Raw genomic sequence first — 118324 nt, 5'->3', positions numbered from 1 at the left:
TGACTGGGGAGGCACACGTCTTCTGATTGCAATCAATGTTTCTCAATCCTAGTCTGTGGCTCATCAATTCCTCTCACCCTGCACCAAGGGCCAGCGCTGTGGTCACAGGGTCTTCCTGGCTACAATGTGCATTGGGGGAATTGGGGGGCATTGGGAGGGGGAGAGGGGGGGGGGTCGGTGCAAGGAAGGGCTACAGCAGGCTCAACTTTGAGATCCATGGTCACTTCTGAGACCCACCAGCCATGCATGCAGAGTAACCTTGTCAACCAAGCTGCTGGGGAGGAGGGGGGGGTGGTTATCACCCATTCACACCTGGGCATTGTAATATGTGAGATTGCAGAGCTCCCTCACTCTCTGCTCGGTTCACTGCAGACAAGACCACTTGTTTACCATTTGCACAGAAATGCGGACAGAAGCATGAAATGAATTGCCAAAAACACTACGAAAACTCCCAGGATCCTACATAATCCTTCTTCCAGCGAACTTCTTTCCCAAAGCATTTTCATACCTTTAAAATTGAGGATCAAACTTCTCATAGAAATGCTGATTTGATTTGTGCCGTCACATGTCTCTGATCCACATGAGGTGTGTCGATCAATGTAAGATACAAGAGAGGGCTCCCGCTCTCTGTAAGTACCTGTGGTTACTGATTTGCCTGCCAATGGAATGATTCATCATTTTTAACACCTCGACTGAATCCCCCTTTATCCTCTCCACTTTAACAAGAGTCCCGCTTCTCCAGTCTCCCCAGCTGCGAGCTAAAATGTTCGATTCTCGGACCTACTGGATGAGAGGGGGGAGGATGGCCAGCGTCTGACCACGCAGAGGTGGGAATCCTCTCCAACGGGAGACCTTGCACTCAAATCAGTGAGTTGGTGCTTTGGTGAGATACAGGGGTAGACTCGAATGTCCCCCCCCAGAACCCCATAACCCCACATAATAAATGAAAGGCACTGTGATTCAGTTGCTGAGATTCAGTCAGTGACCTGAATCTTACAATCGCATTCGCTTCCAGGAATGTACATTTGAGGCAATGAAAGAATGAGGTAATGCCCAGAATTATGGAATAATTGCTGTATTTACAGATTGGCTTTGTAGTGTAATGGCAAATATTTTAATTAACTCAGAAAGAACTCTGTTTGAATCAACGCTTCAGAAAGTCTTGTACTGACTTTGTATATACTGCAAAGGTGTCCACTGTGCTACGTTGATCCACAACCATTAAACAGGAACAAATGGACTCATACTTCTGATTTATTTCACATTCGTAATGAACTAAACCCTGCACCATCAGTTGTCTGTATGTTATTGTAGCTAGGGTTAATTTTTAATTCATTCATAAGATGACTTCATTGCTGGTAAGGCCACTATTTATATTGACAGACGCTGCCAGACTAGCTGAGGACTCTCAGCATTTCCTGCTTTTACTTTGGTTGCTTCAGAACATCTGGAGTGATATATCAGAGAGCCGATTCTCTTCCCTAAAGGACATTACTGGACCAGGCGGGGTTTTACAGAATGAAATCCAGTTGTGCCACCGTCAGCAGGACCGCTTCATCCCAGATTTGATTCATTAACTGGATTCAAATCCCCCCAGTTCCTTTGGTGGGATTTGAACTCAGCTCACGCAGATCGTCAGTTCAGGTCTGGGGATTGCTGGTTCAATATCTTAACCACTACTCTACAATACATGGGGCGGCACGATGGCATAGAGGATAGGAACCCAGCACCAGGGACCTGGGTTTGAATCCCGGCTTGGGTGACTGTGCGGTGTCTGCATGTTCTCCCCGTGTCTGCGCGGGCTTCCTCCGGGTGCTCCGGTTTCCTCCCGCAGTCCCAGAGATGTAGGTTAGGTGGATTTGCCATGCTAAATTGTCCCTTAGTGTCCAAAGATGCGCGAGTTAGGTAGATTGGCCGTGCTAAATTGCCCCTTTGTATCCAAAGGTGTGTAGGTTAGGTGGATTGGCCATGCTAAATTGCTCCTTTGTATCCAAAGATGTGTAGGTTAGGTGGATTGGCCATGCTAAGTTGCCCCTTAGTGTCCAAAGGTGTGTAGGTTAGGCGGATTGGCCATGCTAAATGCACGGGGTTACAGGGATAAGGTGGGATGAAGAGGGTGGGATGCTCTTTTCGAGAGTCGGGGTAGACTCGCTGGGCCAAATGACTTCCTTCTGCACTGTAGGGATTCTGCGGCTATATTCAGAGAGCGAATGGATACTTGTGTGGAATGTACTGTGTGTAGTAAACATTCTAGCATTTCACAGGCATGAACTCCTTTAGTTATATCAACAGCATATACAGAACATGATGACACATGGCAACCATATTTATCCTACACAGTGAAAGCTGTGTATATTTTAAAAGGATGTTTTGATAAAATAGACTTGATTTAATTTAGCTTTGCACTGGATCCCAATTTGCCCTTTTAAACTCATTTTGTATGACCGATATAGCCATCAGGCAAAGACTCAGACCCTGAATTCGCAAATAATATCAAAGTTTATTGATTATAAGTAAATTCTGAATATCAATAAAAGCAAAAAATGATCAATCAAGTACAGATTAATTAATTGATTTAATGAACTGAAACTTATCAATTAGTCGAGGAATATGGCCAGAATTTTCCGGTCTTTCACACCTCGCCATCTCTGCCAGCAAGAATGGAGAATTTGGCACTCAGCCAAATCTTCATTCACTGCAGCAGGACCGGATAATTCCAGCTGAGGGCAAGGTCGGAAAATTCTGCGTCAAAATCCTGGAACTTCCTTCCTAACAGCACTGTGGGTGTACCTACACCACAGGGATTGCAGCGGACCAAGAAGGCAGCTCACCACCATCCTCTGAAGGGCAACTACAGATGGACAATAAATACTGGCCAGCCAGCGACACCCATGTCCCATAAATGAATACAAATAATTTTAAGGATTGACTGAATTGGTTGCAACTAATTGCACAAACATTTTAAACTTAAAACAATGCCTTTCTTTAAACCATGTCTCTTAATATCCCTACAGGGATCCTACTCATCCAGGGCTGAAGCTCCAAAGTCAAGGACAGTGCATGTTCCAGATTTGGATGGAGTCCCAATTTCATGCCTTTTATTTCCCAGCTTTAAGCCTACATCCCATAAATGATAAAATATAAGAAAGGTGTATCGATGGAAGCCTACTCACTCCACACTTCAGATGGGTGATCAAGTCAAGATAGGCAGACAACTTCAACTCCTCAGGCCAACACGGGAAACCATCACTGCCTCCACAAAGCACTACACCTTCCTGCAACTTTTACTGAAAGGGACGCCTCTACATCCCCAATGCTAAACATTCTGCACTGACAAGGGAATGCTAGACAGCTCCCATAGTCATTGGAAACAATCTTCGCACTGATAGGAGGACACTCAACCATGCCCAAAAGTCTAAATCAGTTCTTCCACCCTAGATACACAAAACCATAGAATCCCCACAGTGCAGAAGGAGGCCGTTTGGCCCATCAAGTCTGCACCCACCACAATCCCACTCAGGTCCTATCCCCAAGACCCCATACATTTACCCTAGCTAATCCCCCTGACACTAAGGGGCAATTTAGCACGGCCAATCCACCTAACTCGCACATCTTCGAACTGTGGGAGGAAACCAGAGCTGACACGGGGAGAACATACAAACTCCTCACAGACAGTGACCCGAGGCCAAAATTGAGCCCTGGTCCCTGGTGCTATGAGGCAGCAGTGCTGACCACTGCGCCACCACACCACCCTAGATAGTTCCCATCATTTTTTATACCCGAAAGGTGTTATAGAATCACCTCAGCCAATGTTGTTGGAAATGGCTAATTGGTCTAGAATATTGTCAAAAAGATTAATATTGTCACCATCCAGGACAAAGCAGCCCACTTGATTGTCATCCCATCCACCGCCTCAATATTCATTCTACCACCAACGCACAGTAACAGCTCACCAACCTGACTTGGAAACATATCGCCATTCCTTCACTGTGGCTGGGTCAAAATCCTGGAACTCGCTCCCTATAAGCATTGTGCGTGTACCTACACCACATGGACTGCAGTAGTTCATGAAGACAGCTCACCACCACCTTCTCAAGGGGCAATTAGAAATGGGCAAAGAATTCTAGAGTAGCCAGTGACACCCATATTCCATAAATGAATAAAAATAATTTTAAGGGTTAACTGAATTGGTTGGAACTAATTGCACAAAAAATTTAAAATTAGAGCAATGCCTTCCTTTAAACCATGTCTCTTATCTCAATATCCCTACAGGGATCCTACTCATCCAGGGCTGAAGCTCCACAGTCAAAGACAGTGCATATTCCTGATGGACTCCCAAGTTCATGCCTTTATTTCCCAGCTGTAAGAGTACTTTAATACATAAGAAATATTAATGGAAAAATGCAGAAATAGCATAAACCAACTTCTAATTCAGCACTAATTGTTAATTACACATCCTTCAATTGGCTGGGTAATTGAGATATTTCCACCGAATGAAATTATCTGTTAGTAGCTGACAACTACCTTGATTAGATTCGTTACATCAAAACGCTTGTGCTTCTGTTCACCTCCCAGTACAAAAGTTACAGTGAGCGGGATTTATCGAGTTACCTGGCGCGTGTTTCATGGTGGCAGGATGCGGCTCGTCATTGGCTGGCAGTGGGATCTTCTGGTCCTGCTGTTGCCAATAGGGTTTCCCGTTGAATGCTCCCCCCTCCCCTCGCTGCCGTGAAACCCACGGCGGGGGTGGGGATGTGCTGTCGACTGGAATGGAAGGACCTGCCAGCGTGTGTGTCTTAGTTCGTGGCAGGTTTCACGTTTCTTTGGCCAAGTTAAATAAAATCTAAGCTTACATCTGCCAGAACTATCCTAAATATTATCAGCTTTGGTTCGATGCTAGCTCCACCCCTCTCTGAGTCTACACTCAGTCCTGTGGCTCCATCTCAGAGACCCCAGCATATAACCCAGGACCGACAACACAGTCCAGTACAGGGGGAGTGCTGCATTGTTGGAGGTGCCATAGTTTGGATGAGATGTGAAACAAAGGCCCTGAATGCTATTGACTGGTTGTAAAAGATACCATTGGCGCTACTTGAGGAAGAACAAAATACTACCGACATATCTTAGGGTTGCTTCATTAGTTGTGAACCACTTTAGGACACCCTGAGGTCTTGTGAGGCATTGGCCCTCTTGTGTCCAGATCATCAGAGAGCAGATGTACAATGCAAGATGTGTATCGGGACCCCACAAAGATCCTGACACACAGACATCCATGGGAATTGTCTGCGGAGTTTGAACTTCCAATGGGCAATTCCCCTGCTCCCCAGGACTCTCCATGAATGTCTCTGTCTGTGGATAGAGTTGGAGACTTCAGACAGCCCCAATTAATTTAATTATTCCACTTTTGACTCCTTGACTATCCCACACACCACCCTCCCTCCACTACTTACCTGAAACCCTGATCCCGCACCTCGCCCCCAACTACTCCCCGACCTGACAAAATCCAAATATCCCTCCACCCCTGACCTCCAGCTAACGCTTAACCCCTCCGGAACCACTCCCAACCCAACCCAATTACACCTTCTGACCATATGTTAACGTCTGACCCCTCCCGACTCGAATGACCCCTGACCAGTCCTGCAAACACCCGCCACCCGACTTCCCCTCCCGACTCAAACCTGGCTACCCCCCCCCAATCCAACTATCCACCCATCACCCGACCAAAGCTGCCACCCTCATAGAATCCATAGAATCCTAGAATCCTTGCAGTGCAGAATGAGGCCATTTGGCCCATCGAACCTGCACCGACAACAATCCCATCCAAGCCCTATCCCCATAACCCCACATTTGCTCTGCTAGTCCCCCTGACACTAAGGGGCAATTTAGCATGGCCAATCCACCTAAGCCGCACATTTTTGAACTGTGGGAGGAAGCCGGAGCACCCAGAGGAAACCCACGCAGACACGGGGAGAACGTGCAGACTCCACACAGATAGTGACCCAAGTCGGGAATCGAAGCCAGGTCCTTGGTGCTGTGAGGCAGCAGTGCTAACCACTGTGCCACCCCCACCCCATCCACTTACCTCAGCCGCTTTGCCCAGTTATGCGTTTCCCATTTAGTAACATTCAAAATGGCCTTACAGCATTCAGTGCCATAAAAAGGGGCAAGTTACAACCGCCCCCCCCCCCCCCACCCCCCCCAACCAAGGATGCAGTGCTGTGATGAAACTCTTTATAGTGTACTGTGCGCTTTGTGCTTATGGAGATGTCTCGAAAGATTGGGCCAGAACTGTTGTGATGTGTTCCTGGATCTTGTTTCAGTCAGGTGATGCTGTGAGTTAGTCTGGTAAAGGAGATACTCAGCTGCTCTTCTGAAGACTGGATGCAGAACCCAAACTTTACAAGACATCAGCTGATCTCTGGCTGCTGTCAATTTGATATCTGTTATTTCACAGGCAGCTATATAAAAAAGTAAAAGTTTATTTATTAATGTCACAAGTAGGCTTACATTAACACTGCAATGAAGTTACTGTGAAAATCCCCTAGTCGCCACACTCCGGCGCTTGTCCGGATACACTGAGGGAGAATTTAGCATGGCCACTACACCTAACCAGCACATCTTTGGAGTGTGGGAAGAAACCGGAGCACCCAAAGGAAACCCGTGCAGACACGGGGAGAACGTGCAGACTCCGCACAGACAGTGACCCAAGCCGGGAATCGAATCCGGGTCCCTGGCGCTGTGAGGCAGCAGCGCTAACCACTGTGCCACCGTGCCGCCCGTTTTGAAGTTCGCCATTGTATGTCAGGATTTTCCACTTGTTACAGCTCCCTGCACAAAGTGCACCCTTAATGGAATATCAAAGGTTAAACGAACCTGGCTATCGTATTGCATGTAGCCTCTGATTAACCCCACATCCTCTTTGTGGGAAAGAGGTTTCACCTGAGTTCAATTAGACCCTTTTATATTTTAATGACAGTCAGAGCCTGTAAATTACTCCCACTCAGTGAAATAATCAATGATTAAAATGGATAGGATGCAGTAAACTGGTGGAACGTGATTCATTTCGCGAGGCAGAATGAAGGGAAATACTATAAATTAAGGTGGCACCATTTAAAGGGGGTGCAGAAAGAGATTTGAGGTTCACACACACATTTCTGAAGGCATCAGGATAAGTTGATAAAGACATCAGGGACAGATGTTGGTAATATCGCTGGATAATATCTAGAGGCCCGGGATAATGGGATGGCACAGTTGTCGGGGTGGCATGGTGGCACAGTGGTTAGCAATGCTGCCTCACAGTGCCAGGAACCCAGGTTCGATTCCCAGCTTGGGTCACTGTCTGTGTGCAGTCTGCACATTCTCCCTGTGTCTGCGTGGGTTTCATGTCTCTTTTTTCCTACTGCCATTGTATTATCTCTAATTTGTAGAGCCACCCAGTCCCTTCTTCTATCCCGATCCTTTGTGATTATGTTATTACCTGCAATATTTCCTTGCTTTTGGACTGGTTATGTGTTTTTTTTCATCGGATGTGGGTATCACTGGCATGGGTCAACGTTTGTTGCCCATCTCTAATTGTCCCTTGAACTGAGTGACTTGCTGGGCCATTTCAGAGGGGCAATTAAGGGTCAACCACATTGCTGTCGGATTTGAACCCATGTCCCCAGAGCATTATAAAGTCTTTTTTAAAAGTTTATTAGTCACAAGTAGACTTACATTAACACTGCAATGAAGTTATTGTAAAAATCCCCTAGTCACCACACTCCGGCACCTGTTCGGGTACACCTTTGGACTGTGGGAGGAAACCGGAGCACAGGGAGGAAACTCACGCAGATGCGGGGAGAATGTGCAAACTCCACATAGACAGCGACCCGAGCTGGGAATTGAACCCGGGTCCTTGGCGCTGTGAGGCAGCAGAGCTAACCACTGTGCCACCGTGCTACCCCAGGTACACCCTCAGTGCTGTTAGGGAGCGATGACCTATAGAAATAAAAGCAAATTACTGCGGATGCTGGAAAATCTCTGACGAAGAACCATCCAGATTCAAAACATATGCTCTGTTCTCTCTCTCTGCGGATGCTGTCAGACCTGTTTTTCTGTTTTTGTATGACAGATTGAGGTTTGATTAGATGTGTCAAAGGGATTGTGCTGGGGGCTAAATCAGAAAAAATCTTGATAAGTATCCAGAATATTTCATAGAATCTCTACAGTGCAGGAGGAGGCCATTCGGCCCATCGAGTCTGCACCGGCAACAGTCCCACTCAGACCCTATCCCCGTAATCCCACATACTTACCCTGCTAATTTATCCTGACAGAGGGGGGCAGTTTAGCACAGCCAATCCACCTAACCCGCACATGTTTAGAATGTGGGAGGAAACCGGAGCGCCCGGAGGAAACGCAGCAGACACGGGGAGAACGTGCAGACTCTGCGCAGTCACCCAAGGCCAGAATTGAACCTGGGTCCCTGGCGCTGTCAGGCACCTGTGCTAACCACTGTGTCACTGCGCAGTCCCAGGCACAACGTGTTTGTTGTTTTTGTGGCAGTTTCTTTTTTGTTTTGTAATCGGTCTGAGCCGTTTCCTAATAGCATTTACTTTGTTAAGTTAGGGGCTTAATTAGATCATAATCGACTACAAATTCCAAGTAACATACCTTGAAAAACCCAAATGCCATTCTCTTGTGTTGAGTTCGGCTGTCAGACAAACCTTTCCTAAACTATCCTACACCACTTCTGTGTTTTTTGGGTCTGCGGATTACGAACGCAGTGGCGCAGTGAGCATGAGGGCGGCACAGTGGCACAGTGGTTAGCACTGCTGCCTCACAGCACCAGGGACCCGGGTTCAATTCCCGGCTTGGATCACTGTCTGTGGGGAGTCTGCATGTTCTCCCTGTGTCTGCGTGGGTTTCCTCCAGGTGCTCCTGTTTCCTCCCACAGTCCAAAAATGTGCAGATTAGGTGCATTGGCCATGCTAAATTACCCCTTAGTGTCCCGGGAAGTGTAGGTTAGAGGGATTAGCAGGTAAATATGTGGGGTTACAGGGATAGGGCGGGATTGTTGTTGGTGCAGATTCGATGAGCCGAGTGGCCTCCTTCTGCGCTGCAGGGATTCTATGATTCTATGAGGCTTCAATGTCTGGTCCATTAGCCACTGAAAGAGGGCTGGAACCCTGTGCAGATCAAATGGTGTCACTCGGTCCTGGTACAGACTCCTTGGTGTTACAAAGGCCATTTTCCCTTTGGCACTTCCCAGATGTTCAGTCAGTTCGTTTACCCTGGGCAAGTAATTCCCTTGGCCCAATGAGTCCTCATCCAGTCTTTCAAAGAGCAATCCAAATAGTTACACCCCCACCACCACCCCCCCGCCCCCCGCACCAGGTCTTCCCCAGTATCCATGCAATTGTTTTCTCCTTCTGGTAACTTGTCTGCTTCAAGCATGGCGCTACCAACAATAATACAATCCAAATCAGCTAATCTGTATTAATGATGTTGATTGAGGGATACAGGTTCCCCATGATGAGGAGGAATTTCTTCAGTCGGTGGGAGGTGAATCTGTAGAATTCATTGCCACAGAGGGCTGTGGAGGCCGGGTCATTGAAGACAGAGATAGGTAGGTTCTTGATTGGTAAGAGAATCAAAGGTTACAGGGAAAAGGCAGGAGAATGGGGTTGAGAAACCTTCAGGACATCCCAAGTCCCTCACAGCTGATGAAACACTGTTGAAGTCCAGTCACTGTCATATTACTCGGAAACACAGCAGCCAATTGGAGCACAGCAAACTCCCACAACCAGTAATGTGACAGTGACAGAACGTTGGCCAGGAAAACTCTCCTCTTATTCTTTGTCACGGGATCTTTCACATCCAACTGACAGGACAGGTCAGCCTACAGTTTGACGTCTCATCTGAAAGCTAGTACCTCTGACAGAGCAGCACTCCCTCACTGGCAATGTCAGCCTAGTTCTTGTGCCATGTTTCTGGATCATACAATGTTCAAATTCAGAGCTGAGAGTCCGAATACTGAGCCGTTGTTTGACAAACTGATGTTCCAGTTCATTTGGAAAGGTAACCTCACTTGTCCCCTTTACAGGACTGGTGGCTCTGGCCTATCAGTTTGGGGGGCTTTATGGGGATTCATTAGTGGGAGAGACTAGGGTCCGAGGGCACAGCCTCAGAGTAAAGGGGACGACCCTTTAGAACCGAGATGAGGAGAAATTTCTTGAGCCAGAGGGTGGTGAATCTGTGGAATTCATTGCCACAGAAGGCTGTGGAGGCCGGGTCATTGAGTGTCTTTAAGACAGAGATAGATAGGTTCTTGATCAATAAGGGGATCAGGGGTTATGGGGAAAAGGCAGGAGAATAGGGTGAGAAATTTATCAGCCATGATTGAATGGTGGAGCAGACTCAATGGGCCGAAGGGCCTAATTCTGCTCCTATATCTTATGGTCTTATGGAGATGTCCAATGTAACATTCCTGCTCTTCAAATTGTGCGGTCTGAGAGAGGAGACAACATTTTGATTCAGGGTTGCCAACCCTCCAGAACTGGCCTGGAGTCTTCAGGAATCGAAGACCAATCTCGAGGACACTACCATCCTGGAGCAGTCACTGGGACATGAGAAAAGATTGTTTCTTGACATTTTCATTCAAATTTTTCTCTTTACAGATATAAAAATATTGAAAATATTGAACCAAAGAGGTTGATTGGCTGATAGTTAAGCATGGTCCAATTGGGTAATAATTTTGTCTTTGTTTCCAATTGGTGTAGGAAGGCTGTGTGTCACAAGGATGGATGTGTTGGTCGGGTTGGAGCGTGGGGGCAAGTCATGTGATGAAACCTCCAGAAATCTAATCAATCGCAATTAGCAAACCCCATTCGGAAAGCAGCTCCTCGAACAATGTGGCATTCCCTCAGTACTGCACTGGAGTGATTATTTTAATTTAATGTTTAATTTGATTTGATTTGATTTGATTTATTGTCACATGTATTAGTTTACAGTGAAAAGTGTTGTTTCTTGCGCGCTATACAGACAAGAAAGTTTATTTATTAGTCACAGGTAAGGCCTACATTAACATTGCAATGAAGTTACTGTGAAGTTCCCCTAGTCACCACAGTCCAGTGCCTGTTCAGGTCAATGCACCCTAACCAGCACGTCTTACAGATTGTGGGAGGAAACCGGAGCACCCGGCGGAAACCCACGCAGACACGGGGAGAGTGTGCAGGCAGTGACCCAAGCCGGGAATCGAACCTGGGTCCCTGGTGCTGTGGAGCAGCAGTGCTAACCACTGTGCCACTGTGCCACCCCCACTGTGCTATCGTACTGCCTAGTACATACTGTTCATAGAGAAGGAAAGGAGAGAGTGCAGAATGTAGTGTTACAGTCATAGCTAGGGTGTAGAGAAAGATCAACTTAATGCGAGGTAGGTCCATTCAAAAGTCTGACGGCAGCAGGGAAGAAGCTGTTCTTGAGTCAATTGGTACGTGACCTCAGACTTTTGTACCTTTTTCCAAAGGAAGAAGGTGGAAGAGAGAATGTCCGGGGTGCGTGGGGCCCTTAATTATGCTGGCTGCTTTGCCGAGACAGTGGGAAATGTAGACAGAGTCAATGGATGGGAGGCTGGTGTGCGTGATGGATTGGGCTACACACATGACCCTTTGTAGTTTCTTGCGGTCTCGGTCAGAGCAGGAGCCATACCAAGCTGTGATACAACCAGAAAGAATGCTTTCTATGGTGCATCTGTAAAAGTTGGCGAGAGTTGTAGCTGACATGCCAAATTTCCTTAGTCTCCTGAGAAAGTAGAAGCGTTGGTGGGCTTTCTTAACTATAGTGTCGGCATGGGGGAACCAGGACAGGTTGTTGGTGATCTGGACACCTAAAAACTTGAATTTTCAAAAACCTTTACAGAATCTTCACTGCCTATTGGCCATTAGTACCAAGACTATAGGATTTCACCATTCATTAGCTCTATTAGCCTTAGAACAAGAACAAGAACAAAGAACAATACAGCACAGGAACAGGCCCTTCGGCCCTCCAAGCCCGCGCCGCTCCCCGGTCCAGGATTGAATCCTGAATCCAGGATCCCCACCCAATTTTCCAGCCTAAAGCCTTAGCTCCAGGATTGTCCATTTGGCATGATTCCTGTTTCTTTATTGCAGGAATGGAATTGGTTACACTGAGCCCATTATCCCTAAATACTGTTACATAGAAACATAGAAACTAGAAGCAGGAGGAGGCCATTCAGCCCTTCGAGCCTCCTCCACCATTCATTTTGATCATGGCTCATCATCAAATTCAATATCCTGATCCCCTCCTTCCTCCCATATCCCTTGATCCCTTTAGCCCCTAGAGCGAGATCTCATTTCTTCTTGAAATCAGATATTTTGGCCTCAACTACATTCTGTGGTAGTGAATTCCACACATTCACCACCCTCTGGGTGAAGAAATTTCTCCTCACCTCAATCCTAAAAGGTTTACCCCTTATCCTCAAACTATGACCCCTAGTTCTAGACTCCCCCACCATCGGGAACATTCTTTCTGAATCTTCCCTGTCTAACCCTTTTAGAATTTTATAAGTTTCTGTGAGATCCCCTCGCACTCTTCTAAACTCCAGTGAATATAATCCTAACCGACTTAGTCTCTCCTCATATGACAGACCTGCCATCCCAGGAATCAGCCTGGTAAACCTTCACTGTACGCCCTCTATGGCCAACCTCAATGGCCTGATTGAAGTCATTGCACATTCCTCAGTCAAGAGCACAGTTGGAAAAACTCACGAGTCTGCAAATCCAGCTCAGGAGCACATGCTCCAGACAGTCTGATCTTCACTTTGCTTGGGGCAAGGGGGAGTGCTAATGGAATAAGGATCCACTGCCCCCGGAAAGAGTTTGGAGACCCCGGGTGCAGACGTGGACTGCGTGAAAAGCCTACCTTGGTGATCCGAGATTTCATCCCAGCTGAAAACATAGGAACATAGGAGCAAAGGTCAGCCATTTGGCCCTTCCGGCCTGTTCTGCTGTTCTATTAAATCATGGCCGATCATGTACCTCAATACCTCTTTCCTGCGCTATTCCCATATCTCTGGATATCAGTATCCAGAAATCTTTCAAATATCAGTCTTAAACATGCTTAACAACTGAGCTTCCACAGCCCTTTGGTAGAGAATTCTATCGATTCACCACCCTCTGAGTGAAGAAATTCCTCCTCATCTCAATCTTAAGTGGCCTACCTCTTGTTCTGAGACTTGTTCAGTGTACCCTGGCTAGAGACTCACCAGCCAGGGGAAACATCCTATTTACATCTACCCTGCCTTGTAAGAATGTGTAAGTTTCAATGAGGTCACCTCTCGTGCAGTGTCACTAAGGCTCTATACAATGGCAGCAAGACTGCTGGACTCAATTCCCCTCACAATGAAAGCCAGCAAACCATTTGTCTTCCTAATATCTTGCTGCACCTGCACGCTAGCTTTCAGTGACTCATGAACAAGGTCACCCAGGTCCCTTTGGACATTGACGCTTCCCAATCTCTCACCATTCGAGAACTATTCCGACTTTCTGTTTTTTTCTACCAAATTAGATAACTTATTCACATTATATTCCATCTGCAATGTTTATGCCCACTCACATATCCTGTCCCCGTCCCTTTGCATCCTCCTCACAGCTCTCATTCCCACCTAGTTTTGTGTCATTGCCAAATTTGGAAATATTACATTTTGGCCCCACATCCGAATCATTGATGTAGGTTATGAATAGCTGTGGCCCCATATCATCGATCCTTGGATACCCCACTTCCCACCCTGAGAATGACCTGTTTATTCCTACCCTCTGCTTTCGGACAATGCAATAGGTGTGTCAAACATAAATCCATGTTGACTGTGCCAATCAGATCATTACTTTCCAAGTGTCTAGTTATCACTTCCTTTATAATATGGCGGCACGGTGGCACAGTGTTTAGCACTGCTCCCTCACAGCGCCAGGGACCCAGGTTCGATTCCCGGCTTGGGTCACTGTCTGTGTGGAGACTGCATTTTCTTCCCGGGTTTCCTCTGGGTGTTCCATTTTACTCCCACAGTCCGAAACACGTGCGGGTTAGGTGCATTGGCCGTGCTAAATTCTCCCTCAGTGTACCCGAACAGGCGCCGGAGTGTGGCGACTAGGGGATTTTCACAGTAGCTTCATTGCAGTGTTAATGGAAGCCAACTTATGACTAATAAATAAAAACTTTAAACTTATAAGGGATTCTAACATTTTTCTCTTCTTTTCTCAGTCCAAAGACATGCAGGTTAGGTGGATTGGCCATGATAGATGCGCAGGGTTACAGGGGCAGGGCAGAAGGTAGAGCCTGGGTGGGATGCTCTTTCGGAGGGTTGGTGCAGACTCGTTGGGCCAAATGGCCTCTTTCTGCACTGTCGGGATTCTATGGTTCTATTACTGATGTCAGATAGGTCCACAGTTCTCAGTTCTCTCTCTCTCTCCCTTAAAAGCTGGAGTCTGATGTTGCAGCTGTATAGAACACTGGTTAGGCCACATTTGGAGTACTGCGTCCCATTCTGGTCGCCGCACTACCAGAGGGACATGGAGGCTTTAGAGGGAGTGCAAAGAAGGTTTACCAGGATGTTGCCTGGTATGGAGGGTCTTAGCTATGAGGAGAGATTGGGTAAACTGGGCTTGTTCTCCCTGGAAAGAGGGAGAATGAGGGGAGACCTAATAGAGGTGTACAAAATTATGAAGGGTATAGATAGGGTGAACAGTGGGAAGCTTTTTCCCAGGTCGGAGGTGACGATCACGAGGGGTCACAGGCTCAAGGTGAGAGGGGCGAGGTATAACTCAGATATCAGAGGGACGTTTTTTACACAGAGAGTGGTGGGGGCCTGGAATGCGCTGTCAAGTAGGGTGGTGGAGGCAGGCACGCTGGCATCGTTTAAGACTTACCTGGATAGTCACATGAGCAGTCTGGGAATGGAGGTATACAAACGAATGGTCTAGTTGGACCAATGAGCGGCACAGGCTTGGAGGGCCGAAGGGCCTGTTTCCTGTGCTGTACTGTTCTTTGTTCTTAAACAGTGAGGTTACAATTACTACTTCCCAAGCTGCAGGAACCTTTCCAAAATCTATAGAATTTTGAAAGATAACTACCAAGTCATGCACTATCTCTGTAGCCACCTGCTTTAACACTCTATGTCTTAGCTCATAAGGTCAGGGCATTTCTCAACCTTTAATCCGTGTTTTTTTTTTAAGTACTGTCTCTTTATTAATGCTAATTTTTTTCAGTTCCTCATTTTCACAAGCACCTTGGGTCCCTAGTGTTTGGTAATGAAGCCAAAACAGCTTCTCTCCCAAAACCTAGGTTTAATGCTCTCCCAACTGATCTATTTTGGCAGATTGGACAAAACAATCAAACAAAAAACATCCCTCCAGACCACATCCCACCCCCTTCCCCCCACACACTCCCCATTTACCATTCATGCCATCTGGTGCTCCCACCTACCCCCACAGTCCATCATAACCTTAATTCCAACCTAACCACCTCCCCATGGCCCCTTCATGCTCATATCAACGCATCCAGTATCCACCATGGGCAGACCTCAGGACCCATGCTGAGATGAAATAATATAAAGTTCTAAGGGTCTATTGCATTTTTTTATTTAAAAAAGAACACTCATTCATAAAAGCTCTTTCACTACATTTATATTCCTTTAACTACATAATCGCTTATAAAAAACAAATATTTCATTCCAGTGCTTTATTCCTTACAAAACCAAACATTTCATTCAAGTGCTTAAGCCCTTATAAAAAAACAAGCATTTTTATTCATAGCCCCCACGTCAAAGGCTTTATAACCACTTGGAACTGTCAAATAGTTCAAATGGTGAACTAATAGGCACACCACTATGATAATGATAGTTTGTGAAATCAGTCATGCAGCACAAATCCTATAATGATAACCCCAGGCCCATGTTAACAAACAGAGTGAAATAGCAAGCACCAATTTTTTTTTTAACTGCAGAATTTTTAAAATACATTTTAAGGACAGGAAATGTAAGTGCCTTGCCAGTTTGATAGTTGCCAATCAACTTTGCAGTTCCATTTATATCTATTTATAAATGGGTTTATCCATTTTGTTTTACGTGTCAACCATTACAGGCCCAAAGGGCACTGGATCCCTCCAAATTGTATCTCTGATCTATCCAAAAGAGAACCCAACCTCCCCAAAGAACTTCATTAAGTTCAGACCTTGTCCTGAAAAGTATAAAGCCCACAAGTCATGTTTTTGACATCCCTCGAGCAAATATTGGATCTGTTTGAAGACTGCTATGCTTTCACATGTGTAGCTGTCCCCGTGAACCAAGGATATCAAATTACAACCTGTCCCCGCAAATGTGCTCCCCCCCGTGCCCCCCCCCACCCTCCCCCCCTCCCCAGTGAAAATGGTGGGTAGGAGAGCATTGAGGTGGGCAGGTCCACAAGAAGCAAGGGGCTCTTATCTTCCCAATTATATTACAGAGGATTCAAGGAGTTTTGGTAGTGTTTTAACATGGTTCTGTCTGTGATCCATGGAAATGAGAATCCAGCGGTCTTTCCTACACTTCACTTTGGGGGTGTTGGTTCTCATAGACAGGGGGCGGTGGGGGCTGGGGGTGAGATTTTCCAGCCCCGCCTTCCCCGTGGCATGTTTTGCAGAGGCAGCCTGTCATTGGCCGGCAGTGCGGTCTTCCGGCCCCACCGCCGTTTCCTGCTGTGGTGCCACCGTTCCCGCCAACAGGAACGGCCAGAAAATCCGCCCCCTCCCCCGCACCCCCCCCCCCCCCCCCCCCCCCGCCCTCCAGGGGCCTTCAGTTCATTCTGCCTGTATGGATCGAATTCTGTCTTTCTCAAACTCAAACAATGCTGCCCCACCACGCTCCCCGCCCCCCCCCCCCCCCCCCCCCGCCACCCCCCCACCCTCCTCACAGTCTTTTGCATGAATCTTGGCTGTGAGTCAGTAAGCCTGAGATGAGTGACGTCTTCCCGGGACTCTGTCTGGGAAAGGGAGAGGTAGTGGAAGCAGCAGGAGTGGGGGAGTGGGGAGGTTATAGTGAGAGGAGGGTAGCTCCACTGGCATTGTTCTTTCTCTCCAGTACGAGCAGCATTGATTATTTCCAGCAGATAAGTTGGCTTCTCAGCAACTTGGTGACGCTTGGAGTCTCTTCCCTCAACGGTTTGGCAGAGTGTGAGGGAGCTTTGCAGTCTCACATCGCAATGCACTGGTGTTGGGGTAATATCACTCTTACAGCACCTTGGCTGCCCGGTCTGGGTAGTGGGTCAAAGAAATGACTATTGCTTAGATATGAACTGCTGTTTCCTTCTGTCACACACCGGTGCAGTACCGGAGAAGTTCTCCCCCTAATGTCCCGGTCAATATATATCGCTCAATCAACAACGCAAAGAGATCATCGGGCCATTATCACTTTGCTGTTTGTGGGATCTTTCTGTGCTCATATTGGCTGCTGCGTTTCCCACATTACGACAATGACCACACTTCAAAAGTATTTTACTGGCACTTAGAAACACCCAGTGGTCAGGAACAGCAATGCAATTCTTTCTTTTCACTGCGTTCCAAATCCATTTGCCGTACATTGTAGCCTAGAATCCTCACTCTGAGATACCTGATGGTGCTGGCCATCGGTTCGGGGGGAGGTGGGGGGAGCAGCAGGCCGCGATTAAGAAACATCGATTGAGATCAGAAATGTTCCTCCACGCACACAAACGTAAAGAAGGAAATCAATCTCTAAACGGCTTTCCACAATGGCGTTTTTGTAAAAAAATTATTTTATTTTGTTAATCCGATGGTGGGAAATGGTTTTTCTTTCCCCCTCTCCTCATCCCCCCTCCCTCCCCCCCTCTCCATACATTCAATCCCAATATAAATAAAGCAGGCTCCTTCAGAAACTCTCTCACTGCCACACTTCACTCATGTCTCTGCAGGTGGTAGCCGCTCATTTAGCCACTTCTCAGTCAACCCGAACATTTCCTCAGTAACGACCGGCAACTCTTTATGAAGCTGATGGAATGAACCCTCAAAGACCTGGGGGAAATGCAGAAGCAGAGACAATGGTGACTAAACAGAAACAACAAAAACTGACTATAGAGGTCTATAAAATAATGAGGGGCCCAGATCAGCTAGATAGTCAACATCTTTTCCCAAAGGTAGGCGGGTCTAAAACTAGAGGGCATGGGTTTAAAAAAATGCCCCTCTGGACCCCTTTGTATCTGAGGGGAGAGATACAAAAGGGTCCAGAGAGGCAATTTTTTCACACAGAGAGTGGTGAGTGTCTGGAACGAGCTGCCAGAGGTAGTAGTGGAGGTGGGTACAATTTTGTCTTTTAAAAAGCATTTAGACAGTTACATGGGTAAGATGGGTATAGAGGGATATGGGCCAAACACGGGCAATTGGGACTAGCTTAATGGTAAAAACTGAGCGGCATGGACAAGTTGGGCTGAAGGGCCTGTTTCCATGCTGTAAACCTCTATGACTCGATGACTTTATATTGCTAATTTTTTTATTTATACTTTCACGGGATATGGGCATCACCGGCTAGGTCAGCATTTATTGCCCATCCCTAACTGCCCATGAGAAGAATGGCAACATTGACCCAATAGAGGGCAAATCGTGAAGAGTCTCCATCTGCTATGGCAGCATTTCAGTGAAGAGTGATGCGTTTTTACCCCTCACCCAACACCTTAACTCAGATGCTTTGGTTAGTACTGACATTCCTGCCTCTGGGAGCTTGCTGTGCACGAATTGGCTGCCACATTCCCTAAATCACAACACCGACTGCATTTCAGGGATGGAATTTTACTGGCACGTCCACCGGAGGTTCGTACGATCCCACCCGAGGCCAACAGAGAACGCTGTTCTCCGAGCCGAGCCCGCTCCTGGAATCGGGGTGGGCGTGCCGGTAAAATTCCAACCCGAAAGTCCTTCAGTGTCTGCTAAATACTTTGGTGCGTCCTGAGGTGGTGAAAGAATCACAGAAACTCTACAGTGCAGGAGGAGGCCATTTGACCAATCAGGTCGGCACCGACCACAATCCCACCCAGGCCCTATTCCCGAAACTCCACATATTTACCCTGCTAATCCCTCTAATCTATGCATCCCGGGACACTAATGGGCAATTTTAGCATGACCAATCAACCTGCACATCTTTGGACTGTGGGAGGAAACCGGAGCACCCGGAGGAAACCCACACAGACATGGGGAGAATGTGCAGACTCCACACAGACAGTGACCCAAGCTGAGAATCGAACCCGGGTCCCTGGCCCTGTGAGGCAGCAGAGCTAACCACCGTGCCACTCTGGGAAAGGTGAATGATGAAATGTGAAATGTAATTTCTTTTGTCTGCCTTCACAGCAGTGGAAGTAATTAATGATACATGGGCATGGGGACTGGGGCATTAATCCCTCAAACTGGAGCACAGAGGCAATGGCCGAGTGGTTTTATCACTAGACGATGAATCCAGAAACTCAGCTAATGTTCTGGGGACCCGGGTTCGAATCCCACCACAGTAGATGGTGGAATTTGAATTAAATAAAAAATATCTGGAATTAAGAATCTACTGATGACCATGAAACCATTGTGGATTGTCGGAAAAACCCATCTGGTTCACTAATGTCCTTTAGGAAGGGAAATCTGCCGTCCTTACCCGGTCTGGCCTACATGTGACTCCAGAGCCACAGCAATGTGGCTGACTCTCAACTGCCCTCGAAGGGCAACTGGGATGGGCAATAAATGCTGGCCAGCCAGTGACGCCCATGTCCCATGAATAAAATCTTTAAAAATTAGGGACCACTCCAGGTGAGTGAGGGAGGGAATTGGGGTTGTACTGGTGTCAGTAATCAATGGAGGCTAACCGGCATGGGTGACACTACCCACAGACTGGTATTTGGCATACTGTCCATCAGGTACAAGGAGCTAATGACTTTCATGGTGGATAGTTGGCCTGTAAGAAAGATCCCAGTTTAAACCAGAAGGAGAGAAAAAGGTGTCACCTTCAGGGTCTTGTCTGAGCTGGCCGCCATTTCATGAAAGAGATATGAGCCGCTAATGTCGCACAGTTTGTCCGCGTCGCCGTGTAGCAGCAGCATCCGTGTAGTTATTGTGGGCAGCACCTTCTCGAGGCCAGACACTGCTTTGAGCAGCACGGTGGCGAACCTCACCCTCACTGGGCCGTGGTAGTTGAGAGGGTCCTCGATGTAATCCTTCACCTGCAAGAAGCTAAACATGTCAAAAAGCAAAAATACAAATGTTCGGAACACAAAATAAAAACAGAAGGGTGGGATTTTCCAGCCCCGCTCGCCCCAGGAGGGAAAATCCCACCCGAGGTCACCAGACCTTTGCATGGTCCGTGTCCCGCTTGCTACGATTCCCGTGGTGGGCGGGGCAGTAAAGTTCCGCCCACAAAATGCTGGAAGCACTCAGCAGGTCTGGCAGCATCTGTGGTGGGAAACAGAGTTAATGGGTAAAATCTTGTGGAGATGGTGGGGGGGCTTTGGGGGGTGGGGGTGGGGGAGGGGGGGTCTTGGCTGGAGAACCAGCAAGACCGCAGCGTTGCCTCTTTTAGGGACAGTCTTGTCCCACTCTGTCACGAAACAGGCCGCCTTTGCTCGGCTGAGGCCCTCGATCAGGCACTGAATACCTTTGAACAAGGGGCGCCCCCCCCCCCCCCCCCCAACCCCCCCTTCCCCTCACCCCTGCTCCTAGAGCCCCTTAAGAAAACATGCCAGGGTTTGAGTTCTCCACCCACGGCTAGGCTAATACTGTCAGAGATAGAATGAATGCCGCCCTCCACCCCCCCCCGCCCTCCCCCCCGCTCCCCCCCCTCCCCCCCCCTCACCACCGTCACCAAGCTCACCATAGGGCAAGGCACCAGATCCCACCCAACATTTCAGATCTGTGATCTCTTGACATCAGAAGCATGTGCTAACCCCCACAAGGTCCATGGGGAATCATTAATTAATCTCACTGTGAGGCTTATTGGGTAAGAGTTTCCCTGGTAACAGGCAGTGGCCTGCCCAGCCAGAAATCATTACCTGAGTCTTTTAGAAGGCAGGCCCGGGACTGGGCCTGCTGAACTGCAGTCCCAATGAGGGATTACTGTGTGTACACCACGGTAGTGGTTTCTACCTTGCATTCTATAATAAACTATGTTCCTTTCCAGTCAGGCTTCCTGAGTCATTACAGAGCACAATGCAATAAAGAGTAAGGATCACAGGCAGTTATTCAGACTGACCAATGGTGGGTCTTGGAGATCCGCAGGGTTAGTGCCTCATAATTCACATTCCTGAATTGGACTCAAAATTCAGAATTACAATTTCTAAATTTGCGGATGACACCACATTGGGTGTTTTGAATACGAAGGAAGAGAATCCAGCACAATACAGGATGATATTATTGAACCTGCAGCACAGGCATTTAATTGGATAATCATAGTCTAAATAGGGCAGAAAAGCCAATCGTAAGAAGTGTAAAGGAGAACATGCCCCTGTCTACATCAATGGGGACTAAGTAGAAATGGTCGAGAGCTTCAAGTTTTTAGGTGTCCAGATCACCAACAATCCATACCGATACTATAGTTAAGAAAACCCACTAACGCCTCTACTTTCTCAGAAGACTAAGGAAATTTGGCATGTCAGCTACGACTCTCACCAAGCTTTACAGGTGCACCATAGAAAGCTTTCTTTCTGGTTGTATCACAGCTTGGTATGGCTCCTGCTCTGCCCAAGACCACAAGGAACTACAAAGGGTCGTGAATGTAGCCCAATCCATTACGCAAACCAGCCTCCCATCCATTGACTCTGTCTACACTTCCCGCTGCCTCGGAAAAGCAGCCAGCATAATTAAAGACCCCACGCAGCCCAGACATTCTCTCTTCCACCTTCTTCCGTTGGGAAAAAGATACAAAAGTCTGAGGTCACGTACCAACCGACTCAAGAGCAGCTTCTTCCCTGCTGCTGTCAGACTTTTGAATGGACCTACCTTGCACTAAGTTGATCTTTCTCGACACCCTAGCTATGACTGTAACACTACATTCTGCACCCTCTCTTTCTCTATGAACGGTATGCTTTGTCTGTATAGCGTGCAAGAAACAATACTTTTCACAGTATGTTAATACATGTAGCAATAATAAATCAAATCAAAAATCAAATTAAGTCGATCTCGGCGCACATGTCACTAAAACTAGCAACGCAAGGTGACAAGGTCATTAAACAAAGTAAGCTAATAGCTGGTAGTCATTTCATGGTGATGAGAATTGAGAAGTACGATCCAGTTAAGGTGAAGGACCTGCTTCTGTGCTGAAAGTAAAATAACTCAACAAATATGTGACACATTAGTGGGAGCGAAATCTTTGGATTTCTTTTGAAATTGAGAAGGCTTAACCTTGAGGAGATAAATGAGGAACACCCAGACAGCCAAGCTTCAGATTCGGTTCTAACAGAAATTGGATTAAAGTGAGACGTTATTTAGATGGAGTTGTTTCAGGACAGAAGGAGGCCTTTGTATCCGTCAAGTCCGCGCCCCATGCAAGCGCAGCTCAGTTAGTCCCACTCCCCCACCCTTTGTCTGTAGCCCTGAAAACTTTCTCTCCTCAGATATTGATCCGATTCCGTTTTGAAAGCCATGGTTGAATGTGAGCCCGCCACACTCTCAGGCAATGCATTCAGGAAAAAGATACAAAAGCCTGAGGTCACGTACTCAAGAACAGCTTCTTCTCTGCTGCTGTCAGACTTTTGAATGGACCTACCTTGCATTAAGTTTCTCTGCACCCCTAGCTATGACAGTAACACTACATTCTGCACTTTCCCCTTTCCTTCTCCCCCTATGTACTCTATGAACGGTATGCTTTGCCTGTATAGCGCGCAAGAAACAATACTTTTCACTGTATCACAATACATGCAGCAATAATAAATCAAACTAGATTCTGCACCCTCTCCTTTCCTTCTCCCTTTTGTACTCTATGAACGGTATGCTTTGCCTGTATAGCGCGCAAGACGCAATACTTTTCACAGTACACCAACACGTGTGACAAGAATAAATCAAACCAAATCCAATCCAGACCCTAACTACTCGCTGCTTGAAAATGATTTTTCCTCAAGTCATTGTTGCTTTTTTCATCAATCACCTCAAATCTGTGCCCTCCATCTCTCAACCCTTCCACCAATGGGAACAGTCTCTCCCCATCTACCTTGACCCCTAATCATTTTCAAAACCTCTTTCAAATCTCCCCTCACCCTTCGACCCTTAAAAGACAGTAACTCCTGCTCCTCCAACATATCCACACACAAAAGTCCATCACCCCTGTAATTATTCCCAGAATTTTTTCTGCACCCTCTCGAAAGACTTCACATTTTTCTGAAACGCAGTGATCAGAATTGGACTGAGCGGCTGGATGTTACGCAGCCCGGCCGACTGCTTCGAAGGTGAGCAAACACATTAAATCATTGCTAGATTGCCCCTTAGTGTGTCAGCAAGATTAGCAGGGTAAATACGTGGAGTTACAGGACCTGAGCGAGATTGTGGTCGGTGCAGGCTCAATGGGCTGAATGGCCTCCTTCTGCACTGCAGGGATTCTATGATTCTTTAAACTGCTGCGGGACGGCAGTGAGCTGGCTCCACCACCCTGCCCCCAAACCCCACCCCCACTCTCCAACTCTTTAGCCATGGCGATGGGGACCAGAGCGGCACGGTAGCACACTGGTTGGGCGGCATGGTAGCACGGTGGTTAGCACTGCTGCTTCACAGCTCCAGGGACCTGGGTTCGATTCCTGGCTTGGGTCACTGTCTGTGTGGAGTTTGCACATTCTCCTTGTGTCTGCGTGGGTTTCCTCCGGGTGCTCCGGTTTCCTCCCACGGTCCAAAGATGTGCAGGTTAGGTTGATTGGCCATGCTAAAAATTGCCCCTTAGTGTCCTGAGATGCGTAGGTCAGAGGGATTAGTGGGTAAATATGTAGGGATATGGGGGTAGGGCCTGGGTGGGATTGTGGTCGGTACAGACTCGATGGGCCGAATGGCCTCTTTCTGTGCTGTATGATTTCTATGACGGCTTTAGAATCTAGCCCAATGACTTTAGTCACAGCCAATCCCAGTGTTCCATCATAACCTCCTTGCTTTCATCCTGTAAGCCTGTGGTTATCAAGTCCAGGATTGATATAGCTTCAGAACCATTTTCTCAACCTGTTCTGCCAGTGATTTGTGTACATACATCCCTGCTTGTGGAAAGGCTTGTGGGGCTCTGCTTAGGGGCAGCATGGTGGCACGGTGGTTAGCACTGCTGCCTCACAGCTCCACGGACCCGGGTTCAATTCCCGGCTTGGGTCACAGTCTGTGCAGAGTTTGTACGTTCTCCCTGTGGGGTTTCCTCCGGGTGCTCCGGTTTACTCCCACAGTCCAATGACGTGCTGGTTAGGTGCCTTGGCTGTGCTAAATTCTCACTCAGTGTACCCGAACAGGTGCCACAGTGTGGTGACTTGAGGATTTCCACAGTAACTTCATTGCAGTGTTAATGTAAGCCTACTTGTGACACTAATAAATAAACTTTAGGAAGCCCCAAATTTGTAAACCTCAAGTTTAGTGTCATCTTTTCAATGCTTCCTGATGTAACTCATCATCACAACACTGCGATTCCAGCGGTTGTGTCCTTCATGGGGAGTTTGACCATTTGTTCCTCCTCCTGTATCTATCTTGCGGAGCTGTCTCTGGTTTGATATCGGCGGTGGGGAGATTGGATGATTGTGAGGAGGAGAAGTCCTATTTCAGCCCAAAACACCGAGCAGGATTATAAAATTGATTCAGTGGGGCGTGCCCATCCCTAGTTGCATTGCGCAGGTGGTGGTGAGCCGCCTTCTAGAAACGCTGCGGCCCATGAGGTGTAGGTACATCCACAGTGCTGTTAGGGGGGGAATTTCAGGACGTTAACCCGGCGACAGTGAAAGAACGGCCATTGTGTGACTTAGATGGGGCATTTGGAGGTGATGACGTTCCCACGTAACTACTTCCTTGTCCTTCTCCGTGGAGGAAGTTGCGGGTGTGGGAGGAGCTTGGCAAGTGGATAACCAATCAGCAACGGAGCGGACAGAAACCTGCAGTCTGCGGTTTTTGGATCCATTACTTTGGATAAAACTGCTTCATTAGAAGGGAAACACGAGGGAGAAAATGTGTAAGAGGAGCTTGTCCTACTAAAGGGGAAATGGAATGTTTGTTGCCACTTGCTGTATTTCTCTAACTCTGCTGGTGGCTGCAATATAACAGGATAGTAAGGAGTCTCACAACACCAGGTTAAAGTCCAACAGGTTTATTTGGTAGCAAATACCATAAGCTTTCGGAGCACTGCTCCTTCGTCGAATAGAGTGGACAGACGAGCTGTGGGAATGGCGCTGCGCTCAGTGGGTTAATCTGTTCCGTGTTTACAGCGATGAATGGGAAATTGTAGAGAGTGTTTTGGGTCGGGTTTTGTTCAGTTGTTCCAGCAGCCATCACATGATCAACATCTTCAGTAATAACCCTTCATTACTTGACCTTTGAACAGGTTCCATCATGAAGGACGTCTCCTAGGAGACGGCGTGTAATCATGTGCTGTAGTTGGTAATCTCTCCTCCCTCCCAGCTTCCTCGGAATATCTATCCCTTCACCTTGCAACTCTCGAGGAATAATCACACCTCAACACAGAGCAGAATTTGGCTTTTGTCCAGCGTGTTAGTCACTCAGAGTCGTAGCAGCTTTTAACAACAAAGAATGATATTAACTGGCAGCATTGCTGAGAATCACACGCTGCACAGTTAAGTATTTTAATCATATTTCTTCTTTCAGCTGTTACCATTGCCGTCTATTTGAGTTTAGAAGTCTTAACAATCCAATTATCAAACTCAAATTTAACAACAACAGCAAGATTTAGACTGGACTCTTCACAAACAAATCATCCCAAATGTTCAGCAAATGTGCGTCAGTCGAGGTGGGCTGAACTGGGCTTGAACCCGTGACCCTTTAGAAACACGGGGAGGCGATGGCCAAGTGGTTTTATCGCTAGACTATCAATCCAGAAACACAGCTCATGTTCTGGGGACCCGGGTTCAAATCCCGCCATGGCAGATGGTGGAATTTGAATTGAATAAGCAATATCTGGAATTAAAAATCTACTGATGACCATGAAGCATAGAAACATAGAAAAACTACAGCACAAAACAGGCCCTTTGGCCCCACAAGTTGTGCCGAACATATCCCTACCTTCTAGGCCTACCTATAACCCTCCATCCTATTAAGTCCCATGTACTCATCCAGGAGTCTCTTAAAAGACCCTATTGAGTTTGCCTCCACCACTGACAGCAGCCTATTCCACTCGCCCACCACCCTATGTGTGAAAAACTTCCCCTGTACCTACACCCCAGCACCTTAAACCTGTGTCCTCTTGTAGCAGCCATTTCCACCCTGGGAAAAAGCCTCTGAGAGTCCACCCGATCTATACCTCTCAACATCTTATATACCTCTATTAGGTCTCCTCTCATCCTACGCCTCTCCATGGAGAAAAGACCGAGCTCCCTCAGCCTATCCTCATAAGGCATGCCACTCAATCCAGGCAACATCCTTGTAAATCTCCTCTGCACCCTTTCAATCTTTTCCACATCCTTCCTGTAATGAGGCAACCAGAACTGAGCACAGTACTCCAAGTGGGGTCTGACGATGAAACCATTGTCGATTTTCGGGAAAACGCATCTGGTTCACTAATGCCCTTTAGGGAAGGAAATCTGCCGTCCTTACCCGGTCTGGCCTACATGTGACTCCAGAGCCACAGCAATGTGGTTGACTCACAACTGCCCTCCAAGGGCAGCTAGGGATGGGCAATAAATGCTGGCCAGCCAGCATTGCCCATGTCCTATGAATGAATAAAAAAAACACAGAAACATAGGAGCAGGAGTAGGCCATTTGGCCCTTCAAACCTGTTCCACCATTCAATATGATCATGGCTGATCCTCTATCTCAATGCCATACTCCTGCTCTCCCCAAACCCCTTGACACCTTTAGAGTTCAGAAATCTATCGATTTCCTTCTTAAATATACTCAGTCACTTGGCCTCCACAGCTTTCTGTGGTAGAGAATTCCACAGGTTCACCACCCTCTGAGTGAAGAAATCTCTCCTCTTCTCAGTCCTAAGTGGCCTCCCTGTACTCTGAGACTGTTACCCTTGTTCTAGTCACTCCCAGCCAGGGGAAACAACATTCCTGAATGCAGCCTGTCCAGCCCCGTTAGAGTTTTATACGTTTCATGAGATCCCCTCCTATTTTTCTAAACTCCAGTGAATACAGCTCCAATCGACTCAATCTCTCCTCATACGACAATCTTGCCATCCCAGGAATCAGTCTGATGAACCTTCGCTGCACTCCCTCTGTGGCAAGTATATCCTTTCTTAGATAAGGAAACCAAAACTGCACACAAATCTCCAAGTGTGGTCTCACCAAGGCCTCGTACAGATGCAATAAGACATCCTTGCTCCTGTACTCAAATCCTCTTGTAATGAAGGCCAACATACCATTTGCCTTTCTAATTGCTTGCTGCACCTGCGTGCTTGCTTTCAGTGACTGGTTTTCCAGGACATCCAGTTCCTGTTGTATGTCAACATTTTCCAATCTATCACCGTTAAAATAATACTCTGCCATTCTGTTTCTCTGTCTGAAGTGGATAACTTCACATTTATCTACATTATGCATCTGCCATGTATTTGCCCAATCACTCAACGTCTAAACCTCTTAACATCCTCCTCACCACTCACATTCTCACCAGGTTTTGTGTCGTCAGAAAACTTGGAAATGTTACATTTGGTTCCCTCGTCCAAATCATTGATGTCTATTGTGAATAGCTGGGGCCCCACTAATCACTGCCTGCCACCTCGAAGAAGACCCATTTATTCCCACTCTCTGTTTCCTGTCTGCTAACCAACTCTCAATCCATGCCAATATATTACTCCCAATCCCATGCTCTTTAATTTTGCTCATTAACCTCTTTTTTCGGACTTTATTAAAAGCTTCCTGAAAATCCAAATACACCACATCCACTGGTTCACCCTCATCTATTACATAGAAACATAGAAACATAGAAGATAGGAGCAGGAGGAGGCCATTCAGCCCTTCGAGCCTGCTCCACCATTTATTACGATCATGGCTGATCGTCCAACTCAATAGCCTAATCCTGCTTTCTCCCCTAACTTTTGATCCCATTCACCCCCAAGTGCTATATCTAGCTGCCTCTTGAATACATTCAATGCATTCTATTAGTTACATCCTCAAAAAACTGCAGAAGGTTTGTCAAACATGATTTTCCTTTCAAACATCCATGTTGACAATGTGGAAAAGTGTGAGGTTATGCACTTTGGAAGGAGGAATGGAGGCATAGACTGTTTTCTAAATGGGGAAATGCTTAGGAAATCAGAAGCACGAAGTGACTTGGGAGCCATTATTCAAGATTCTCTTAAGGTTAACATGCAGGTCCAGTCGGCAGCTAGGAAGGCAAATGCAATGTTAGTATTCATGTCGAGAGGGCTAGAATACAAGAGCAGGGATGTACTTCTGAGGCTGTATAAGGCTCTGGTCAGACCCCATTTGGAGTATTGTGAGCAGTTTTGGGCCCCATATCTAAGGAAGGATGTGCTGGCCTTGGAAAGGGTCCAGAGGAGGTTCACAAGAATGATCCCTGGAATGAAGAGCTTGTCATATGAGAAATGGTTGAGGACTCTGGGTCTGTACTCGTTGGAGTTTAGAAGGATGAGGGGGGGATCTTATTGAAACTTACAGGATACTGCGAAGCCTGGATAGAGTGGACGTGGAGAGGATGTTTCACTGGTAGGAAAAACTAGAACCAGAGGGCACACCTCAGACTAAAGGGACGATCCTTTAAAACAGAGATGAGGAGGAATTTCTTCAGCCAGAGAGTGGTGAATCTGTGGAACTCTTTGCCGCAGAAGGCTGTGGAGGCCGGGTCATTGAGTGTCTTTAAGACAGAGATAGATAGGTTCTTGCTTAATAAGGGGATCAGGGGTTATGGGGGAAAGGCAGGAGAATGGGGATGAGAAAAATATCAGCCATAATTGAATGATGGAGCAGACTCAATGGGCCGAGTGGCCTAATTCTGCTCCTATGACTTATGGTCTTATGATCTTGACTTTGTCTAATCCCTTTAAAATTTTCAAGTTTCTGACTTTCACATGCTTTATGATAGACTCGAGCATTTTCCCTACTCCTGATGTTGGACTAACCGGTCTGTAACTCCCTGTTTTCTCCCTCTCCTTTTTTAAATAGCGGGGTTACATTTGCCACTCTCCAATCTGCCAGGGCTGTTCCATGTTCGACAGAATTTTGGAAGATGACAACCAATGCATCCACTATTTCCATGGCCACTTCCTTTCGTACCCAGGGATGTAGATATTGGGCCCTGGGGATTTATCTGCTTTCTGTCCTATTAATTCCTCCAGCACTATTTTTTCTGGTAATATGAATTTCCTTCAATCCCTTCTTCTCACTGGACCCTTGATTCCTTGGCATTTCTGGGAAGTTATTTGTGCCTTCCTCTGTGAAGACAGAACTAAAATAGTTGTTTAATTTAATATACTCCTCGGATTGAAAGACCGAATGGAAGAGTCCCAACACCTCTGGCTGAGGAGATAGTGCCGGAACTCTGAGGGAACCAGGTCAACACAGCAAGGATGACATCTGCAGAAGAGATCTTGTTTTTTTAAATTCCTTCATGGGGACATGGGCGTCGCTGGCTGGGCCAGCATTTATTACCCATCCCTCACTGCCCTTGTTCAGAGGCCAGTTAAGAGTCAACCACAGTGTTGTGGCTCTGGAGTCACATGTAGGCCAGACCGGGTCAAGTCAGCAGATTTCCTTCCCTAAAGGAGATCAGTGAACCAGATGGGTTTTTCCAACAATCGACAATGTTTTAATGGTCATCAGTAGATTCTTAATTCCAGATTTTTTTATTGAATTCAAATTCCACCATCTGCCATGGTGGGATTCGAACCCGGGTCCCCAGAACATGAACTGAGTTTCTGGATTAATAGGTTAGCAATAATACCACTAGGTCATCACCTCCCCTACATTTTCCAGTAACCCTTGATTCCCTTACTGATCAAAAATCTATCTATCTCATCCTTCAATATACACAAGGACTCTGCCCCCCACAGCTCTCTGTGGCAAAGAGCTCCAAAGACTCTCAACCCTCTGAGAGAAGAAATTCCTCTGCATCTCAGTCTTAAATTGGTGCCCTTTATTGTGAGACTATGTCCTCTGATCATAGACTCTCTCATGAGGGGGAACATCATCTCAGCATTTACCCTGTCAAGCCCCTTAAGAATTGGCTCATGATGTGGTGGTGAAGAGTTGATGAACTTGATTCAGTCTTCAAATAGAACCCATTAAATTCATTATTCAAATGTAAGGAAAGGAATAAATAATCACAAACCCACCTCTTTTTCTTCTCTTGAAATGAAATGTGGATCCATGTATCCCAAGGAAAGATTTGGCAGTATATGATCCAACACTCTGGCACAGAACACCTTGAGTGGGAAAAGGAAAGCAAGTCCAAGTAAGTCCAAGGGCGGAATTTTAAAAACAAAATTCTAACTGCTGAATGAGTGAGAAATTAGCATTTTTTGGGCAAGTTAAAAATGCAATCTTATGGCACTTAGTCAACAAAAGGTGCCAGGATGCGATTCTCGCCAGTAGGAGGTGGGGCGGAGCCTAATCACGCTAGTGAAGCTGGTTGCTGAGCTCTAGGGGGCGCCATTGCGCAGATGCCCTGATCTCCTGGTGTACTGGGTGCACACAGTGTACACAGTGTCCTGGGAGATCTCCTGTCAACCCGCCTCAACCCCCCCGCCCCCCCACCACAGACATCAGGCCCCATCACTCCCTATGTTGGGGACCCCCCCATCCCCCCAGACATACCTTCTCCCACCCGCTGGCCGATCAGCGCCCCAGACATCTAGCCCCCACCTGCCTCCCACTGGACATCGCGCCCATCCCCCGCCCCCCCAGCCTCCAATCTGGGACTCACTAATGACATATAATGATGTCAGAAATATTTAAATCGGCTATGCGCCCTTTCTAAACACGAAGCTGTTTCACCGGCATAACGGTTCTGGTGAGACCACGAGAGGAGCGATCCTGATTTTGTTTGCCACTCGCCCATTGATCCAAACTTCATGTGTTTAAAATGAGATGATTCAGAGTGTGAAGGGAAGTCTGGCAGAGTTTCTCCAGCCAAAGGGACATCGATTTGTGGAACAGTCTTGGCAGCCCAGGAGGACAAATAAAGCAGTAAAATTGGGGAAATAAGAATACTGGGTCAAACTGTTTATGGGAGGAAAACTCGGTCCAGTTCATGGCCAAGCCAGTACTGACAGCACACTAATCTCACTTTAGAACTCTGGAACATGACCTCGGCTGACATTCCTCATGTCGTCCGGAGCACATTGTTTCATATCTCTAGACACAAACGGAAAGCAGAGTAGGATTTTCCTTTGTCAAAGCTTTGACAAAGGGTCGTCTGGACTCGAAACGTCAGCTCTTTTCTCTCCTTACAGACGCTGCCAGACCTGCTGAGATTTTCCAGCATTTTCACTTTTGGTTTCAGATTCCAGCATCCGCAGTAATTTGCTTTTATTTACGTAGGATTTTCCTCACTGTGTCCCAACCAATATCCCTCCCTCAACCATTAACCTTTCTCGAAAACAAAATACCAATTTCATTGCTGTTTCATCGAATCATAGAATCTACGGCACGGAGACAGGCCCTTCGGCCCAAACTGGTCCATGTCGACCCCATTTTGCCTGCATTTGGCCCATATCCCTCTAAACCCTTCCAATCCGTGTATCTGCCTTTAATGTCCCAGCCTCAACCACTTCCTCCGGCAGCTCATTCCACACACGTACCAGCCTCTGTGTAAAAAAGTTACTCCTCAGGTTCCCATTAATTCTTTCCCTTCTTAACTTAAACCTGTGCCCTCTAGTTCTCGATTCCCCAACCCAGGGAAAAAGACTGAGTGCATTCACCCTATCCATGCCTCTCATGATCTTATACACCTCTATAAGATCACCCCTCAGTCTCCTGCACTCCAAAGAAAAAAGTTCTAGCCTGTCCAATCTCTCCCTGGAACTCAGTCCCTTGAGTCCTGGTATCATCCTTGTAAATCTCTTCCGCACTCTCTCCAGTTTAATAACATCTTTCCTGTAGCAAGGCGACCAAAACTGAACACAATACTCCAGGTGTGGCCTCACCAACATCCTGTACAACTGCAACATAACTTCCCAACTCCTATATTCAATGCCCTGACTGATGAAGTAAGAAGTCTCACAACACCAGGTTAAAGTCCAACGGGTTTATTTGGTAGCACGAGCTTTCGGAGCCGTCACCTGATGAAGGGGCAGCGCTCCGAAAGCTCGTGCTACCAAATAAACCTGTTGGACTTTAACCTGGTGTTGTGAGACTTCTTACTGTGCTTACCTCAGTCCAATGCCGGCATCTCCACACCCTGACCGATGAAGGCCAGCTGCCCTATCTACCTGTGAGTCCACCTTTAGAGAACCATGCACCTGAACTCCATGATCCCTCTGTTCCCCGATACTCCCTAAGGTCCTACCATTCACCGTGAAAGTCCTGCCTCGATTTGACTTTCCAAAATACAACACCTCACACTTATCTGTATCGAACTCCATTTGCCATTTCTCGGCCCGCTTCCCCAGGTGATCACGATCCCGCTGCAATTTTTGATAACCTTCCTCACTGCCTACAATACCACCTATTTCAGTGTCATCTGCTTTCATTTTAGTGTCATTCTGTGAGAATTTATTCAGATGGAAGAGCGGTGGATGTGGTCTATATGGACTTCAGCAAGGCGTTCGATAAGGTCCCCCATGCAAGACTTCTTGAGAAAGTGAGAGGGCATGGGATCCAAGGGGCTGTTGCCTTGTGGATCCAGAACTGGCTTGCCTGCAGAAGGCAGAGAGTGGCTGTGGAGGGGTCTTTCTCTGCATGGAGGTCAGTGACCAGTGGAGTGCCCCAGGGATCTGTTCTGGGACCCTTGCTGTTTGTCATTTTCATAAATGACCTGGATGAGGAAGTGGAGGGATGGGTTGGTAAGTTTGCTGACGACACCAAGGTAGGTGGTGTTGTGGATAGTTTGGAGGGATGTCAGAAGTTGCAGCGAGACATAGATAGAATGCAAGACTGGGCGGAGAAGTGGCAGATGGACTTCAACCCGGATAAGTGTGTGGTGATCCATTTTGGCAGATCCAATGGGATGAAGCAGCAGTATAATATGAAGGGTACCATTCTTAGCAGTGTAGAGGATCAGAAGGACCTTGGGGTCCGGGTCCATAGGACTCTTAAATCGGCCTCGCAGGTGGAGGATGCGGTCAAGAAGGCGTACTGGCCTTCATTAATCGAGGGATTGAGTTTAGGAGTCGGGAGATAATGCTGCAGCTTTATAGGACCCTGGTTAGACCCCACTTGGAGTACTGCGCGCAGTTCTGGTCACCTCATTACAGGAAAGATGTTGAAGCCATTGAAAGGGTGCAGAGGAGATTTACAAGGATGTTGCCTGGATTGGGGGTCATGCCTTATGAGGATAGGTTGAGGGAGCTTGGTCTCTTCTCCCTGGAGAGACGAAGGATGAGAGGTGACCTGATAGAGGTTTACAAGATGTTGAGAGGTCTGGATAGGGTAGACTCTCAGAGGCTATTTCCAAGGGCTGAAATGGTTGCTACGAGAGGACACAGGTTCAAGGTGCTGGGGGGTAGGTACAGAGGAGATGTCAGGGGTAAGTTTTTCACTCAGAGGGTGGTGGGTGAGTGGAATCGGCTGACGTCGGTGGTGGTGGAGGCAAACTCGTTGGGGTCTTTTAAGAGACTTCTGGATGAGTACATGGGATTTAATGGGATTGAGGGCTATAGATAGGCCTAGAGGTGGGGATGTGATCGGTGCAACTTGTGGGCCGAAGGGCCTGTTTGTGCTGTGGCTTTCTATGTTCTATGTTCTATGGCTGGATTGGATTAACAATTCAAAGAATCTGGGTGAATTTTCCTGTTCCGCCTGCCACGGGAATCGTAACGGGCAGGGGTGGACCATGGGAAGGTCCGTTGACCTCGAGTGGGATTTTTCAGTTTCAGGGTGAGTGTGGCTGGAAAATCCTGCCCTCTAAGTTCAATTCCCACCCTGGCAGTATGAAAACTTGGATTCATATTTCTTTTTAAAAAATCCTGGAAATAAAAATTTGGTCTCGGTAAAGGTCCTTAAAGGGAAAGTTAGGCTGTCATAAAAGCCCAGCTGCTCCAATAAAGGGAAGGAAATCTGCCATCTTTGCCTGGCACTGCCTACATTTTGATTTGATTTATTATTATCACATGTATTAACATAGAGTGAAAAGTATTGTTTCTTGCGCGCTATACGGACAAAGCATACTGTTCATAGAGAAGGAAACGACAGAGTGCAGAATGTAGTGTTACAGTCATAGCTAGGGTACAGAGAAAGATCAACTTAATGCTAAGTAGGTCCATTCAAAAGTCTGACAGCAGCAGGGAAGAAGCTGTTCTTGAGTCGGTTGGTACGTTACTTCAGATTTTTGTATCTTTTTCCCGATGGGAGAAGGTGGAAGAGAGAATGTCCGGGGTGCGTGGGATCCTTAATTATGCTGGCTGCTTTGCCGAGGCAGTGGGAAGTGTAGACAGAGTCAATGGATGGGAGGCTGGTTTGCGTGATGGATTGGGCTACATTCATGACCTCCATGCAATGCCAATCCCCACACCAATGTTACTGATTCCTCACCGTCCTCTGAAATGGCCAAGGAAGCCATTTTCCAGGATCCAACAACCGCACGATGTGGAATAAAATACCACCACCATCTCGAGGCAGCCAGGAGATGGGTAATAAATGCCCAGCTTTAGTCGTGATTCCCACATCCCAGAAATCATTACTTTTACAGTCGCTCATTTTTTAAAAATTCATTCATGGGGCATGGGTGTCGCTGGCTGGCCAGCATTCATTGCCCATCCTTAGTTTCCCTTGAGAAGGTGGTGGTGAGCTGCCTTCTTGAATCGCTGCAGTTCATGTTCTGTGGGTTGACCCACAATGTCGTTAGGGAGGGAATTCCAGGAATTTGACCCAGTGACTGCGAAGGAATGGCGATATATTTTCGAGTCAAGATGGTGAGTGACTTGGAGGGGAACTTGCAGGTGGTGGTGTTCCCATGTATCTGCTGCCCTTGTCCTTCTAGATGGAAGTGGTCATGGGTTTGTAAGATGCTGTCTGAGGATCTTTGGTGAATTGCTGCAGTGCATCTTGGAGATAGTACACACTGCTGCTACTGAGCGTCGGTGGTGGAGGGAGTGGATGTTTGTGGATGCGGTGCCAATCAAGCGGGGCTGCTTTGTCCTGGATGGTGTCGAGCTTCTTGAGTGTTAATGCAGAACTTGAATATTGCTGAAAAGAGAGACATGCTGCCAAAGTTTTACATCTTGCACTCCTCAGGACAAACACCAGAATGCCTCATTTCATACCATCACATGATTCCCCTGTGGTATAGGTTGTTGTGATGGTTTGAAATTTGGCGTTCCTGTGTTTGTCCTGATGAGTGCAGAATGGAAAACTTCAGCAACATGTCTTTCTTTTCAATGATATTCAACACTCTTTTTGATTGATTATCACTCGTGTCTGCATATTAACAGTCACCGCAGTTCAGTGTAATTGATTGTACATTTCGAGGATTCAGGCAGAATTGTCTAACCCATGGCCCATGGGCCAATAACCAGCCTACCATTGCCTGTCTATTCAGCCCATGGAACCAGCGTTCAAAACACAAAAATAACTCCAGCAATGTCGCCCAGTCTCTCACACTGGTAAGTGAAGTGAAAGATTCTACAAAGAGCTGCTTCTCCAATCACAGGCTGCTCTTTCCCACCAGGGGAGGCAGTGGCGCAGTGGCATTGTCACTGGACTAGAATCCAGAGATCCAAAGCAAGACCTGGGTTCGAATCCCACCACGGCAGACGGTGGAATTTGAATTCAATAAAAAATATCTGGAATTAAGAATCTACTGATGACCATGAAACCATTGTTGATTGTCGGGAAAAACCCATCTGGTTCACTAATGCCCCTTAAGTCGTGCCTTACGAGCCTGGTTGAGTTCTTTGAAAATGTGACCAAACACATTGACGAAGGAAGAGCGGTGGATGTGGTCTATATGGACTTCAGCAAGGCGTTCGATAAGGTCCCCCATGCAAGACTTCTTGAGAAAGTGAGAGGGCATGGGATCCAAGGGGCTGTTGCCTTGTGGATCCAGAACTGGCTTGCCTGCAGAAGGCAGAGAGTGGCTGTGGAGGGGTCTTTCTCTGCATGGAGGTCAGTGACCAGTGGAGTGCCCCAGGGATCTGTTCTGGGACCCTTGCTGTTTGTCATTTTCATAAATGACCTGGATGAGGAAGTGGAGGGATGGGTTGGTAAGTTTGCTGACGACACCAAGGTAGGTGGTGTTGTGGATAGTTTGGAGGGATGTCAGAAGTTGCAGCGAGACATAGATAGAATGCAAGACTGGGCGGAGAAGTGGCAGATGGACTTCAACCCGGATAAGTGTGTGGTGATCCATTTTGGCAGATCCAATGGGATGAAGCAGCAGTATAATATGAAGGGTACCATTCTTAGCAGTGTAGAGGATCAGAAGGACCTTGGGGTCCGGGTCCATAGGACTCTTAAATCGGCCTCGCAGGTGGAGGATGCGGTCAAGAAGGCGTACGGCGTACTGGCCTTCATTAATCGAGGGATTGAGTTTAGGAGTCGGGAGATAATACTGCAGCTTTATAGGACCCTGGTTAGACCCCACTTGGAGTACTGCGCGCAGTTCTGGTCACCTCATTACAGGAAAGATGTTGAAGCCATTGAAAGGGTGCAGAGGAGATTTACAAGGATGTTGCCTGGATTGGGGGGCATGCCTTATGAGGATAGGTTGAGGGAGCTTGGTCTCTTCTCCCTGGAGAGACGAAGGATGAGAGGTGACCTGATAGAGGTTTACAAGATGTTGAGAGGTCTGGATAGGGTAGACTCTCAGAGGCTATTTCCAAGGGCTGAAATGGTTGCTACGAGAGGACACAGGTTTAAGGTGCTGGGGGGTAGGTACAGAGGAGATGTCAGGGGTAAGTTTTTCACTCAGAGGGTGGTGGGTGAGTGGAATCGGCTGACGTCGGTGGTGGTGGAGGCAAACTCATTGGGGTCTTTTAAGAGACTTCTGGATGAGTACATGGGATTTAATGGGATTGAGGGCTATAGATAGGCCTAGAGGTGGGGATGTGATCGGCGCAACTTGTGGGCCGAAGGGCCTGTTTGTGCTGTGGCTTTCTATGTTCTATGTTTAAGGAAGGAAATCTGCAGTCCTTACCTGGTCTGGCCTACATGTGACTCCAGAGCCACAGCAATGTGGTTGATTCTCAACTGCCCTCTGAAATGGAGGACAATTCGGGATGGGCAATAAATGCTGGCCCAGCCAGCGACACCCACATCCCGCAAAAAGATGAATAAATTGGGAGAGGAATAATTTTTGTTGGAGGCGCAGCAGACAGTGTGCTACATTCAGCGTAAGGCCAGATCGGCAGTGAGTCCTGCTGGAGAGAGTGGCTTCCAGGCAGGGGTTAGAGAGCGAGAGAGAGACTGGCTAAATTGCAAACAACCCCTCGAACTGACCAACAAGATTTGGCGGTGGTATCTTGTGGGAAGAACTGCCCCAGCCAGGAAGAAGAGGGGTCCCGTGTTTCTGGTTCCTACTGGGTGCCGGTGGAACAGAATCCAACCAATGAGTGGGGGCCATTGGCAATGGGGACTGGGGGTTGGTGAAAACCACCTGGGGGATGCGATTCTTTGAATGAAGGGTTCAGGGTCTTTTTACCTTCAGAGGCGTGGCTGACTCAGGATTCATTAGCACCAAGGGCGCGACAAAAATAACTCCAGTAATGTCGTCCGGTCTCTCATTTACAACATAGATTGCCATCAATCCTCCCTGAAACACAATTGGAGGCAGAGTTACAACAACACCACCATCATAAGAACATAAGAACTAGGAGCAGGAGTAGGCCATCTGGCCCCTCGAGCCTGCTCCGCCATTCAATAAGATCATGGCTGATCTTTTTGTGGACTCAGCTCCACTTACCCGCCCGCTTACCAGAGCCCTTAATTCCTTTACTGTTCAAAAATGTATCTATCCTTGCCTTAAAAACATTATTGAGGTAGCCTCAACTGCTTCACTGGGCAGGGAATTCCATAGATTTATGACCCTTTGTGTGAAGAAGTTCCTCCTCAACTCAGTCCTAAAATCTGCTCCCCCTTATTTTGGGGCCATGCCCCCTAGATCTGGGTTCGCACACTAGTGGAAACATCCTCCCTGCTTCTATCTTATCTATTCCCTTCATAATCTTATATGTTTCTATAAGATCTCCTCTCAGTCTTCTGAATTCCAATGAGTATAGCCCCAGGCTACTCAGTCTGTCCTCATAAGCCAACCCATAAGCCATGGATTAAGTTGATCTTTCGCTACACCCTAGCTATGACTGTAACACTACAATCTGCTCTCTCTCATTTCCTTCTCTATGAACAGAATGTTTTGTGTGAATAGTGCGCAAGAAACAATACTTTTCACTGTATGTTAATACATGTGACAATCATAAATCAAATCAAATCAAATCAAATCCTCTCAACTCTGGAATGAACCTGGTGAATCTCCTCTGAACCTCCTCCAGTGCCAGTATATCCTTCCTCATGCAAAACCCTTGATGTTCTCAGGTGAGCAAATGATAGCTCCATGTGCATAGATGTGACTCCACGCAGTGTGAGGCTGCAGGGATTTGGGGGGGGGGGGGGGGGGGGGGGAAGGGCCTAGCTATGGTTCCTGGTCTGCACTGGGATATTCTCACCCAGGGAGCAACTTGATTCAGTGGGAGGTGAACTACACCTGATTAGCAGTGGGAAAGGGACAGTAGAGAAAGGACAGCCCAGATTAACATCCCACACAGTTAGCTTCTCCCCTTAACAACAACTTGCATTTATATAGCACCTTTAAGATAGTAAACATGAGCGTAATCAAAGAAAACCTAGCACTGAGTTTCATATGGAGGTATAAGGTCAGGTGACCCAAAGCTTAGTCACTGATAGGTCTTAAGGATGAGCGAGCACAGGAGGCCATTCGGCCCACTAAGTCCACACTGGTCACCATAGATCTGATTTACACTATACCCATTTTTCAGCATTTGGTTCATAGCCTCGGAGGTTATGGCAGCCCAGATGATATACTTCTTAAACGTTACGAGAGTTTCAGATTAAACCACCATTTCAGGCAGTGAGTTCCAGACTCCCAGCAACCTCTGGATGAAAAGGTTTCTCCTCAACCCCCACTTAACCTTCGATCTCTTACCAGCCTCCCACCTATTGACTCTGTCTACACTTTGCCTTTATAGCGCACAGAAACAATACTTTTCAGTCGATGCTAATACACGTGACAATAATAAATCAAATCAAATCAAAATCTTACCTTAAATCTATGTCCCCTGATTATTGGCCACTCTATTAATGGAAAAAGTGCTTTCCTTTCCACCCTATCTCTGTCCCTCAGTTCACCTCGATCAGGTCCGCCCTCAGCCTTCTCTGCTCCGAGGAAAACAACCCCAGTCTAACCAGCCTCTCTTCATAGCTGAAACACTCCAGCCCAGGCAACATCCTGGTGAATCTCCTCTGCATCCTCTCCATTGCAATCACATCCTTCCTATAGTGTGGCGACCAGAACTGCACAGTCGTCTTAATTTATACCCACTGTCCCTGAGCTCATCCCGGTTTATTGGTGGTTTGGGGATTGAATGGGAAGCTCTCCCGTGCTTCGGAAGACCGCCCAGCAATCGCTGGTGTGTTTGCCAGTGGCCTTGTGGGGAGTGAGGAGGGTGGGGGGGGGTGTGTTCCATCATTATGATCAAGGACCCGGCATCGGGAAGGGTTGGGCCACTGAAGGTCGCTACCCTGCCTCCTACACTCCCGTTCCAGGTGGCACAGTGGTTAGCACTGCTGCCTCACAGCGCCAGGGACCCGAGTTCAATTCAGGCCTCGGGTCACTGTCTGTGTGGAGTTTGCAGGTTCTCCCCGTGTCTGCGTGGCTTTCCTCCGGGTGCTCCAGTTTCCTCCCACACACCAAAGATGTGCGGGTTAGGTTGATTGGCCGTGCTAAATTGCCCCTAGTGTCAGGGGATCAGCAGGGTAAATATCTGGGGTTACGGGAATAGGGCCTGGGTGGGATTGTGATCGGTGCAGACTCGATGGGCTGAATGGCCTCCTTCTGTACTATAGGGATTCTTTCTATACCCAATGGGCACGAGCGCTTTATAATGGAATTGGTGAAACACACACAGCTTCATTAGAATCTGCAGTAATTTGCTTTTATCTTCATTAGAATCGTTTGCAGAGAATTCGGATTTTCATTCAGCTCCTTCCCTTCCCCAGGCGCCTTTTCCCATTTTCAATTTGAATTCGGTAGAATTTACCACAGGGAAATGGCCCACTCGACCCAACAGGTCCCCGTGCCGGTGTCAATGCTGACAGGGGGTTTCACACACCTCCTTTCCCCTCAGTACATCCTGCACCATACACAAAGGGACAAAAATACAGCATCGATTCTCTGAGCGGCACCAGCATTGAGGCATGAATCTATATCAGGATCTGAATTAAACAGCCTCAGGCGGTAATGTTCGACTGTCACACGCTGTGGCAGCTCATTCCCAGGCACTAAGTGAAATTGTCTGGCTTTAATTTATACTTTAATGATCTGGTCTCACTGGGAGGTTTTAATCAGTGCTTACTGGATAAAGGCTTTTGCAGTGAAGCGCAAAGCTTCTAATAAGAGAAATCAGCAGAGACAAGTCCCACTGTCGGGTGAATTGACAGCGAGAGGGTACAAATTTAGGGTCAACACCAAAGGAACAGAGGCAATAGATGAGGGGGAAAATACCTCACACAGAATATAGTTCAGACAGAATCATAGACCCATCGAACGATTACAATGCAAGAGGCCACACAGCTGGTCCTATCGATACCAGCTCTCCAGAAAAGCTGTTCACCTCATTACCACTTCCCTGCCTCTTCCCTGCAGCCCTGCAATATTTTCTCTTCAGATAATTATCCAATTGCCTTTGTAACCCCTGCTTGGTCCTGTCTCCACCCCACACTCAGACAGTGCATTCTGGTCCTAGCCACTCACTGTGTGAATCTGTCTCCACCACACTCTCAGACAGTGCATTCCAGATCCTAACCACTCACTGTGTGAATCTGTCTCCACCGAACTCTCAGACAATGCAGTCCAGATCCTAGCCACTCACTGTGTGAATCTGTCTCCACCACACTCTCAGACAGTGCATTCCAGATCCTAACCACTCGCTGTGTGAATCTGTCTCCACCACACTCTCAGACAGTGCATTCCAGATCCTAACCACTCGCTGTGTGAATCTGTCTCCACCACACTCTCAGACAGTGCATTCCAGATCCTAACCACTCGCTGTGTGAATCTGTCTCCACCGAACTCTCAGACAATGCATTCTGGTCCTGGCCACTCACTGCATAAAACAAGGTTTTCCTCCTGTCCCCACTGGTTCTTTTGGTAATTACCTTCCATCAGTTCCCCCTCATTCTCAACCCTTAGACCAAAGGGAACAGTTTCTCTCTGTTTAGACCCCTCACATTTATCAAATCTCCTTTCAATCTTATTACAAGAGCTAGAAATCTGAAATAAAAACAGAAAGTGCTGGAAATACACAGCCTCTGCAGAGAGAGAAATGGAGTTAATGCCGGAATTTTACCATCCTGCCCCCTACGGAATCGGAGCGGGTGAGGGATGGACCATGGAAAGGTCCGTTAACCTCGGGCGGGATTTTACGGTTTCAGGACAAGAGAGATGTGGAGAGGATGTTTCCAGTAGTAGGAAAAACTAGAACCAGAGGGCACAACCTCAGGCTGAAGGGACGATTCTTTAAAACAGAGATGAGGAGGAATTTCTTCAGCCAGAGAGTGGTGAATCTGTGGAACTCTTTGCCGCAGAAGGCTGTGGAGGCCAGGTCATTGAGTGTCTCTAAGACACAAGTTCTTGATCAGTACGGGGATCAGGGGTTATGGGGAAAAGGCAGGAGAATGGGGATGAGAAAACTATCAGCCATGATTGAATGATGGAGCAGACTTGATGGGCCGAGTGGCCTAATTCTGCTCCTATGTCTTATGGTCTTATGAGACCGTAAAATCCCGCCGCCCAATGTTTCTGGCTGGGAGTTCTTATCAGGACACTGAGTTAATGAACGGGCAATAAATGATAGCCTTGCCAGCGACACTTACACCCCATGAAAAGATAGAGTTTTCTTTTTAAATCTCTGAATGTGCCATTCAGCTGCCATTGCGGTTGAGGATGTAAGTCACAGGATGTGTGGTTTATGCAAGTTGATTTGTGGCTATGCTATGTTGAAACAAGATAATCATGACGGGAGTCTTGAGATAGAAAGTGGAACAATAGGCCAGCGTGGTGAACTAATTGCCATCAGGAGGAACTCCAATCGCTGGGAGTCTTGCTTACAACAATTCTTGTCACACCGTCATGAATCAGCAATGACAGAATGCGTGGCTGGAGACCTGTAAAGGACTGGGGTTTTCCTCAACAATTTGTACAGGGAGTTGAGATCAAGATGGAGGCGAAATTTCTGCCCAGGGAGAAATGAGTTACTGACTTTGATTATGTCTCAAAGATATTTCTTGTGCCTGGACTTTGGGAGGTAGTGGGGAGAGAGGAACTTGGTGAAATTACAATCATTTTAGGGAAGCGATACTGAGCAAATTGATGGAGATGCGTGTGGGCTGACAAGTCTCCAGGTCCTGATGGACTTTATCCTAGAGTCCTCAAAGCTGGGGCTAATGAGGTGGCAAATACATTTGTGTTAATTTTCCAAAATTCGCTAGATTCTGGAAAGGTTCCATCAGACTGGAAAGTAGCAAATATAACCCCTCTATTCAAGGGAAGGAGGCAGGAAACAGAAACTATTGGCCAGTTAGCTTGCTGTCTGTTGTGGGGAAGGTGTTCGAATTGATCATTAAGGAGGTTATAGACCGGTGAGTCTCACTTCTGTTGTCGGCAAGATGTTGGAAAAAATTATAAGGGATAGGATTTATAGTTATTTGGAGAGTAATGAATTGATAGGTGATAGTCAGCATGGTTTTGTGGCAGGTAGGTCGTGCCTTACTAACCTTATTGAGTTTTTTGAGAAAGTGACCAAGGAGGTGGATGGGGGCAAGGCAGTGGACGTGGTATATATGGATTTTAGTAAGGCGTTTGATAAGGTTCACCATGGTAGGCTTCTGCAGAAAATGCAGATGTATGGGATTGGGGGTGATCTAGGAAATTGGATCAGGAATTGGCTAGCGGATAGGAAACAGAGGGTGGTGGTTGATAGTAAATATTCATCATGGAGTGCGGTTACAAGTGGTGTACCTCAGGGATCTGTTTTGGGGCCACTGCTGTTTGTAATATTTATTAATGATCTGGATGAGGGTATAGTTGGGTGGATTAGCAAATTTGCTGATGACACCAAAGTCGGTGGTGTGGTAGACAGTGAGGAAGGGTGTCGTAGTTTGCAGGAAGACTTAGACAGGTTGCAAAGTTGGGCCGAGAGGTGGCGGATGGAGTTTAATGCGGAGAAGTGTGAGGTAATTCACTTTGGTAGGAATAACAGATGTGTTGAGTATAGGGCTAACGGGAGGACTTTGAATAGTGTGGAGGAGCAGAGGGATCTAGGTGTATGTGTGCATAGATCCCTGAAAGTTGGGAATCAAGTAGATAAGGTTGTTAAGAAGGCATATGGTGTCTTGGCGTTTATTGGTAGGGGGATTGAATTTAGGAGTCGTAGCGTTATGTTGCAACTGTACACAACTCTGGTGCGGCCGCACTTGGAGTACTGTGTGCAGTTCTGGTCCCCACATTACAGGAAGGATGTGGAGGCTTTGGAGAGGGTGCAGAGGAGGTTTACCAGGATGTTGCCTGGTATGGAGGGGAGATCCTATGAGGAGAGGCTGAGGGATTTGGGATTGTTTTCGCTGGAAAGGCGGCGGCTAAGAGGGGATCTTATTGAAACATATAAGATGATTAGAGGTTTAGATAGGGTGGATAGTGTTAGCCTTTTTCCTCTGATGGAGAAATCCAGCACGAGGGGGCATGGCTTTAAATTGAGGGGGGGTAGTTATAGAACCGATGTCAGGGGTAGGTTCTTTACCCAGAGGGTGGTGAGGGATTGGAATGCCCTGCCAGCATCAGTAGTAAATGCGCCTAGTTTGGGGGCGTTTAAGAGATCCGTAGATAGGTTCATGGACGAAAAGAAATTGGTTTAGGTTGGAGGGTCACAGTTTTTTTTTTAACTGGTCGGTGCAACATCGTGGGCCGAAGGGCCTGTTCTGCGCTGTAATGTTCTATGTTCTATGTTCTATGTTATAGCTGGGCACTTGGATAAATTCAAGGTAATCGGGAAGAGTCAGCATGGTTTAGTGAAAGGGAAGCCATGTTTAACCCTTTTAATGGAATTATTTGAAGGAGTCACATGCACTGTGGATAAAGGGGAACCTGTAGATGTGGTGTACCTGGATTTCCAGAAGACATTTGATAAGATGCTACATCAAAGATTATTGTGGAAAATAGAAGCTCCTGGTGTCGGGGGTAACATGCTCGTGTGGACTGAAGATTGGCTAGCTGGCAGACAAAGTTAAAGTTTAAAGTTTATTTATTAGTCACAAGTAGGCTTACATCAATACTGCAGTGAAGTTACTATGAAAATCCCCTACAGAGAGTATACATAAATGGGTCTTTTTCTGATTGGCAGGATGAGATGAGTGGAGTCCTGCAGGGGTCTGTGTTGGGGCCTCAAATCTTTACAATTTATATCAATGACTTCGATGAGGGGAGCATTGGCATGGTAGCGAAATCTGCAGATGATTCAAAGATAGGTAAGAAAGTATGTTTTGAACAGGACATCAGGAATTTACAGATAGATAGAGATCATAGAAATCATAGAAACCCTACAGTGCAGAAGGAGGCCATTCGGCCCATCGAGTCTGCACCGCCCACAATCCCACCCAGGCCCTACCCCCACATATTTACCCGCTAATCCCTCTAACCTACACATCCCAGGACTCTAAGGGGCAATTTTTAACCTGGCCAATCAACCTAACCCGCACATCCTTGGACTGTGGGAGGAAACCGGAGCACCCGGAGGAAACCCACGCAGACACGAGGAGAATGTGAAAACTCCACACAGACAGTGACCTGAGCCGGGAATCGAACCCAGGACCCTGGAGCTGTGAAGCAGCAATGCTAACCACTGAGCTACCGTGCCGCCCTTGAGTGAGTGGACCAAGACCTGGCAGATGCAGTATAATGTGGGAAAATGTGAAGTTATTCACTTTGGCAGGAAGAATTTTTTAAAAGTAATGTTACATAAATAGAGAATGGCTGCAGAATTCTGAAATGCAGAGGGATCTAGGTGTTCTGGTGCATGAGTTCCAAAAGGTTAGTATGCAGGTACAACAAGCAATTAAGGGGAATGGAATGTTATCCTTTATTGTGAGAGGAATTGAAGAAGTCATCCAGACTCAAAACATTAACTCTGTTTCTCTCCACAGATGCAGCCGTCGACTTGCATCCATCGACTTCAGGAAGCGTAGTGGAAGACATGCCCCTGTCTACATCAACGGGGACGAAGTGGAGATGGTGCTTAGATCACCAACAACCTGTCCTGGTCCCTCCACGCGGACGCTATAGTTAAGAAAGCCTATCAACGTCTCAACTTTCTCAGGAGGCGAAGGAAATTTGGCATGTCCACTCCAACTCTTACCAACTGAGAGCAATTAACAGTCTGAGTTTGTGTGTGAATTCGGAGTGGGACATGGGCGTAACCTGGGAATGGAAGCAATCCTCCTTTCCTGAGGAAACTCACTCACTCTCCCATCCCTCAGTGTCACTGTTTGAACTAAATGTATCCTTCAGTCATTGAGATTCCTGCTATGTCTGAATTGTACAGTTTATACTAATTAATCTCCCCCAGAGATTAAATGCTTTACTTCAAAGTGAATGAGTTGGGCACTTCAAACAGAACTCCAGTCCGCACGCACACAGCCACCAGCTGATTTAAAACCGCTTACATTTAGAAACATCTCAGTCTTGGGAGAGTGGTTTCCGCATTGCACTCATGACTCTTTGCTTTACACTCTCCCAGTGGACAAACTGGCACCACTCCGGCTCCCAGTGTGGACCCAGTTTGAAAAGCTTAGGTCTACACCAGGCTCTATATAAATGCAGCATTTATTATACTGCTCTATTTGAATTTATGTTTTATTTATTCTGCTGTGGGATGTGGGTGTCGCTGGGGGGGGCCACCATTTATTTGCCCGTTCCTAGTTACCCTTGAACTGAGTGTCTCGCTAGGGCGTATCAGAGGGGGCAGTCAAGAGCGAACCACATTGCTGTGACTCTGGAGTCACATATGGGCCAGACCAGGAAAGGACGGCACGGTGGCACGGTGGTTAGCACTGCTGCTTCACAGCGCCAGGGACACGGGTTCAATTCCAGCCTTGTGTCACTGCCTATGTGGAGTTTGCACATTCTCCCCATGTCTACGTGGGTTTCCTCCGGTTTCCTCCCACAGTCCAAAGATGTGCGGGTTAAGTTGATTGGCCGTGCTAAATTGAACCTAGTGTCAGGGGATTAGCAGGGTAAATATGTGGGGTTACGGGAATAGGGCCTGGGTGGGATTGAGGTCAGTGTAGACTCGATGGGCCGAATGGCCTCCTACTGCATGGTAAGGATTCTATGATTTCCTTCCCTAAAGGACATTAGTGAACCAGATGGGTTTTTACGACAATCAACGCTCTCTATCAGTGTACAATGGTTGTAATTATGTACAATCCACAAGATGCACCCGCTAACCCTCCTTCGACAGCACCTTCCAAACCTGCAATCACTTCCATCTAGAAGGACGAGGGCAGCAGATACATGGGAACACCACCACCTGCAAGTTCCCCTCCAAGCCACTCACCAGCTGTGCAGGATGAAGCCCTTATTTGGTCATTAATTGCTCACTTGAGGGCCTCAATTGGCTCACTGGTGAATTGGTTACCCGACTCCTCCCCCGCATTGGTTTGCAGTGGGGTAAAGAGCAGGTGATCGGCAGGCCACCTGCTAAATCTAATTTACCCTCCTACGTTCTAACCCATTGGCTGGGGAGGGAGCATTAAATCCAGCCGAATATCATCGTTTCTGTTGCTGAGGTGACAACCCTCCCTATCAGCGCTGTGGGTGTACCCACACCACATGGAGTGCAGCAATGCAAGGCGGCAGCTCGCCACCACCTTATCGAGGGCAATAAGCGGTGGCCCCGCCAGTGACGCCCACATCTCATGCAAGAATAAAAAAATCCTATGCTGGTGGGCACAGCTACACATCTGGTAGTCAAGTACCCCCTTTGCCATGAGAAACACCAACGGCACTTTTGCAGTGGGGTGTGGGGTCAAGAGAAGAAAGGATAAACACTTCCTGCCCCATCCTCACCGTTCCAGCTCTGTTTACAAAGTGAAATGTTCCGATTTATAATGGGCCATTGCATCAGTCAAGCAAGATGCCACCAAGTAGGGTGGCACGGTGGCACAGTGGTTAGCACTGCTGCCTCACAGCGCCAGGGACCCAGGTTCGATTCCTGGATTGGGTCACTGTCTGTGTGGAGTTTGCACGTTCTCCCCATGTCTGCGTGGGTTTCCTCTGGGTGCTCCGGTTTCCTCCCACATTCTGAAAGACGTGCTGGTTAGATGCATTGACCCGAACAGGGGCTGGAGTGTGGCGGCTAGGGGAACTTCACAGTAACTTCATTGCAGTGTTAATGTAAGCCTTACTTGTGACGAATAAATAAACTTTGACTTTAACACAGTAACGTTGTATCGCCAATGGCCCGAAGTTTAATTAGAAGATAACTTCATCGTTAAGTGGCGGTTCCCAGTGGGAACTGGCTGTGAATTGAGTGCAGTGTTAATTTCATTTGCTGCTTCCAATTGCTGCCAGTGCCACAGAAAAGGCAGGTTGTCAGTAACTGACGGACGCTCTCTTGTGCCCCAACCCAAATAACAGGGGTCAACCATCCCGGGCAGAAGGGAGTGATCATGGAGACCGGATTGTGGAATGATTTCCATGTCACAGGCTGTACCCGGCTGCTTTCAGCTGTGTAATTAGTGTGGATGGACGGTAATTAATGCTTTGGGATACACACAAGCACGCTTGTGTTGCACTCTGAGCACTGAGGGATCAAGGTGCTTCCAGCCAAGTCAATACATTGCAGTGTGATTCTGCTATTTGTAAGATATGACTCTGCAGAGTTATTATTTTGTTTGTTCTTGACAGGTGTGTGTCACTGACAGGTCAGCATTTACTAATTGCCCTTGAGAAGGTGGTGCTTATCCACTTTCTTGAACCTCTGCAGTCCATTTCATGCAGGTACGCTCACAGTGCTTTAGGGAGGGAGTTTTGGGATTTTGACCCAGCAACAGTGAAGGCGATGGTCTAGTGGTATTATTGCTAGACTATTAATCCAGAATCAGATAATGTTCTGGGACCCGGGTTCAAATCCCGCCACGGCAGATGATGGAATTTGAATTCAATAATTAAAAAATCTGGAATTAAGAATCTACCGATGACCATGAAACCATTGCCGATTGTCGGGAAAACCCATCTGGTTCATGAATTCCTTTAGGGAAGGAAATCTGCCATCCTTACCCCGTCTGGCCTACATGTGATTCCAGAGCCACAGCAATGTGGTTGACTCTCAATTGTCCTCCAAGGGCAACTAGCGATGGACAATAAATGCTGGCCCAGCCAGCGACGCTCATGTCGCGTGAATGAATTTAAAAAAGGAATAGCCGATATATTTCCAAATCAAGATGGTGTGTGGCTTGATGGGGAACCACCAGTTGGTGGTGTTCCTATGTGTCTGCTGCCCTTGTCTTTCTAAGTTGTAGAGATCATGGGTTTGGAAGGTGCTGTCGAAGGAACCTTGGTAAGTTGCTGCAGTGTATCTTGTAGATGGTACACATTGCTGTCACTGTGCATGGTTGGTGGAGGGAGTGAATGTTGAAGGAGGTGGATGGGATGCCAATCAAGCGGGGCTGCTTTGTCCTGGATGGTGTCAAGCTTCTTGAGTATTGTTGGAGCTGCACCCATCCAGGCAAGTGGGGAGTATTCCATCACACTCCTGACTTATGCCTTGGAGATGGTGAATAGGCTTTGGGGAGTCAGGAGGTGGGTTACTCACTGCATTCTGACCTACTCTTGTAGCCACAGTGTGTATGCAGCTGGTCCAGGTCAGTTTCTGGTCAATAGTAACCCCCAGAATGTTGACAGAGGGGGTTTCAGCAATTGTAATGTTATTGAATTTCAAGGGGAGATGGTTAGACTCTCTCTTGTCGGAAACGATCATTATTTCACAGTTATATAGCATGAATGTTATTTGTCACTTATCAGTCCAACCCTGGGTGCTTTGATGGTCTTGCTGCGTTTGAACATGGACTGCTTCAGTATCTGAGGGGTGGCGAATGGTGTTGAACATTGTGCAATCATCAGCAAACATCCCCACTTGTGACCTTATGATGGAGGGAAGGTCATTGATGAAGCAGCTGACGATGGTTGGGCCTAGGACACTCCCCTGAGGAACTCCTGCAGTGATGTCCTGAATTGAGATGATTGGCCTCCAATCATCACATCCATTTCCCTCGTGCTTGCAATGAGTCCAACCAGTGGAAAGCTTTGTGCTTGATTTCTATCAACTTCTATTTTGCTCAGGAATGCCACAATCAGTCAATGCTGCCGTGAGATGGAGGGCAGTCACTCTCACCTCACCTCCTGAGTTCACCTCTTGTGTCAATGTTTGGACCAAGGGTTTAATGAGGTCTGGAGCTGAATGGCCCTGGCAGAACCCAAGCCCAGCATCAGTGAGCAGGTTGTTGCTGAGTGAGTGGTGATTGACAGCACTGTCGACAAAACCTTTGCTGATGATCACACATAGACTGATGGGACGGGAACTGGCCAGATTAAATTTGTTCTGCTTTTTTTTGTGGGAAGGATATTCCTGGGCAATTTCCAAATTGACAGGTGGGTAAAATCATAGATTGGTTACAGCATAGGAGGAAATTACTCTTCCCATTCCAGATACCAGGAAGATCTAGACACCCAGTTTCACTCCCCTGTCTTTTCCCTGTGGCTCTGGAAATCTTTCTCTTCAGATAACCATCCAATTTACCAGTCTGTGCCTCAGTTCTCCCAATTTTGGCACAGTCCCAGATATTGGTAAGGAGGGTTTTGCAGGGCCACCCTGGGAAGAATGTACCTTTGTGGTTTCCAGTGCCTAGGTCAATGCCAGATGATGCCAGGGCGGCAAGGTGGCACAGAGGTTTGTATGGCTGCCTCACACTGCCAGGGATCTGGGTTCAATTCTGGCCTTGGGTCACTGTCTGTATGGAGTTTGCATGTTCTCCCCTTGTCTGCGTGGGCTTCCTCCGAGTGCTCCGGTTTCCTCCCACAGTCCAAAGGTGTGTAGATTAGGTAAATTGGCCATAGTAAATGTGTGGGGTTACGGGGCTAGGGTGGGTGGAGGGGGCCTGGGTAAGATGTTCTTTCGGAGAGTCAGTGCAGACTCGCTGGGCTGAATGGCCTCCTTCGCCACTGCAGGGATTCTATGGTGATCCATCTAGTTTTATTCTTATTCGACTTTTCCGTGGTGGTTTGATACTGAGTGGCTTAACCAGGCCATTTAAGAGGCAGCCACATGGCTGTGGATCTGTAGAACAGATTGGCTAAGGATGGAAGATGTCCTCCCCTGAAGAGGCAGTCAACCGGGTGGATTTTGATGACAATCTGATAACTTCATTGATGATGATCATTTTATTAATTAATTAAATTGAAATTCCACCAGCTGACATGTTGGGATTTGAACCCATGATCCCCAGAGCATTAGTCTATGCTTTAGATTATTGTCCAATAACACCACCCCTTTGCCTAGTCCCTCATCGCCCATTGAGCCAAGGGCATGAGACAGGTGCCAATGGGGGGAGGTAGAGGGAAAGAGGAGAAAATCAGCTGGCGTTCCCAATCCTGATCATTATCCGGCGGCCAATGAGCTGTGGTAAGGGCAGGATTGGGCTGAGCTGTGACACATGGGGTGGACTGGATCCACAATGGTAGCACAAGACAGGCTCATAGTGCAGCCATTTGCCATGTCCGATTTTCACCAGCATTGGGTGGGAGCGATGTACAATGCATTTTCGATTCATCACAAACTTGTTCTGCGCAATGAGTTATTTGACTATTGTCTGGACTTGTCTGAATGGTGATGGCTCAATAACGCCCACAGAACTCTGCAGGAGAATGGGAGAGATGTTAGAGAGTAGAGGGGCTCAGTATTGGCCATTGTGTTACACCGCAGAGCAGTGCCTTGTTCTGTTGGTAATCCACGCGCCCCCCCCCCCAACCTTTATTCTCTCCGAACCCCTCCTTTCTCAAACTTACTATGCAAGCTCCCTGAGCTCTGAGCAGGCAGGACACCACAAATGCCTGACTGCAGAGCAGTTTGTGCTTTAGCCCATTATTTAAAGCAGGGTTAAAAAAGACTTGCATTTATTTATTAAGAGTCCATCACAATCTTAGTGTCCCAAAGCACTTACAGCCAGTGAAGTACTTTTGAAGGGTCGTCATTGCCGCAATGTATGAAATGCTGCAACCAATTTGCGCACAGCAAGATCCCGCAAATTGGAATGGGATAATGGCCGAATAATCTGTCTCTGCGATGTTGCCTGAGGACCAGGGCAACTGGGAAACTCCCCTGTTCCTGTTCACATAGCGTCAGGGGATCACTATCCACGACAGCACAGGTGAAATCGTAGACAGCTCAAAATGAGGTCATTCAGCTGACGAGCAGTTCACTGAGTGCCATTCCCGGGCCCTTTCCCTGTATCTCTGTCAACATTTCCTTTTCGGATAACAGTCTCATTCCCTCTCGAAAGCCTCAATTGAATCTTACTCCACCACACCCTCAGGCAGCGCATTCCAGATCCTAACCAATCACTACACGGCGTCATTGCTTCTCTTGTCAATGACCTTAAACCTGAGTCCCTTGTCCTCGGCAGTGTAAATTCCACCAATGGCAACAGTGTCTCCCTATCGACTCTGACCAGACCCCTCAAGAATTTGAACATTTTGATCAAATCTCCTCTCAACCTTTTTTTCCCCAAGAGAATGGCCCGCCCCCTATCCCCCTTCCCACAACCACCCCCCATCCCCCCCACCAATTTCTCCAATCTTTTCTGTAACTGAAGTTTGCCAGCCCTGGAATCATTCTCATGAATCTTCTCTGTATTCTCTCTAATGCCTTCATATCCTTTCTAAATCTGGATCTTCCAGTTGAGTCTGAACCAGTTGCTTAAACAGGCTTAACCTAACATCCTTGCTTTTATACTTTTATACTGAGGGTGGCACGGTGGCACAGTGGTTAGCACTGCTGCCCCACAGCGCCAGGGACCCAGGTTCGATTCCTGGCTTGAGTCACTGTCTGTGTGGAGTCTGCACGTTCTCCCCATGTCTGCGTGGGTTTCCTCCGGGTGCTCCGGTTTCCTCCCACAGTCCAAAGATGTGCGGGTTAGGTTGATTGGCCATGCTAAATTGTCCCTACTGCCAGGGTAATGAGGGTTACCGGAATAGGGCCTAGGTGGGATTGTGGTCAGTACAGACTCAAGGGGCTGAATGGCCTCCTTCTGTATTGTAGGGATCCTATGATACACTATAGATTAAAGGCTAGGTTGCCATATGCATTATTAGCCAATCACTCAACCTGCCTTTTGTGTTACTGCTTACAATAACTTAACATCTGAAAGACAGCACCTGCGACAGTGCAGCACTCCCTCAGTACTGCTGCGGCGTGTCAGTCTAGGTACCTAGATTCAAGTACCTGGGGGTGGAAACTGAACCCATGACACTCTGACTCAGAGGCTGGCCAATCCTGCTAAAACCTGCAATTTCACCCGGTAAAACGGGATAACCCGCAAATTAATTCCCTCTCGTTCCAATGGGTCACTTACCATGGAATGGGCAAATAGGAATAGCTGCAAGCCTGGGTGACGGCTCTTCATCAAGTCAATGTGCTGCAGGCAATCGCGGACGTATATTTTAAAATCAGACACAACCAGGCGCTTGCCTTCACTCTGCCCATGGCCAACTGTGTAAGGAGGAAGAAAGAAGAATATCTGAATAGTGGCTTGGCAGAGAGACATGCTGTCAAAGCTTTCCACCTGGTACTGATCAGGACAGGTGCAAGAACACCAAAGAGCGCAACAACTTATACTGCATGAGAAAAGGTTGCTGATTGGTTGGCAAGTTGACTCTGATTGGGCGAAGCTTTGCCGTGGGGAATACACCAAAACTATTGTCTCCCAAGCTTCTGTTTAATGCAAAAAAGGCGCAGTGCCTGGACATGTTCCTTGCAGAGGGCCACAGCGGTTAACACTGCTGCCTCACAGCAGCCAGGGACCTGGGTTCAATTCCGACCTTGGGTCACTGTCTGTGCGGAGTCTGCACGTTCTCCCCGTGTCTATGTGGGTTTCCTCCGGATGCTCTGATTTCCTCCCACAGTCAAAAGATGTGCGGGTTAGGTGGATTGTCCATGCTAAATTGACCCTAGTGTCAGGGGGATTAGCAGGGTAAATGTGTGGGGTTATGGGACTAGGGCCTGGGTAGGATGATGGTCAGTACAGACTTGATGGGCCAAATGACCTTCTTCTGCACTGTAGGGATTCTATGATTAAGACAGGCCCTGTGTATGAGTATATGTAACTTAGAGATCTGAGAAGAAGAATTGAGTGGGAAGCTTCCTCAAAGGCTCAGGAAGTCACAGTGTTTGTACAGTGTCATCATGGACCTCAGGACATCCTAAGTCCTTCACAGCTGATGAAACACTTTTGAAGTCCAGCCACTGTCACATTACTCGGAAACACAGCAGCCAATTGGAGCACAGCAAACTCCCACAACCAGTAATGTGACAGTGACAGAATGTTGGCCAGGAAAACTCTCCTGTTTTTCTTTGTCATGGGATCTTTCACATCCAACTGACAGGACAGGCCAGCCTATAGTTTGACGTCTCCTCTGAAAGCTAGTACCTCTGACAGAGCAGCACTCCCTCACTGGCAATGTCAGCCTAGATCTTGTGCTATATTTCTGGATCGCACAATATTCAAATTCAGAGGTGGGAGTCCAACTACTGAGCTGTTTGACAAACTGATGTTCTAGTTCATTTGGAAAGATAACCTCACTTGTGTTAATGTCCCCTTTATGGGACTGGTGGCTCTGGCCTATCATTTTGGGGGACTTTTTGTGGATTCATTAGTGGGAGAGACTAGGGTCCGAGGGCACAGCCTCAGAGTAAAGGGACAACCCTTTAGAATTGAGATGAGGAGGAATATCTTCAGCCAGAGGGTGGTGAATCTGTGGTACTATTTGCCGCAGAAGGCTGTGAAGGCCAGGTCATTGAGTGTATTTAAGACAGAGATAGGTAGATTCTTGATTGGCAAAGGGATCAAAGCTTAAAGGAAAAAGGCAGGAGAATGGGGTTGAGAAACTTAACAACCATAATTGGTTGCGCAGAGCAGATTCGATGGGCTGAATGGCCTAATCTTGCTCCTCTATCTTATGGTCTTATGATCTTATTTTCTGATAATGTTTTTTGCTGAGGCAATGGGCCTGTCTTGAATCAACAAGCTGAGGAGGACTGGGATGAGGCATTCCACAATGTGATGATGTCACAAGCGTAACAGGAATTCTGCCACTTTCAAGAGAAAATTCACGAGTGTTTGGAGCCCTCATTTTGCCCTTAGGGTGAGGTTAATCAGTTTGAAAAGAACAGAAACATTCCAGGTCTGATCCCTGCTGAGTTAGCCCACATCAGCCTGGAGTCACCCAGCAAACTCTGATGGTCGGTATGTGTCTGAGGAGACTGGAGTAGGGGATGGGACGCTTAGAGAGGGGCAGAAAGGATTTAGGATTTGGCATGTTGGCCTTCATAGCGCGTGGATTTGAGTACGGGGGATGCGGATGTTTTACTACAATTGTTTCGGGCGTTGGTGAGGCCACACTTGGAGTAGTGTGTGCAGTTTTGGTATCCTTATCTAAGGAAGGATGTCCTTGCTATAGAGGGAATGCAGCGAAGGTTTACCAGGCTGATTCCTGGGATGGCAGGTCTGTCATATGAGGAGAGACTAAGTCGGTTAGGATTATATTCACTGAAGTTTAGAAGAGTGAGAGGGGATCTCATAGAAACTTATAAAATTCTAACAGGGTGAGACAGGGTAGATTCAGAAAGAATGTTCCCGATGGTGGGGGTGTCCAGAACTAGGGGTCATAGTTTGAGGATAAGGGGTAAACCTTTTAATCATAGAATCCTACAGTGCAGAAAGAGGACATTCGGCCCATCGGGTCTGCACCGACCACAATCCCACCCAGGCCCTATCCCCATATCCCTAATATATTTATCCACTAATCCCTCTAACCTATGCATCCCGGGACACTAAGGGGCAATTTAGAATGGCCAATCTACCTAGCCCGCACATCTTTGGACTGTGGGAGAAAACCGGAGCACCCGGAGAAAACCCACGCAGACACGAGGAGAATGTGCAAACTCCACACAGACAGTGACCCAAGCCGGGAATCGAACCCAGGTCCCTGGAGCTGTGAAGCAGCAATGCTGACCTCTGTGCTACCGTGCCGCCTTAAGGATTGAAGTGAGGAGAAATTTCTTCAGCCAGAGGGTGGTGAATGTGTGGAATTCACTCCCACAGAAAGTAGTTGAGGCCAAAACGTTGTATGATTTCAAGAAGAAATTAGATATAGCTCTTGGGGCTAAAGGGATCAAGGGATATGGGAGGAAGGAGGGGATCAGGATATTGAATTCGATGATCAACCATGATCAAGATGAATGGCGGAGCAGGATCGAAGGGCCGAATGGCCTCCTCCTGCTTCTAGTTTCTATGTTTCGATGAGGAGAGTGTATCCAGGGAAGAGAGAATTCAGTTACATGGATAGATTGGACAGGCCGGTGCTTGATTGAGGTGTTCAAAATCATGGGGGGGGCGTCCAGACAGAGCAGATCAGGAGAAACTGTTCCCGTTAGCAGAAAGATCCTGAGCCAGAGGGAGTGGGTGTAAGGTGACTGGCTAAAGAACTAACAGCAACATGAGGGAAAGTGAGTGGTAAGGCCTGAGAGTGTGGTGGAAGCAGATTCAATCGTGGCTTTCAAGAGGAAATTGGATAAGAACCGAAATCGAGACTGAATCAGAGAGTTGTGTGGAAAGGGCGGGGCAGTGGGACTCACTGAGTGGCTCCTGGAAATAGAAGCCTTCTGTGTTGTAACCATTCAAAGATTTTATTGATGTACGTAATTCACTTTGCATCCCCAATAGTAAACAATACAGAATGTATCACACTCGATACTGTCCAATTGTCCACAGCTTATCATTATTAAAATGAGAATGCTGCATGTAGATAGACCTCACCAGAATTCAGACCGATCTGATTAGTTATTCTGTTTTAATAGTCCGGGTTATGCAGATCAGATTCAAGCTAAACAACATGCTAATTTATTTGCTGTATCCCTGAAAGAACTAGATAAAAGCAAATTACTGCGGATGCTGGAATCTGAAACCAAAAGAGAAAACACTGGAAAATCTCAGCAGGTCTGGCAGCATCTGTAAGGAGAGAAAAGAGCTGACGTCCGTCAGCTCTTTTCTCTCCTTACAGATGCTGCCAGACCTGCTGAGATTTTCCAGCATTTTCTCTTTTGGTACCAGAAAGAACTGGATTTTTAAACAAATAGAATCTGTGGTGTCCATATCAGGAAGCTCCCTCAGCCATCAGTGCTCCTTCTGTGGGAAACAGCAATTTACTTCTACATCATTCAATTTACTATAGATTGTATTCGCTGCTCACATTGCGGTCTCCACCGTCCACAAGGCACAAGTCAGGAGTGTGAGGGAATACTCTCCACTTGCCTGGACGGGTGCAACTCCAACAACACTCAAGAAACTCGACACCATCCAGGACGAAGCAGCCCTGCTTGATTGGCACCACATCCACCGCATTAAACATTCACTCCCTCCACCAACGACACACGGAGTGTATCATCTACAAAATACACTGCAGCAAATCACCCAAGCTCCTTCAACAGCACCTTCCAAACCTATCACCTCTACAAAATGGAAAACTCAGGGCAGCCGGCACACGGGAACACCACCACTTCCAAACCACTCACCATCCTGACTCAAAAATATATCATGAGGTGGAGATGCCGGCGTTGGACTGGGATGGGCACAGTAAGAAGTCTCACAACACCAGGTTAAAGTCCAATAGATTTATTTGGAATCACGAGCTTTCGGAACGCTGCTCCTTCATCAGGTGAGTGACTCCAAAAGCTCGTGATTCCAAATAAACTTGTTGGGCTTCAACCTGGTGTTGTGAGACTTCTTACTGAAGTATATTGCCACTCCTTTACTATTGCTGGGTTAAAATTCTGGAGCTCCCTCCCTAACAGCACCGTGGATGTACATACACCGCACGGACTGCAACAGCTCAAGAAAGCAGGATCTCAAAGATAAACTCCCTGTAAATAGTTAAGGCAGCCAGGCTGAGGACAGGCTGATTGCCTGGGAGTTGCTGTCTGCCCCGGGGTTTAGTACAATGCAAGATGAGAATCATAGAGAATTACGGCACAGAGGAGGCCTTTCAGCCCATCGTGCCTGTGCAAGCTCCTTGAAAGAGCAAATTTGCTTAGTCCCAAATCCCCACTTGTTTTTCCAAAAATCCTGTTAAACTCCTCACCCTAAAATCTCCATCCAATCCCTTTTTAAAATAATGAATGGAATCAGCAGCCACCATCTTCTCAAGTCGAGTGTTCCAGATTCTGACAATTTTCCAAATGATGGTTTCTTTTCTTTCGTCCCTCGGGATCTTTACCCGGCGATTTTAAATATATAACCCCTGATTATTGACCCATTTATCAGAGGGAACAGTTTGCCACTCTCTAACCTCATCATTTTGAGAACTTGCATCATGCCTCCCTTTTAACCCTTTCTGACCAGCACATCTTTCGGACTGTGGGAGGAAACCGGAGCACCCGGAGGAAACCCACTCAGACACGGGGAGAATGTGCAGATTCCACACAGACAGTGACCCAAGTTGGGAATCGAACCCAGGTCCCAAGGCGCTATGAGACAGCAGTGCTAACCACTGTGCCACCATGCTGCTCTTCTGAGATTTGTGTGTCATTGACAAGGCCAGCATTTATTACCCATCCCTAATTGCCCTTGAGAAGGTGGTGGTGAGGCACCTTCCTGAATCGCTGCAGTCCAAGTGGCGTCAGTGCTCCTATAGTGCTGTTCAGGAGGAAATATGAGTCCACTTGCTGACCAATCGGCGCTCTTCTCATGAAGTGAAAATTGTTGCTCCCTTTCAATTTGACACTCTTGCCAATTGTCCTGATGAGTGCAAGATGAAAAGCTTCAACAGTCTGTGCCTTTTTAAAAAGCAAAATTTACGTTTTGCGCCACCGAATGACTGTTTGAAAAATAAGCTGCTGTTGTTGTGTTCTGGGGTTTTAACCCAGCAGCACTGAAAGAACAACCAACTTATTTCCAAGTTGCGAGTGTGTGTGGCTTGGATGGGAATTTGGAAGTGCTGGTGTTCCCACACGCCCGGCGAAAGAGCAGGGCAGTGGAACTAATTGGATAGATCTTTCAAAGAGCTGGAATAGTTACGATGGGCTGAATGGCCTCCTGCTGTGCTGTATGAGTGGGGCAGTGGGGCGGGGGGGGGGGGACGGGGGGGGGGATAAAACAAATTGAATATCGGATTCCCTTTTAGCGACCGTTTTCTGAAATGGATTAATTAGCTTGGAGCCTGTGCTGGGAAACATCATTAACCTGGAACCGTGAGTCTGAGAGAGTTATGTACGAGTTGGCAGGCAGAATGTTACTGAGGCAGAAATAGGATACAACGGCCAAATTAGAAACAAAGTCGGATTTTTTTTTAAAAGCCTTTTGTTTAACCTGAAGTGAGTGGGGCCCAGGAAAAGATCAAACTCTAAATCTTTTTTTATTCTGTGCAAAATCCGAGGCTGACAGAAATGTAACAAGCAGTACAGATTTATAAAACCAAACACACTTCCCCTTGAGCAGTTTCCATTCATTCCAAATAAAAAGAGGTATTTGCAACCTAATTTTTAAAAAACTGCGAAAGGACAAGGAGGGGAGGTGAAGAGGTTTAGTGTTTTTTTTAACTCTGTAATGAAAAGGGCAACGAAAGCAGATTCAACAGTAACTTTCAAAACATGAATTGGACAAATAGTTCAACGGCGAATTAGGCACAGTGATTAGCACCGCTGCCTCACAGCGACAGGGACCCGGGTTCGATTCCGGCCTTGGGTCACTGTCTGTGCGGAGTTTGCACGTTCTCCCCGTGTCTGCGTGGGTTTCCTCCGGGTGCTCCCGTTTCCTGCCACACTCCAAATATGTGCGGGTTCGGTGGATTTGCCATGCTAGATTGCCCCTTAGTGTCCAAAGCTGTGCAGGTTAGGCGGATTGGCTGTGCTAAATTACCTCTAGGGCCCTATTTTACCATTGCATCGTGCCCGTTTTCGGAAAACGTGGTAAAGTCGGGCATGAGGCCATTAACGCGATCCGTGCCCGCATCCGCGCAGATGGCCACTTTACTGAGACCGGGAATGGCTGCGATCCGATTCGCGCTCGAAACGGGCGCAACGGCGATTTAAATGTATTTGCATGTATTTCAATTGAATTAATGAACTGCCCGCCCAACTGTACCGGCATTTCCCCCTTTACCATCGTGTTCGCCAATCCGGAATCGCACCGAAATGGACATACTGAATAAAAGTCTGAATCAGGCGCTCCAGCTGCTGAAGAGGCGAGTTCAACGCTTCCAACAGCTCCCTGACTCAGATCGGTGGCGGGGGTGGGGGAGGGGAGTGAGGCCAGATCATTCTCTGGGGGAGGGGGGAGTGAGGCCAGATCATTCTCTGGGGGAGGGGGGAGTGAGGCCAGATCGTTGTCTGGTGGTGGAGGGCGAGGGAGGGCCGATCGTTGTCTGGTTGGGGAGGGGGAGGGAGAGGGGCCAGATCATTCTCCGGTGAGGGGGTGGGGAGGGAGGAGGAGGCGGGTCAGATGTTCCTCTGGGGGGAGAGTGAGGCCAGATCATTTTCTTGGGGTGGGGGGGAGGGCCGATCGCTCACTGATGGGGGGGCAGGGGGGGGCAGATGGATCTTTGGTGGGGGGGAACGGGGGTCCGCTGCCACTCTGCGGGCGATTGTTGGGGGGAAGGGGGCAGGGGGTCGCGATCAGTCTGGGTAGCGGGGGGGGGGGGTGGGTGGATAAAGGGGACAGTGATGTCTATGGGGGCCATCGCTCCCGCCTTTCGCTCCCAGGCCGCTTTCTCCGCTTTCTGTGGCCCGGGGGTGATCTGAAACGGGCGTGCTTTTTCAAATTTTTTTCTAATTGCGCATGCGCAGTTCAGAGCTCCAATCGTTTCGGGCGCGCTAAGCCCCGCCCACAGCGCGATTCAGACCCGCGATTTTTTTTTCAGGCTGAGTGCGTATGGGGGCGCCTGAGAACAGGTTTCCAAGTCAGATCTGAATTGCGCCCAGATTCAGCACTTAGAATGAAAATGGTAAAATCTGGCCCCTAGTGTCCAAAGATGTGCAGGTTAGATGGATTGGCCATACTAAATTGCCCCTTAGTGTCCAAAGCTGTGAAGGTTAGGTGGATTTGCCATGTTAAATTGCCCCTTAGTGTCCAAAGATGTGTAGGTTAGGTGGACTGGCCATGCTAAATTGCCCCTTAGTGTCCAAAGATGTGCAGGTTAGGTGGATTTGCCATGCTAAATTGCCTCTTAGTGTCCACAGATGTGCAGGTTAGGTGGATTGGCCACGCTAAATTGCCTCTCGTGTTCAAAGATATCCAGGTTAGATGGATTAGCCAATGTAAATGCATGAGACTATGGGGATAGGGCGGGGGGGAGGGATGTTCTTTCAGAGGGTGGGTGCAGACTCGATGGGCCGGATGGCCTCCATCTAAACTGTAGCGATTTTCTGGTTCAATGGAACATTTGCAAGGCTCTGGGGAGCGAGCTTGGGGAATCGGGGCTCTTTGGACAACTCTTTCAGAAAGCAGGCACGGACAGAACGAGTAAGGTGGCTTCCTGTACTACTCCACCTTTACTTCATCTCCCTACTCCACACGTCAAACTCTGATCACTGCCAACCTGACTCACTCGGTCGCTGCCGCTCCTCAAGGTCAGAAGTTGGTTGGATCAAATGGACCTCGAGACCTGTGCAAATAACGTGGTTTAATTTTGCAGGGCAGTTCAGGACTGCTGTGATATCCCTTGTTTGAGATGTTAAACCGAGGCCTGAAATTGAGGCTGACATTCCATTGCAGTCCTGAGGGAGTGCTGTACTGTCATAGGTGCTGCTTTTTAGAAACTGAGTTTGAAGCCAAGGCCCCAGCTTCCTGCTTGGGTCAATGTAAAAACCAGCCGCACTGTTTCGGAGAAGAGCAGATGAGATCTCTCTGGTATCAGGGAGCTAAGATCACTGTATATTTTTACTATTGCCAATTTATAATATCTTTTCAGAACTGGACAAAGGCTTTAGAATTACTGAAGCCGTAAGCAAAAGGAAATTTTTGGATATTCAGAATCGCTGAAGATTCGCTCACAACCCAATTCACTGCAGAGACCAAATCCCAAGGGAATTGTACAAAGGCCATTTACATTTCTAGGGCCAGTTTTGGCCAACAGAGGCGCCTGGTCTGTGAGGATAAATCAACCTGAAACCTTTCCAAATCTTTGATGGTTGGATTATCATCAATCTCAAGAATCCAGACTAAGGAATGTACACCATTCATCCAAGCCAACGTGGAGATGTGGGAGTCACCTGACAATCCTCATCATCCCACAAACTGCTGGATTCGGTAATATTGCGCAATGGGGTTGCCAAGTTCAGATTGCCATTTTCCATCTAGCAGGTAGCAACAGGAAAATGGCTCCATCCAGGTTTCAATTCCTAGCTCTGCACCTACACTGTTCCTACTGGAACTTCGGAACATCTGCACCCACATCTCCAAGACGAATTCATCTTTGCATGCCCGTCCCATCGTGGACAACATCCCGACTGAAAAAGTGAATTATCCAACATCAGTCTTCAACCTGCCAACTCTGGGAAATAATACACCATTGGACTTTGATTCTGGACACTGGACTCACATAAAACAATAACTCTTACTTTGACCGCAGTCTTTTCCCTGTACCTCTTTCTTTTCTCTGTCTTACCTCCATCGTATGACTGAAAGGAGGACACATTACTATCCTGCTCTCGTGATTGGATGTGTGCAAATATATTATCCTCCTGAGTTTACCCTGGCCATGATTCTCTGATCTCATTCATCCTGCCACCGCTGCCAGCAAGAACGGAGAATTTGGCACTCAGCCGAAACTTCATTCACTGCAGCAGGACTGGAGAATCCTAGGCGCTGGTGAGATCGGAGAACTCCAGCCCCTATTTTGAGTTTGCTGTGGAGTTGTTAATAGAAATTGGATCGCACCAAAACTAAGGGGTTCGGAAAAGATGCCACCACTTGCAAAGGGGAGGGAAATCAAAAGCATCTTTCTATTTACAGGAGGAGGAACCAGGGCTGTTTAATCTAAACCCCTCCTGTCCATAACACTGGTGGCCTGGCCAATATTTATCCCTCAACATCAACATCACAAAAAAAAGACATATTATCACATGCATTTTGTGAGAGATTGGCAAACTCAAACTGGCAGCTGCATTTCCTATATTACAACAGTGACGACACTTCCAAAAAAAAAGTACTAATTTGGCTGTAAAGCTTTTGAAGACATCTGGTGTGGAAAATGTGCTAAAAACCCAAGTCTTTCTTTTCTTTCTGTGTGTTTCTTAAAGGCTCCATGTGCTATCTGAGTAGTGAGTTCTCTTGGTGTCCTGATCAACATTGCTCCCTTAACCACAGCATGATGGCACAGTGGTTGGCACTGCTACCTCACAGTGCCAGGGGCCCGCGTTCAATTCCTGGCTTGGGTCACTGTCTGCGTGGAGTTTGCACATTCTCCCAGTGTCTGTGTGGGTTTCCTGCGGGTGCTCCAGTTTCCTCCCACAGTCTGAAAGACGAGTTGGTTAGGGTGCATTGGCCCGAACAGGCGCCGGAATGTGGCGACTAGGGGAATTTCACAGTAACTTCATTGCAGTGTTAATGTAAGCCTTACTTGTGATTAATGAATAAACTTTACTTTCTCTTGGTGATCTGGTCAACATTCCTCCCTTAACCACAGCACGGCAGCACGGTGGTTAGCACTGCTGCCTCACAGCGCCAGGGACCCAGGTTCAATTCCCGGCTTGGGTCACTGTCTGTGTGGAGTCTGCACGTTCTCCCCGTGTCTGCGTAGGTTTCCTCCGGGTGCTCCGGTTCCCTCCCACAGTCCAAAGATGTGCGGGTTAGGTGGATTGGCCGTGCTAAATTGCCCCTTGGTGTCCGGGGGACTAGCTAGGGTAAATGCATGGAGTTATGGGGGTAAGGCCTGGGTGGGATTGTGGTCAGTGCAGATTTGATGGGCCAAATGGCCTCCTTCTGCACTGTGGAGATTCTATGTTTACCAACCAAGGTGCTAAAAAGAATGATTAAGAAGATACTCATCTCACTCCTGCTCGCAGTATTTTGAAAGTGGAAATAAACAGCCCCTGTATTTACATAGCCTCTATTTACTTCCCAAATGATGTACAAATCATTCCATTCTAATTAAACTGCATGCACTCCTCCTCCCTCGCCGCACTCCTCCACCCCAGTACAGTTCCGGCTGTAGTGAGTTATTAAAGTGCTGCTGTGAAACATGGAGAGGGTGCGGGAGAGACTTTCCAGAATGATAACAAGGGCCAAGGGACTTCCGTTACGTTGAGAGACCGAGCTGGTACTTCCCGTATAAGAATGTGGATATTAGTTTGTGATGCCAACGCACCAAACCAGAAGCAGAGAGGAAATTTTTCTCCTTGAAGTGAAAATGTTGGGAGGAGATTCAATGGGGTGGAAAACGTTACAAAGAGCTTTGGTTGAGTCAGTAGGGAGGAACTGTTCCATAGAGAGAGGCAGTGGCACTGGATTTGTAATCCAGAGACCCTGAGTAATGTATTTTGATAGGAAGATTAGAGGCACAGACTATTTTCTCAATGGGAAAAGAACTCAGAAATCAGAAACGCAAAGGAACTTGAGAGTCCCAGTTCAGGATTCTCTTCAGGCTAACGTGCAGGTTCAGTCGGCAGTTAGGAAGGCAAATGCAATGTTAGCATTCATGTCGAGAGGGCGAGAATACAAAAGCAGGGATGTACTTCTGAGGCTGTATAAGGCTCTGGTCAGGCCCCATTTGGAGTATTGTGAGCAATTTTGGGCACTGCATCTAAGGAAGGATGTGATGGTCCTGGAGAGGGTCCAGAGGTGGTTCAGGAGAATGATCCCGGGAATGAAAGGCTTGACATATGAGGAACGGTTGAGGACTCTGGATCTGTACTCGATGGAGCTCAGAAGGATGAGGGGGGGATCTCACTGAAACTTACAGAATAATGAAAGGCCTGGATAGAGTGGACGTGGGGAAGATGTTTCCATTATTAGGAGAGACTAGGATTCAAGGGCACAGCCAGAGGGTGGTGAATCTGTGGAATTAATTGCCACAAAAGGCTGTGGGGGCCAGATCATTGAGTGTATTTAAGACAGAGATGGATTGGTAAGGGGATCAAAGGTTACGGGGAAAAGGCGAGAGAATGGATTTGGGAAACTTAGCAGGCATGATTGAATGGTGGAGCAGACTTGATGGACTGAATGGCCTAATTCTGCTCCTCTATCTTATGGTCTTATGCTTTGGGGACCCGGGTTCGAATCCCACCACGGCAGATGGTGAAATTTGAATTGAATGAAAATCTGGAATTAAGAATCTGCTGATGACCATGAGACCATTGCCGGTTGTCAGAAAAACCCATCTGGTTCACTCATGTTCTTTAGGGAAGGAAATCTGCCGTCCTTACCCAGTCTGGCTTACATGTGACTCCAGAACCACAGCAATGTGGCTGACTCTCAAAATGCCCTCTGAAATGGAGGGCAGTTAGGGATGGACAATAAAAGCTGGGTCCAGCCAGCGACGCCTCAATCAACAAGGGCAAACATCCCCTCAGCAGCCACTCTGTCAAGCCCCCTCAGAATCTTACATATCTCAATAAATTTATTTTAAAGTTTATTTATCAATGTCACAAGTTGGCTTACATTAACACTGCAATGAAGTTATTGTGAAAATCCCCTAGTCACCACATTCCGGTGCCTGTTCAGGTACACTGAGGGAGAATTTAGCATGGCCAATGCACCTAACCAGCATGTCTTTCGGACTGTGGGAGGAAACCCACGCAGACACGGAGAAAACGTGTAGACTCCACACAGACAGTGACCCAAGCCGAGAATCGAACTTGGGTCCCTGGCGCTGTGAGGCAGCAGTGCTAACCACTGTGCCACCGTGCCACCCATCAAGATCAAACTCCAATGGGTATAGCCCCAACCTGCTCAACCTTTCCACATAAGATAAACACCTCATCCCAGGAATCAGCTTCATGACCCTTCTCTGAACACCCTCCAACGCAATTCTGTCCCTCCTTAAGTAAGGTGACCAAAACTTCAGACAGTCTCTAGGTGCAGTCTCACAAATGCCCTGTACAGTTGCAGCAAGACTTCACCTATTTTTATATCCCACTCCCCTTGCAATAAAGACCAACATTCCCTTTGTCTTCCTAATTACTTGCTGTACCTGCGTGCTAACTTTGTGATTCATGTACAAGGACAACCAGATCCCTCTGCACTGGAACATTCTGCCATTTTTTTCCATTTAAATAATATTCTGTTTTTCTTTTCTTCCTGCTAAAATGGCCAACCTCATATTTTCCCATGTTATACACCATCTGCCAATGTTTGTCGTCACTCACAACCTATTTATATCCCTTTGCAAGCCTCCTCACAATTTGCTGTCCTACCTATCTCTCTATCATCAGCAAATCTGGCAATAATATAGTCTGTTCCTTCATCCAAGTTATAACTAAAGATTGGAAATGGATGAAGCCCCATTGCTGGTCCCTGTGGCGCTCCACTAGTTACAGTTTGCCAGCTTAAAAATGACTCATTTATTTAATGACTCTCTGTCCCCAGTGGTGAACTCTCCATTCTCTGAGAGCTTTCACCAATCTTAGGCTGGTAGCTACTTAGTAAGAAGTTTAACAACACCAGGTTAAAGTCCAACAGGTTTATTTGGTAGCAAAAGCCACACAAGCTTTTGGAGACCATTGCCACATCATGGTAGCTACTTGCCAGTGGAATGCCAGTGAGCTTGATGGCCACTGGTGGCATTATGCCCAGGAAATGTCGTCGGACCCCCAGACCAGCAGTGAGTGAAAGTGGCGATCACAGGGTTGGAGTCACAGGAGTTGGAGAGTTGGGGGGATGGGGGGATGGGGGGGGCGGCGGGGGGGGGGGAAAGGTGGATCATCCTTATAGATCCTCAGAGAATCCTACCAGTAAAGCGTTTGATAAGGTTCCCCACGGTAAGCTGTTGCAGAAAATATGGACGCATGGGATTGAGGGTGATTTAGCGGTTTGGATCAGGAATTGGCTAGCTGTAAGAAGACAGAGGGTGGTGGTTGATGGGAAATGTTCATCCTGGAGTTCAGTTACTAGTGGTGTACCGCAAGGATCTGTTTTGGGGCCACTGCTGTTTGTCATTTTTATAAATGACTTGGATGAGGGCGTAGAAGGATGGGTTAGTAAATTTGCGGATGACACTAAAGTCGGTGGAGTTGTGGACAGTGCGGAAGGATGTTGCAGGTTACAGAGGGACATAGATAAGCTGCAGAGCTGGGCTGAGAAGTGGCAAATGGCGTTTAATGCGGAAAAGTGTGAGGTGATTCACTTCGGAAGGAGTAACAGGAATACAGAGTATTGGGCTAATGGTAAGATACTTGGTAGTGTGGATGAGCAGAGAGATCTTGGTTAGGGAGGTCATGCCTCACTAACCTGGTGGTGTTTTTTGAAGAAGTGACCAAAATGGTTGACGAAGGAAGGGCCGTGGATGTTGTCTATATGGACTTTAGTAAAGCGTTTGACAAAGTCCCTCATGGTAGGCTAGTGAAAAAGGTTGGATCTCATGGGATAAAGGGGGAGGTGGCTAGATGGGTGGAGAACTGGCTTGGTCATAGAAGACAGAGGGTGGTAGTGGAAGGGTCTTTTTCCGGCTGGAGGCCTGTGACTAGTGGTACCGCAGGGCTCTGTATTGGGACCTCTGCTGTTTGTGATTTATATAAATGATCTGGAAGAAGGAGTAACTGGGGTGATCAGTAAGTTTGCGGACGACACAAAACTGGCAGGACTTGCAGATAGTGAGGAACATTGTCAGAGGCTACAGAAGGATATAGATAGGTTGGAAATTTGGGCAAAAAAATGGCAGATGGAGTTCAATCCTGATAAATGCGAAGTGATGCATTTTGGTGGGAATAATGTAGGGAGGAGCTACACGATAAATGGAAGAACCATAAAGGGTGTAGAGACGCAGAGGGACCTGGGTGTGCAAGTCCACAGATCTTTGAAGGTGACGTCACAGGTGGAGAAGGTGGTGAAGAAGGCATATGGCATGCTTGCCTTTATAGGACGGGGCATAGAGTATAAAAGTTGGGGTCTGATGTTGCAGATGTATAGAACGTTGGTTCGGCCGCATTTGGAATACTGCGTCCAGTTCTGGTCGCCACACTACCAGAAGGACGTGGAGGCTTTGGAGAGAGTACAGAGGAGGTTTACCAGGATGTTGCCTGGTATGGAGGGGCTTGGTTATGAGGAGAAATTGGGGAAACTGGGGTTGTTCTCACTGGAAAGACGGAGGATGAGGGGAGACTTAATAGAGGTGTATAAAATTATGAAAGGCATAGATAGGGTGAACGGTGGGAAGCTTTTCCCCGGGTCGGTGGTGACGTTCACGAGGGGTCATAGGTTCAAGGTGAAGGGGGGGAGGTTTAACACAGATATCAGAAGGACATATTTTACACAGAGGGTCGTGGGGGCCTGGAATGTGTTGCCGGGCAAGGTGGTGGAGGCGGACACACTGGGAACGTTTAAGACTTATCTAGACAGCTATATGAACGGAGTGGGAATGGAGGGATACAAAAGAGTGGTCTAGTTTGGACCAGGGAGCGGCGCGGGCTAATTGTTCTTTGTTTCTCGTTTCAAGGCTTCATTCTATGATCATCTTGCTGGTGCCAGTACAGAGCGAGACTGCGGATAGTTGGGAACCTGTCTCGGGGGCAGGGAATTCATATGGTGTTCGTGGAAGTGGAAATGAATAGGGTTGGGAAGCATTTTCCGATCAGGGCCAGTGTGATCTCCTGGACTCGTTTCGATCGCCTCAGGGGGTCGGAGAGGAATTTCCCAGATTTTTTTTCCCCATATTGGCCCTGGGGTTTTCACTCTGGGTTTTCGCCTCTCCCTGGAGATCACATGGTCTGGAATGGGGGGGTGGGGGTGAGTTAATAGGTTGTGATGAACAAAGCATCGTAGCTGTGAGGGACAGCTCGGTGGATAGGATATTAGTATGTAGATAGGCTGGAAAATTGGGCGGGGATCCTGGATTCAGGATTCAATCCTGGACCGGGGAGCGGCGCGGGCTTGGAGGGCCGAAGGGCCTGTTCCTGTGCTGTATTGTTCTTTGTTCTTTGTTCTTTGTTCTTTGTCCATGTGCATAGATCCCTGAAAGTTGTCACCCAGATTGATAGGGTGTTAAGAAGGCGTACGGTGCGTTAGCTTTTATTGGTAGAGGGATTGAGTTTTGGAGCCATGAGGCCATGTTGCAGCTGTACAAACCTCTGGTGCGGCCGCACTTGGAGTATTGCGTACAGTTCTGGTCGCCGCATTATAGGAAGGATGTGGAAGCATTGGAAAAGGTGCAGAGGAGATTTACCAGGATGTTGCCTGGTATGGTGGGAAGGTCTTATGAGGAAAGGCTGAGGGACTTGAGGCTGTTTTCGTGAGAGAGAAGAAGGTTAAGAGGTGACTTAATAGAGGCATACAAGATGATCAAAGGATTAGATAGAGTGGACAGTGAGAGCCTTTTTCCTCGGATGGTGATGGCTAGCACGAGGGGACATAGCTTTAAATTGAGGGGTGATAGATATAGGACAGATGTCAGAGGTAGGTTCTTTACTCAGAGAGTAGTAAGGGCGTGGAATGCCCTGCCTGCAACAGTAATGGACTCGCCAACATTAAGGGCATTTAAATGGTCATTGGATAAACATATGGATGATATTGGAATAGTGTAGGTTAGATGGGCTTTAGATTGGTTTCACAGGTCGGCGCAACATCGAGGGCCGAAGGGCCTGTACTGCGCTGTAATGTTCTATGTTCTATGTTCTACCATGCAGAAGGAGGCCATTTGGCCCATCACGTCTGCACCAATCACAATTCCACCCAGACCCTATCCCCATAACCCCATGCACTTATCCTTGCTAATCCCACTGACACTAGGGGCAATTTAGCATGGCCAATCCACCTAACCCACACACAAAGAACAAAGAACAAAGAAAATTACAGCACAGGAACAGGACCTTCGGCCCTCCAAGCCTGCACCGACCATGCTGCCTGACTGAACTAAAACCTCCTACGCTTCCGGGGACCATATCCCTCTATTCCCATCCTATTCATGTATTTGTCAAGACGCCCCTTAAAACTCATTAACGTATCTGCTTCCACTACCTCCCTCAGCGGCAAGTTCCACCGGAAGGGTAGGGGGTTTTAGTTCAGTCGGGCAGCATGATCGCTGCAGACTTGGAGGGCCGAAAGGTCCGTTCCTGTGCTGTAATTTTCTTTGTTCTTTGTTGTCCACGTTGCTGCCAGACCTGCTGAGTTTTTCCAGCACTTCCTGTTTTTATTTCAGGTCCCCAGCAGCTGCTGGAATTTGCTTTTGGGATGCTGATGATGGAGTTTGGAAAGTTGGCTGTAAGGTATGATTCTGTGCGTACGATTAGGTCAGATTTGACCAGCCTATGGCGACAGCGCTCCCAATTCTAATACAGTGAGGAGGACTTTGTAAGGTTGACAGGGGTTTGATTTACTTGTTTCTGGTGACTTAGTTGATATTGGGTGACATGGTCCGGTTTTATCCTTATTAGACCTTCTCCCGGCAGTTTGGTACATGTGATTGGTTTACTAGACCATTTCAGAATACAGTTAAGAATCAACCACATTGCTGTGGCTCTGAAGTCATGTGGAAGCCAGACCACTGTATAAACGGTTGTAGTTACTATATATGGAAAATTGATAGGTTTCCTTCCTTAAACGTTCTGAGGTTTCACTCTGCTAACGTCACAAATCACAGATCTTTCCTATGTTTACAGAGGTCCAAGTATTTTGTTTCTAAAGTTTCTGTGGAAACATTAATCCATCTTGTAACCCAATAGCTTATAAAAATGCACATCCCACTTATGTCAGCAGTGAGAATCCAGGTTTAATTTGCCATCTCTGAGCATTGAAGCTAATTATAGCTGGCTGGATAGCTACCCACAGCACGATAGATCTTCCTGCTCTGTATTGACACTCATTGGAACCCCTGCTGGAACTGTACTGCTGCTATCTTTGAACAGCTCCATATGGTCGTATATCTCAACACTAAACTGTGCCAACATTTCAATACCATCATTGTCCTGCATTAATATAGCACCTTTAATGTGGGAAATGAGAGAGTTGACGAAGTGTTTGGTCAAGCAAATGGAGTTTTAAGGAGGAGAGGAAAAGCATCGGGGAGATTTTGGGAGGCAATTCCAGAGTGTAGCAATAGACAACATAATGCATTTCCCTCAACGGGAGGACAATAATAAAGACACATATTTAATCATTGGATTTGGTGCAGGAAAGGCAGCTGGGTTATTGGAGAAAGGTGTTGAGTTATTGGAAAAGGGTGTTGGGTTATTGGAGAAAGGTGTTGGGTTATTGGAGAAAGGTGTTAAGTTATTGGGGAAGGGTGTTGGGTTATTGGAGAAAGGTGTTAAGTTATTCGGGAAGGGTGTTATGTTATTGGAGAAGAGTGTTGGGTTATTGCAGAAGGATGTTAGGTTATTGGGGAAGGGTTTTGGGTTATTGGAGAATGGTGTTGAGTTATTGGAGAAGGGTGTTGGGTTATTGGAGAATGGTGTTGAGTTATTGGAGAAGGGTGTTGGGTTATTGGAGAAGGGTGTTGGGTTATTGGAGAATGGTGTTGCGTTATTGGAGAAGGGTGTTGGGTTATTGGGGAAGGGTGTTGGGTTATTGGAGAAGGGTGTTGGGTTACTGGGGAAGGGTTTTGGGTTATTGGAGAATGGTGTTGGGTTATTGGAGAAGGGTGTTGGGTTACTGGGGAAGGGTTTTGGGTTATTGGAGAATGGTGTTGGGTTATTGGGGAAGAGTGTTGGGTTATTGGAGAATGGTGTTGAGTTATTGGAGAAGGGTGCTGGGTTATTGGGGAAGGGTGTTGGGTTATTGGAGAAGGGTGTTGGGTTATTGGAGAAGGGTGTTGGGTTACCGGGGGAGGGTTTTGGGTTATTGGAGAATAGTGTTGCGTTATTGGAGAAGGGTGTTGGGTTATTGGAGTAGGGTGTTGAGTTATTGGGGAAGGGTGTTGGGTTATTGGAGAAGCGTGTTGAGCTTTTGGAGAAGGGTGCTGAGTTATTGGAGAAGGGTGTTGGGTTATTGGAGAAGCGTGTTGAGCTTTTGGAGAAGGCTGATGAGTTATTGGAGAAGGGTGTTGGTTTATTGGAGGAGGGTGTTGGGTTATTGGAGAAGGGTGTTGAGTTATTGGGGAAGGGTGTTGGGTTACTGGGGGAGGGTGTTGAGTTATTAGGGAAGGGTGTTGAGTTATTGGAGAAGGGTGTTGGTTTATTGGAGAAGGGTATTGGGTTACTGGAGAAGGGTGTTGAGTTATTGGTGAAGGGTGTTGTGTTACTGGGGGAGGGTGTTGGGTTATTGGGGAAGAGTGTTGGGTTATTGCGGAAGGGTGTTGGGTTATTGGAGAATGGTGTTGGGTTATTGGGGAAGGGTGTTGAGTTGTTCAAGAGGTTACAGTGGAAAATATTCAGTCATTGCAGAGGCCGCTTGAAGGGCGAATGTATCAGGACTTGCAGGAACCCGTGATCTTAGAGAATTATGGGGACGAAAGAGATTACAATGAGGTGGAGGGGCCAAGACCATGAGGGCATCTGAATATGAAGGAAAGAATTTTAAATTCACAATGCTGTGGGAACTGAGTCAATGATTAGAGAGGAGATAGGGGCTTTGTGTGGGTTTTTCTTAAACTTATACTCATGGAATTGTATAATCATAGAGTCCCTACAGTGCAGTAGGAGGCCATTCAGCCCATTGAGCCTGCATTGACAACACTTCCACCCAGCCCATCTCCCCGTAACCCCATGTATTTACGCTGCTAATCCCACTGACACTAAGGGACAATATTAGCATGGCCAATCAACCCAACCCGCACATCTGTGTACAGTGGGAGATGGACCCAGAAAAACAGAGGAACAGAAGATTCCGCCAGCAAAAAGGGCCAGAACGTTTGGCCACTGCTTATCTACACACCCAATCTAAAATATCAATGAGTACTTGTATTTACATGACACGTAAAGCAATAAAATATCCCTGGACAATTCACAGCATTTGTTGCTCATTCCTAAATATCAGTTGACAAGGTGATGCTGAACCCTCTTCATGATCTACTGTCGCCCAGCTGAGATTGGTACACCCCTAGTGCAGGTTGGCAGGGAGTTCCCGGACTTGCACCCCATATTGACTGTGTGGATCTCCAGGTTCTCCACTCCCCTTCCCCCACCCCCACCCTCAGAACTGAGCCTCCTTGTTGGATTCAACCCCAACCCGGTCTCAGACGGAGTGAGTATCACACCCGGATCTCAATCCCGAGGGATATTCATAAAACATTGGATTATGGAGCATTGTACGGTGGGGGGGTGGACAGGGGGAGAGGAGGGGTGGGGGAGGTTATTCAGCTCTGTGCCCGGGTGGAGTGTAACAGTGCACTTTACAATTGGATTCATGATTTAATTACACGTCGCTCAGGGGAAAACGGTGTAATGTCCTATTAAAAAGAATGCTCAAGTGGAGGGTCCACAAGTGTGCAAACTGATGCGTGAGGCAATCTGCCTTGGGGTGGTTCTGGGTCAAACACCGGCTTGTGATCCCTGACCTCAGTGTTCCCCCGGAGCGGCCTGTCTGTGTCTGCGGGTCTGCTCAGAATGTGAACTGGCCACCACCAGCAATTAATTTGTTGTCTGCCATTTTAAACCCGGATACTGTGCTGTGCGAATAGAGCGAAGAACAGAAAAGATAGAACCATAGAATCCCTTAGAATCACAGAACATTGCAGAAGGAAGGCATTCAGCCCATCAAGTCTGCACCGATTCTCTGAAAGATGACCCCACCTCTACCCTTCCCTTGGCCCTATCCCCGTAACCCCACATATTTACTGTAATGACTTCAGGCCATTGCGGTTGGCCTTTTGGAATAAGGAGTCAATTGATGGGCCAATCAGGGAGTCTATTCTTTGTATTTAACTTGGAGTGTCAGTTCCTCTGGCACTCCCGGAGGTAGACTGCTGACTGTGAGCACTGTGTACTGCTGTTGGAATTGTAAATAAAGCGATTTTGGTGAAGGAACCTCTGCCTCCAAAGACTTATTACATTTACCCCACTAATCCACCCAACCTACACATCTTTGGACACTAAGGGACAATTTAGCACGGCCAATCCACCTAACCGGCACATCTTCGGACTGTGGGAGCACCCGGAGGAAACCCACGCAGACACGGGGAGAATGTGCAGACACCGCACAGACAGTGACCCGAGGCCGGAATTGAACCGGGGTCCCTGGCGCTGTGAGGCAGCAGGGCTAACCCACTGTGCCACTTCCTGCCTCGTTATTTGACCTACGTCTGTTCGTGACCCAGAAAAAGCTCAATCTCAAATTCCTATCCTTGTTTTCGATTGCCTCCCTGGCCTCCCCTCTCCCTCCAGCTCTACACCACCCCCTGAGATCTCTGCACTCTTCCTGGCTCCTTATGCTTACTAGTTTTCTTCACTCCACGTTTGGCAGCTGTGGTCTAATTCTGCTCCTATATCTTACGGTCTTATCACGGCCATCTTCATTGAGCCATCTATGGATGCATTTGCAATCCAGCGTGACAGGTAGTTTCAGAAAGTTTGGGTTGAGGGGAAAAGGAGAAATCGACAGTGATATTTTGAGTATTTGTCTTGTGTGTACAGCCCGTCAGCAGATATCAAATGACAATGAGGCAAAGCACATTCCTGACAGATCGCAGCGACAGAGTTAAGAGGCGGCAGATGGTACTTACCGTGATCATGTGAAAATACAAACAGGGATTGCCTCAGAAGCATTGTGACAACCTCGGTGTAGCGGCCACTGTGTTCCCCAGCACCGTGTATTATCATCACTAACGCCCTGCAAAAATTAGGCCAAAGAGGAATTCAGAAGTGGAAGAGTGAGCATGAATTTAACAAACCTTGTCATTCAATCCTGATTTCACCTCTGTGATATTAACTATCTGAGCGAATCTCGGCCAATCTGGTGCAGATATCAATGCTTTTGGTACCTCCAGACTTGTCTGTTTATTTTTATTCATTAGTGGGACATTGGCGTCACTGGCTGTCCAGCATTTATTGCCCATCCCTAGTTGCCCTTGTTCAGAGGGCAGTTGAGAGTCAACCACATTGCTGTGGCTCTGGAGTCACATGTAGACCAGACCGGGTAAGGACGACAGACTTCAGATGGGTTTTTCCTGACAATCGACTATGATTTCATGGTCATCTGTAGATTCTTAATTCCAGATTTTTTTTTATTGAATTCTAATTCCACCATCTGCCGTGGCGGGATTCGAACCCGGGCCCCCAGAACATTAGCTGAGTTCCTGGATTAATAGTCTAGCGATAATACCACTAGACCATCACCATCCGCCTTTCACGTTCCATTTGCCTGTTCCCCCTGTGTTCACTGACCGATTTTGGCTCCAGCTTCAGCAACTCAGTTCTGTCAAAGGGTCACTTAGACTTGAAACATCAACTGTGGGGGGGAATCTTACCAAGTGTTGTGTCCAGCTAGAAAATCGGCAAATTTCTCTCCAGGTCTTACGACGCGCTGCCTAAAAAAATCAAGGGGGTGTGTTTCACGCTGTCATACAGGGGGCGGGGCCTCAATTCACTGGCCGAACCCCAGCTGCACCCGGATCAGCCGCCATCTTTAAATGGCTTCCTAATCAGAACCTGAGTAAATCTCTCCCCCAACTCACCACAGAATTCTCAGGGGCTCCCCTCCCCACCCCAATCAGCGACCCATTTCCCCCCTTCCCCTCGATCATCACCCCCTCCTCCCCACAGTTGGAGCCGGCACCCATCCCCCTCAATGTCATCACTGACTGTTCCTTCGTCCACTCCCAGTCCACAACCAAATGGATTATGGGCGGCACGGTGGCACAGTGGTTAGCACTGCTGCCTCACAGCACCAGGGACCCGGGTTCAATTCCGGCCTTGGGTCACTGTCTGTATGGAGTCTGCACGCTCTCCCCGTGTCTGCATGGGTTTCCTCCGGGTGCTCCAGTTTCCTCCCACAGTCCAAAGGTATGCAGGCTAGGTAGATTGGCCATGCTAAATTGCCCCTTAGAGTCAGGGGGACCAGCAGGGTAAATACATGGGGTTACGGGGGTTGGGGCTGGCTGGCATTGTTGTTGGTGCAGGCTCAATGGGCCAAATGGCCTCTCCACTGTCAGGATTCTATGATTCTTCTATTCTTTGAAATCTGAATGAATCCACCCTGCCCCTTCCCCAGAGGCTTCCACCCAGGCCTTGGCCCAGGTTGACACTGTCAGACTGACATGGGGACGATGCCAACCTGGTAGTGCCAACACGTGCCAAGGGGTAGTACCACGGGGCATTGCCAGACAACTGTCTGGCCATGTCTCTCTGCCCCCTGGGGTTATACTGACCTTTATGCCCCCCCCCCCAGGGAGACCCCCACAACAGGTTCACATCAAGGTGCCCTCTGAATATCCAGTGAGGGGAGAAGTCTCGGAGAGTGTGCTCACTAATGACATGCGAATGTACTAAAATGAGCTTCCTGGGATCCCGCAGCCTGTTTCAGGTCACTCTATCGGTAAGGGGGCTGGAAGATTAGAATTCAGAAACTCAGCGGAAGGCAAATTGTGCTTTCCGTGTCTCTCCGGATTTTTAATGTGCGCCGCCATTCCCGTGTGTTTCTCTCTCCACAGACTCTGAGCCGCTGAGTTTCTCCAGCACTTTCTGTCTTTATTCGGCTTCTTATACTCGTGTTCAAATCGCCCACTGGACCTGGCCACTTTCCATCTCTCTCAACTCTTCCAGCTCTCTGCAAACTCAAACTTCCTCCAATTCCGGCCTCTTGTGCATCCTCAAGTTCCTTCACCTGATGACCTTATCTTCGACTATCAGGGCCCCAAGCTCAGGATTTCCTGCAATAGACTCTCTGCCTTACTTCCTTTCTTTTAGATGTTTCCCAAAGCGACCAATCTCTAAGAACTGCAGAGAACAGATCATAGAATCCTACAGTGCAGAAGGGGGCCATTCAGCCTATCGACCACAATCCCACCCAGGCCCTATCCTCATTACCCCATGCATTTACCCTAGCTAGTCCCCCTGACACTAAGGGGCAACTTAGCATGGCCAATCCACCTAACCCGCACATCTTTGGATTGTGGAAGGAAACCGGTGCACCCGGAGGAAACCCACGCAGACACAGGGAGAATGTGCCAACTCCACACAGACAGTGACCCAAGGCCAGGAATCGAACCTGGATCCCCGGGGTTGTGAGGCAGCAGTGCTAACCACTGTGCCACCGTGGCACCCAGATGAAGGATCTTTGGTCCATCCTATCTATGCTTGCTCTTTGAAAGGGCAGTTTAATTACCCTTGCTCCTGCTGTCCCCACAGCCCTGCAAATATCCCCTTCTGAGAATGCACCCTACTCCCATTCGAAAGGTATTTCCTCTGCACTCAAGATGGACGTAGGAAGTATTCTTACCCCTGTTGGCCTGTTTGTAAGCAACAGATCACAATAACCAATCAGATTACAGCAAAACATGGGGGCCTGGCCCAAGGAAGAACTGGTTTGTTATTGGTGAAGATGCAGGTCTGGAAACTGGACTGTTTTTAAAAAGATCCATAATCACTGGAAGCTAAACTGAATTGGCTTTTTTTTCAGTGTTTCATACAGAATGTTGACGTTTGATTTAAAATGTTCTGGGTTGTCTGGGCTGCTGTGGTGGAATTTGTGAAGTTTTATTTATTAGTGTCACAAGTAGGCTGACATTAACACTGCAATGAAGTTACTGTGAAAATCCCCTAGTCGCCACACTCCGACGCCTGTTCGGGTCAATGCACCTAACCAGCATGTCTTTTAAAGTAAAGTTTATTTATTAGTCACAAGGCTTATGTTAACACTGCCATGAAGTTACTGTGAAAATCCCCTCGTCGCCACACTCCGGTGCTTGTTCAGGTACACTGAGGGGCAATTTAGCATGGCCAATGCACCTAACCAGCATGCCTTTCAGACTGTGGGAGAAAACCGGAGCACCCGGAGGAAACCCACGCAGACATGGGGAGAACCTGCAAACTCCACGCAGACAAAGACCCAAACTGGGAATCGAACCTGGGTCCCTGGCACTGTGAGGCAGCAGTGTTAACCACTGTGCCATCATGTCACAGCATGGCACCAACCTGTGCCAGGGGATAATCCCAGGGGGTGATACCAGGGGGCAGTGCCAGGGGATAATGCCAGGTCACTGCCTGGCCACATCCCTTTCCTCTGGAGGCTGTGTTCATCTGGATGATTCCCACGACAGTTTCACGTCTGGGTGAACCTGTTGAAAACCTCATCAATATGACGTCATGTTGGTGTGGTTTGAGAAATGGCGGGGGCTCAATATCCGGTGGGGGGGGGGTGTCTTTATCCGTATGGAAATGTGTGCAATGTATCTAAATCAGGTTCACACCCATTGTGGGTGGAATCCTGATGATGTCGCCAGCAAGGGGCGGCGAAAATCGGAAGTCACGATCTCAGGCTTCATTGGATCTTGAAGCCAGCCCCCAAACCACGGACGGCAAACGCGGTCTCAAGATCCCGCGGTCTCAAGATCCCGTCCTGGGAAATATTTTCTTCTGTTTCTTAATGTTAGTGATTTGTAGACATTTGTAGAAGCTAAATTGGGGAACACCTTTTCCATACAGTGTTCGTTGGGGAAGTCATGGCCTAGTGGTATTATCGCTAGACTATTAATCCAGAAACTCGGATCATGTTCTGGGGACCCGGGTTTGAATCCCGCCGCGGCAGATGGTGGAATTTGCATTCAATTAAAAAAAATCTGGAATTAAGAATCTATTGATGACCATGAAACCATTGTCGATCGTCAGAAAAATCCATCTGGTTCACGAATGTCCTTTAGGGAAGGAAATCTGCCGTCCTTACCCGGTCTGGCCTACATGTGATTCCGGAGCCACAGCAATGTGGTTAACTCTCAACTGCCCTCCAAGCGCAATTAGGGATGGGCAATAAATGCTGGCCCAGCCAGCGATGCCCCTGTCCCACGAATGAATTTTAAAAATTCACCATGACTTGTTGTAAATAAATAATGCCTCCTTTCTGTTTAAAATCTGATCGAATTCACTGGCCTTAGCATCTCTCCCCCACCTCCCCTCCTCTCTCTCCCACCTCCCCTCCTCTCTATCGACACTGTCTTCCCCCTCCCCTCAGGGCTTTAGCTGGCTGTAGGATTGGGTTTCCTGTACGATGCAGATCCCCAGTTTCTGCTGAGTGACAGCTGCTGCCTCGGTCTCTCTGGGTTAGACAGCGAGAGAATCGACAGGTTTCCCTGCTCCTTTTTACTGCCCTGGGACATGGATTGGACAGTGTGTGAATGCATTGGACAAGGGTCAAGCAGCCTGAGCTCAAAACATTTGGAAAGGTGAGTTAGGCAATGGAGCCTCAGGAGCCACATCTCAGCAAAGGGTTAATGGCTTCAGCGGAGAAAGGAAGGAGAGAGAGGGACCGAACTTGGCAGAGGAAAGGAGGGACAGAAAACAATGGAGCTCTCGCTTTGGCTGCCATCCCAACTGGTAAGTGTGTTGTTTACTAAACAAATGAGTATGGTAGAATCCCTACAGTGCAGAAGGAGGCCATTCAGCCCATCACTCTCTGAAAGAGTATCTTACCCAAGCCCTCACCCCCACCCTATCCCTGTAACCCCGTGCATTTCTGTGGCCAATCCACCTGACCTGCACATCTTTGGACTGTGGTGGTTTGGACACCGATCCCAGGGTCGGACAAGACATGAATATTCGGCCCAATGTTGGAAAGAGACAAGGGAGACATAACAAAAGTCCAGGGATAGGAGGTAACAATGTTATGCGGAGAGTATCATTCCTGCACCTATTCCATTGCATTTACTAACTTCCCGACACATGCTGTTATTTCCAAACCATGACATCAAACCCTAACCATTTTAATTTCTTCCATCTTTTCTCCCTGACATACACAGGACACATGGCCCTCAAGGCAACATTATGGTTAAAATGAAATGTATTAAGAAGGGACAGTTAATGACTCCAATCTGTTCAATATAAGACCCTGCCCCCTCTCTCAACCTGCCCAGAACCTCGGACTCCATCTCATCACGGCGGCACAGTGGTTAGCACTGCTGCCTCACAGCGCCAGCAACCCGGGTTCAATTCCGGTCTTGGGTCACTGTGTGTGTGGAGTTTGCATGTTCTCCCCGTGTCTGCGTGGGTTTCCTCCGGGTGCTCCGGTTTCCTCCCACAGTCCAAAGATGTGCCAGTTAGGTGGATTAGCCATGTTGAATTGCCCTTAGTGTCAGGGGGTTAGTAGGGTAAATAAGTAGGGTTATGGAGATAGAGCCTGGGTGGGATTGTTGTTGGTGCAGACTCGATGGGCTGAATGACCTCCTTCTGCATTTACAGATTTTATGATTTCCAACTCCCCACTTTCACTGATCTTACTTCTAGGCCGGAGTTTTACCGCCCCGCTCGCCACGGGAATCGGAGTGGGCGAGGCGCGGAAAGGTCCGTTGACCTGGGGCGGGATTTTCGAGCAAGACCGTAAAATCCCGCCCTTAACCTCTGACCCCAGCCCACAATCCTTTGACCCCACCCCATATCTCCGGCCCCACCCCATTAGTCCTCAGCTGTTTTCCCAAATGCGGATGCTCCAAATTTCATTGACGCGGTTTTATTCTGTTGGGAGTCATGAGTTTGTGCTGCTTGCAGTTATTGATTGGGAATTAGGGAATGAATGCTTGTGGTGAGGTGCCCTTACCAAACTCCCAGCATCTACCTGCAGTCCAATGAACTCAAACTCGGAAAACACGTGGTGTATGTCTGGATTTCTGACACATGTTCCCAGCAGGGATGTTAAGTCAGAAAGTCACAGAATTGGAAGGGCAGAAGGAGGCCATTCAGCCCATCCTGTCTGCATCAGGTCTACAAATGAGAAACGCACCGAGTGCCATTCTCCTGCCTTCTCTCTGCAATCCTGAGTGTTGTTCCTTTTCAGATAACAGTCCAATTCTTTTGTGAAAACCACATTTGAATCTGTCTCCACCACACTCTCAGACAGTGCATTCCAGATCCTAACCACCCGCTGTGTGAATCTGTCTCCACCACACTCTCAGACAGTGCATTCCAGATCCTAACCACTCACTGTGTGAATCTGTCTCCACCACACACTCAGACAGTGCATTCCAGATCCTAACCACTCACTGTGTGAATCTGTCTCCACCACACTCTCAGACAATGCATTCCAGATCCTAACCACTCGCTGTGTGAATCTGTCTCCACCACACTCTCAGACAGTGCACTCCAGATCCTAACCACTCGCTGTGTGAATCTGTCTCCACCACACTCTCAGACAGTGCATTCCAGATCCTAACCACTCACTGTGTGAATCTGTCTCCACCACACTCTCAGACAGTGCATTCCAGATCCTAACCACTCACTGTGTGAATCTGCCTCCACCACACTCAGACAATGCATTCCAGATCCTAACCACTCGCTGTGTGAATCTGTCTCCACCACACTCTCAGACAGTACATTCCAGATCCTATCCACCCGCTGTGTGAATCTGTCTCCACCACACTCTCAGACAGTACATTCCAGATCCTAACCACTCGCTGTGTGAATCTGTCTCCACCACACTCTCAGACAGTACATTCCAGATCCTAACCACCCGCTGTGTGAATCTGTCTCCACCACACTCTCAGACAGTACATTCCAGATCCTAACCACCCGCTGTGTGAATCTGTCTCCACCACACTCTCAGACAGTACATTCCAAATCCTAACCACTCGCTGCGTGAAAAAATTTATCCTCACGCTGTGATTGCTTCTTTTACTAATTACCTTAAATCTGTGCCCTCTGGTTCTCGATCCTTTCACGAGTGGGAACAATTTCTCCCTGTCTACTCTGACGACCAAATCTCCTCTCAGCCTTCTTTTCTCCAAGGAAAACAGTCCCAAATTCTGCAATCTATCTTCATAACTCACATTCCTCATCCCAGGAGCCATTCCCATGAATCTTTTCTGCATTCTCTCCAATGCCTTTACATCCTTCCCATAAGACCATAAGACCTAGGAGCAGATGTTAGACCATTCAGCCCATCGAGTCTGCTCCATAATTCAATGATCTTGTGGCTGATCTGATATTATAATCCTCAACTCCACTTTCCGGCCTTATCCCCATAACCCTCGATCCCCTTACCGATTAAAAATCTATCTATCTCAGCCTTGAACATACTTAACCACCAGCCTCTACAGCCCTCTGCGCTAAAGAATTCCACAGATTCACTCCCCTCTGAGAGAAGAAATTCCTCCTCATCTCTGTCTTCAATGGGCGACCCCTCACTCTGAGATGATGCCCTCTGGTCCTAGACTGTCCCACAAGGGGAAGCAACCTCTCAGCATCAACCCTGTCAAAACCCCTGAGAATTCTATACGTCTCAATAAGGTCGCCTCTCATTCTTCTAAATTCCAGTGAGTACAGGCCCAACCTACTCAACCTCTGCTCATAAGGAAATCCCTTCATACCCAGGATCAAGCCAGTGAACCGTCTCTGGGCTGCCGTTTTGTAAAGTGCAGCGCCCACAACTGGACACAATACTCCAGCTGAGGCCAAACTAGTGCCTTTGCTCACCAGCCTGGTGTGCAGTACCGTATCAAACGCCTTTTTAAAAGTCCACATACATCAGTCACATCAACAGTATTACCCAGTTGGTTTAGCTCAGTTGGCTGGATGGCTGGTTTGTGATGCGGAGTGACACCAACAGCGCGGGTTTGATTCCCACCCTGGCTGAGGTTATTCATGGGAAACTGGGACTTTTAGTCTGGAGCGTAGGAGGCTGAGGGGTGATCTTATAGAGGTCTATAAAATAATGAGGTGCATAGATCAGCTAGATAGTCAATATCTTTTCCCAAAGGTAGGGGAGTCTAAAACTAGAGGTCATAGGTTTAAGGTGAGAGGGGAGAGATACAAAAGGATCCAGAGAGGCAATCTTTTCACACAGAGGGTGGTGAGTGTCTGGAGCAAGCTGCCAGAGGTAATAGTAGGAGGGGGTACAATATTGTCTTTTAAAAAGCATTTAGACAGTTACATGGGTAAGATGGGTATAGAGGGATATGGGCCAAATGCGGGCAATTGGGACTAACGCAATGGTTAAAAAAAGGGGCGGCATGGACAAGTTGGGCCAAAGGGCCTGTTTCCATGCTGTAAACCTCTATGACTTTATGACTCTATAACCCTCCCTCAGAATGTCCAGCAAGTTAGTTAAATATGATTTCCCCTTCAGTTCACCCACATTTGTCCATGTGACTATAACTTTGTCCCGAATTACTCATTCTAGATGTTTCCTGACCACCAAAGTTAAACTGACCGGCCTGCAGTTGCTGGGATTGTGCCAACACCCTTGGGGATATAGAGGTTAGGCAGGGATGTGGAGTTGAGTCAACATCAGTCATAATCTCATCAAATGGTGGAGGAGGTTGGAGGGGCCAAATGGCCTTTTCCTGCTCCTATTTCTAATGTTTTCACACTACTTTGCTCCCTCAATGCTACTGTTTGGATTGTGCTTACTCTGGAGAAGTAGCTTTTTGAGGCACATTCTGAGGATCATGAATGTCGAGGGAGGTTACTGTCGATCAGGAATTTCTGGCTCCGGTCCCAGGTGTTGGGGAGGGCTGAGGAATGGGAGAAATCAGAACAAACAGAGCAGGAAATAACTGGTTCATGTTCTCTTTTGTTGACATTTTGTAGTGTGGTGGGGACGCTGAGGGTGTGACTTTTACAGTGTTAGTTACCAGTAAATGAAAGGACATGTTCCACAGTACTCCTTTGTCTTCTGGTTTGTACTCTGAAGGACAATGTTGTAACTCCAGTCAGCATGTCACATGCTGAGTCGCTGTTTCGCGAGTTCCTTGTCCAACCACATTTCAGACTGCGTGGCATTGTCGTGCTTAGCAGGAACCAGCTTATCAGCAAAATCTCTGGGCTTTTCAATGTCTGCAGTCAATATTGACAAATCCAATGACTCGGTCAGCAACTTCCTCCACCCTAACAGCTCGTGGGCAAAATGAACCTGAATGTTTCAGCTAATAAATTGTAGTCCGTAAGGCTTAACCCTCTCTCCACTCGCATTGTCTGTACCTGTAAAGACTTGGTTACCTGTTAGGACTCGCATTCCAACCATTATCTTGCAATTGAATCTGTGTCTATGTATGCCCTGTTTGTGAATCGAACTCTCCACTCACCTGATGAAGGAGCGATACTCCAAAAGCTCGTGCTACCAAATACCCCTGTTGGATTTTAACTTGGTGTCGTGAGACTACTTACTGGGCCTCAGGTCACTGTCTGTCTGGAGTTTGCACATTCTCCCCGTGTCTGCGTGGGTTTCCTCCGGGTGCTCCGGTTTCCTCCCACAGTCCAAAGATGTGCGGGTTAGGTTGATTGGCCATGCTCAATTGCCCCTTAGTGTCAGGGGGATTAGCAGGGTAAATATGAGGGGTTACGGGAATAGGGCCTGGGTGGGATTGTGGTCATTGCAGACAGGATAGGCTGAATGGTCTCCTACTGCACAGTAGGGATTCTATGAATCAACCTAACCCGCAGGTCTTTCGGACTGTGGGGGGAAACCGGAACACCCGGAGGAAACCCACGCAGACACGGGGAGAATGTGCAAACTCCGCACAGACAGTGACCCGAGCCGGGAATTGAACCGGATCCCTGGCGCTGTGAGGCAGCAGTGCTAACCACTGTGCCACCGTCCCATGATTGGCCATGCTAAATTGCTCCTTAGTGTAGGGTTTTTCAAGATGTTTTCTCAGCCTCCCTGGTGTCGGCTGCAGGGTCCGTCCTTTCCTCAGCTGTAGCCCCTGCTTCTGGTTGAGCCACTGAGGCTGCACTACTTTATTGGCAGCTTTCCAGGGTGGACGGTTCTGCACAGGGTGGCAAGGCCCAGGGGGGGCGTTCTGCCAGCTGGGGGCCATGCCTGTTGCCAACACACGTTTCTGGCCAAAATCCTGACTCCAATGATAAAATTCTTCCCATAAGAATGGTTACAAAAGAGAAAGAGGCCATTCAGCCCATCAACCCTTGCCAGATCTTTAAAGTTTAAAGTTTATTTATTATTGTCACAAGTAAGTTACGTTAACACTGCAATGAAGTTACTGTGAAAATCCCCGAGTCGCCCACACTCCTGTTCGGGTACACGGAGGGAGAATTTAGCACCGAAGTAGGACGTCTTTCGGACTGTGGGAGGAAACCGGAGCACCCGGAGAAAACCCACGCAGACACGGGGAGAACGTGCAAACTCCACACAGACAGTGACCCAAGCCGGGAATTGAACCCAGGTCCCTGGCACTGTGAGGCTGCAGTGCTAACCACTGTGCCACCGTGCAGCTCGTGACAAGAATAACTCCCTTTCCCCCCAGGCTCCTCCCCAATGTAGCCCTGCAAATGTTTTCACTTCAGACAATGATCTCATTGCTTTTTGAAAGCTTTGATGGAATCAGCCTCCAGCACAGTCCCAGGCAGCGCATTCCAGATCCTAACCACTCAGTGTATAAAGAGGGTTTTTCCTTGCGTCATTGTCCTTTCTGTTGCCAATTGGCTAAAGCCGGTATCTTCCGGTCTCAACCCTTCCACCAATAGGAATAGTTTCTCCTTATCGATTTTCCCCAGACTGCCTCATGATGTTGAACACCTGGTTCATCCCGGGGAAAGCTACCCCAGCTCCCCCAAGCTCTTCATCCCTGGAACCATTCCTGTGAATCTTTTCAGTGGCCTCTTATTCTCATTCTCTCTGACTGTCTGACCCACTTCCTCATTGAATCCTACTGGAGCCGTAGAATCCTACAGTGCGGAAGGAGGCCCAGCCTGTCTGCACCGACCACAATCCCGCCCGGACCCGATCCCCAAAACCTCATGCATTTACCCGAGCTAGTCCCCCTGACACTAAGGGGCAATTCAACATGGCCAATTCACCGAACCCACACATCCTTGGACTGCGGGAGGAAACCGGAGCACCCGGAGGAAACCCACGCAGACACAAGGAGAATGTGCAAACTCCACACAGACAGTGACCCAAGCCGGGAATCGAACCCAGGTCCCTGGCGCTGTGAGGCAGCAGTGCTAACCACTGTGCTACCGTGCCGCCATGTCAGACACTGCACAAATATAAGCTCTGGTTGTAATTTCCTGGCATGGTAACTAATTTCAGTTGGTTACTTCTGGCCACACATGAGCCTTCCCCACCATAATCCCCACCCCCCCACCCCCCCCCCCCCCCCCCCCCCCCCCGCCCCACCGCCTACTTCACCCCCACCCCAGTCCTCCACATCTCCTTCCCCCCAACTCCAACATCACCCCCCATTGCACCACCCTGCCTCCACCCCCCCCCCCCCCCCCCGCCCACTTCCTCCCATTGAGCTCACTAGCTCCTTATTCTGGGATTTTACCAGAATCCGGCTGACAGTAACTCGAGATGAGGACATAATTTGCAATCCGGGTTGAGCAATCGCAATGACGCAGCACAGGTGTGGTTCAACACACAATTCCATTGAACCTCATCCAACTGTTGGCATAGTTTTTAACACGTCGACTCTTTAAATTAGGTCAGACAATGCTGTGCATTAAAATACATTAAAGCAGCACCTTTGTACTTGTCTCCTCGGAGCATGATAAATGGTTATGGTTGGTGCCATTTGTTTGGACATATATCCGTGATGAATGTGGATGGTATTGTTATAGGGGAGTGTATATGTTGGTAGGATAGATGCAAAGAGGCTGTACATCATGCCTGGAAAGTCTTGAACCAGGAATCAGTCTCAGGATAAGGGGTCAGCCATTTAGGACTGAGATGAGGAGGAACTTCCTCACTTAGAGGGACGTGAATTGTTGTGATCTTGACCCCAGAGGGCTGTGGAGGCTCCGTCAATGAGCATTTTAGGGGCAGCACGGTGGCACAGTGGTTAGCACCGCTGCCTCACAGCACCAGGGACCCGGGTTCAATTCCCGGCTTGGGTCACTGTCTGTGTGGACTCTGCACATTCTCCCCATGCCTGCGTGGGTTTCCCCCAGGTGCTCCGGTTTCCTCCCGCAGTCTGAAAGATGTACAGGTTAGGGTGCATTGACCCGAACAGGGGCCAGAGTGTGGCGACTAGGGGATTTCCACAGTAACTTCATTGCAGTGGTAATGTAAGCCTACTTGTGAAACTAATAAAAGAAATAAAAAACTGATGGCGTAGGTGTTGTTAAAGGGCCCATGGAACTTATCAAGAAAGAGTGGGAGGGTTTCCCCACCTGTGTCCTGGCCAAAGCTAATCCCTCAACAAAGATCACAAACAGCTGTCGAAATCCTGCTGCCATTCACACCAGCGGTATCTTACGGTCCCCCGATGGCACCCCCCTCCCCCGCGGTGAAGGGTGTCTTCAACAGGAAACCCTGTTAATTAAGGTTGGACAATATGGTCTTGCCACCAACACCCCCTCCTACCACTGCGTGACACGCCATGGAGAGGGAAACATATCCCACCCAGTGTATCTATTATTTCTCCCATTGCTGTATGTGGGAGCTTGCTGTGCACAAATTGGCTGCCATGTACTCCTACATCACAACAGTGACAACACTTCAAAAGTGTTTCATTGGCTGTAAAGCACTTCAGGACAACCTGGGGTCTGATGGAAATTTCCTTATTCTCTTCTCCCTAGCATGAACACAGGTTGATGATCATAGAATCCCTACAGTGCAGAAGGAGGCCATTCGGCTCATCACGTCTGTACCGACCACAATCCCACCCAGGCCGAGTCCCGTAACTCCACACATCTACCCTGCTAAATCCCCTGACACCAGGGTCAATGGCCAATCAACCTAACCAGCACATCTTTGGACTGTGGGAGGAAACCGGAGCACCCGGAGGAAACCCACGCAGACACGGGGAGAACGTGCAGACTCTGCACAGACAGTGACCCGAGGCCGGAATTGAACCCGGGTCCCTGGCGCTGTGAGGCCACAGTGCTAACCACTGTGCCACCATCATAACTCAGACCTCCCCGTTCTAGACGGCTGAGAGCTGACCTTTGGCGTGTGTTGTGTTGGGGAGTCTACGAGAACATCCAGAATCTTAGCTTTCATCCATGAGTCCTTCAGAAATTATCCCAGAGGAGCTGATTTTCTACCTTCGAAAAGTTGTTTTTCTTAGAGATTTGAAAACTTAACGTTCCTCTCTGACTCACTGCGGCAAATGTTCGCCAAAACACATTGCTGATCTGCCCATTCTCACATACTTCACAGTCCATCAGGACCCTGTTGAACCACCTGAGAAAAAATCTTACAACAAATTCTATGTCCTTCTGTTGCATTCCTTAGTGAAAGATGAGACATTGTATCCTATCGTTTGGAGTTGTATCTCCCAGAAATGCTTCATTACAGTGTTGCACAACTGGCATCAATCAGACCTTGGACCCTATCAATCTACAATCCTACTCTGATGTTATAACAACAGTAGAACTTGGCACTGTCCGCTGTGTCTCAGTGAATAACATTCTTTCCACTGAACCAGAAGGTTGTGGGTTTTAGGCTAAGTCCAGGGACTGGAGCACAGAAGCTAGGCTGAAACCCAGTGCCAGGGAATGTTGAACTCTTGGAGGTGGCATCGTTATGAAACTGATGAACCAAGGCTCCATCTGCTCACTCACTGGAAGTAAAAGATCCCATGGCACTAGCTCAAAGAATCTCCCAAAATTTATTCCCCAACTGATATCACTGAACACTGATTATCCAGTCGCTATCGCGTTCTTGCTTGTGGGAGCCTGTTGTGTACAAATTGACTGCTGCATTTCCTGCACTACAACAGTGACCACACTTGAAAATATATTTGTTTGGCTGTAAAGCACTTTGAGGGGGCAGTGGGAGGAAGGACAAGCAAAGCCAGAGCTTCGTGGATGGCCATGATGTGGAGATGCCGGCGTTGGACTGGGGAGGGCACAGTAAGAATTCTCACAACTCCAGCTTAAAGTCCAACGGGTTTATTTGGTAGCACGAGCTTTCGGAGCCGTCACCTGATGAAGGAGCAGCGCTCCGAAAGCTCGTGCTACTAAATAAACCTGTTGGACTTTAACCTGGTGTTGTGAGACTTCTTACTGTTCCTAGACGGTGAGAGAGATGGAGGATAGGATGAAGCAGAGAAAGGGAACGTATGGCAGATGCCAGGTGGGTAACACAGACGAGAACCAGGCTGAATATCGAAAGGTCAGAGGGGAAACGATAAAGGGAATAAGAGAGGCAAAGAGAGAGAATGAGAAGAGACCGGCAGTTAACATCAAAAGGAATCCAAAAGTCTTCCATTGACATATAAATAATGAAAAGAGGGTCAGAAGGAAGGTGAAACTCATGAGGGACCAAAAGGGGATTTCCACTTGTAGGCAGAGAGAATGAGGAAACGATGCTGCCAAAGTCACAGTGAAAGAGGAGAAAGTTCAGGCTAAAAATTGATAAATGATGGATTCTCCCATTTGGGTTCTGAAGACTGTGGAGGAACAGAGAGATCTTGGGGTCCATATCCACAGATCTCTAAAGGTTGCCACTCAAGTGGATAGAGCTGTGAAGAAGGCATATAGTGTGTTAGCTTTTATTAACAGGGGGTTGGAGTTTAAGAGCCGTGGGGTTATGCTGCAACTGTACAGGACCTTGGTGAGACCACATTTGGAATATTGTGTGCAGTTCTGGTCACCTCACTATAAGAAGGATGTGGAAGCGCTGGAAGGAGTGCAGAGGAGATTTACCAGGATGCTGCCTGGTTTGGAGTGTCGGTCTTATGAGGAAAGGTTGAGGGAGCTGGGGCTGTTCTCTCTGGAGCGGAGGAGATTGAGGGGAGACTTAATAGAGGTTTATAAAATGATGAAGGGGATAGATCGAGTGAACGTTCAAAGACTATTTCCTCGGGTGGATGGAGCTATTACAAGGGGGCATAACTATAGGGTTCGTGGTGGGAGATATAGGAAGGATATCAGAGGTAGGTTCTTCACGCAGAGAGTGGTTGGGGTGTGGAATGGACTGCCTGCAGTGATAGTGGAGTCAGACACTTTAGGAACATTTAAGCGGTTATTGGATAGGCACATGGAGCACACCAGGATGGTAGGGAATGGGATAGCTTGATCTTGGTTTCAGATGAAGGTCGGCACAACATCGTGGGCCGAAGGGCCTGTTCTGTGCTGTACTGTTCTATGTTCTATGTTCTATGTTCTATTTCAATGGATGAGTGTTTAGCAAGAATAATTGCTCACCATCTAGTTTGGTGTCATCTCATATGTGATGTAATGGAGAGGCACGGTGACACAGTGGTCAGCACTGCTACCTCACAGCGACAGGGACCCAGGTTTGATTCCTGGCTTGGGTCACTGTCTATGTGGAGTCTGCATGTTCTCCCCGTGTCTGCGTGGGTTTCCTCCGGGTGCTCCAGTTTCCTCCCACACTCCAAAGATGTGTGCATTAGGTGGATTGGCCATGCTAAATTGCCCCTTAGTGTCAGGGAGATTAGCAGGGTAAATACGTGGGGTTACAGGGATAGGGTCTGGGTGGGTTTGTGGTCGTTGCAGACCCAATGGGCTGAATGGCCTCCTTCAGCACTGTAGCGATTCTATGATTCTATGTTAAACCAAATCTTGATTTGGAGATATGATTTGATTTAATTTGATTTATTATTGTCACATGTATTAACATACAGTGAAAAGTATTGTTTCTTGGCATGCTATACGGACAAAGCATACCGTTCATAGAGAGAGTGCAGAATGTAGTGTTACAGTCATAGCTAGGATGTAGAGAAAGATCAACTTAATGCGAGGTGGGTCCATTCAAAAGTCTGACAGCAGCAGGAAAGAAGCTGTTCTTGAGTCGGTTGGTACGTGACCTCAGACTTTTGTATCTTTTTCCCGAAGGAAGAAGGTGGAAGAGAGAATGTCCGGGGTGCGTGGGGTCCTTGATTATGCTGGCTGCTTTGCCGAGGCAGCGGGAAGTGTAGACAGAGTCAATGGATGGGAGGCTGGTTTGCATGATGGATTGGGCTACATTGTAGTTTGACTATTACATATGAATATATTAGATATAATATATATATTACAATATTACATATTACATACTTCATATTCCATATGAAGTCCCTGTGTGAGGGGTGGATGAAGGTATTGACTTGCTGCACACTCGCTTATCCTGTAGGGATCTGACTCTCTTCTCCTCAGATGTTGAGCTTGCTTGATGACTGGGATTTCTCTATTCGGATCTCCCATGTAGTGGAGTCCCACTTACAGGCTCTGAGATTGAGGTCTGGGGCCTCCGATAGTGTGAGTTCCCGTGATCAGCTGACTGTAGAATACTGCCCTCTGGTGTGAGGGAACTCTTTGTGTGAACCATGCAGCCATGCCAGCGAAGCCAGGCTCTGGCGAGCGCGTTTTTGACACTGGGGATGTGGCATCCTCCAAGAATGCTAGTGTTACAGATATCATCCTTTGCAGATCGCAAAGGTGGAATACACCTGGCTGATTTATGTGTTGCTGTTAGGTTGTCCATTGATAAAGACGAGGAATTAAAAAGGTTTGCTACACCTAAAATTGTTATGTCACCAGGAATGGATGGGATACATACAAAGATACTGAGGGAAGTAAGGATGGAAATTATGGAGGCACTGTCGATAATCTACCATGGGGCCATAAGACCTAGGAGCAGAATTGGGCCATTCAGCGCATTGTGTTTGCTCTGCCATTCAATAAGATCATGACTGATTTGATATGATAATTCTCAACTCCACTTTCCCTTGATTCCATTACTGATTAAAAATCTGTCTATCTCAGCCTTGAACATAATTAATGACCCAGCCTCTACAGTCCTTTGCGGTAAAAATACCCTCTGAGAGAAAAAAAATTCCTCCTCATCTCTGTTTTAAATGGGCGACCCCCTTACTCTGAGACTATGCCCTCTGGTCCTCGACTCTTCCACAAGGGGAAACAACCTCTTAGCATCTACTGTGTCAAAACTCCTGAGAATACGATATGTCTCAATAAGGTCGCCTCTTATTCTTCTAAATGCCAGTGGGTACAGGCCCAACATATTCAACCTCTCCTCATAAGGAAATCCCTCCATACCCGGGATCAACCGAATGAACCTTCTCTGGACTGCCTCCAATGCGGTACATAGGAACACAAGAATTAGGAGCAGCAGTCGGCAATTTAGCCTCCATCTCCACTTTCCTGCCTGTTCATTGTAGCCTTCAAACCCTTACTAATTTAATTAAAAATCTGTCCACCTCTTCCTTGAATTTACTCAATGTCCCGGCATCCACCACACCCTGGGATCGTGAATTCCACAAACTCACTACCCTTTGAGAAAAGTAATTTCTCCCCTTCTCTGTTTTAAGTCTGCCAACCCTTATTCTAAAACCATGACCTCTTGTTCTAGATTGTCCCATAAGAGGAAACATTCTCTCCATGTCTACATTCACAACCCTTTGGGAGAAGTAGTTTCTCCTCAACTCTATTTTAAATTTGCGACCCCTTATCCTCAGACTATGACCTCTCATCCTAGAATGCCCCACAAGAGGAAGCATCCACTCCACGTCTACTTTATCCATACCTTTTATCATCTTGTATACCTCAATTTGATTTCCCCTCATTCTTCTAAATTCCTGGGAGTATCGGCCTAAACTGTTCGATATCTCTTCATACGACAAACCCGTCATAGAACCATAGAACTATAGAAAAATACAGCTCAGAAACAGGCCTTTTGGCCCTTCTTGTCTGTGCCGAATCATTTTTTGCCTAGTCCCACTGACCTGCACTTGGACCATATCCCTCCACACCCCTCTCATCCATGAACCCGTCCAAGTTTTTCTTAAATGTTAAAAGTGACCCCACATTTACCACTTTATCCGGCAGCTCATTCCACACTCCCACCACTCTCTGCGTGAAGAAGCCCCCTCCCTAATATTCCCTTTAAACTTTTCTCCTTTCACCCTTAACCCATGCCCTCTGGTTTTTTTTCTCCTCTAGCCTCAGCGGAAAAAGCCTGCTTGCATTCATTCTATCTATACCCATCAAAATCTTATACACCTCTATCAAATCTCCCCTCAATCTTCTACGCTCCAGGGAATAAAGTCCCAACCTATTCAATCTCTCTCTGTAACTCAGCTTCTCAAGTCCCGGCAACATCCTTGTGAACCTTCTCTGCACTCTTTCAACCTTATTTACATCCTTCCTGTAACTAGGTGACCAAAACTGTACACCATACTCCAAATTCGGCCTCACCAATGCCTTATATAACCTTACCATAACACTCCAACTTTTATACTCGATGCTCCGATTTATAAAGGCCAATGTACCAAAGGCACTCTTTACAACCCTATCCACCTGTGTCATCTCTGGAATCAATCCAATGAACCTCCTCTGAACTGCCTCCAATGCCACGACATCTTTCCTCAAATAAGGGGACCAAAACAAATTTGACATTTAAGAAGGTTAAACAAAAAGAAAAAGGAGGTGGGGTAGCTCTATTAATAAAGGATAATATCAGTACATTATTGAGAGAGGGTCTTAGATTGGAAGATCAAAAGTAGAACCAGTTGGGGTGGAGAAACAGCAAGGGGCAGCAAATATTTGTGGGAGTTATTTATAGGCCACCAAATATTCATGATAATGTATGGTGAGGTATAAATCAGGAAATTAGAGGAGCTTTTAACAAGGGGGCTTTAATCTCCATGTAAATTGGGTACAACTAATCAGCACCTGATGGTATGTTGAGGAACCAACTTAAGAAAGCCAGCTATTTTAGATCTAGCATCATGAAATGAGAAAATGCTAAAGGTTATAAAGGAGCCTTGAGGGAAGCGTGACCATAATTTTATTTTGAGCTCGAAGGTATGTTATAGTTCAATCATGGATTTATGAAAGGAAATCCCATTTGGCAAACTTGCTGGAGTTTTTGAGGATATTACTTGTCGCAAAGGGAGAGCCAGTGGGTGTGGTGTATTTGGATTTTCGGAATGCTTTTGATAAGAGGCTAGTAAACACAATTAGAGCACATGCGATTGGGAGAAATATACTAACATGGATTAAGAATTGGTTAACAGACAGAAAGCAGAGAGTAGGAAGAAATAGATCATTCTCAGGATGGCAGGTTGTTAATAGTGGAGTGTTGTGTATGTGGTGTCTGCCACTTTCAGACAGCACAGCAGAAGTGAGTCATAGAAAGAAATATAGAATCCCTATAGTGCAGAAGGAGGCCATTCAGCCCATCGAGCCTGCACCAACAAATATCCCACTCAGGCCCTAACCTTGTAACCCCATGTATTTACCCTGCTAACCCTCTGATAGTAAGGGGCAATTTAGCATGGCCATTCAACCGAACCCACAGACCTTTGGAGTGCGAGAGGAAACTGGACCACTCATACAGACACGGGGAGAACATGCAAACTCCACACAGGCAGTCAACCAAGCCGGGAATCGAACCCAGGTCCCTGGTACTGTGAGGCAGCAGTGCTAACCACTGTGCCACCATGCTGCCAACCTGACTTGAGGGACCAATGGGAACTGAGAGTGAGTGATCACACCAGAGCGAGAGAGAGAGAGTCCTTTCTCAAGCATTTTTTTTCTGGAACCATGTTATAAGCATGTAGAACTGGGCTCTGCCCGAGGGTAGCCTTCATGCTGAATAAACTCCCCTACCAAGTTCTCTTATCAAAAATTGCTTTTGTTCCTAACAAAGCCTGGAATCGCTTGACGATGCTGTAATCGCCACAACATCACCGCGGGTATCACAAGGACCAGTGCTACGTCCACAGCTGGTCACAATCTGTACAAATGATTTGCACGTGGGGATCGATGTAATATTTCCAAATATGCTGATGACACCAAACTAGGTAGGAATGTAAGTTTTGAGGAAGATGCAGAGGACTCAGGAGGACTTGGACAGGCTAAGTAAATGGACTGGAACATGGCAGATGGAATATAATGCCAAGTTATTCATTTTGGTAGAAAAAACAGAAGGGGAGACTCATTCATAAATGGTGAGCGTTTGGGGACTGTTGATATCCAAAGGGACCTAAATGTCCTTGTTCATGACTCACTGAAAGCTAGCGTGCAGGTGCAGCAAGATATTAGGAAGGCGAATGGTATGTTGGCCTTCATCGCGAGGGGATTTGAGTTCAAGAGTAAGGATGTCTTGCTGCGATTATATCAAGTCTTCATAGAAAGCATTCTTTCTGGTTGTATCACAGCTTAATATGGCTCCTGCTCTGCCCAAGACTGCAAGAAACTACAAAGGGTTGTGCACATAGCCCAGTCCATCACGTAAACCATCCATTGACTCTCTACACTTCCCACTGTCTCGGAAAAGCAGCCAGCATAAGCAAGAACCCCCACACACCCCAGACATTCTCTCTTCCACCTTCTTCCGTCGGGAAAAAGATGCATAAGTCTGACCAACCGACCCAAGAACAGCTTCTTCCCTGCTGCTGTCAGACTTTTTAATGGACCTACCATATATTAAGCTGATATGTCTCTACACCCTAGCTATGACTGTAACACTACATTCTGCACACTCTCCTTTCCTTCTCTATGAACGGTATGCTGTATAGCGTGCCAGAAACCACTGTATGTTAATACATGTGACAATAATAAATCAAATCAAATCATGAGTTTTGTGAAACTTCACCTGGAGTTTTGGTCCCTTTATCTAAGGAGGGATATACTTGCCACAGAGGGAGTGCAGCGGAGATTCACTGGATTAACTTGGGGTGTCTTATGAGGAGTGTCTGAACAGACTGGATGTGTATTCCTCAGCGTTTCGAAGAATGAAGGTGACCTCATTAAAACTTACAAAATTATGACAGGATGGATGTGGCTAAGATAGCTGGTAAGACTAAAACCAGGGGACATCATCTCAGGATAAGAGGGGATTGGTTTAAAAGTTTATTTACTTATTAGTCACGAGTAGGCTTACATTAACACTGCAATGAAGTTACTGTGAAATTCCCCTAGTCGCCACACTCCGGTGCCTGTTTGGGTCAATGCACCCTAACCAGCACGTCTTTCAGACTGTGGGAGGAAACCGGAGCACCCGGAGGAAACCCACGCAGACACGGGGAGAATGTGCCAACTTCACACAGACAGTGACCCAAGCCGGGAATAGAACCCGGGTCCCTGGCAGCAGTGCTAACCACTGTGCCACCGTGCCGCCCACATTGGCCATTTAAGACTGAAATGGGGAAGAATTTTGCCGCTCGGAGGTTGGTGATACTTTGGAATTTATTTCTGGAGACCATCCAGAGGCAGGTGGCCAGAGATGGTGAAAAGTTACGAGTGGATAAATAGTGCACACCGGGCAGCTCAAACAACACAACTTAATAAAAGTGAAAAATTCTGTGGAACGACCGAGGTATGAGTGACTGGCTCCGCTTACTGACTCTCCCACTGTGTCTCTCTCTCGGAGAACAACGGGATTTATGTCCAATCCCTTCATTCTTAACCGGATAGACAGGATTTGCCTGTCAGGCAATTCTCAGCTCACAGCAGAAGATGGGAAAAATAAATCTTAAACACACACAGACGAGGCTGGAGCACCAGCCAGGAAATTCCTGATCAGAACGGAAAGATTTAAAAATCCCAGCTCCGAATGGCTGGGCAGTGTGTGTGTGTAACCTTGTATTGAATCAAAAGCAGACAGTTTAACAAGAAGATCACGCACACACACACACACGGCCTCCTGTGGGGACTTGCAATGATACCCCAGAATGTTACTCCCCAGCCTGATCATTTCCAGTCCTGCAACACCCACCCCCTCTGATTTGATTTGATTTATTATTGTCACATGTATTAACATACAGTGAAAAGTATTGTTTCTTGCGCGCTATACAGACAAAGCATACCGTTCATAGAGTACATAGGGGTCGAGAGAAAGGGGAGGGCTGCAGAATGTAAGGGGTCTGAGGGGGTGGGCTGGGGTATGAAATTGACAAGGGCTCAGTTACACCTGCACAGTACAGGATGTGGGAAACTTACTCCAGCAGTGAGTGAGATAGCCCAGAATCAAAGCCCGTTTCCTCCTCTATTCTCTACACATTTAGCAAGAAGGTGTTCCTGACCTGGGCGGGGTTTTCGGTTCCCAATATCTGCAGAATATGTACTCCCCATCGGCGTTAACGAAATGCGACAGGTTCCTGTAGGGTAATCCCTGAGGGGTGAGACGCTCCCCTCTGTCCTGCAACATGCCGCTGCCAACAGCAACACCCTGGCAAGAGAGAGACAGAGAGGATTGTTTTTAAAATTAAATAGAACACACACAAAGTCGAGTTGTCAATTGTTTGGGGAGGGAAGGGGGGGGGGGGTTCCCCCACTCTCTGGGGTTAATGACTCCCCCACTGTGTCCATAATCGTGTGTGTGGAGTTGCAGCCACTGCCACAGTAACCCATCTTTCAATCCATCTTGGATCACACGCCACAGGGGGAGAGACAGCAACAGAATGCAAGCACTTACCTTAAACAAATCCCCGTAACGGACCGCGAAACAATCACCAGAACACACGGGCCACTCGGAATTCGGCAGCACCTCTGTCAAAAGCCCCTGTACAATTCACTTGCAACCTTGTTCCGGATCACACATCTCTCCTCTCTGAAGTTGCGGCTGCCTCTGCTGGCAGCCCCTGATGATTTCTCTTTTTTGCTAATTTGGTATTTTTTGTTTCTAAAAGCGAGAGAAGGCAGAGCCGGATACAAGGGGGAGGAGGAAATACTTTGGTGTCATGTCTATAGGCACGTCAGCCCCTCTCTCCCCACAGCACACACCGCCTCAATGTGGCTCTGGGGCAGCTCTTCTGTTTGTGATAGTCAAATTCCAGCCCGGGAATTCAGGAGCAACTTGTGCTGGGAATGTGGGACTGGCCATCGCACACGACCGAAACTAATATTAAAGATGAGTTTCATCCCTAGCAATTCCTCAATTCCCCCACCCCCCCAATCCCTTTGCCAATAGCTGGGCTTAAATGAGATGTCATTGTTCATTGTGGCTCGGACGCTGCCGGGACTTGATGGCTTGAGTTATAAGGAGATAGACTGGGACTTTTTCCCCTGGCGCGTAAGAGGCTTAGGGGTGATCTTATAGAGGTCTATAAAATAATGAGGGGCACAGATCAGCTAGATAGTCAATATCTTTTCCCAAAGGTAGAGGAGTCTAAAACTAGAGGGCATAGGTTTACGGTGAGAGGGGAGAGATACAAAAGTGTCCAGAGGGGCAATTTTTTCACACAGAGGGTGGTGAGTGTCTGGAACAAGTTGCCAGAGGTAGTAGTAGAGGTCGATACAATTTTGTCTTTTAAAAAGCATTGAGACAGTTACACGGGTACGATGGGTATAGAGGGATATGGGCCAAATGCGGGCAAGTGGGACTAGCTTAGGGGTTTAAAAAAAGGGCAGCATGGACAAGTTGGGCCGAAGGGCCTGTTTCCATGCTGTAAACCTCTATGACTCTATGGCTTTGCCACAAAGGTTTATAAAACCGATCTAAGCTTCCAGCCTCTCCCACAGCGAGGGGTATGGGCTGTCGGCTGGTGGAGCTGGTGATGAATTGTTGATTGGCACAGTTGCCCTCTCTTCCCTCTCGCCATTCTCCCTCAGTCGCTGCTGTTTTTGATGGGAAGGTCTGACACTGTCTGCCGTCTAATGCGATTACATTCACAGCCAGGTGTCCCTGGAGAGGGAGCGTGTGGTGTCCGAGGACACTGTTGAGGCCTTCCATGCCCGCTGGGCATTGCAGGGGCTGGGGTGTATTATCAACACATTTAATCACATTTTAATTTGATGTTTTAAGTTTCATTTCTACTTTGTCTCTTGTTTTGGGTGGTTCCCTTCTTTTTGGGGACTGTCCCTTTTGATTTGTCCCTCACTTAATTTCGTTTGGTTCAATTAGAGTCATAGAGGTTCACAGCATGGCCCTTCGGCCCAACTTGTCCATGCCACCCCTTTTTTTAACCATGAAGCTAGTCCCAATTGCCCATGTTGGCCCATACCCCTCTATAGCCACCTTACCCATGTAACTGTCTAAACACTTTTTAAAAGACAAAGTTAACAAAAAGATGAACAGAATGTATATTTGTCCCTCAGTTGATTTGATTTAGTTTAACGGTTTTACCAAAAAGATGGATGCCACTCCTGGCGATGAATGGTCATTTTAGTCGCGATGGGCAGCTGCTTCCCATGTGTTGATGTCAGTGGCTCAGACCCTCATGAAGGCTTTGAGATGTTTCTGGTGTGACCCGGGCTCCCTGGCCTCGCTCTGAGTCAAGCCCCTGTTTGAGCAGCCTTCAGTCAGGCACCTGGACAACATGTCCGTCCATCTCAGCTGCTGTGAGATTATCATTGTCTCCACATCTGGCAGCTCAGTGTCTTGGGGAACGTTCCTGTTTGTTCCTCTGTTCTCCCAGGTCCCCCTAAAGTAGCATTGATGTTATTCTTGGGCCTTGATGTGGGGTGTATAAGTTGTCTGAGCTTCAGCACTCTGGTGAAGGGTCGGTTTAGTGTTGGATTTGAGATCCCCATTCTCCAAAACCCCAGCAAGTCTTTTAACCAAAGGCTGGATTCACACGTTGAATTTGATGGTGTATTTCACTGTCAATGTCAGCCTTTCGGGATTAGACGGCTCCCAATGTATGGGGATGAATGGACACCGCTCGACAATCACCAGCCCGGAGTGTTCCCTTCCTGTCGGGGAACACTTCAGCAGTCAAGAGCATTCAGCCTCTGATCTTCAGGTAAGCGTTCTCCAAGGCGGCCTTCAAGACACACGACAACACAGAATCGCCGAGCAGAAACTGGTAGCCAAGTTCCGCACACATGAGGACGGCCTCAACTGGAATCTTGGTTCATGTCACACTCCATGTAACCCCTACCATTTGGCCTGGGCTTGCAAAATCTCACTAACTGTCCTGGCTTGAGACAATTCACACCTCTTTAACCTGTGATTAACCCTCTCTCCACTTGGACTCTCTGTACCTGTAAAGACTTGATTACCTGAAAAGACTCGCATTCCAACCATTACCTTGCAATTGAGTTTGTGTCTATATATGCCCTGTTTGTGAACCCAATTCTCCACTCACCTGAGGAAGGAGCAGTGCTCCGAAAGCTCGTGATACCAAATTAACCTGTTGGACTCTAACCTGGTGTTGTGAAACCTCTTACAATGTATGGGGAAGCGAGGGATATTTCCCAACACTTCATCATGAGGCTCAGTTACAGGGATTGGGTTTGGGATACACTTGTGGGTTGGTTGAGGATTTTGGTTTTCCTGGTTTTCAGGGCAAGTCCCGGCTCTCCGGCTGTGGTGAATACGTCAACAACGGTTTTATTCTTCTTCAGAGTGAGAACCAACATCTGCATCATCAGCATTCTGTAGTTCCATTACACAAGTGGCTGCTGTTTTGCTTTTGGTCTTCAGCTGGTTGATGTTGATGAGTTTACCATCAGTGTGGTAGTTTGACCATTCCTGGGGAGAGGCTGTCACTGGTACGCTGCAGTGTAACTGCATGAAGGATTGACATAGAGTCAGTGCAATGACAACTCCCGTTTGATACCTGTTCTGACAGGAAAGGAATCTGTGTTCCTGGATGAATGCAGCTCCAACATCACTCAAGGAACACGATTCAGGACAAAGCAGATCATTGATTAGACCATAAGACCATAAGCAGAATTAGGCCACTCGACCCATCGAGTCTGCTCCGCCATTCAATCATGGCTGATTTTTTTCTCATCCCCATTCTCCTGCCTTTTCCTCATAACCCTTGATCCCCTTATTAATTAAGATCCTATCTATCTCTGTCTTAAAGACACTCAATGACCTGGCCTCCACAGCCTTCTGCGGCAAAGAGTTCCACAGATTCACCACTCTCTGGCTGAAGAAATTCCTCCTCATCTCTGTTTTAAAGGATCATCCCTTTAGCCTGAGGTTGTGCCCTCTGGTTCTAGTTTTTCCTACTAGTGGAAACATCCTCTCCACGTCCACTCTATCCAGGCCTCCTGTAAGTTTTGCACCCCATCCACCACCATCACTGTTCCCTCTCTCTCTGCGCAATGCCAGCACAGTTTACCATCTACAAGATGCATTGCAGCAACTCACCAAGGCTCCTTTCACAACACCTTCCAAACCCATGACCTCTACCACATAGAAGGACAAGAGCAGCAGATACCTGGGAACACCACCACCTGCGAGCTCCCCTCCAAGCCACCCACCATCCTGATTTGGAAATATATCGTTGTTCCTTCATTGTTGCTGGATCAAAGTCCTGAAACTCCCTCCCTAACAGCACTGTGGGTGCACTTACACCAATGGACTGCAGCAATTCAAGAAGGCAGCTCACCACCACCTTCTCTCAAAGGCAATTAGGAATGGGCAATAATTCTGGCCTCGCCAGTGACACCCACATCTCATTGAAAGAATTAAAAATAATCGATCTATGATGGAAGCGTTGCCCAAGACTGTTTTTTGTATATTGTTATGTGGGAAAGAGATGATATTTGTGAATTTAGCTTCCTCTTACATGTATGCACAGATGTCCAGCTAAATCGGGTTACGATGATAAATTTAACGGTGATGAAAGATAGAAGGAGGTTCAAGTGGTCACAAACGTGTGGGCCGAATGGCCTGTTTCTGCGCCTTACATCTGATGTAATTTCATGCAATCTGTTAGCCGCTGGACACATGGTAAATTGGGAACATTAATGTGGATAATTGGGAGTAGAGATGTGAGTAATTGCATTTATGATTCTTAATTTTTGTAAGTAATGGATTCTGGCATCTGCAGCTGATCTCAATCTCCCTCTTAGAGTCAGAGAGTCATAGAGGTTTACAGCATGGAAACATCGGCCCAACTTGTCCATGCCACCCTTTTTTAAAAATACCTAAGCTAATCCCAATTGCCCGCATTTGGCCCATATCCCTCTATACCCATGTAACTATCTAAACGCTTTTTAAAAGACAAAATTGTACCCGCCTCTACTACTACCTCTGGCAGCTCGTTCCAGACACTCACCCCGCTCTGTGTGAAAAAATTGCCCCTCTGGACACTTTTGTGTCTCTCCCCTCTCACCTTAAACCTCTGCCCTCTAGTTTTAGACTCCCCTACCTTTGGGAAAAGATATTGACTATCTAGCTGATCTATGCCCCTCATTATTTTATATCTTCACTCAATATATGTTTGCGTGGAAAAAAGAAAGACATTTATTCGAAACCAAAATACTGCAAATGCTGGGAATTTGAAATAAACAAACAGAAATGCTGGGAATTGTGGGGGTGGCAGTGGCAATGTTGTTATTTGCTCACGGGGTGTGGGCGTTACTGGCAAGATCAACATTCGTTGCCCATCCATAATTGCCTTTGAACTGAATGTCTCGCCTGGCCATTTCAGAGGAGCAGCTGAGAGTCAACCCCCATTGCTGTGGGTCTGGAGTCACATATAGATCAGACTAGGTAAGAACGGGAGATTTGCTTCCCTGAAGGGCATTAGTGAACCCAGATGGGTTTTTACAACAATCGACAATGGTTTCATGGTCGCCGTTACTGAGACTAGCTTTACATTCCAGGTTTATTCATTCAAATTCCACCAGCTGCCATGATGGGATTTGAACCCATCTTCCCACAGCACTAGCCTGGGCCTCAGGGTTACTAGTGGAATTTGCCACCATGCCACTGTGTCCCTGATTTGATGAAGTGACAGAGAGACATAGCTCTCCTTTGGGCAGAGTAAATGTAAGGACAGTAAATATAAAGTGTTGATAAATTCCAGAGGGAATTCATGTGTCCAATGAGAGGCAAGAATGTTAGCACAGGGGGTTGCTTAAGGTGATTAGAACAGATGGATTTGAAGGGGAGTTTAAATAAGAGAGTGGCGCGCCTGGCCATTTCAGAGGGCAATTAAGAGTCAACCACATTGCTGTGGGTCTGGAGTCACATGTAGACCAGGCCAGGTAAGGGTGACAGATTTCCTTCCCTAAAGGATATCTGTGGACCTTTTTTTTTTAACAATGACAGCTTCACGGTCACCATCACTTTCAATTCCAGATTATTTTATGAATTGAATTTAAATTCTGCCTGCTCTTAATGTGGGATTTAAACCTATGTCCCCCAGATACAAGTCTGGGCCTTTGGATTACCACCCCAGTGCCACTGTCTCCCCTTAAAGGAAGGTATAATGTCACTGGTCTAGTAATCCAGAGGCCCTCGTGCTGTGGGGTAATGGGTTCAAATCCAACCACCACAGCTGGTGGAATTTAAACTTGGTTAATAAAATCTGGAATTGAAAACTAGTCTTCAGCAATGTTGAAAATAATTCAAATTTCATGAAATCCCATCTGATTATACAAGGCCTTGGTGAGGCCACACCTAGAGTATTGTGTGCAGTTTTGGTCTCCTTTTCTGAGGACAGATGTTCTTGCTCTTGAGGGAGTGCAGCGAAGGTTTACCAGGCTGATTCCGGGGATGGTGGGACTGATGTCTGAGGAGAGATTGACTAGGTTGGGATTGTTTTCGCTGGGGGGAATCTCATAGAGACTTATAAAATTCTAACAGGACTAGACAGGGTAGATGCAGAGAGGATGTTCCCGATGGTAGGGGAGTCCAGAACCAGGGGTCACAGTCTGAGGATTCAGGGTAGACCATTTAGGACAGAGGTGAGGAGACATTTCTTCACCCAAAGAGTGGTGAGCCTGTGGAATTCATTACCACAGGAAGTAGTTGATGCCAAAACATTGAATGTATTCAAGAGGCGGCTGGATATAGCACTTGGGGTGAATGGGATCAAAGATTATGGAGAGAAAGCAGGACTAGGCTGTTGAGTTGGACAATCAGCCATGATTCTGATGAATGGCGGAGCAGGCTCGAAGAGTCAAATGGCCTCCTCCTGCTCCTATCTTCTATATTCCTATGTTTCTCTTGTTCAGTATGTCCTTTAGGGAAGAAAATCTGCCATCTTTACCTGGTCTGGCCTACATGTGACTCTCAAATCCATTAGACCAGAAGACATAGGAGCAGAAGTAGGCCATTCAGCCCACTGGTGGCACAGTGGTTAGCACTGCTGCCTCACAGCACCAGAGACCCGGGTTCAATTCTCAGCTTGGGTCACTGTCTGTGTGGAGTTTGCACATTCTCCCCGTGTCTGCGTGGGTTTCCTCCGGATGCTCTGGTTTCCTCCCACATTCTAAAAGATGTGCTGGTTAGGTGCATTGACCCGAACAAGCGCCAGACTGTTGCGACTAGGGGAATTTCAGAGTAACTTCATTGCAGCGTTAATGTAAGCCTTAGTTGTGACTAATAAATAAACTTTACTTTAAAAAAACTTCATCGAGTCTGCTCCGCCATTCAATGAGATGATGACTGATCTGATACGATAATCCTCAACTCAACTTTGCTGCCTTATCCCCATAACCCTTGATTCCCTTACTGATTAAAAATCTGTCTATCTCAGCCTTGAACATACTTAATGATCCAGCCTCTACAGCCCTCTGCGGTAAAAAAAATTAAAATTCATTTGTGGGACATGGGCGTCATTGGCTGGCCAACATTTACTGCCCATCAACTTAGACACTGCAATGGCAATAGCAAACGCAGCCCTGCTGACCCTGTAATATCCTCCCCACTAATGACTGGGGGCTTGTGCCAAAATTGGGAGAGCTGTCTCACAGATCACTCAAGCAACAGCCTGACATTGTCATACTCATTGAATCTTACCTTACAGACAAGGTCCCAGACACCACTATTGCTATCTCTGGGTATGTCCCACCAACAAGACAGATCCACCAGAGGTGGCAGCACAATGGTATAAAGATGGGATGGGCCTAGGTAAGATGCTCTTTTAGAGAGTCGGTGCAGACTCAATGGACCAAATGGCCTCCTTCTGCACTGTAGGAATTCTATGATTCTATGATTATCACATACCCTAGAGTAACTGATATTAGTTGACATTAAGCTTCTTCCAAAAAGTTTAATTTAAAAGCATAGGTCATGGCAGGAGAGCTCAAAGCCGTGGTGTGCTCCTCATGCTCCGTGTGGGAAGCCGGGAAAATTTCCAGTGCCCAGGGCCAGCATGTGTGCAGAAAGTGTCTCCAGCTGCAGCTCCTGCAAGTTTCAGAGCAGGAGCAGTGGCTGGGGATACTGTGGAGCATCCATGAGGCAGAGTGTATTGTGGATAGTAAATTATAGAGAGATGGTCACACCACAGGCCCAGACTCCACAGGCAGGAAGGGAATGGGTGACCACCAGGCAGAGCAAGAGGACTAGGCAGACAATGCAGAAATCCCCTATGGCCGTTCTCCTGCTAAACAGAATTTTGAACATTGAGGGGAATGGCCTCTCGGGGGGAAGCAACAACAGCCCAATTCATTGCACCACAGTTGACTCTGTTGCACAAGGGAGGGGTAAAAATTGTGGGAATTCCATAGTTATAGGGGATTCAATTGTAAGGGAAATGGATAGGCGCTTCTGTGATTACAAACATAGATGGCATGTTGTCTCAGGGGTGCCAGGGTCAAGGATATCTCTGAGCGATTACAGGACATTCTGAAGGGAGAGGGTGAACAGCCAGTGATTGTGGTACAAATTGGTACAAACAACATAGGTTAAAAAATGAGATGAAGACCTAATAGCAGAATATAGGGAGTTAGGAAGTAAGTTGAAAAGTAGAATCTCAAAGGTAGTGAACTCAGGATTACCACCTGTGGCACATGCTAGTCAGAGTAGAAATAGCAGAGTATATCTGATTAATATGTGGCAGAACAGATGGTGTGGGGGGGGGAGGAGTTCAGATTCCTGGGACATTGGGACCTGTTCTTGGGGGAGGTGGGACAAGTAAAAACTGGATGGATTACAGGATTGCAGGATTGGGACTGATGTCCTGGGGGGAGTATTTGCTTGAGTGGCAGGGAGGGTTGAAAATAACTTGACAGGGGGGTGAGAACCTTTGCAAAGAGTCAGAGGAGGGGGAATCAAGGACAAGAACAAATGACGGTAAGGGGAAATAAGAAAAGTGATTGGCAGAGAAATCGAGGACCAGAATCAAACAGGGTCACAGTGAAAAATAGCGGGAATGGGACAAATGATGTTAAAAAGACAAGCCTTAAGGCTTTGCGCATAATGTGCAGAGGATTCGCAATAATATAGTTGGGATGATGACAACATGACTGCAGGGTGACCAAAGAACTGAGTATCCTGGGGTATTCAGTATTTAGGAAGGACAGGCAACAAAGAAAAGCCGGTGGAGTGGCATTGCTGCTTTAAGAGGAAACAAATGAAAAGGTGAGGAAGCTCCGACAATGTGAAATCTGGATGGGTAGAGCTGAGAAACACAAAGGGGCAAAAACACTAGTAGGGGTTGTATCTAGACCTCAAACTGTAGTGGTGATGTTGGGGATGGCATTAAACATGAAATTAGAGACACATGCGATAAAGGAACATCTATAAATATGGATGACTTTCATCTGCATATAGATTGGCCAAATCAAATTAGTCACAATATCGTGGAGGCAGAATTCCTGGAGTGTGTACAGGGTGGTTTTCTGGACCAATACATTGAGGAACCAACTAGAGAACAGGCCATCCTAGACTGGGCAATGTCTAATGAGAAAGGGATAATTGGCAATCTAGCTGTACGAGACGCCTTGGCGATGAGCGACCATAACATGAGAGAATTTTTCATCAAGATCGAGAGCAACGTAGTTGATTCTGAGACTCAGATCCTGAATCTTAATAAATGAAACTATGATGGTGTGAGGTGCGAGATGGCTATGATGGATTGGGAAAGGCTATTTAAATGGATGACGGTGGATAGGAAACGGCAAACATTCAAGGAGTGCATGGGTGAACTGCAAGAATTATTTATTCCGGTCTGGCGCAAAAGTAAAATGAGAAAAATGGTCAAACCATGGCTTAGAAAGGAAATTAGAGTTAGTATTAGACCCAAGGGAGAGGCAGACAAATTGGCCAGAAAAAACAACAGACCTGAGGATTGGGAGCAGCTTAGAGTTCATCTAATGAGGACCAAGGGATTGATTAAGAAGGAGAAAATAGAGTACGAGAGTAAGATTGCGGGAAACATAAAAGCTTTGTAAACAAATACATGAATAGGATGGGAATAGAGGGATATGGTCCCTGGAAGGATAGGGGGTTCTAGTTCAGTCGGGCAGCAGGGTCGGCGCAGGCTTGGAGGGCCGAAGGGCCTGTTCCTGTGCTGTAATTTTCTTTGTTCTTTGTTTCAATAAATATGCGAAGAGAAGAAGGTTGGTGAAGGCAAATGTAGGTCCCTTACAGGCAGAAACAGAGGAATTTATAATGGAGAATGAAGAAATGGCTGACCGACTGAATACATACCATGGTTCTATAATAATCTTTCCGATGCCAGTCTTCTATCACCAAGCACCCCTTTACTTACAGTGATACCTGAACATCTTTAAACAGCGACAGAATGTAGATCGGTTCCAAGTCAATGGACTGTCAGCTGCTTTTAAAGCCCCGCAACATTTTTCAGACAGAGCTTTGGCGCAGAACTGTCTTCAATAACTCACACTTGTCACAACTTCACAGGCTTTCAAAATATGGATGAGTTATTCTCAGATGAGAGTTTGCTGCCTGAATGCTAACTCACTCAGGTTTGCAGGCAGTTCAGGAGGGAGGCAAAGAGAGAAACAGTCTTCCTCACAGCCCACTTCACAACAACACACAGAGTTCAAAATTAAATGTCCAGAAAGAGCTACTTCCGAGTCCCAACTGCACAGCCAGTTCACAGCACTTGTGGAATGGCTCCTGCTCTGTCCAAGACCGCAAGAAACCACAAAGGGTCGTGAACGAAGTCCAGTCCATCACTCAAACCAGCCTCCCACCCATAGACTCTGTCTACACTTCCCGCTGCCTCGGCAAAGCAGCCAGCATAATTAAGGACCCCACACACCCTGGACATGCTCTCTTCCACCTTCTTCCATCAGGAAAAAGATACAAAAGTTTGAGGACATGGACCAACCGACTCAAGAACAGCTTCTTTCCTGCTGCCATCAGACTTTTGAATGGACTTACCTTGCACTAAGTTGATCTTTCTCTACACCCTAGCTACAACAGTAAAGCTACATTCTGCACCCTCTCCTTTCCTTCTCTATGAACGGTATGCTTTGTCTGTATAGCATGTAAGAAACAATACTTTTCACTGTATACTAATATAGATGACAATAATAAATCAAATCAAGTCAAAGTAAGCCTACTTGTGACACTAATAAACTGTGAACGGTTTATGGGGATCCTTAGCATAGAATTATAGAATCCCTAAAGTGCAGAAGGCCATACGTCCCATTGAGTCTGCACCAACTCTCCGAAAGCGCATCTTACCCAGGCCCATCCCCTGTCCTATCCCCTAACCCCACACATTTATCTCACTATTCCCCCTAATCTACACATCTTTGGACACTAAGGGGCAATTTAGCGTGGCCAATCCACCAAAACCTACACAGCTTTGGACTGTGGGAGGAAACCGGAGCACACGGAGGAAACCCATGCAGATACGGGGAGAACATGCAAACTCCACACAGTCAGTGACCCAAGGCCGGAATCGAACTGGCGCTGTGAGGCAGCAGTGCTAACCACTGTGCCAGCATGCCACCCTTGTAGTGCAATGATAGTTCTTCGAAGTAAAGTCACAATTTGATAAAGGAACACTATGCCCCAAGTTTCATTATCTTACAGGATGCAATACATTAACCAAGCAATTGACTAACATGTCCATTACCAAATCTTAGTGTTTCAAGAATAAATTTAATAAAACGTTTCTTCCAGATTTAATGGGCAACATAAATACAACTGGAGGGTCCTCTCACCAAACATGGGGTCAGATTTGGGTTGGTCTTTTACTGAATGAATTACCATCTTCCTCATCACGGCACGGTGGCACAGTGGTTAGCACTGCTGCCTCACAGTGCCATGGACCTGGGTTTGATTCCCGGCTTGGGTCACTGTCTGTGTGGAGTCTGCATGTTCTCCTCGAATCTGTGTGAGTTTCCTCCGGGTGCTCCAGTTTCCTCCCACAGCCCAAAAGACGTGCTGGTTAGGTGCATTGGCCATGCTAAATTCTCCCTCAGTGTACCCGAACAGGTGCCAGAGTGTGGCGACTAGGGGATTTTCACAGTAACTTCATTGCAGTGAGCCGTCATAGAGGTTTACAGCATGGAAACAGGCTCTTCGGCCCAACTTGTCCATGCCGCCCTTTTTTTAAAACCCCTAAGCTAATCCCAATTGCCCGCGTTTGGCCCATATCCCTCTGTACCCATCTTACCCATGTAACTGTCTAAACGCTTATTAAAAGACAAAATTGTACCCGCCTCTACTACTACTTCTGGCAGCTCGTTCCAGACACTCACCACCCTCTGTGTGAAAAAATTGACTTGTGACTACTTGTGACTAATAAATAAATAAAACTTTTAACTTTAATTGTACAACACCAGAAAACTTGAGCATAATTTGAATTGTTGATTCATTTGGGGAGAGTTGTTGATAACGGCCACCTCCATTTCAGGTCCATTCTGAACCTAATGAATCTCACGCCCTTGGGGATTAAGGTAATATTACTTTGATGTTTGATAGATATCCTAAATCGCTTTTAAAGTTTAGTATTTATATGAAGTAAAGGTTGAAGTTTACATTCTCTCATAGAAATAAGAATTAGTTTTCTTTTCGGGATGTTGTGAAGCGCTGCGATTTATGTGTAATTATCGAGTTACACACTTTCTCATAATTTTAAATTCATGTGTTTACTTAAAACATAAATTGTCTCATCTAATCTTCTGCATCAAACACTGAAAATCCAACTCCACCCTTTGGTGATGGAATACTTTTTGAGGAATTTCATCCGGACCCGTACAATATCTGGGAAAATTGCAATCTAGTATTAAAAGCAATTAGATTTTCAACTATCAGGAAGAAGGTAACATTCAGAACTGACTTTCTCCCTTTGGGTGAGGGGCTAGTTGCACTCTATGGGCCCAAATTATGTGTCCTAGAGTCTAGCTCCCTCTGGCTGAAATTGAGGGAAATTAGTTGCGAGATATTCCTGGTCCTGTTCCCTCCAGATGTGGGGTTATCTTTGCAAAACACCACAGTTCTTTCACTGAACTGGAATGTTTGCCTGTGCCCCTGCCTGTCTGCAGGTTGGCTCCCTGAAGCTGACTGCTTCACCTCCCTCCCAAGAACACTGAAGGATCTGGTGAGAAACATATCACCGTTCCTTCACTGTCAGTGAGTCAACATCCTGGAACACCCTCCCTAACAGTGCTGTGGGTGTAGCTACACCACCTGGACTGCAGCAATTCAAGAAGCCAACTCACTATCACCTTCTCAAGGATAATTAGGTTGTATCACAGCTTGGTATGGCTCCTGCTCTGCCCAAGACCGCAAGGAACTACAAAAGGTCGTGAATGTAGCCCAATCCATCAGGCAAACCAGCCTCCCATCTATTGACTCTGTCTACACTTCCCGCTGCCTTGGCAAAGCAGCCAGCATAATTAAGGACCCCACGCACCCCGGACATTCTCTCTTCCACCTTCTTCCTTCGGGAAAAAGATACAAAAGTCTGAGGTCACGTACCAACCGACTCAAGAACAGCTTCTTCCTTGCTGCTGTCAGACTTTTGAATGGACTTACCTTGCATTAAGTTGATCTTTCTCTACACCCTAGCTATGACTGTAACACTACATTCTGCACTCTCTCCTTTCCTTCTCTATGAATGGTATGCTTTGTCTGTATCGCGCGCAAGAAACAATACTTTTCATTGTATAATACATGTGACAATAAATCAAATCAAATCAAATCAAAAATGAATGCTGGTCTAGCCAGCAACACACACATCCCGTCAGTTAATTTTTAAAAAATCATCTCAATTGATATCACTGCAGGAGTTCCTCAGGGTAGTGTCCTCAACCCAACCATCTTCAGTTACTTCATCAATGGCTTTCCCAACATTATAAGGACAGATATGGAGATGTTAACTGATGAGTGCACAATGTTCAGCACCATTCACGAGTCCTCAGAAGTGGTCCAGGTCCATATGCAGCAAGACCTGAAGAATACTCAAGTTTAAGCTGATGCGAGGAAAGTAACATTCGCGCCACAGAAGCGCGATCATTGTCAATCAGTTTACCAACAGAAAGGTTAAAATTCAGATCCGTCCTGTGTAAACAAGCGACAGATGGAGCGTGACACTGTGACCAAAGGCTTGATGTGGAGACGCCGGCGTTGAACTGGGGCAAACACAGTAAGAAGTCTCACAACACCAGGTTAAAGTCCAACAGGTTTATTTGGTAGCAAAAGCCACACAAGCTTTCGGAGCACTTGCTGCCCCTTCATCAGGTGAATGGGAGTTGTGTTCACAAATAGGGCATATATAGACACAAACTCAATTTACAAGATAATGGTTGGAATGCGAGTCTTTACAGGTAATCAAGACTTGATTACCTGTAAGACCTGAGAGAGTGTGAGAGAAGGAAAAGGTATGATAATGATCGACATTCTGGGTGGAATATTCCTGTCTCGCCCACCATGGGAATCAGAGTGGGACAGGACACGGACCCTGCAAAGGCCCATTGACCTCGAGCAGGATATTCAGCCAAAATACCTGCCCTTTGGGTAGGATTTTCCAGCCATTCCCACTGGCAGGATCTCCCAGTTCAATGGGAGCGGAGGGTGTAAATAGTGGGAATCCCAGTGACAGTGGCTGGACTGGAAGATCCCTCCACCAGCCAATAGCAGGCCACCTCTGCCAGTGCGATACACACCGCAAGAAGTAAAGTTAAAGTTTATTTATCAGTGTCACAAGTCGGCTTACATTCACACTGCAATGAAGTTACTGTGAAACTCCCCTAGTCGCCACACTCCGGCGCCTGTTCGGGTACACTGAGGGAGAATTTAGCACTGACAATGCACCTAACCAGCACGTCTTTGGGACTGTGAGAGGAAACCGGAGCACCCGGAGGAAACCCACGCAGACCCGGGGAGATTGTGCAGACTCCACACAGACGGTGACCTGGGGCTGGAATTGAACCCGGTTCCTGGCGCTGTGAGGCAGCAGTGCTAACCACTGTGCCACCGTGCTGCCCTAGTCCATGTACACAGTCCATGTGATCTAATAGGTGACCTGTGGTCAGATGCCACACTCTAAAACCAAGTGATAGGTGTGACCCTAAATAACATCTACGGGTATCTCAGCGATCGTACTGAAAACTATGCCTATCTCCGAGCAATGGTTGACAATGGAGGCCATCAGCAATTCATGTTAGTCAACTCTGACTCCTCCACCACCACCATCCAACATTGACCCCAACTCCATGTAGCTGTACCCTTACCCAGCTGAAAGCCCACTCTACATTCGAAACACCAATAAGTCACTGTTAAAGCACAGTGATCTTTGACGTAAAGTTATTGAGTGAATGGGTGACTTTAAATATGAATTAAAATGTATTTGTACAGCTGTGAAAGGGTTCTGCAGCTTGTCTCTCAAACTATGAAGATTTGCTTGAAGCCTTGAAAATATTTGGCAGAAATCCAATCTGCACTTTTCCAAACGTTTTCTCCGCAGTTGTAGAATGCATGCTAAGGTTCAAATTAAAGATACATTTCACTGACCATTTCTTTCAACTTTGGTTAATTAGCAAACTGTAAAACTGGGAAATTGTTTCAAAGGTGAAAAAGGGGAACTCCATCCATTGACTCTGTCTACATTTCCCGCTCGGAAAAGCAGCCAGTATAATTAAGGACCCCACGCACCCCGGACATTCTCTCTTCCACCTTCTTCCGTCGGGAAAAAGATACAAAAGTCTGAGGTCAGGTCCCAACCGACTCAAGAACAGCTTCTTCCCTGTTGCTGTCAGACTTTTGAATGGACCTACTTCGCATTAAGTTGATCTTTCTCTGCACCCTAGCTATGGCTGTAACGCTACACTCTGCACTCTCTCCTTTCCTTCTCCCCTATGTACTCTTTGAACAATATGCTTTGTCTGTACAGCACACAAGAAACAATGCTTTTCAGTGTATCCCAATACACATGACAATAATAAATCAAATCAAATCAAAATCAAATCAAAGATTTGGGAAAAATGGATTCCTTGTCTCGTTAGTCTGTATGGTCGCAGTGTTGTCTGTTTAAAAAGCTGGTGAACATCTTTAACTCTTTTGATGTTAAACTCTCAATTGTGCCAAAAAATATTTTAGATAAGAAACATCTTACAGAATGTTAAAAGGTTTTGAAACAATTGGAATTTGTTCTAAATTTAGGCAAAGTTAAGGAAAAGATAGCAATGTTTAAAAAAGCAGAGTTTAAAATCGAGTTTGTTTCTTCTGTTCGAGAGTTTTTTCAAAAAAAAATTAAGTGACGCAATTGTGTGCATTTGAGAATGTTTTTTAAATTCTGTTGTGGGATGTGGGCGACGCTGACTCGGCCAGCAGTTATTGCCCATCCCTAATTGCCCCTTCAGAAGGTGGCGATGAGCTGCCTTCTCGAGCCGCTGCAATCCATGTGGTGTAGTGTTGTTAGACTCCTTACTGTGTTTACCCCAGTCCAACGCCAGCATTTCCACATCGTGTAGGTCCATCCACAGTGCTGCTAAAGTTTAAAGTTTATTTATTAGCATGACAAGTAGATATACATTAACACTGCAATGAAGTTACTGTGAAAATCCCCTAGCCGCCACACTCTGGCGCCTGTTCGAGTACACTGAGGGCACCCTAACCTGCGCGTCTTTATATTATCATAGAAAGAAACCATAGAAACCCTACAGAGCAGAAAGAGGCCATTGGGCCCATCGAGTCTGCACCGACCACAATCCCACCCAGGCCCTATCCCCATATCCCTACATGTTTTACCCGCTAATCCCTCTAACCTACGCATCTCAGGACACTAAGGGGCAATTTTAGCATAGCCAATCAACCTAACCCGCACGTCTTTGGACTGTGGGAGGAAACCGGAGCACCCGGAGGAAACCCACGCAGACACGAGGAGAATGTGCAAACTCCACACAGACAGTGACCCAAGCCGGGAATTGAACCCAGGTCCCTGGAGCTGTGAAGCAGCAGTGCTAACCACTGTGCTACCATGCCACCTTATATTATGTATATAAATTATTTGGAGGAAAATGTAAGTGGTCCGATTCGTAAATTTGCAGGGAATACAAAAATTGGGGGAGTAGTGGATAGTGAGGAGGATTGTCAAAGGATACAGCAGGATATAAATCAGCTGGAGACTTGGGCCAAAAGATGGCAGATGGAATTTAACCCGGACAAATGTGAGGTGAAGTGATTTGGAAGATCTATTGCAGAAGGAAAGTATACAGCAAATGGTAGAGTCCTTAGAAATATTAGCATACAGAGGGATCTAGGCGGCAGATCCACAGTTCGCTGAAGGTGGCAACTCAGGTGGACAAGGTGGTCAAGAAGGCGTATGGAATGCTGGTCTTCATTGGTCGGGGCCGAGTATAGGAATTGGAAAATCATGTTGCAGCTGTATAAGATTTTGGTTAGGCCGCATTTGGAATATTGTGTACAATTCTGGCCGCCACACTGCCGGAAGGATGTTGATGCATTGGAAAGGATGCAGAATTGGATTGTTTTCACTGGAGCGTCAGGGGATGAGGGGGGAGCTGATAGAGGTTTACAAATTATGACAGGCTTGGATAGAGTGAATGATCAGAGACTTTTTCCCAGGGTCAAAGTGTCAATTACTTGGGAGCATAGGTTAAAAGTGAGAGGGGGAAAGTTTAAAAGAGATTTAAGGGGCAAGTTTTTCACACAGAGGGTGGTGAATGCCTGGATCACGCTGCCGGAGGAGGTGGTGGAAGCAGATTCTGCAACAATGTTCAAGGGGCATCTGGACAGATACATGAATGGCAGGGAATAGAGGGATATGGAGCACATAGAGGCAAGAAAATATTAGATTAGAGAGGCATCTGAGTCGGCACAGACCTGGTGGGCCGAAGGGCCTGTTCCTGTGCTGTTCTTTATTTTCTTTGTCTTTCGGACTGTTGGAGGAAACGGGAGCACCCGGAGGAAACAGACATGAGGAGAGCATGCAGACTCCGCACAGACAGTTACCCGAGGCTGGGAATTGAACCCCAGTCCCTGGCGCAGTGAGGCAGCAGTGTTAACCACTGTGCCACCATGCTGCCCACAGTGGGTGTAGATACACCCACAGTGTTGTTATGGAGGGATTTCCAGGATCTTGACCTAGTGGCAGTGAAGGAACGGCGATACATTTCCAAGTCAGGATGCTGAGTGACTGGGAGGGGAACATCAGGTGGTGGTGTTCCCCATGTGTCTGCTGTCCATGTCCTTCTAGTTGGCAGAAGTGTCAAGTTTGCAAGATGTTGCCTAAGGAGCCTTGGTGAGTTCCTGCAGACGGTACACACTGCTGCTACTATCTGTCTCTTGGGAAGACAATCAGAGAAGTTGACCCTTTCTGCTAACAGCTGGTTTTTTAAAAAGTTCACCATGCAACATGCAATTTGCTGAATGTATACGCTGGATGTTAATAAATCTTAAGATTCTACATTTACAGGCATGATTTGATATTATTAACACAATAAAGTTTATTTATTAGTCACAAGTAAGGCTTACATTAACAATGCAATGAAGTTACTGTAAAATTCCCCTAGTCGCCACACTCCGGCGTCTGTTCGGGTCAATGCACCGAACCAGCACGTCTTTCAGACTGTGGGAGGAAACCGGAGCACCCGGAGGAAACCCACGCAGACACGGGGAGAATGTGCACACTCCACACAAGACAGTCATCCAAGTCGGGAATCAAACCTGGGTCCCTGGCACCGTGAGGCAGCAGTGCTAACCACTGTGCCACCGCGCTGCCAATCGACTCCTAACCAGAGTCACAGTGGATTTTGATGTTGATTTTTTTAATGGGTTTCGAGCATAACGTGAGATACCATCGCAAAAGACCCAGATGTCTTACAAATTCATGAACCTACCTCCAGACTTTAAACTTGGACTTAAGGCTTTGCCTTTCAGAGACTTGGGTTTTACCATCAAGGCCTTTTACTACCATGTGGTAAACCACTGTTAAGCTTATTGCCTGTGTGTGAGCGTGACATGCCTGGGCATGCCCCTGCCGGCCCTGCCTGAGACCCCTCCCCCCCCTGGTCCAGGTATAAAGGTGACTGCTCCCAACCCCCCTGCCTCAGTCGCCGGACCAGTTCATCAGCATAGGTGTGCTCCAAGTCTTTTGCAAATAAAAGCCTATTTGTTCTTGCGTACAAACTAGTCTTTGCTTGATTGATAGTGCATCATACCATTTGTTGTTTCCCAAGACGAAAGTCAGAATTCTCCGATGTCGCAAGCCCCACTGCCACTGCCAGGGACAACGGAGAATTTGGCACTCGGCCCAATCTCCATTCACAGCAGTGAGACCCGCGAATCCCAGCCACGAACAGGGCTGGAAAATTCCGGCCACAGTGTTTGACTATGGGAGATTTGGAAGTCACCTCGAAGATGATTACAGTCTCTGGTATAAAAATCTCCGCAAGAAGTCTCACAACACCAGGTTAAAGTCCAACAGGTTTATTTGGTAGCACAAGTCACTAGCTTTCGGAGCGCTGCCCCTTCATCAGGTAAGTGGGAGTTCTGTTCACAAACAGGGCACATGTGTCCCTGAAATTGGAGTTGATAAAATAAATTGAGATGAGTTGCTATTTCAATCACTCAAAGGGAAGTTGTGTAATCTTCTAACTTTCAGAAAAAAGTTAACAGACAAACAGCCTATTGATACACAGCCTTCTGTGCATCAATAAAAAATGTTTGTTTTAGGAAAAAATAAATTGAACCTAAACAAGCCCAAAGATGTGCGCTTTAGGTGGATTGGCCATGCTAAATTGCCCCTTAGTGTCAGGGGGACAAGCTAGGGTAAATGCATGGGGTTATGGAGATAGGTGGGGCTGTGGTCGGTGCAGACTCGATGGGCCGAATGGCCTCCTTCTGCACTTTAGGGATTCTATGATTCTATAAGCCAACAATGCTGTACTTTGGCTTTTGGATAACTTTTAAATCCCAAACAGTGTCAGGCACAACCTAACAGGATGCCATTGAGAAAATAAAATGTTCCTTAAAAGAAAGAACAAACAAACAAAATGTGTGAATGCGTGGAATCAAGCTGGAGTGTTTAATTCCTGTCTCAAAGATGCTTAAAAATTCTGACACGGGATGTGTGTGTCACTGGCTGGGCCAGCATTTATTGCCCATCCCTAACTGCCCCTTGAAATGAGTGGCTTCCTAGGCCATTTCAGAGGGCAGTTAAATGTCAGGCCAGGTGAGTTCCTGCAGCCCACCTTGGAGATGGATGGTCCATACGGCTGCCACTCTGCACAGGTGGTGGAGGGAGTGAATGTTTGTGAATGGGTGCCGATCAAATGAGCTTCTTTGTCCCAGATGGTGTCGAGCTTCTTGAGTGTTGTTGGAGCTGCGCTCGTCCAGGCAAATGCGGAGTGTTCCATCACACTCCCATTGTACCCTGTAGATGGTGGACAGGCTTTGGGGAGTCAGGAGGTGATTGGTTTGGGGTTTTCTTTCAGGAATGAATATTGGCCAGAACTCTCCTGCTGTTCTTCAGGTTGGGATGTGGGTCTAGCTGAGAGGGAGCTGAGAGGTTTCACATTCCATCCCTAAGGTGGCACCTCCTACAGTGCAGCACTTCCTCAGTACTGCACTGGGCTGTGAGTTCTTCCTTTATCCATTGGGGTGTGGGACATTGCCTGGATCTTATTGGCCTTTGACTGAGTGGCACTTCAGAGTCAACTACCTTGCTAGAGTCACATAAAATCATAGAATCATAGAATCATGTAGCGCAGAAGAGGCCATTCAGCCCATCGAGTCCACATCGACACATTAGAAACGCCTGAACACCAACCTAACCCCGTCTGCCAGCACTTGGCCCATAGCCCTGAATGTTATGATGTATCAAGTGCTCATCCAGGTACTTTTTAAAGGATGTGAGGCAATTCACCTCTACCATCCTCCCAGGCAACGCATTCCAGACTGTCACCACCCTCTGGGTCAGAGATCTTTTCCTCACATCCCCCCGAACCTCCTGCCCCTCACCTTAAACCTATGTCCTCTCTTAAAGTTTATTTATTAGTGTCACAAGTAGGCTTACATTAACACTGCAATAAAGTTACTGTGAAAATTCCCTAGTCGCCACACTCTCTGGCGCCTGTTTGGGTATAGAATCATAGAATCCTACAGTTCAGAAGGAAGCCATTCGGCCCATCAGGTCTGCACTGACCACATTCCCACCCAGGACCTATCCCCATAATACCATGCATTTACTCTAGCTAGTCCCCCTGACACTGAGGGGCAATTTAGCATGGCCAATCCAC

At 47.2% G+C, this 118324-nt stretch overlaps 1 protein-coding gene across 4 annotated transcripts; it reads right to left on the bottom strand.

Annotated features, from left to right (window-relative positions):
• Positions 1–16949: 16949 nt before the first annotated feature.
• Positions 16950–97589, bottom strand: LOC144491740 (monoglyceride lipase-like). Of its 4 annotated transcripts, none has more exons than XM_078209983.1 (8): positions 97422–97589; positions 97030–97175; positions 74656–74762; positions 53211–53347; positions 37939–38049; positions 30476–30565; positions 20016–20231; positions 16950–18051 (listed from the first exon to the last, which is right to left on the bottom strand). In XM_078209983.1, exons 2-8 carry the CDS (start codon positions 97152–97154, stop codon positions 17938–17940), a joined length of 900 nt encoding a protein of 299 aa, XP_078066109.1. In that variant the 5' UTR covers positions 97155–97175; positions 97422–97589; the 3' UTR covers positions 16950–17937. The 4 variants fall into 4 exon arrangements, 3 of the variants coding, with proteins under 3 accessions (XP_078066109.1, XP_078066110.1, XP_078066111.1); XR_013497494.1 differs by having other exon boundaries at positions 17916–18051; positions 20016–20241; XM_078209984.1 differs by lacking the exon at positions 97030–97175.
• Positions 97590–118324: the final 20735 nt, after the last annotated feature.

Source organism: Mustelus asterias, chromosome 3, assembly GCF_964213995.1.
Source record: "Mustelus asterias chromosome 3, sMusAst1.hap1.1, whole genome shotgun sequence".
Classification (NCBI taxonomy): domain Eukaryota; kingdom Metazoa; phylum Chordata; class Chondrichthyes; order Carcharhiniformes; family Triakidae; genus Mustelus; species Mustelus asterias.
Note: the sequence above shows the minus strand (reverse complement) of the source record. Positions and strands in the feature narration are given on the sequence as shown.

What these genes read in the sequence shown, in the direction of transcription:
- LOC144491740 (XM_078209983.1), bottom strand. Translation starts at nt 97,154, where the DNA reads ATGTTGCAGGACAGAGGGGAGCGTCTCACCCCTCAGGGATTACCCTAC. An exon ending in TGTATTTTCACATGATCACG is followed by an intron (nt 53,348 to 74,655) that starts GTAAGTACCATC and finishes CTCCTTACACAG; the next exon opens with TTGGCCATGGGCAGAGTGAA. An exon ending in TCCTATTTGCCCATTCCATG is followed by an intron (nt 38,050 to 53,210) that starts GTAAGTGACCCA and finishes ATTGTGTTTCAG; the next exon opens with GGAGGATTGATGGCAATCTA.